At 41.5% G+C, this 144,179-nt stretch overlaps 2 protein-coding genes across 4 annotated transcripts; one reads left to right on the top strand and one right to left on the bottom strand.

Annotated features, from left to right (window-relative positions):
- Nucleotides 1–49,740: 49,740 nt before the first annotated feature.
- Nucleotides 49,741–92,519, bottom strand: MOSPD2 (motile sperm domain containing 2). Its single transcript, XM_090063355.1, has 15 exons — nt 92,382–92,519; nt 92,216–92,285; nt 80,540–80,695; nt 79,880–79,966; nt 77,055–77,209; nt 71,610–71,670; nt 68,963–69,001; nt 66,251–66,375; nt 63,529–63,699; nt 58,384–58,496; nt 58,025–58,121; nt 56,802–56,898; nt 55,682–55,811; nt 52,953–53,052; nt 49,741–52,338 (listed from the first exon to the last, which is right to left on the bottom strand). The coding sequence occupies exons 1-15, from the start codon at nt 92,388–92,390 to the stop codon at nt 52,192–52,194; spliced, it is 1,557 nt and encodes a 518-aa protein (XP_089919481.1). The 5' UTR covers nt 92,391–92,519; the 3' UTR covers nt 49,741–52,191.
- Nucleotides 92,520–92,559: 40 nt separating this feature from the next.
- On the top strand, nt 92,560–120,371 carry FANCB (FA complementation group B). Of its 3 annotated transcripts, XM_090063370.1 has the most exons (10): nt 92,560–92,610; nt 96,393–96,475; nt 98,029–99,063; nt 100,051–100,203; nt 100,723–100,815; nt 111,363–111,491; nt 112,044–112,210; nt 115,148–115,584; nt 117,543–117,780; nt 119,838–120,371. In XM_090063370.1, the coding sequence occupies exons 3-10, from the start codon at nt 98,131–98,133 to the stop codon at nt 120,256–120,258; spliced, it is 2,571 nt and encodes an 856-aa protein (XP_089919496.1). In that variant the 5' UTR covers nt 92,560–92,610; nt 96,393–96,475; nt 98,029–98,130; the 3' UTR covers nt 120,259–120,371. The 3 variants fall into 3 exon arrangements, with proteins under 3 accessions (XP_089919496.1, XP_089919509.1, XP_089919503.1); XM_090063383.1 differs by lacking the exon at nt 96,393–96,475 and having other exon boundaries at nt 92,567–92,610; XM_090063377.1 differs by lacking the exon at nt 92,560–92,610 and having other exon boundaries at nt 92,637–96,475.
- The last annotated feature ends 23,808 nt before the right edge of the window (nt 120,372–144,179 follow it).

Consider the following 144,179-nt stretch of genomic DNA (forward strand, 5'->3'; position numbering starts at 1 on the left):
TTTAACTGTATAAAAGGAAGCAATGTGTCAGGCCAACAGTAACAGAACAGAAGGTCTTTCACATCTGCAATGGGATAGTTTTTTTAAATCCAACCCTGATCAGTGGTGACTGAAAGTTTACATCTCCCAGTGCACGGTTGTGGGCCTTCCCAAAATTATACTTGAAGACAGATCCACGTAACAACATCCATCAGTGTAGTTACTATTCACTTTCCTACAAGCTCTCGTTAGTAATCTCAGTGGAGGGGTCATGGGCGGAATGGTAGCAAATTTGAACTAGAAGTTGTTTTTCTCTACACAGTTTGAGGAACAGTGGGAGGACATCACGGAGAAGATTGTGCTGCTATTGCCTGGTCTACAGGAGCCTATGGTTAAGGACTCCCCAGAATTGTCAAATTAAGTTCTTTCATAAATACTGGATTAACACACACAGAAGAACAGCAGTTAGTGGAGAGTCATTATTAAAAATACATAAGCATTGAAAAGATCTTTTGAATGTATTTTTTCAAAATCTTAAATAAAATACATCATTATCGTCTTTAAGTATTCTTGTGATTGAACATTTTATGAGTCTTCCATTTAAAATGTTTTCACTCTCTAATACTTCTGTCAGATGCAATAGTTCTTATCATATGTTTTGTATATGTTCATTAAAATAACTTTGAATTTGGATGTTACTAAGGCACAAGATTCAGTACTTGAAGAATTTTCATGACTCATCTGTTGTTAAAGTACCTGAAGACATTTCTTTTGCAAGACATAAAATATCTACAACGTATGTCAATAAACCAGAGCTGACACCCATCAAAAGATCTTACAACAGTCATTTGAATATTCCTGTAACATCTATCTGCCAAAGACAGTAAGTAGCCGCAAACAGTGACAAATTTGGTTCTATAATTTTAATGTTTACTTCATTTTTTTAAACAGCATTTAAATGGGGTGTACATGCTGAAAATGCAGATATACAGAATGCAAAGACAAATGCATTTTTTCAAACATTTACATTAAAATATAAATTAATAAAGACTCTTGGTTATGTGCCTATGAGTTGCTGAGAAAAAATAAATATAAAATAAAGTTTAGTCTTTTGTAAAGTTTGCCCTTCTGTCTGTCTCTTTGTTCCTAGTATTGAAGAGTTCCTTGAAAATGCTCACACTGGGATTATAAAAGATTGCCACAAGCATAGATTAATAGATTCTCAGTAACAAAAACTGTGGCTCAGAACACAGGCATTAGATCATGCATTCATTGTTATTTACTATCCTTGCTGTAGGACTGCTGAAAGCAGCTTCAAACACGATAACAGTTGTTGTTGTAAAAGTCAGCAAAACATCCCACAGGGAACAGTCTCAGAAAACTCTCCTTCTGATCCAGTTAAGATAAGTCAACCTGACAATCAATGTCAGAAATGACTGTCAGCCACACACTGGCTTACAAAAAAAAGAAGGGCTCCCAGGGAAAAGAAAAGTAGAGACAAAAAATTGAAACCCATCATGATACTGTACCTAAGGACAGTCATCAATAACCCTGAAGTCAAGTCTTTTTGAACAGAGACTCCTGGGGAACGTTGCTCACATGGCTGGTATCAAACACCTACTTCTTTTTAGAAAATAAGTAGGATCTCACAAATAGAATTAATACTTGATGACGCCTGGTGTCTGACTTTTTGCACATTTACAATAATTTACTTTTTAATTTGTGTTAATATTGAAAGAATAAAGTAACTACCTCATGCCATTTCTTTTTACCTAATCTTTTTTGGTACATATTTTCTTAAACTGATCATTACAAGAACAGGTGAGCTACACTGAAGTTGGTGTTCTCATGACAGTTTTGCACTGGATGAGAATTCTGTATCCATCCATCATTTTAGACTGCTTTCTAAATTGAATACATCTGGTAACTGTTTTCTAGAGAAATGGATGATACGTATCAATGCATAACGTTTCCTACATACTAACCACACAGATAGAAATCATAGAATCAAAGAAAGAAGATACATACAAACTTTTCAATTTGTTATGAATAAAGGCTACCAAGTACAGCCTGAAACATGGAAGATGCCAAATTTTGGCGAATTTTGGATTTTAAACTTCATTGCAGAACAAGACGGATTTTTTACCTCCGTGCCTGTCATCTGACACCTCCAGGAAAGGAATTCTACCTGACTGACACATCAAAGAGCTACTCGACACAGCTCACAAAGACGCTCTCATGGACCCAGAGGGACAGCCTTCCATCTTCAGCTCCCTCTGTGCAAAAGTGAAGGTTATGTCCTACCTATGGGGACTTCTTACCATCTTGTACCGTCTATACTTTTCCCAGAGCCTGACGAACGGACTTTGATCCTGAAAACTTGCAGCAAAGGACAATTACTTGCCATTTCCCAGTTGGTCTAATAAAAGGTATCATTTTGAAACCAAGACTTCTAGTTTTTTGTAGACCTTATGAATAACAAATGCATTTGTTTTACACAAACCTCACTCACTTATCACTTTATTTATAAAATAAATCACAAGAAGAAACTGTCTATATCTGTCCTACAGCGCAGGTTGCGGCATTTATTTTTTGCTCTCCAATTTGTTTATGCTCTGTGAGTTACTTTATTCCCATGGTGGTCTATGTTTATGGCTTAACTAGACAACTCTGTAATAGGGTAATTTACCCTATTCCTATTCCATCATGTAGCCTCTGCCCTAGCTCACAGTAAGTCAGTGCTTTTTTTGTAGCAAATTCTTGACTATGTAAACCAAAAGCTATGTATTTTTATACTACTATTTTAAGGAATCTGTCAAAAAAGGTAAAAAGGTTGTTCAGAAAAGAAAATGTCTAGTATCGTGCGTAATAGAGATTATGAGAAATACAAATGTTTGAGCCTTGAATTTTGATGTTCTCGTCAGTCATCTGAAATCTAAGAAATCGTATTAGAGCAGGCAGACATGTAAAGCTATGAATTTTATTTATTCAATATATATATGTCATCCTCCCTGACAAAGACTGGCTTACAATAAGAGAACAAAATAGCTTATACAACAGAAGAAAAAGACAATTTAAAAAGCAAGTAGAGTAACAACATAAAAGAGGAAACCCACTGAACAATATCTCATCCTAGTTTCCAGGGTTTTTGAACTGTGTGACTTCTGTTAATTGTGGTTGAAGTTGCATAGCTAAAACATTTTCCAATCTTTCAAGAAAGAAAAAAAGAAAGAAAGAAACTCCAAGAATATTACCTATCTAATTAACATAATCCATTATGTAACCATGCATTTCTTGCCTGACAAGCAGGATTTATTTGACATGTAGAAAGGACTCATCTGTAAGAGCTCAGTTTAATGAGAAGGAACAGAGATCATTTTCTGTCTATCCTTGTTATTAGGGCAACATCTGGGAGATAGGAGCTATGGGTTTGTATGTCCTCAGAGAAGCAAAACTATTCCTTGTTTTTTTATTAATGGAGACTATCAAGGGGCAGCAAGCTTCAGTAACTTTCCAAAGGTCAAATATAGGGACCTACTTAATTTGCGGTTTTGCAGATTAATGGAAATTGCAAAATCAGCAAAATACAACCCCCTTCCCCCACTTAATAAAAATAAAATGCTAGCTCCCCAGTGAGAGGAGCCAGTGGTCCTCGCTGCCAGGAAGGGAAGGTACTGGCTGGCATGGGGGCATGAAGACCAGCAAACAAGGTGGTGGTTGCCCTCTTTTCCCTCTTACCCCACCAGGGCTTCTCCACCAATCGGCACCAAGGGTTGGGACCACCACAAAATGACCACGGAATTAGAACTTTACACAGAGATCAACTCATGCAAATTGGTAAGTCCCCCACCATTTACACAGACCCCTAGTAATACGCCATGTCAAAAGTATAGAGATTAGGCTGTGTGAGGCTTCAGATGGAGCTTTGGATCCGGAGAAGCTTTGGACGCTTTGGAGTCCGGGTCAGTAGGCTTCCCAAAGTGGTTTGGAGCCGCCTCGGAGGTCCGGCCATAGGGTATAATGGGGAAAAAATAAAATATCTATAACTTTGTTGTTTTTTGTCCAATTTGGATAAAAATTTCAGAGATAGTAGACTCCTCAGAGAGCATAAAACCTGCCATGTTTCAAGAAGATCAGTACAGGGGTTTGGGGGAACTGTACCCCAAATTCTTGAAAGCCAAACTCACGTCACGTCTAAGCGTTACAACATTAGGGAATGAAAACTACAGAAGTAGTAGCCTATGCTGAGGCAACAAAGTCTGCCAAGTTTCAAGAAGATAGATGGAGGGGTTTGGGAGAACTGCACCCCACATTCTTAAAAGCAAAACTCCTGTCACTTCTACGTGTTACAGCACAGGGAGGTCAAAACTGCAGAGCTGGTAGCTCTTACTGAGGCCACAAAGCCTGCCAAGTTTCAAGAAGATTGGTGCAGGGGCTTGGGGGGAACTGCCCCTCAAGATGTGGACAAGGAAAACCCGTGCCATGGGTTAAGGTGCAGCCGGGTGACAGCTGCAGGGATGAGGGCCCCTGCTGTGGCCACGAAGCCTGCCAGCTGTCAAGGAGATTGGTGCAGAGGGGTTCTGGGGTCCTACACCCCTAGCTGCTGACAAGCAAAACTCATGCTATGGGCCACCACCCCTGCAGTTTTCACCCCCCTGTGATGTAACACACAGCCATGACACGAGTTTGGCTTGCTTTCAAGAATTTGGGGTACAGTTCCCCCCAAACCCCTGCACTGATCTTCTTGAAACGTGGCAGGTAGGTCTTATGCTCTCCGCAGAGGCATCCCTGCAAGTTTCATCCAAATCAGATAGAAAAAAACAAAGTTATAGATATTTCACTGAATCTCCCTTATACCCTTTGGCCGGATCTCTGAGGCAGCTCCAAAGCTTCGAAGCCGCTTCGGCCAGATTGAAGTAGAAACCCAGTCCAGAGCTCTGGATCGGATCACCGCCGACTCACACAGGCCTAATAGAGATGAATGCAAATTCATCAAGCTTAGCTGTGTCCTACCCTGGTGCTCACTTCACATTAAAACATACTAATCCTACATCTTTATATTTTGACACCTGCAAAATAGCTGCAACCTCAAAGGAGAACTAGTTGCTTTTTGTGTGATGGGATGACCTATAACCCCTGGTACATTAGAAATTGTGGGTTCTTATCTGTGAATCATGAAAACCTAAAGTAGCCCTGCCTCTTCTTCAAAACAGCTGAGCAAGATTAAATATCCACAACTTTTCTCAGTAACTAAGTGTGATTTTTACTAACCAGAGAAAATGTATTTGCATTTATCTGCCATTTCCAAAGGTTTCTAGCAAAACAGGGATATGTGATAGGCTAGGAACTTGAAACAGGGATTAAATAAATATTCTGAGATCACATAGGAGCAGTTTGTAATAGAATCTAAGGTTTTTGACATGTAAATGTCTAGTGTGCTCTCTAGACAGTCTTGCTTCTATTGTGCCTCACATAACATCATTTTCAAACTGCCAAATCTGATACAACTAAATTAAATCTAAGGTAGGAGCATGGGGGGTGGGGTGAGGAAGAACTATAGTACCTACCGGCATTCTCTTTTGGGCTAGCAATATTGGCTCTAAGTATTGTATTTCTACATACTTGTTCAATACTGCTTTGAATTATATTTACAAGCTGGCTCTATGGTTGATATGGGGAATTCACATCCTATTTACAATACTTTGTGTGATAACACTGGCTACTATATTCCTTCAGTGCCAAACTTTAAATTATTTGGCATATGTATGGACAGGATCAAAAGCATTCTATCTCCAATCCTTTTGGAATTTAATGTATAAAATAAGGCAAATCTAACTTTTGTAATTTCATAAAAAAAATAAAAGCTTGAAATCCCCATACCAGTTTTCTTCATAAATTTCATAGATTTCATAGACATTAGGGCTGGAAGGGACCTCAGACGATCATCGAATCCAGCCCCTGCCCGAAGTGCAGGAAGTCAGCTGGGGGTCCTAGGATCCCAGCAAGAAAAGCATCCAGTTTGCTCTTGAAGGTGTTCAATGTAGATGCTTGAACCACCTCCACTGGCAGACTGTTCCAGACCTTGGGGGCTCGGACAGTAAAGAAATTCTTCCTTATGTCCAGCCTGAAAAAGTCTTGTAGTAGTTTATGACCATTTGACCTCGTTACCCCTCAGGGTGCTCTGGTGAACAAACGTTCCCCCAGATCCTAGTGGTCACCCCGATAAACTTACAGGTGGCCATCAGATCACCCCTGAGCCTGCGCTTTTCCAGGCTAAAGAGTCCCATGGCTCTCAGCCTGTCATCGTAAGGTCTGTTTTCCTGACCTCTGATCATGCGCGTGGCTCTCCTCTGGACTCTCTCAAGCTTCTCCACATCCTTTTTGAACTGTGGAGCCCAAAACTGGATGCCGTACTCCAGCTGCGGCCTCACCAAGGCCGAGTACAAGGGGAGAAGGATATCCTGGGATTTGCTTGAGAAGCATCTATGGATGCAAGCCAGCGTTTTGGTCACTTTACTAGCCGCAGCATCATATTGCAGGCTCATGTTCATCTTGTGGTCAATCATGGCCCCCAAGTCTCTTTCTTCCTTACTTTTTTTCTTTTAAACCACTACATTAACATTCTTGAACAACCCCTGTTTTCTGGAGGTTTTAAACAATGCTTAAGGCCTAAATAAGAACAACAGGAGTTAGACACCAAAAGAACAGTATGTAAATAGACTACAAGAACGGCCTTATATAGGAGTATTTTAAAGTATTCTTTTGACGAATATAGATTTTTCCACTCCTGTTTTGTAAACTAAACTTTATATTAACAGCAACTATTCCTTTAAAGGGAACATGGATGGGCGGATGAGAATAGGATGGGATTCAACACAGACAAGTGCAAGGTGATGCACCTGGGGAGGAAGAACCAGCACCATACCTACAGGCTGGGGAACTCCCTTCTCGTCAGTACAGAGGCAGAAAAGAACCTTGGAGTCATCATTGACTCCAAGATGAACATGGGCCGGCAGTGTGGGGGTGCAGTCAGGAAGGCCAACCGCACCTTGTCATGCATCCACAGATGCATCTCGAGCAGGTCCAAAGAGGTGATCCTCTCCCCCTATGCGGCACTGGTCAAGAGAAGGCTGAGGGGGGATCTAGTGGCCTGTTACAAACTAGTCAGAGGGGACCAGCAGGCATTGGAGGAGTCCCTGTTCCCCCCGAGCACCACCAGGAGTGACTAGAAATAACAGTCACAAGCTGGCCGAGGGTAAATTCTGATTAGACGTCAGGAGGCGCTACTTCACGGTCAGGGCGGCTAGGATCTGGAACCAACTTCCAAGAGAAGTGGTGCTGGCTTTGATACTGCTGCTTTGATACATTTCTTATTCTCAAGACACTTTAACGTATTTATCCTTTCTTCTTCTTCTCCCCACCTACTCAGGGCCACCTGCTGCTTTCATTCACGTGTATAATGGGAGGCTATGTCTACTTTGAAGTCTTCAGCTGCTTCTATAAAAGCTAAATTGGGAGCCATTTAATGCTCCCTGTTTAGACTTTGCTTCAGAAAAGGGTACACCAGCCAGCCAGGAAGCACTCTTGAAAGCAGCAGCAAGCTCATAAGGGGCCAATTTATAGTCCACATCCCTTTCAAATATTCACTCAGTATCCTTATCTGTTACGTATTTCATAAAATGACTGAAATGTTTCTTTCCATAATCTTTCTGCAAATCCAAGTAGGTACGTCCTGCTTTGTTTACATGAATGACAGAAATATTAAGAATAAACTCAGTCTTAACCCTACTTGGTCTGGCCCAATACTTGTGACATCTTGACCAACTCAAACAGCTTTCCACAAGAAGCATTTCTAAAAATCCTTTCCTTTCCCATCAATCCATGTAGCTCAGACAACCAATTCAAACACTTGAGCTAGAGACAGACATTCAAAAAGCTTGAGCCTGAATTGATTCAGTCTTTGCAGGTTAGTCTAACTTGCAGAGAGTGAACTGGTTTCCAGGTGGATAGACATGGGGCACATGCCTGCAGTGGCTCAGACCGCAAGCCCGGAGGCACTAGAGCAGCCCTCCCTTCCACAGGGAAGCTGAGCTGAGAAGGGCGGGTGTGGCCAAGCCCCAGCAGGCCAGCCTCAGGGCTCCCTGACAGTTTGGAGCAATTTAGGCAAGTGATGCCTGGCCCCAGACGGGAAGTCTTCCCTCTCCTCCCTCTCCCACACTGCTGTGGGATGGGGGTGGGGGGGCACTGTTCAATGCTGTGGGGGCTCTTCTCCTTCCTCATCTCCTGCCAGCACCATGGGGTAGAGAGGAATGCTCTGTGAGGCTGCCTGGCCCCAGAGGCGGACTCTTCCTCCTGCTTTTTCCCTATTGCTGCAGGGTGGGAAGGGAGGCTCTATGAGCTGCTGCCCAGCCCTGGAGGAGTTCTTTCCCGTCCCACTCCTCCCTTCCAGGGCAGGGGGAGACTCTGTTCCATGCTGTGAGGGACTCTTCCTCCTCCTCCTCCTCCTAGAGGGGCAGTGGGAGCACAAAGATCAGCTGATCTGTGTGTGGGGGGTGTGGGTGTGGGATGTAGAAACCTTCACACATTCCTCTCATGGCTGCAACACCTGGTGCCTGGCAGCAGCACCAGGTGGGGACATCAAGGCACTCAGGGGGAGAGGAGCTTGCCTTAAGCCCCCTGAGGCTCTTGTCCCTGTGCCTGTAGCTCCAGCTCTGACAGTGGGAGCAGCCCCACACTGGAACCTGCTGTCTTCCTCACTTCAGGCTACAAAGCACTCTGACTGAAGTGGAGGGAGTCCTGCCCTGCTTTCCCACAGAGTCCAGCACAGGGTTTACTTTCTGAGAGAGCCCAGCTGCAAACAGGCACCCTGGAGCCACAGGGTTAGAAGTGGTCAGGCAATCTGTGTGGGGCTATGCTCCTCACCTTCAGTGCAGTACTGGCTGCCTGTATCCCCACTGCTCCATACTGTCTGCCTGCAGCTCGGGTATCAAATGGGAAGCCAGGGGCTGGACTCCGTGGGGAAGCAGGGGCAGGGCTCTCTCCACTCCAGGCAGAGTACTCTACAGCCTGCAGCGGGGGAGACAGCAGGATCCAATGCAGGGGTTCTCTCCCTGTCAGAGCTGGAGCTACAGGCATGGGGAGTAGAGCCCAGGGTGCTGGGGGGGTTAAGGCAAGCTCTGCTCCCTCCCCCCACCCAGTGCTGTTTGGAGTAGCACCTGAATCAGGCACAAGCATCCTGAGCATGAGCATGAACATCCTGAGCATAAGCATCCTGAGCATGAGCATCCTCAGGAGAACACCCCTTACGCCCACCCTGCCCAGCTGAGCCACTCTGGAGGGAGAAGGGAAGGGAAAGTGTTTCCCCAGCATGGAACAGGGACTCTCCCTGCCCCCACTTCTGCTCTAGGGCTGGGCAGCATCTCATGGAGATCCCACCCCCATCCCTGCCCCACAGCAAGGAAAGGGGGAGGAGGAGAAACAGTCCCCATCCAGCACCTTGCAGAGAAAGAAGGGAAAGAGTCCCTCCACCATGGAAAAGTGTCTCCTCCCCACCCTTCAGGACAACCAGTGCAGCATGGCCCCATCAAGGTGAAGGGGGCAGGGAGAAGGGTTCATTCCTTCCTCCTCACTTTCCTGCAGCCAGGGTCTGGCAGCTCCAGAGGCCACTGCTGCAGCCCCATCCCCATAGCTCTCTGGCAGACAGGCTGACCCCAGTTGCAGAGGGGAAGGAGGGAAGAATAAACTCCCTCCCTGCCCACTTTGCCAGTGTCTCTGCTAGGGCCAGTCTCTGCTCTGGTTAGAGAGCAGAGGGGAGGGGCCAACCCTGAAGCTGGAGTGGAGAGCCCTGCCCAGCCCAGAGAGCATGCCAGGATGCTGGGGGTGTTTGGTTTATCTTAAACCAGCAAGGAGTCTGGGACAGACAATGCATAAACTGGTTTGAGCCAAATCAGTTAAGTCTGATACTACATTCAACCAAGTTAATCTTAAACCAGCTTCAGCCATATTGAAACTGGTTTATGTGTACTGAATGTCTGTTCTGTTACAGGTTTAAACTAGTTTCTGATCACTTAAACTGGTTTATGTGTAATGTCTATCCTTAGCCATAGAGAGACTGCTGTGTTTCAGCAGCATAAGGACAAGTGGTTCTTGAAGTGTAAGGCATTCTGCACCAGTGAAAATATATTTCAAGCTAAACAAGTCAATGTTCCATGTTTCTCCATATGGCTTGTTTCCTTCTGGAGAGAAGTGTGCGCGTGTGTGTGTGTGTGTGTGTGTGTGTGTGTGTGTGTGTTGTTGTCCTTTGTGGGCAATGACAACTGTATCCAGCTGGGGGGTGGGGGAGAGAAGACAGACACAAGAAGTGGAAAAGAAAAAAGGGAGGGAGAAAAAAGTAAGGAGGGAAAAAGGAAAAAAGGAGACCAAAAAAGAAAAGAAAGGGAAAGGAGGGGAGTGGGGGCTAGATTGTGTGGGTACATAGGTGGCCTATAAGCCTGATCTTTCCCTTGAACAATCTGTTGCAGCAGGGGCAGGAGAGCGATGAGGACTCGGTATGGGAGGTTTTCATTTTCCTGGCCACATGTTTCTTCATTGCTTCTGCTGTATGTTGCTGTTCAAAGGCTAGTGCTTCTTTCTGGATTCATGACTCCAGGATCGACAGTCATGAGCAATTTGCTCCCAGGACCCCAGGTTAATGCTAAAACTCTTTAGGGACACCTTTAGGGTATTCTTGAACCACTTCTTTGGTGTGCTGTGAAAGTGTACTCCATTTGACAGTTTGCTATGGAAGATTTTCTTTGGTAGGCGGGTGTTGGGCATTCTTGAAAAGTGTCCGGCCCATCTCATCAGTGCCAGTTTCAGTAGAGTATGAATAGTGGGGAGAGGTGATCTTCTGAGCACCTTGGTGTCCAGGATCTTGTCCTACCACTTGATTTTTAATATCTTTTGCAGGCAGCACAGGTGAAATTTGTTTGGTTTATTGGCATGATGCTGGTAGACGGTCCAGGTTTTGCAGGTGTAAAGAAGGGTCAAGAGTATGATGGCTTTGTAGACCTTCAGTTTCATCAACATTCTGATGCTTCTGTGGTCCCAGACTGACTTATGAAGACTGCTAAAGGCAACACTGGCTTTCGCTAGTCTTGTGTTGACTTTGTCATCAGTGTGGACAGCATGGGAAAGCATGCTGCCTAGACAGACAAACTTGTCAACCATTGACAGTTGTTGGCATTCAACTGAGACATGTGGTTCCTGGGATGTTGTGCCAGGTGCAGGTTGGAATATCACTTCAGTCTTTTTCCTGTTGACAGTGAGTCCAAAGTTGTTGTAGGCTGATGAGAGTAGGTACATGGATTGTTGCATGTCAGCCTGTGAGCCTGCACATAACGCATAGTCATCAGTGAAGAGGAAGTCCTGAAGCATGGCTGTCTGGACTTTGAAGCTTGCTCAGAGCCTCCACGGGGTGAAAATGTCTCCACCAAAACGGTACCTGATCTCCACACCAAAGTCATCATCTTGGAAGGCATCCAACAGCATGGCAGAGAATACCAAGCTGAAGAGAGTAGGTGCAAGTACACAGCCGTGCTTGACACCATTTGTTCGCAGAAAGGGATCACAGCATTCGCCATTCTCAAGGACGCATGATATCATGCCATCGTGGAATCATTGATGTTGATGAATTTTCCAGGGTATCCGTACTTCTTCATGGTTTCCCAGAGCCCTTCATGGTTCACCGTGTTGAAGGCTTTAGCTAGATGCATGAACAGGAAGAGAAGGTCAGCATTTTGTTCCTGACACTTTTCTTTCTGAAGACAAATATATATATTCTATATATATTTCTCTTTCTCTGTGTGTGTGTGTGTGTGTGTGTGTGTGTGTGTGTGTGTGTGTGTGTATCATTCCTACATTGGTTCGTCTTGAGAAGTAAAACCAGAAAACCAAAGCAAGGCAAAATGAATTTAGCACTTTGACCTGGAAGTACTCTAACCACTTTTACAGGAAGTAAAGGAAAACTGTCTAGACATCTCCATACTCCTTACAAAACAAAAACAAAAAAATCCCTTGATATTAATTACTCATAAATTGATCAAACTTTTGTTTGTAGCAGAGACCCATAGCCCCTGCTCCTTAGAAAGTAGCAAGCCAGCAACAAAGAGCTGCAAGGGAATAGGCAGATGAGCAAGAGCCAACTTCAGAGTAATATGCAGCCAGGGAAAACCACAAAGATTTAAAGAGCATCAGCGGACAGGGCAGTAGCTGCAGCCCAGAGTTTAACTTGCAACACCTGAGAGCAGGTTATGTACTGGGCCATGCGACCTGAAATGGTAGAGCCCCAGCCTACTAAAAGTCTGGCCCAGGGTCTTGCTGGCCAGGGCTGCAACAGGGAGAAACCCAGGCAATACAGTTACTTGGGGAATCTGTAAGAGCCAGCAGCTACGGGGTAGTAGTTTACTGGAACCATAGGAGACCTAGGAGTAGGGTTAGGTAAACTGTAGTTGGTAGAGACTGAGTGTGGCTGATATGGGTGGTATGAGTCCACAGGTGGTGGTGCCAGGAAAGAATGCTGTAGTAGGAGAGACTAAAGTCCAAATGGAGTCCTTCCAGGGTCTGGGATCCAGGAGGCTGTGGTAGCTAAAGCCAAGCCATTTAGAGGGTGGAGATAGCAGGCCTGCAGAGCCAGGAATTCAGGAGACTGAGCTCTGTTAAAGGGCCAGAAGCTATCACAAAGCAAGAGCATCCTTGCCTGGGTCAGAGATGCCCTGGGGGACTAGGATAACACATGAGACAGGGGTTAAGGGCTGCAGCCAAGAGGGCAGAGAACCTGGAGCCCAGTATGATTAAAAGTGAGGGGCTGAGGGTAAAAAAACCCAAACCAAAACAAGTATGCCTGGGCTGGATGCCTGCAGGCAGAACAAGGGTGGGCTAAGGCCAAGAAGGCTGACACCTATACAGGAAATAGGATGTTGACAGAGTAACACTCCCAAGGCATGGTTGTGGCTATATGGGAGGATAAATGCTATGATTTTAGCCTGTAAGACAAGGGCCAAAGGAGTCAGAGATCCACCAAGAGACCCAGTGTCTGAGATGGTATGTGGTGAGGTCAGAGCTCTGGGACTGAGACTGAGACTGGCAGGGATTGGAGCCCTGAACTGGGTGGGTCAAGCTGAGCCCAAGGAAGAACAGAGTACAGGAAGAGCACCCAGAGTTCACCTGCCTCTGAGGCCGGCCTCCCATCTTTATATCAACAAGGCATGGCAAACCAGGCAACAAAGGAAGACCTTGAAGAGCTAAAATGGGCAAACAGGGCTGGATTAAGTTGGCTACTAGGGAGCATCAAAGATGCCATCAGTGCTCATCCTGCTACATTGCTTTGTCTCTCTCCCCTTCTGGAAGTGGAGCAAGAGGGGAAAGCAATTGGACACTCATTCAACCTTTCCAGTAGTTCAAGCCCCACTAATATTGTTGCTGTCCTGAGCCTGGTACTTTATTGGATCTTTTAGGCTCTACTCAGGCTTTTTATTGCCATTGGCAATAAAAAAAAATACAGTAATAAAACCATCAGTAAATTCATTCCTAAAGCTGTGTTTGGATTTAAAAATTAAAGTAAAATGTTGAATTCTGCTTTTTTTTTTTTTATCATAGAAGGCAATTTACAGGTAACTCTAGGATCCTGGGAGTGTTAGGTTATGCCTGGCTTTGTATCTCTCACCCTTTTTAATAAATCATAATTTTCCCAAATTGCTATCTAGCACTTAAAAAATCTTAATCTCAAAGGGAAAGAACCAAATCCTGGAGACTAGTTTGTACCAATATGCCTAGTTGCTTTACCAGGTTGAAAAATGGGATAGTTTTACTCAGATATTGAATTTGCTGGCAACATAACTAATATTTCCATAAAACTGAATGGGGAAAAATATCTATATTCTGTGAATTTGCAGATAATAGGATATTGCTGGCACCTTCTAGCAAACTTCTTTTCTTTTCCATTTTGATGCTCGGAATTGTGTACATGGCTGGATGGAAAGCTGCAAAATACCACAGCAAACAATGAAAAAAAGACAGTGAATTCCTACAGAGGTACATTTCTGTAGCAAATGTCTGAAACATTGTTACCTATTGTACCAAATATAGGTGAATGTTTTCACAGTTGCATTCAATGCCTAAAAACTAAAGAAATGTCTAGATAGGGCTGTTGTACAACTGTAACCCAATCAAACACATTTAGTTAATAAGATATGCAGGATGTCATAAATATTGAGTGTGGAGAAATCATAGACTTTGGAGCCCTGATATTGCCTTCCCTTCTGATTTTTAAACAAAATTCCTTCATGCTAGTATTAAATTCATATAAACTTCATATTTCAATCTAATCAATATTTAATTATAGACTAATTTTCTGTTCATAAATGATTTACCACCATGCAGCTGGTGGTAAATCATGTTTTGGAGGTGTCATTGGAGCTTTGTTTAGCCAAATCGGGCAATAAGGTGAGCTAAGAAAGTGGTATTGACTTGAATATATGGTTTATATTAATGTAAAAAGAATCTTTGTGGTTGAGGTTCTACTTCATCTGGCATTTGCTCCTACCACGTAGGCTTCCCCATAACTGCACCCAGGTGATTTAAAAAAAATTGCACCTATTCTTAGTTGAATGGTTTATTACATAAAAATACTATTTCAGCTCAATGATGGAATCTCCCAGCTTTCTTTTCCAGACTCACTGGGCACTTGAACACATAATGATGTCACAATGTACACATGATGAAAATGTCACTTACTGTGGCTTAATGGCATTACGCATCACACAAGGCTGCCGTGGAGTGAAGGACCAGAGCCTGCGGAAGCTCAGGGGCCATTTGACCTGCCAGCAGCTTGCTCCCTGGCTATGGGCAGGCTCTGCTGGGGAAAAAAAAAAGCAGACTACTTGCTATAATGTGGTGGAAAAATAAAACCCCTACACTGAAACAGTGGGTTTCACTTAAAAACCCACCATTTCAATTTTGGGGGAATAGATGACTAACCCCTGTCATGTGTACAAGCACCCACTGGTTCTTATGCCCCTGTGTACTCCTGCTAGGTTTTGGGCTCCTATCCCTCACTGCAGGAATCTCTAAAGCATGGCCTTTTCTGCTCTGAAGAACGTAACCCTGAATCTTTAACAACCCCAGCAAATTTCTCTCCACAATTTGCTGTGTGTCAGGTCATCACTTTCATCACTCTCATCTCTACAGAGATTTCTGAGGAAACTGAGGTGACCCAGCTAGGCTCTGGGCATCACTTAGCCTTTCTCCTGCTAATGAAAAGGTTCCTCTTCTAAATGCTTTAGATGATCATTTCATAAGAGTTAGTCACTCAGCCACCAACTCCATCCCTTGTAGGCAGATTATTATTCCTAGTGACTAAGATTATCTCCCTATAAAGGACCAAACCCCATATGAACATCTTTATTGTATTCCATGTGTAATCTGAAATTAAGCACACATACTCAGAGGGATGCAGCGCTACCTTTCAAATCTGTTCCTTTTGAAAAGCAAATAATAGTCTGCAGTATACAAAAGCTTTCTTGAAAATAGCCAAAATAGCCCAAGCTGAGCCAAAAGAGCAGAAGATCATTTTGACCTCAGAACTTGTAAAGGGACCATTCAAGGTTTCTAGAATCTCAGGCCAACCAAAAAAATCATGGACTTTGATCTTCTTGAGCTACACTGCAATTCAGAGAGATGTTGTGATAAAAAAGGATTTTCCCCAGGTGATGTTCCACTTGCCCATCAATCACAGCAAAAGAAACATTGGGTTAGACCATTCCCTTAACTCCCATGCAAGGCTAGGACCCAGGCCAGGTCTACCTATGTGCAGAAACTGAAGATGGCCCATTTCACAGACAGTATACAATGCACAGCATGCAAGAATAACTGTGGGAATGTTTGCTGCACTGAGATTGAGCCTTGTTATTAATCATCTCTATCTGACCTTCAGTTTCTCAAAGACATGTCAGCCTTGAAGGCAGTAGTTTAATGTTTCTTCACATCTGTCCAAATGACTGATCTATGACCTTACTAATCAAGGAGATGAAAGGCAGGTAAGGTCACCCAAAATCATGACTGTTGCAAGCATCTCTTCAATGTCATTTGGAAGTCAGAAAATAGTTCTTGCTTTTAGCTTCTCTAAAAATCCAGTATTTCTAAATATCTGATATCATAAATGTTCTAGTTGGTCAACATTTCTGACAGCCACCAAGGCCTGCATAACAACTAATAAGTACCCATTGCCATTTTAAATAGAGGGGGTAGTTCCTGAGTTGGTAAAAAAAAATAATAGTAATAATAAAGGAGACATGGTTCTTATCTATCATCTCAGCACAGTTATGGAAACTGATCTCATTGCATCTGTCCATTATATAATACATATCACCTCCTCCCCGCCCCCCGCATCCCTACCTCCCTTTATCTCCAGCATAGCCTCTGTATTGATTATCCAGTCATCCTTGGATGACTCTTTGTGAGTACTCTGTCCTTTCGAATACACCAAGATAGAACTTACAATGGGGATGCATTCTGTGCTCATCTCTGCTACGTATAGTTGTAAGTTCCAAGATAAGTTGATTATGGAAAAGAATAAAGGGCCCTGTGAGTCTATAATTCCTACTCCCTCTCCCATTCTCCAAGGGGTATGCAGATATTCCATAGTGCTCACTGATAATTCCCCACTAGGTGGTGTGCTTAAAGAGAATGCATAGTACACTGGGTTGCATATGCACAGTCCAACATGCAATTTGCTGGATTCTTGGAGGATGCAACACACTGACAGCAGTGACTGAAGGTAACTACGCTTTGCCAAATGTCTTGTTAGGCACACTGTGTCAGAAAAACTTAGCAACTTTGTAGGTAGGCAAAGCTTGATTAGATGGTTTGTAAATGGAGATTCAATGCCTCACATTCCTGGTATGGAAAGTAGAACACTACAGGGACACAATAAACTTTATTTGGAAAACTAAAAGCTTTCTTTAAAGATCATTATTTTTTCCTGGTTCCCCTTCACTTCAGCCACTTGGAATTGTCTTGTTACCAGCCATGGTTTCAACTCCTAGTACGATCTTGGAGATCAAAACATTTACAGTCGCATTTAGAAATCTTTTGTAGCTGCAATAGGAGGAAAAACACTATGCTTCAAGGCACAAAGTGACAATAAAAAATGCCAAAACAATTCCCATCTAAGCTATTCTATAATGTGGCAGACTTACAGATAACGGTACATCCGCGCTTGGGGAATCTTCATTGTGATTGGTGGAACACACCTGCCAATCAGGTTACCTGGGGTGAGGCGAAGAGCCCCAGATCTGGTTGAAGCCTGAACTTTGTTTCAATCTGATTGATCTGTTTGCAGTCCAGGGGCAGAGCCTCTGAAAGGTATAAAAGATGCAGTGTGCTCGGCATGCAGCAGATGCATCTAGGGACAGAGGAGAGAGTGGGGCAGAAGAAGAGCTGGGGATAGCTGCCCAGCAGGCAGAGCCAGTGCTGAGAAGAGCCCCAAAGACTCCCCACCCCGAGCAGTCCGATGCTCTAGCCACAGCCGGTGTGCAGCACAGCACATGGGGACTAGACCCTGGGAGTCATTCAAGGCAGTTTGGGTCCTAAGCCCTGGCTTGAGGCCAGGCTTCTGGTATACAGCATAGGGGCAGCTTGAGTCCCCATTTCCCTGGCAAGCATTCAGGCCTTTTCAGTGCATGGATGGTGCACGGTGGGTCCAAGGCCCAGCAAGCCTCTTGAGATGGCTCGGGCCTCCAGCCCCTGGTAAATGACCAGCCTTGGTGCAGGCTTCGTGGCATGGTGGGTCCCCAACAAGCCAAGGCCCTTGGAGCTGCTCGAGGTGGCTCGGGTATGCAACTGCTGGCATGGGGCCAGTGGCTCAGTGCAGAGGATGATGCACGGAAGGCCTGGGAACAGACCAAACCCCAGCACCACGTGAGACAGCCCTGGCCTCCACCCCCTAACAGAAGGTTGAGCCCTCTGGTGCATGCGACAGTGCCCAGGGCCACCAGTGGGCAGCAGCCTAGAGGGAACCAGTGGCCTCAGAGGGTCCACATGGGAGAAAATACCTTGGCTGAGGGGACAAGGACCACTCACCCGGGCCCCAGAGTCATGAGTTACCTGGAAAAGGGTCTTTTCCACAGGGGAGGGAACACCCCAGCCAGGCCCTCCAGGGTGGCAAGAGCACTGGGGGGAATCCCGACCCCCACTTATTGGTTGCTGGAGTGCAGCCAATGACCCAGGATCAGACTGTGGCCCTGAGGGCTTAAAGAGTTAAGTTTAGTTTAAGGCTGATGCATCTTATGTTTTGTGAGAGAGCACCTTACACTTCATAATAATGCACCTTGTATTTTGTGTACTTCTATAACTGTGAATTGGTAGTTTGATAGAGTCTATAACCTTTCCTGGGGGATCTTCTGGGACCCCTTGCTATTACTTACCTGTATTTACCTGTCACTTACCTGAAACCCTGGTGGTTGTAATCCATTATAGAGAATAAGGTTTATAGTTATATATTTGAATATATACTTATATACACATATATATGTACATATGTTTATCTTTCACCCACTTAAGTAAATAATAATAATTTTTTATACAGTTAAGTTCCAAATTGCCCTCGCCTGGCTCCTTTGGGACAGAGGGAAACTGTGAGTAGCCTGCAGTTTCATCCACAGCACACCTGCCAGCTAACAATCCCCTTCAATTGGAGGAGGGAGTACATACCCATGTACCCCGGCTACAATAACATTTTCTGAAACATGTTGAGGTAACCACTGTTGGAAAGAGGAAACTTTCTCAATAGACCACTACTGTACTTTAGTTTGGCAAAAGCTGTTCTGATGACAAGTGGCATAAACTTTCTTCATCTTATTTTTTCCTTCTGTAAAATGAGAACAGTGGAACTCTGTTGTGAAGTTCAAATTTGTGAACTGCACTAGTGCCTTGTATAAAGGGTGGCTTGTAAAAGAACAGAAAATAATTAAACAGTTCTGAATCTCTTATTTTTCAGGCAATTGAGAGTTTCAAAATTCCAGTGGCATTTCCTCCCCACCAACTTATCCTCCCACACGCATGCACTCATTCACAAGAAATAGTCTCAGATGAAAACACAGAAATACAGGTATTGCTGCTGCCTGAAAAGACAGTGGGGTGTGGCATTTTGCCAAGGAGACATCCACAAGGATATTTAATTTTTAATGAATTTACACTACTTCTGGAGGTTTCTGACATGTTTTGTAGACAAGAGGCAACTGGCATACTTTAGAAATGAGAATATGGGGTATTCCAAGAAATTTAAAGAACACTGAACAAAAAGTTCAGCTGTCTCAGAGTAGTCTCAAGGAATGCATGTAACTCTGGAATAAAACTGATTAAAACCTCTAACCTTCTTAGATTGCACCACTACTGAGAAGAATTTGGGAAATCTTTTAAGACCTCACAGCAAATCTTTGAATTGGGATGCTGACAGACAGAATAATTAACTGTTCTGGTTCAAAAGAACCTTTGTTGAGAGCTTCTGTATGTGTTAATAGCTTACAAAGGAAAGGAAAACATCCCACAGGGAATACTGAGGCACTCCCATAAAAAACAGTGCAGCAGGCTACTCATAACTGAGACCAAACAAATAGTGCACTATATATTTCCAGCCAGTTAAGACATGGCACTTGGGTCTCAGCATCCAATATTTAAAATGATGTTGGTATTTACAAGGGTAAATTGAACAAATTCCTTCCCTAATGGGTCTCTAGTTTAAAAGAATTGCAAGGAAACTAAATCCCCTGTTTGTATTCTCACCTGAAGGGTAACAGACATGCCACTGGGTTAGATAAAGCTCCTCTGGATAAAAGCTTGTGAAAGTAAGAAGATTAGTGACAGGCACTTGGTGGTTGTTTTTATACTGTATCTAAGCTGCACATAGTCAGGTAACAATAGATTTGACCTAATAATAGAACTGCTATGTCAGCAGTACAATTTGAAAACATGGAAAAGCTGTATAGAAGTTGCATAACTTGAACTCTTGCTCACTCACTCCTGTATAGCTCTGTTGGAGGCACTGCAGTTCTGGAATGTCATTCTCCATCGGTGAATGTGGAAGGGATTGTTTATAACTAAAAGATGGAATAAGGACACTTCAAGTCCTTTATCCTCAGTAGAACTACCATTGTGTCTAAGTTTCTCCATGCCTGGGTGGAGAGTTACTATTATTTAGTGCTTGAACTCTCCAGCCAAAGCGAAAGTCATCCCATGTACAGGAAAACAAGAAATCAAGTGGAAATCACAAAGAAGCAAAACACAAAATAGCTCTTTTAGTTCTCAGTGGCTCAGTTTTACAATCTGTCAAGATCCTTCTGAAATGCACGCCTTTCCTCCAACATGTCTTTCCCAGCAGCAGTCCTTCCCAGTTTTGTGTCATCTGCAAAATGGCTCAGTCTTTGCTAAAGTCCAAAAACACTTTGTTCACAGCATTTCCCTCATCCACCCAATAACTATTTTGTCAAAGAAGGCGATCAAGTTCGTTTGGCATGCTTTCTTCTTAGCATATCCAAGCTGGCAGCTTGTGATAAGCCTTTCCTCCTTCAGATACTTAAATGGACTTCCATACGGTATGTTCAAGTAACTTAACTAAGTTCAGTATGAGGTGAGTCTGCAGTTCCCAGGTGCTCCTTTTTTCCTTTTTTTTAATTTAGGCAGAGGGAACAAATATCATTGGGAGGGGGAGCTGAGTATGCACACACACAATCCCCAGTTAAGATTGTCATGGGGAAGGGGCACTGGGGGGGCAGGTCAAGGTCCCTGCGGTAAGGAAGGGACTGGGGCAGAGGCAGGGGTGGGACCTGGGGTGAATGGAGCTTCAGGGCTGGAGCTGGTCGTGGGACCCTCAGAGCCTGGGCAGCTCTTCTAGGGACATGGGGGGGCAGTCCTGCCACTGCATGCACCCCAGCAGAAGCCTGGGGGGCATGTGGCCCCCAGATCTGTGTGCAGGCTGCTGCAGCTGCCTAGAGCCTGCACATGGGCGGCCCTGCAGCCCTACCCACTGCCACCACTGCCCTGCATTAGATGGGGGCTAAGAGCCCTGTAAGTCCCGACCTTCTACCACCCATGAGAGGCAAAACACTGGCCCTTTCCAGTCCTTTGGTACTTCACCCATTCTTAGGTTGTCCCCTTTCCTATACATATAATCCTTATGAGGTGTATGGTTGCACCTTAACTTTTTTGTGAAGAGTGAGGCAAGGTAGCTATTAAATAGTTCTAACCTCATCGCATTTTCTGTCATGAGTTTGACTTGGCTATTTAACAGTGGACCCACAGTTTCATTGTTTTTTCTTTTCCAGCCAACACACTTATTGTCTTTAATGTCCATTGCCAGATGCAGCTCAATCTCTAACTTTGCCTTCCTGATTTTGTCTCTAGACATAGGATGACATCTTCTAGATCCCCACTTCTCCTGAACCTGAAAAACATGCAGAAAGGCCACAAGACTCAAAGGAAAGGAGGCCAGCAAGAAGGGAGCCTTATTCAGTAAGAATGTAAGAGTTCCCATCCTGGGACAGGCCACCAGTCCATGTAACCCACTACTCTATGTCACAGAGCTGATGTTAAAGGGAAGAGTATAAAAACAAGTCCTGTGCAGTGGTCTCCTACCCTTCTTCCCTTATATCTTCCAAAATTTAGAGGCCTAGGAAGTCCTGATTGTGAAGTTGCAGTCCTACTGTCATGTTTAATACCCATGGAAGGACCTATCCTGCTTGAATGTCTAATCCTTCTTTGAACCTGGTTACAGTGTCAGTATCTACAACATCTTGTGACAGTGAGTCCAAGAAGCTAATTGCATGCTATATGACAAAGAATTTTTGTTGGTTTGAAACCTGATCCCTAAAAAGTACATGCATTTCTGCTAGTCCTAGATTGAGAGAGATGGTAAATAATAAATTCCTATTTCTTTTTTTCCCCCATAGTTTTCATTATTTTATAGACCTCTATTATATTTCCCCCACAGCCACCTTTTTTCTAAGCTAAAAAGTTCTTTCATATTTAGTTTCTCTTCTTACAGATGCTTCTTTATGTCCCTGATCATCCCTGTTGCCCTTTTCTGTACATTTTTACTTATCATATATCTACTTTGGGAGGTGAGGGGACCAAAACTACACACAGTATTCAAGGTGTCAGCATGCTGCAGATTTATACAGTGTCATAATGACTTCTTTCTGTTTTTGGTTTAAATTTCTTTCTTAATAATTCCTAACATCCAAGCAGAATGTTTGGAACACTAGCCCAAGTTTTCAGAGAACTATCAATACTAATTCCAAGAACTTCTTCTTGAGTAGTAACAGCTAGTGTAGAGCATATTGTTGTATATGTACACCTCAGATTATTTTTTCCCATATGCATCACTTTGCATTTATCAACATTGAATTTCATCTGTCATTTCGCTGCCAGCTTGTCTTCATAATCTCATCTCCCCAGTGGTTAGTATTCTGGTCTATGATTGATTTTCTTTCCAAAACCTTTTTATCCTTAGTATTGCTTTCTTCCAAACTCTGACTGACTTTCTGATTGTCACACAACTCCATGTTTCCACTGAAGTCTAAGCAGTGTGGAGTATAGAGGAAAGTGACTAACACTTGGTGCTTCTGCTTCAGCTGCCTCTTTGTACACCATCCTCATGAATTGCTGTTATGGTGAGGAAAATGCTGTGAGCCAGTGCCTTCCTCTCTCCCCTCCTTACCATACGTCTGTGCAAGCTGTAAGCTCTTATGATATCCTTAGAAAAATTTAAAGGCATGAAGTGCCAGACTCTCAGTCCACTTAAATTTCTAAACAACTGTTGGTTTCAGTGGATTGAAAAAAAAGGCCCCATCATGTTCTCCAGTTGTTTGGGGGAATGGCTTCTTTCATGGGCAGATCTAGAATTTTGAAGAGGGGGTGCAGATGGTGAGGTGCAACAGCACTTATAAAACAACACTTTTTTCTCCAGTTAAAAATAAACTAGAGGCTTTAATAATATGCCAAGAGCCTAGGGTTGTATTATTCAGTTTAGGATTGAAGCAAAAACAAATATAATTTAATTGGAATGAGTTAAAAACAATCTGCAGGGCTGTGAAATAGGAGCTTCATTACCAGGGGCAGCTAACAGCAGAACTGCAGAAGAAAGGATAGCTTGATTCATGGAACATCAAGACTATTAAAAAGAAGAGAGGATTGTTAATACTGGTGTAATGATGAGTTTAAAAAAGATTAGGTAGATGATAATGAGCCATGAAGTTAAGTGACTCACTCACTTGTGCTGGACTAGATATGCTGCAGCCGCTGCCAGGCAATTAGCTTTAAACTTTGGGTAGTGCAAGAATCAAAGTGGGGGTGGGGTGCAAGTACACCAGAGCACCTCTCTGGACCCAACCCTGCCTTCTTTATGTTTACTGGAAGAAACAATTTTTAAAAACATTACATTTTTGTATCACTGGCACGTCACATAGCACTGTAGCTCTCAGATGCAGAACCAGCTGTGAGCCTGAACTCTCAGTGACAGCAGGATTAGAGAATGGTACAGTTTAATAAGCAGGGAGACGCCACTGTAATTACTTCTAAAAAGGGATTTTTAATACCTTTCTTAAAAAAACATTCTGGAAACAGGAATGCCTAAGTGCTATCATAAAGACAGCATTGCAAAGCTGCTACCATTTTCCAAACTAGCTTCTCACTGCTAGAGGATTGCATCCAAATCATTAAAGTTCAGGCTCTTGAGTCTGATGAAATAGGAAGGCATCCTGAGAAATAATTTATTGTGTAAATATTTTATCAGGGACAATGGGTGGCTTGACAGCTGGATATTACTCTTTTTATACTCTGTGCAACATGTACAATTGTGTAGCTTTTATCTGAATGACAAGATCACTCATGGACTAAGTGCTTACATTTTAAGAGTAGTATGACCAAAAATGTCCCTGCTGCTGGGTGCCCAACCTGAGATATATTAGACCTGATTTTTGGAACACCAACCATCCTTGACTTCAGTAGACAAGAAGCATGGTCAGTTACTTGACCCTTAGCTTAGGATGCTGCCCCAGAATTCCTGTGTCACAAAGACAAGTTACTTCATCTCTCTGTGCTTCATCTGTAAGGTATGAAGGATATCACATCCATATCTCACAGGAAGGTTGTGAGGAGAAATCCATTAAAGGTTATAAATGCTTCAGATACTAGAATCAAAATCAATAAAAGTTACGGGTTCTCAGCATTTGTGAAAAGAATAGCTGAATCATCTAAAGGCTGGCATAAACAAAAAATTAAGTCACCCCAACTCATTAGGTTCTTTTTAAAATGAAGGTATAAACAACTTGATTTTTCACAAAAACTTACTATATAGGGCATACTCTGAGGGATTGTGATAACTTGCACTGGTGTAACTACAATGATTAAATTATTCTTGTTCATGCCCATATTGTAAACAGGTTGGAATGGACAATGGATACATTTTCTTAGTGAAGTCCTAAAGCAGCAAGTATATATGAGTTCACACAGGGGCTAGGGGACAGAAGTTGCACATAAACCAATTTAAGTGATTGAAAACTGATTTAAACCTGTAAAAGAACAGATGTTCAGCATACATAAACCACTTTCAAAATGGTCAAAACCAGTTTAAGAAAAACCTGGTTGGATGTGGTATCAGATTTAACTGATTTAGGTCACTCAGGTTTATGGAACTCCTGGTTCAAGTTAACCCACAGTCCCCCAGCATCCCAGGATGCTTTGCAGCCCTGGGCTATGCTGTCTGCTCCAGTGGAGCAGGGAATGCCTCACCCCTCTGCTCCTTAGCTTGCTTCGTGCCTGCGTCCATCAACCTATAGAAATTTGGGGGGGTGGGGAGAGCAGGGGAAAAGATCCCCAGACCACCCTAGCCAGGGTCTACACAACATGTGGGGGGAGGGAAGGCCCTGTGGTGGGGGCTTTTTTACTCTTCCCTGCTTCTGATTGCTACAGCAGCTGCCACAGGAAGGAGGGAGAAGCAATCCTCGAAGCCCACTAGGAAGCCCCTGGCTGGAGGGGCTCCCTCCCTATCCCAGCCCAGGGTCTGCCAGCCTGGGGCAGCCCCAGGGAGCTGAGGGGAATTCTTCCCCTCCCCAACCCCATAAGTGCTTGCCTCAGCCCCTGTGAGTCTAAGGCAAAACTTGTTTCAGGGAGTGGAAGGGCTTTCCTCTGCTCTCTGAGGTTGCCCAGGGCTATCCCTGAGACCTCACAGGGGCTGAGCTAAGCAGCTCTAGGGCTCAGGAGGGGAAGAATTCCCCTCATCTCCCTAGGGCTAGGGACCCTGGGCTGGGGTGCAGGGAAGCCCCCCTAGTGCTCTCATGCTGGGTTGCATGGGCATGCACCAAGCCTGAAGGACTTCTCCCTGCCTCCTGTGGCAGCAGCTGAAGCAATCAGCAGCTGGGAAGGGGAAGCAGGGGAATTCCCCAGGTCCCCAGGGCTGCCTGTGCTGGTGGAAACCTTTTGAGGAGGAACGTCCCCCAAGGAGCTGGACCGGGAATTTTCAGGCCAGCTTGCAGAGGCACTTAAGGCAAGGGATGTAGTTGTCTTGGGTGATTTTAATTACCCGGACATCTGCTGGGAGGAACAGTCAGCCAGGACAGACCGTTCCAGGAGGTTCCTGGCTGAGATATAGGACCTACACTTAATCCAGGAGGTGCACGGTCCCACCAGAGGAAATGCCCTGTTGGACCTGGTCCTGGCCACAGGCGATGACCTGGTAAGGGACCTCCAGGTTCTTGACCACCTGGGCGATAGCGATCATCGCTTGCTGGAATTCACCATCCAACGCAGAGTGTCAAGGGCCTGCAGCAAGACGGCAGCCCTAGACTTTAGGAGGGCCAACTTCAACAAGTTGAGGAGACTAGTGGGAGAGGCGCTGGGGTCCTTGAGGGCAGGGAAACTCAGTGTCCAGGATGAGTGGTCGTTCTTTAAAGAAACGATACTCAGGGCCCAAGGGGAGTCCATCCCAACAAAAATCAAGGGGGCCAAGAGTGCCCAAAAGCCCCCCTGGCTCACCAGGGGCATCCGGGAATGCCTGCTTACCAAAAAGGCGGTGTACACCCAGTGGAAGGGGGGTGCTATCTCCGAAGAGGAGTATACCTCCTCTGCTCCGGCCTGTAGAGGGGCTGTCAGAAAAGCTAAGGCAGACATAGAGCTAGGACTAGCATCCAAGATCCAGAATAATAAAAAGTCCTTTTTCAAATATATGGGGAGGATGAAGAAGGCACTGGGTAATATGGGGCCCCTGCAAAGTACACTGGGCAATCTGGTGGTTGCGCCAGAAAAGAAAGTGGAACTCTTTAACCAATTCTTCATGTCCGTTTTCTTGTGCAGGGACCGGGATTTCCCCGCTGTGATGCCAGACGGACTCAAGGGGAATGCCTCCGGACCTCAGGTTGGGGAGGACCGGGTTAGAGAGCTTCTGGAGGGGCTGGATGTGTTCAAGTCAGGGGGTCCAGATGCTCTCCACCTCAGGGTGTTGGGGGAGCTAGCTGGGGTTCTTGCAGGGCCCTTGGTATGGCTATACAAGCGCTCATGCTCGGGCCAGGTGCCAGATGACTGGAAGATAGCCCATCTTCAAAAAAGGGAAGAGAGAGAACCCGGGGAACTATAGGCCCAGCAGTCTTACCTCTATCCTTGGGAAACTCTTTGAGAAGATCATCAAGGAGCACTTCTGTGATGGGCTGGCTTCAGGGATGATGCTCAAGGGCAACCAGCATGGTTCTACTAGGGGCAGGTCATGTCAGACCAACCTGATTGCCTTTTATGATCAGGTCACAAAGGCAATGGATGCAGGTGTCGCCGTGGACGTAGTCTTTCTAGACTTTAACAAGGCCCTTGACACTGTCCCCCACCCCATCCTCATTAAAAAACTAAGCAACTGTGGCATTGATGCCTACACAGTCAGATGGATTGCAGATTGGCTCAAGGGTCGTAATCAGAGGGTGGTGGTTGACGGGTCATATTCAACCTGGGGGGAAGTGGGCAGTAGAGTCCCCCAGGGCTCGGTCCTTGGGCCTGCACTGTTCAATTTCTTCATCAGCGATTTGGACAACGAGGTGAAATGCAACCTGTTTAAATTCACTGATGTACCAAAATCTGGGGTGAAGTGAGCACACTAGTAGGGAGGGAAAGATTGTAGCAAGATCTGGATAGGTTACAGGAGTGGGCTAGCATAAACAGGATGCGTTTCAATACTGACAAGTGCAGGGTGCTGTACTTAGGCAGTAGAAAACAGCAGCACACTTATAGAATGGGAAACTCTCTTCTTGAGAGCACGGAGGCAGAAAGGGATCTTGGAGTCATTACTGACTCCAAGATGAACATGGGCCGACAATGCGAGGTCACAGTTGGCAGGGCTAACTGGACCTTGTCGTGCATCCAGAGGTGCATCTCAAGTAGAGCCAGGGAGGTGATCCTCCCCCTCTATGCGACGCTGGAGTACTGCGTCCAGTTCTGTGCGCCCCATTTCAGGAGGGATGTGGACAACATTGAAAGGGTCCAGAGGAGGGCCACCCACATGATCCAGGGACAACAGGGCAGACCCTACAATGAAAGACTGCGGGACCTAAACCTCTTCAGCCTTCACAAGAGAAGGCTGAGGGGGGACCTGGTAACTGTCTATAAACTCACTAGGGGGGACCAGAAGGGTTTGGGGGAGACACTGTTTCCCCTAGCGCCCCCTGGCATAACAAGGAATAATGGACACAAATTATTGGACAGTAGGTTTAGATTAGACATCCGCAAGAACTACTTCACAGTTAGGGCGGTTAGGAGCTGGAATCAACTTCCAAGGAAAGTGGTGCTGGCTCCTACCCTGGGGATCTTTAAGAAGAAGCTTGATGCCTACCTGGCTGGACTCATTTGAGTCCATTTTTTTTTCTCCCACCCAGGCAGGGGGTCGGACTTAAAGATCTACAAGGTCCCTTCCAACCCTACTTCTATGCTTCTATGAAGGTGGGCCAGCACCCAGACAGGGGGCTCTTTAACCTCCTGTGGGGGACAGAAGGGGGTTCAGGACACTTGGCTGGGCTGGCAATGGCCAGCAAGCTGGGAGACATGTTCTAGTGCCCCCTGCTTACTGGTCTGGGTCAGTAAAGGCCTCCCTCTGTCTTTCTCAATTGAAAAGTGAATGCACGTTCAGTTGGTTGTCGATTCTACCTATGCAGCTTAGAGGAAGTTGCCTAGATTGAGTAGATTCTGCCTCAGGCTTTTCGACTGTCTGTACTTAGCCATGGTGCCTCCAGGAAGGATCAGCCTGAAGGCTAGACTTAGAAATATTTTAACAATATTTATAGAGCAATAAAATATGGTTTTATGTGAATGAGCCACTCCATAATGAATATGAAACCAGCATTTGGTTTTAATTTGGAATTCTGATATCAATTCAAAAATAGTCTATCCAGTGTTTCATTTCAACTCTCAGATTGGCATTGAACACATCCACTCTACCCATTATTTTGTTAATACTGCTATAAGATTTTGAGGGCCTGTGCATTTATTGAAGTCACAGTCATATTTTGCTTTGTTCAGAATTCCAATATAGAAGGTCCTTATTTGAATATTAAACTCTTCCAAAGAATATAAGCGATTTAGAGCAGAATTGTCCAAGTCATTAGAGAGAAATAGATACTTAAGGTTCACTAAAAGCCATTTGGGTAATGGAAAATATTACCCATCTTCTCATCATAAATATGAAGTATCCCAACCTTCCAGTTTCAGAACCAGTAAGAAGTAATCTCGTCAAAGTCACTAAGAATTCCTTAACCATGATGAAATGAGACTAATGGAAATGTCAGGAAAACTAAAATGAATGATCGGAAATGAAGCATAACAAACAGTTATTGCAGCCAACGATGACAGTCAGGATTTGACTGGGGATCTTTTCCCCTGCTCCCCCCACCTTTTATCCCAGATTCTGAAAGCAGGGATCATGTCTACACAGTATCTATAAGAAGAGCTGATGCTGGCTAGGGCTTCTGGGAACTACCAAAAAAACCACCACCTGAAATAATGGCCAACAATGCTAAAAGCAACAAAAATCAGCCTTCTCATTGAGTCATTGACTTCTCACTTAAATTCACTGCTCTCAGACTGCTATTCAGTATAGGGCTAGTTTGTACAGGGCGGTAGCTTAAACTTAAGTTCTAATCAGCTGGATATATGTAGGTTTTCTTGCTGAGGCAGAGGTTCCTCCACAGAACTGCTATTGATGTGTTTTAATAAGAACTTTAACAAGTGAAGAAAAACCTGACTGAGTTCCAAACTGCTGAGAGAGAACCACTTAAAAAGAAAATAATAATTTCTTCATCCCATCAATTTACCTTCTCTTTCCATTCTCTTCCATGCTACCTCTGAGCTTGACTTTTCTTCTGAAATGAACCAAACTGCACATATTTTATGTCATGACTAAAACCTTAATTGGAATGGAGTCTGCTAGTTTGAACATAAATTTCTGTACATGATTCAGGAAACAAATACCCAGAACTACTGAGAGTGCCAGGAATTATAGTGTTTGGCAACAGCTTCTACAATTATATATTAGTCATTGTATTCTCCACACTCTCATTTGTTGCAATTATTACATTTTAGCATGGTGTGCTGTAAGTAGAGATGACCACATAAAAATGTGTAAACATTTCTGTGAGTAATATCTTTTATTGGGCCAACAGTTTAGCTGGGAAGGACATAGACAAGTTTTTGGGTACCACTGTACTCTTTGGTATCCAAGGCCATTCACACTCAAACATGTGTGAAGTTTTTAAGATCACCTGGGGTCTGAGTTTGGAGCCTGCCCCAGCAGCAGGCAGCTCCTGGGGGTAGGAAGCAATCTCCCAACCCCTGCTCCAATTGCCTGGTTCTCCTCCTGGCTACTGCAGGAGGGCAGAGCAGGGTGGGAGCATCCCTTTCCAGGCTACTCCCTTTGGGCATGTCCAGATAAGCATGGACATTTGGTTACCTGGGAACAACTAGCAGTGGTACACATAGTGCCGCTGCTACTTGTCCCCAGGGAATGCCCATGCCGTATGCGCTCTGGCATGCAGCAAGTTACCCCAAGTGGGGTAGGGGAGGCTGAGGCCAGCACTGTCCTGGCTCAGCAGCCCTACCTGGGGTCATGGGGACCTTATGGCGCTGCAGTAGCAGCGATTCTGCCATGCAGAGCCTGGCCAGCAGCTGCAGTGTGGCTTTGGGTGATCCAACTGGTCTCAGCTCTGTGTTTTTGGGGACCCCTGACACAGGACGCAGCCTGTCTGACTCACAAAGAACTCCTCCCCTCCCCAGCTCTGCCTGAACAAGAACTGATTAGAGGAAGGACTTACAAAAGACAAGGAAGTTGCAGTAGGAGATGCACCTAAACCCCTCCAGACAAAGTTGATAGGAGTGAAGCAACTCCCCTGGTCTCATTTGCATCAGAGACAGAACCAGATGACAACTCATTTAAATGGGAGATGGGACAGGAAAGCACCTTCGTTAGCACTGAGGATGGAGAACAGAGATTCCAAGGCAAGGATCACACTGAGTTCTGGGACCAGAGAAGCAGGGGAGCACTGCATGATGGGGAATCCTTGCTCCAAATGCTAATCAACCCACATCTACACACACCCAGCTCAGCATTTATCAGACCAATTCTAGTAATGACTCCTCTGTTGGTACCCAAAACACTGAATCTACCTGTCTGTATTGTGAGCTCCCTCAGGGTAATGCCACCCATCGCCAGGGGTGATCAGTTCCTATTATCCACCACATGAACCATTGTTTACCCCTAAACAAACCTAGCATTTGCCCTTGAGAGATTGTTAATTCTCTCCAAAACCCCTACCCAAGCTCAAGTTTCTGTCCTGGTGCTTGGATCCAAAAGCTGCAGCAGTTCCACTCTTTTTCTGCCTGGAATCCCTCCACTGGTTGTGCTAATGGCCCTGCCTGTCTGCCAGCTCCAACAACACCTGGGAACCTTGACTAGTTCAAGCTTCACTGAGTGGTGAGGTCCCAACTCTCTCTCTCTCTCTCTCTTAGAGAGCTTGGAGTCAGAGAACCTCACTTACTCTTTCTTCCCCTTGACCTCTCCATTTGTTCTGCAGCAACACTTCTTTTTACCTAAGCCAAAGATCCCTGTAATCCCCAAAGCTATGGTAGGGTCCACTCATCAATGGTTACTACTAGGACCATTGTGACAAGAGATTGGGATATGCTGAGTTTTGAGGTGCATGAAAGTATCAGCTGAAAGTGCTGATCGGACCCAGCCTGCTAAGTCGTACTCTGTTAACGTGTGTGTATGTGTGTCTAACTGCATTTATTATTGTCCTGCTGAAATAAGGGATGGACTGAGTTCAAGGCACATGAGGGTGTCAGCCTATCAATGCTGAATAGTTCGGCCTAACTCAGATGTGCTCTGTTAACTTGCGTGTTTGTGTCTGACTGCATTCGTTGTTGCCCTGATGAACTAAGTTCAAGGCATATGAGGGTGTTAGCTTGTCAATGCTGAATAACCCAGGCTGGCCAAGGCGTGTCCTGTTGATCTGTGTATGTGCGTACGTGTGTTTGACTGATTTGGTGGTTGGAGGAACCCAGCCCCATTGAGACTCAGTCCTGCAAGATAGCTCCATTGGGGCTGAAGACTTGCAGAAAGAAGAGATACAGCTCCATATAGAAACACAAGTAACACAAGCAGCACATTGATAGAATTACAGAGACCCCAGAAATGTACCCACAATAAATGAGCACATCCCAAAGTGATGGGCAAATCTGGTAAACAGACCCCACTTTGAGTGGTGCACAATGCCTGTGCATGTGTTGTTCATTCCCTCCCACCCTGCAGGTTTTTTTGACCCTTGGGTATCCAGGGTCAAAAAAACCCATGGAAAAAAAAAAAACAGAGCAGCACACACATGGGATGCGCTCCCTTGCAATGCGAAGAACATCGAATTGTGCAGTATGTGGCACTACAAACATACTTATGTTGCCACATACCACATGGTCACACTCATCTGGATGCAGCCACTGGGAGCAAATCTGCTCCCAAGAGGGAGCACATGTAAACATGCACATGTATTTTTACTGTGCAGTAAGCCTACTTTGAATTAATAGCATGTGTAGACATGCCCACTAGGGACCTATGAGCCCATCAACAAAAGGTAGGTATCTAGTACTGCTTCTAGATTTAAAAGGCTGGCTTTATTTTTTAGAACTGTCCAAGGGTGAAGATTTCACAAATTCTATGGTAGGGATGGCCAAGAGTTACTCACCCTGGGAGTCCCATCTGATCCTGCACCGAAGTTCAAAATCCAGAGAGCTGGGGGGCGGGCAGCAAAATCAACCTAGAGTGAAGTTGACCACCCCCCTTGCCCTGCACTGCTGAGCTGCTCCAGCTTTCCCTTTGGGAAGTGCACCCCAAGGTAAGCAGCATGGCTGCAGCCCCCACCCCGGCAGCCCAGTGTCTGAGCAGGCAGTCCCAGAGGAAGGGAGAGTGGGAGGAGGGCTGGCTATGGGGAAAGCTGGAGCTGTGGGAGGTGCCAGGCTGTGCTGTCCTCCGGCGTCACCTCGGAGAGAAATGGATGGGGCTTTTGCCAATTTCCAGAGAGTCGCAAATGCCATGCCAGCACGTTGCATGTAACTTGCGAGCCGTGTTTTGGCCACTGTGGCTCTCTGGGTAGACTGACAATATTAATACTGACATGCTAGCCATTGGGGCTGTTGCCTTTTTGCCACACGGTAACAGATGCCCAGGGCTTCCCACTGAAGGAGAAATCAGTTTCTCAGCATTCAGTATTCTGTTAATATAACTGTTTGTTTATACTTATATACCAGTTCTGGCACAGAGCTGGTTATGCAATGGGAAGGCAATCTCTTCTGGCAGAAATTTCTGTCAAAATAACAATGCCTAGATCACAACAAACAACTCTGCTCCAAAAACTGACTAAGCTGGGAAGATTAAATGTGAAAACAAAATTCCTTGCTCCTTGTCACAGGTTTCCCCCACCCTCCCCCACATGTTCTAAAAACCCCTGGATGTTAAGAACTAACCACTATACAAGTATTTTTTAAAATACTGTGCTTACATCTTTAAAAAAAAAAAGCAGAAAAAAGCCATAAATAGCAAGACTATATTTAACAGCATCATCCCTGCCATATTAGCAGTAATAAAAGAAAAATACCTTTTTTTCTAACTCTGTATGTGTTTGAGGAGAGGTAGCTAACAAGAAAGGGCAGAGAGATCTGAAATTTATAATCAGTCTTCAACAGAGACAGAAGATTCAGTCTTAAAGCAACATGAGACTAACAAATCCAGCAACATTACTGTCAGATAAAATAAGCACCTCTAAAGTAAAACTCAGATCACAGCTTGCACATTTGCTATAGTCTGTTCAAATGAGACCAACAAGCAATGGAAGCTTTTGTGTCCTATGATTTGAAATAAAAGCTGTCCCTGCTGTTCAGGACTCACTGAGAAATGTTGTAGATATGTCACAAAGGACTCAGGGGTGCAGACACCAGTACAGAGTACAATGCTCATTCTCACAAGTAGTTATATTGAAGTGTTTGTTTAAACAACTAGGCCTAGTCATACCAACGTATCTCCATCTGAGGGTCATTCTGCTATAAACGCTGTTTTCTCCATTCAGAAAAATGAATCATTTCAATGAGGATTCATCAGCAAGTCAGATACAAAGTCAGTGTTAAATATTTACGTTCCCTCCACAGTTCAGAAATGAATTTAGTGCATGTCTGAAAAGGCATTTTTCTATAGTAAAAGCCAACTAATAAAAATGAGTTGAATCTTTTAAGTAACCTGATATTAGTTCCTTATCAACCATTTGTTTACTGAATTTGCTTTACTCAATATACAAATAACTTTGTTAATCACACACTTTTCTATTTAAATGTGGATAGCTAAAATTTTGTCAAATGAAGCTGAAGGTCATCTTCCAATGGTTCATCCCATTTTGCAAAGCTGCAATGTCATGCTTAAGTGAAAACAGATGGTATATTTTCATTCAATCTGCAATACATGTCACCTGAAATGTGTGTGGGGGGATAATTTCTGGAGAAAAAAAATCTGGTCTGTGTCTTCCTTGAATATATCCTAAAGGTATCAGGTACATTGCCTTAAGAATGTTGGTCTTTATAGAAATTTAAGATCTAGTATATGGACCTTTATTGTATACTGAGGGAGAGGAGGCTAAAAATAGTGTTTGAAATGAGTATTTGAGCACTCATTTCAAGATGACCTGAGAACAACTTTCAGGAAGGAAGAACTGTTTTATAAGCAAGCTGCATTTTGAAGTACAGTTATATAAAAATAGAACCCTGCTTCCTCAAAAGATGCAGTCCTAAAACCAGATTCTGTGTTGGGTCAACCTGAGTGTTTGAAACAGTAAGAAAATAAAAGCTACAGTGTTCATTTCAACCCTAATGTCCTCGAGCCTAATCCCTCATGAGTCTAATAGACAAGAAATTGCATCACCATACTTCTTCAAATTAATATCCCCCTCGTTATCAAGTGTTAGCTGTTGCAAATGAATGTTCTAGACTACTATGAGCTAAAAGAAGAGCCTTGATTTTTACGTGAGATTGAATGCAATTAAACTATGTTGCACTGGTGGGAAGGAAAGACGCGTAGGTGTAGTGAGGTGGTTGAGATGAAACATAAATGCTGTAATGAAAGCAATGTAACCTATACACGTCCTTGTCTTTAAGCTTGACGTCTTTAACAAATTCACTCCCTAATTCTGAACACTTTAGCACTTTTCTAGTTATATTTTTGAAAACCTCTCTCACTACCTGCCAGTGAACATTGCAATGGGTCGCTTACACTCCCCGCTTGTCATTTTGAATAGTTAAGTTTCAATCAGATAAGATAACAGGGTATAGAGTATGCAAGAAACCTATCATTTGAAACAAAGAGCCTCCTGCTGGATTCACAATGGTGCTTGAATAACTTTTGTTCCAAAGTATTTTCTAGCAAAGCAACACAACCATTCTTGCAAGTCATGTCAGGTACCTCATCTGTACAAGCATTGTCAAACTTGGATCAATCAAACTTGATATTTTCACTGTCATACCTTTACACTTTTTTTTCAGTTCTTCAAGCAAATCTGAGGCATTGATGGTAGAATAAAGCAGGCAGAGGTCACATGGTTCCTCAGTCATATCACTGTTTTGAACCAGACAAAATCAGCTCACTGTTTAGTATTGGGAGCACCCAACTTCCATCAGTTGGAAGCAAAAAATATATACAAACAACAGATGAAAATGTAGTTGGTACTGGAAGATCACTGGACATCTCCATTCTTTCATCACTGTTATTAGAAAATAAGATCCCATCGATCACTTTCTGTTTTCTTTTGGGTCAGCACTACAGGCAATAAAATTGACAGACTTTTCTTCATTACTTCCTTACAGTTTGAAAAGGTCTTTTTCCTCAAACCTGCTAGTAGCAGGGATAGTCCATGTAACTTCTCTCCTTGCAATGTCATCTTCATATTTTCACTTTTAAGTCCTGGACTTACAGAGCAACATTTTGAAGATGGTGATAATAATAAATAACCTGTTAGAAGAAGGCTGATGAATGTTCAAAACAACACAGAGTCATTAGGAAAATTTGTCACAGATGAATATCTGGCTTAGCTGTGTTGGGACTTCTTGTTATCTTCCTGTTTTTCTTTCTTGTTTTCTCTGGAGCTACATAGCAGGCCAGGTGTGACAACACCTTCTGTTTCCTCACTAGAGGCCTTGGGTCCACCATGATCTGCTGGCTGGGAAATTGGCTCCGTTGTCAGACCCAGAGGGTAGTAATTGATGGCAGTCACTCATCATGGTGTCCTTGGACCCATATTGTTCAACATCTTCATTAATGATGTGGACATTGGAGTCAGGAGTGGACTGGCCAAGTTTGCTGATGACACCAAACTTTGGGGCAAAGCATCCACACCAGAAAACAGGCGGGTGATCCAGGCTGACCTGGACAGGCTCAGCAAATGGGCGAATGAGAACCTGATGGTGTTTAACACTGAAAAATGCAAGGTACTCCACCTTGGGAAGAAAAACCCGCAGCATCCTTATAGGCTCGGCAGTGCTATGCTGGCTAGCACTATGGAAGAAAGAGACTTGGGTGTCATCATTGACCACAAGATGAACATGAGTCTGCAATGCGATGCTGCGGCTACTAAAGCGACCAAAATGCTGGCTTACATCCATAGATGCTTCTCGAGCAAATCCTGGGACGTCATTCTCCCCTTGTATTCAGCCTTGGTGAAGCCACAGCTGGAGTACTGCCTCCAGTTTTGGGCTCCACAATTCAAAAAGGATGTGGGGAAGCTTGAGAGAGTCCAGAGAAGAGCTATGTGCATGATCAGGTCAGGAAAACAGACCTTACGACAACAGGCTGAGAGCCATGGGGCTCTTTAGCCTGGAAAAATGCAGGCTCAGGGATGATCTGATGGCCACCTATAAGTTTATCAGGGGTGACCACCAGGATCCGAGGGAACATTTGTTTACCAGAGCTCCCCAAGGGATGATAAGGTTGAACGGTCATAAACTCCTGCGAGACTGTTTCAGGCTGGACATAAGGAAGAATTTCTTTACTGTCCGAGCCCCCAAGGTCTGGAACAGCCTGCCATTGGAGGTGGTGCAAACACCTACATTGAACACCTTCAGAAGCAAATTGGATGCTTATCTTGCTGGGATCCTATGACCCCAGCTGACTTCCTGCCCTTTGGGTGGGGGCCTGGACTGGATCTTCCAAGGTCCCTTCCAGCCCAAATGTCTATGAAGTCTATGAAGAATTCTAATTGAAAATCGTTTTAGTTATTTATTATTTTTGTTTTAATTCTTAGATTTTTTTTAAACTTTTGGGCAAGCCACAAATGTTATTATTAAATAGTGCTTGTGCCCATTTCAAAGGCTCAAGTGATACAGGGTTGTCTAGAGTTGGCCTAGATCCTTATCTAGGGAGCAACAAGTTACACAAGAAGTACTTTTCTTTGAAATCAAGAATATTTTGGTTTAATAACCTATTATCACAAAAAAATGTTTCCAGCACAATTTATTCTATAATCTTCTCATTCTGCCAAAGCTATCAAAGATTACTGCACAGCTAGGGACACATTAAAAATAGAAAGCCTACCAGAGATGGTTGTCTTTTCCAACCCAAGAACAGAGAACAATATATTTATATACTGCTCTGTAGATGCAACTGGATATTTGCTGTAGTGACAAGAAAGCTTTTGAAACAGCATATTTGGGGCAAATGACACTATAAAGAAATATTAGAACTTAACTATATAATTAAGTTGCATTGTTAACATAATTTGGAAATTGAATGAAACTTACTATGCTTTGGTCTTAAAAGAAATTAGGACCTCACTGAAAATGTATGACTATTAGCAGTTAAAATGGGCTCTGTGGTCACATCTGCATGTGCATTAATGTACTTTTCCTAATGTGCATTAAATTTAGTACCTCCAATATGAGGTACTAAATAAATGTGCATTAACCTGTGCTAATGCACAATAGTGCCAGTGCATGCTTTTTCATGACTCTTAATGTGTGGTAGTGTATTCTACTGCACATTAGTGTATTAGCATGTTTTTGTGTGCTGCTTTAATTTGCAGCAGAATAAGCTATTGTACATTAAGGCACACGTGTAGATACACCCTGTATAAAAGAAAATAATTCTTAATAAGTGGGTTTCATTCACTATCAAGTAAAAAACATTATTTTTATTTATGAGACCATTTTATTTTTCATTTGATATAATTACTTCCTTACAAGCAAAAGAATGGTTGTGATTCTTCAAGATGTCCATTCATGTTTTATTCTTGGTGCGCATTCTTGGACACATCCCATGTCCTTGAGGTCAGAATTCAAGTACTCATCTCTCCTCTTTCAAAGGTATGAAGGGCAAAATAGAATTAATTGTCCATCATTTCTTCTGAACACAGAATCCAGATTTTATTAGATGCTACACTAGTGAGGAAGAAGAGCAGGTTATAGATTACATATAAACAACACATATTTAGGATCCTGTTGCTATTAGGTAATTAACAATTCTTTCATCTTCTAAGGGTTGTCCACAATTTATTACACTCTTGTGACTTGCAGACAGCAACTTGATGAAAAAGATGCCCAGACTGCAACATAATCAGAGTTAGAAGCTAAAAATAGTATCTGATAAGCAAGTGTTCTTGACCCCAGGTAGCTGCTTTCCAAGTTTCAGGTATGGTAACACTTCTCAAATCCAGACTAGAGCTCCACATTCCTTTTTCTTTGGTAACTAAAAGGAAATAGTATTGAAAACACTTCCTTCTGAATAGAAGAGAATTTCTATTGCTTCAACAGTAAGGAGAGATTTCACCTCTGGAATTAATTAGCTTATGGGAAGCATCCTAGAAAAGGTGTCTACAGACAGAAATTATTGGAAACTGAACATAATAGGTTTTGATGACTTTTAGGTCTAATCCATGATCATATTGTTTGAAGTATCATAAAAATATATCAGCTGATCTCCAAATGCAGAAAGGAAAATCTATTCAATATGATTCCTAGGAAATGGAGTCTGCCATGAATCTGATCTGCCCTGCGGGCTGGACTCTGCCTGTCCCTGGCCTTCACCAAGGTCAACAAGAGAGAACCGTGTAATGTGTTGCAATGACCGAACATTATCCTGACGTATAGGAACCCGGCCATAGTAAGGAGCACCTTAATTTATGTAAATTATCTTCCCATTTCCTCTCTTTGAATCCTGTAAATTCTTCTCGAGGCTTCTGGCTTAAAGCTACTTTATCCTGAATCCCTGCTTGTGTATATTAAGCCATCTTTTGATACTCTACTTGTGAAGCTATTTCCATTTATTACTCAATGTGCATAGGACAGGGTATTTTCTACCAACCAAAAACAGGTAAACTATTGTCAGAAACAGTTCAGCTTGCTACTGCAGCTGATTCTTTTATACTCTCTCAAAACCACAAGGTCTCTTAATTAAATGCTTTTATTCACCCCTTGTGGAGCATATGCACTTATGCAGCTCCCATTAACCTTAATAGGAATCATGCTTGTGCTTCAAGGGGCAAGGAAACTTATTGCTCATTCGGGGTAAGCTCTTCCCATGAGAAGTTAGTGCAAAACTGTATATTTTAAAATGTTTGTGAACACCTGAACTTGTTTCCTGCAAGTTACTGGAATTATTGTGTAGCAAGCTCAGAGCTCCCCCAATCTGCAAAATAACTCAGGTAGAGCAGTCTGTGAGCTTCTTTGATAAGTAAAGAATGTCATGAAACATTAAAGATGCATTTATTTCAGCTGTATGCAATTCCCTCAGAATTTGTCATCTAGCCATTGTATGCAGCAAATATCTTTCTTCCCCAGCTTTGAGAAGAATGCACTTCAGAAGTCTTCCCTTCCATTTGCATCAAAAATGAAACCATTGCAACCTCAGACAAAGCACTCAAATATCTTCTGAGACTTGAACCCTGTCACAGTACATGTCATAATCATTCAGCACTGCACGGCAGTGATTCTCTGTACTGGAGACTAGAGGCACATGACAAAATATTGCTATATTATGCATCGCACTAAGCTGGCTCTTATTGTTGTCTCCTTTTGACCCACTTCAAAATACAGTCCCAAACATCCAAAAAGGAGAAGTGCTTGGGAAGGTTATTGCTGCTGTTCATCAGAAAATGATGGATGAAAATAAAGAGTTTGCTTCTGTGACCTGCCTGTCAAACTTTGTCCCAGATTCACTGTGATCTGGAAGTAAATTAAAATAAAATGAGTAAAACTGCCTGGCCCAAATAGTTAGTAAACTGAGAACCACTTTGGCATGTTATGAGATGATATTCATCATTTATCTTAGTGAAAATCCAGCCTATTAGGATGCTGTCTTAGAACTTGGGGCTCTGGGTTGAACTCCCTGCTATACCATAAATTTTGTGCATGACCTAAGTCTACAAGGGGGGATGTCTACATGAGACATTTACTGCGGAGCTGACTAATTAGCTGTGAAGTAAACATATCGGTGTCTACGCATGTGCCTCTATTGAGCTGTAGTAAACTAACTCCACAGTAAGTTCAGGAAAAGTACTTATCCTGCTGCAGAGTGAAAAACTTGGCAGCAGCACATGTGCAGATGCTGGAGAGGCTGGCTGGGGCATGAGGTTGCTTCGGTGCAGGGGCTGCCTACCAGCTAGCCCCATACTGAAGCTCCCTTGTACCCCAGTTGGCCCCTCTGCAGTACATTGAGCCAGGGGGAGCAACCCCAGGCTGGCAGGCTAACCCCCACGGCCCTCTGCCAGCCAGGGCTGCTCCAACCCAGCTCCACATGCTGCACCTGAATAAACTGCAGAGCTTATTCCAAAGTTTATCGCTCTTGGGCATGCTGTGCACTCAGGAGCAATAAACTTTGGAGCAATAAGCTCTGCAATTTATTCAGGCACTGTAATAACACATGTAGACATGCCCAGGTAGGATTTAAGTGCTCAAGTCTACAAATACTCTGCTTAAATGTCTGAAAGGCAGTAGGTGCTTTTTTCACCAGTGGACTTACTCATATGTCTAATGTGCTGGCCCACAGTTACCGCCATCTTGGCTAGGTTGAGCTAAGCATCATGGCATCTCTCTCTCATGCCTAAACCTCTTCAGGTTTCACAGCTGAGGTGTTTCAGCATTTATGCTGCAAAAAGGCCTGACAAAGTAGGCACGCTAAGAGCAGACAATTTCTCCACTTCTTTCTGCTAAGCAGTCCAGCTTCACTTACAGGGGCAGAAAGCGGCCTCAGTACAGATCAGCGTCTCACTTTGGGGTTAGGATACTTTCCTATAGATTGCTCGATTTGGGTTTGATCATCCTAAGGATGAACCCTGCCTCATATCCTGGACAGATGCCTTAGCAGTAGTGCATGGAGCTCGCTGAGTGCCTGGGCTGAGTGCTGGGGTAAGGGGTAGGAGCAAGAGTACACCGACCACAATAGACAGTGGGGGAAGCACCATTCTGCTTACCTCTGCTCACCCACCCTGCTCCCCTTCCCTAGATATGTTGTACTGCCAGGCTCCTGCGGTGATCTTCCACTGCTTCAACAAAGACCCAAGTGTGTATGTGTGGGATTCTTGTGCCTTGTGCCCCCCTCATCCCACCCTAGTTATACTCCTGTGCTCTAGCCACTAGGCTGTAACAGAATAAGGTGGATAGTGGCAGCAACATTTTGAAAAAGCAGCAATCCAGCCATCTTCACCAAAAGGAACAACTAGTTCAGGAGAGAGTGTGGGCTGCGAACTGCTCTCCCACACAGGCTTGTAAGAAGGTATCTGAAATAGATAACACTGATTTAAAAAAAAAAAGAAAAAAGCAGCAAGCTTTCAGGCACAACCCTCCATTTGGTGTTTCCTATTGACTGGCTTAAGTGCCCACTCCCTCACTCTGTCTGCTGGCTGGTGTAAGTGGCACTTTTAGGTGCCTAGCTCTCCCCAGCGACTGCCTGATCTGAATCAAGCTAGTCAGTTCCATTCTGGGAGCAGACGAACTAAAAATTCAGCCCCACAAAGCCTAAGTCCCTCTGTGGATCTGGCCCTTAGTGTCTGTGCCTCAGGGAAGCATTGAGGACAAAGCATATTAGACACTGGTGCAGCACTTAGATACTATAACAGTGGGTTTGGCTGAATCTCCAAATCCAAATCAAATCGGGGGACCAATAAAAAGGTCCAAATAAATTTGAAGCTCTCTGAATCAGTTTGGAAAAGATTTAGAGATCTTCGATGATTCAGCCAGGCCCCGCTGGCTGCAGCAGGGAGCTGGAGCCAGACTTGCAGCTGGTAAGTAGAGGGCAGGGGAGGGGACCTTGGGGGGACCCCTGCCAGCTCCCCCAGCCCCTCCTGATGCCCACACACTCCCCCACCCCCCCTCCCCCATGGCTGCCCCACCCAGCCTAACTCTGGGCCCTTAAAAAAGCCCCTCATCTGGTGCTGCTGGGAGGGGGGGGGGGTGATCCCTATTGCCCCACATGTGATGGCCAGAACCAAAGAAATTAATAAGCAATAAATATGTGCTTCTTAGAGGCATTTGGAATTTTTTCTAATATAAAGCTTGTATTTTTGTAACCTGGAAATGTAACTTGTAACTGTTTGTGGAACTGACTAGTCTCAAAGACAAAGTTATAGCTGTGAAATTAGCTGACCTAATGGTTCTTTCTTGCTCAGAATTTAGCCTTGATGATGATAAAAACCGGATTCAACCGCCTGGCCTACCCAGCACATTCCAAGAAAGCACATCTAAAAAAAGCATAGTGAGAGATTTCTAAAGGGGTTGGATTTAGGCAGAGCAATATTAATTTCAAACCTGAAGATGCTGTGTCGTAATTTGCTTATTGGATAAACCCAAGTCTGGGTAGTAACATTCTATAATAATTTTTAACACCTTTTAATTCCATAGGGTAGTAGTTATAGAATAACATTGTGACTGGCTCTAAGACAATAGATTAGCGTAAGACTAGGTATAAAAACCACGTGCATCAGGTGACCAGTAGGAAGGAGGGAACAGGACGGCAATTGCTATTCCACGCCCGGACTCAGGACTCCCAGTGTGAGTGAGGATCGGATCCTGATTAAGAGAACTTCCCCAGTAATACCTCGGACAGCGTCGATCGGAGACACCTGACTTTGCTGGAATCACCTGGCACGCACCTGGCATTGAGGGACAGCCGGTAAGTTGCCAACCCATGTCTGTCTATTTGTTGTTTTCAACAGCCAATGGCTGATACCCTCACAGTGCTCAGCTGGCCTGCACCAGATTGATCTATCTGTTGTTATTATTTACTATTAGCTCTTTAATATTGCATTATCTGCTTATCGTATTTATCTTTCTGTTAACTGTTGTGTGTGTGTGTTATAATAAACTTGCCATTGATTTACTCCCAACTCTGCCTCCTTGATCCCAAACCAAACAGCCTAGTGGCTAAACTGATATACTCACAGTGCCCTGCTGGCCTGTGACACCCATGCCATGTGGGGGGTTCTGCCATGAGCTCCCCGACCCTCCCCCACTCCCCCATGGCTGCCCCAGCTCCAGCCCTTTAAAGGAAAAAACCCCAAAAACAAGACCTGGGACTCACCGCTTCTGCAGCGGCCTTGGGGCTTCAGGGGGCTCATGCAGAGCCCCCCATGCAGCACGGAGCAATAAGGATCAACCCCCCACCAGGCAGGAATGTTGAGTCTGGGTTTTTGTTTTGTTTTTTTAAAGGGCCAGAGCTGGGGTGGGCAGGGCAGGCATGGGGTGGGGGGTGGGCTGGGATGGTGGGGGGGGGTCAGAAGGCTCATGCAAAGCCCCCCACATGGCATAGGGCAGTGGGGGGGTAGCAGGGATTACCCACCACCAGGCAGGAGCCAGTGAGTTGGGGCTCCCCCCCGCCACAAAGTGCTGGGAGCTGGGGTGGGCAGGGGATGGGCCTGTGTGATTCAGAGATTTGGCAGCAGCCAAATCTCCAAATCAGATTTGGCTAAATCAATTTGGGAAAGTGTTTCAAATCACCGAATTGAATCACTGTCCCCCAAATCGCCTGAATCCAAATCCGAAGCGAATACTAGCCACTTCACACAGGGCAACTAGTTACCTCCCTTCAGTTATGCTACTGCTTCAGTAAACTAACAGTCTCTGTTAAAGATGACCTCAAGCATCCTGCCTCCTACCTCAGAAGCAGCATGCTTTGGATGTGCTAATAGGACTTCTATGTTAAATAACTTACTAGAATAGTTGCGGTTACACTGCCTTTAATTTAAGTAGCTTATAACTTTGGCAAGTTTGCAGGTGGGTTTTAATGTAGTTTTGGGATTTGTTTGTTTGTTTTTGGATGCAGCTTTATTCTCCTTTTTCAGTATTCTCCAAAAGGATCCGTCACCCTCACTATTTAATATTATATATTAAATGCATCCTATGCCCAGTGGATGAATAAAAGCTTCAGCAGGCTTTTTAATGTAGTTAAAGGAGGTTTATACTGGATGGCATCACAACCTTTGGCAAATTTTAGAAAAAGCTTTTGATTTTTCAATTTTTTAAATTGTATGTCAAAAGATGTTACGGTGACATAGGAATTAGCAAATACACTTTTCAACCTAAATGCTAAGTCAGGTGTGTTTAGACGCTAAGTCACAACAGCAAATAATGCTATTGAGTATAAATGGCTGAAAAGATCAAATACCAAATAATGAATCCTATGACCTAGAGAGAAAATAAAGTAATTTCACATAACTGCAATAACTAAAAATTCCCTTCATATGCTGTGTTCTTTCCCCACACCCTGCTGTCCCCTTGTGCATCCTTTGTCTCCTTCCTTCACTCCACATCCAAGCTACCACATGCAGCACTGCCCATGTGGAAGTAGCTTTTTAATGAACAAATACACACCTGGCTTCTTGTGAAAGAGAATGAATTCTGAAAATGCATACAGACATTGGACCAAGAGAATGCCAGAATTCAAGTAAGTTGTTCAAAACCAAAGTTAACTAGTCATTTGGAAAAACAAACAAACAAACAAACAACTTAGTCTTATTTTTCTGGTACAATTTTAATTACTGGAGAGCTTCACAGACATTTACAAAGATACCTGGAAACGTAAAAGTCTACTGGAAGTCAACAGGGCTTGGCTAAGGTCCTGCTTTGGTTTGGAAAATACAAGTTTGAGTAGGTGGAGCTGAGACACTATTCATTCTCTGTTAACCTGACCCCAAATCTTACCGCTTTTGAAAAAAATCTGATAGACCTGCACAGACATGAAAATGGCCACACCACCTTCAGATCCTGTGAAATCTCCACCAACCTTAGACTTGAGTATTCACAGATGGATGCTACATAGCAGTTTGCTGTTGGAGGAGGGCTTTGACTCCACTCATGATATCCCATGCTATGGGAGCATTATAATTTGCTGCTATGATAGGCTAGAAACAACCCTACCAAACATCCAAGGGAAGGGGAACATAGGCAAAAGGAAGATATTAGTGTCACAGGCTAAGAACAGACATTCATAAAGCCAGAGCCTGAACTGATTCAATCTTTGCAGGGTAGTCTAACCTGTGTAGATCAAACTGATTTGCAAGTGAACGGACATTCACTTTTGATTCCAGAAATGCCGGCACATGCCCGCGATGGCTCAGGCTAGAAGCCTGGTGCACTAGAGCCGCCCTCTCTTCCCTTCAGGCTGGAGGGAAGCTGAACTGAGGCCTCAGCAGGTTTAAAACCTCATCCTGGCCTGCAGAGACCCCAGCCAGGGTGTGCCCTACTTTTCCCCCCTACTTGTGGCTCAGCATGGCTTGAGACTTCCAGTCTCCCTCCCAGCCAGTGGATGATCCCGCTGTGCTGTCCCAGCTGCCAGGGATTGGGTTTGCTTGGGGGCAGCCCAGAAGCAAAGGCCTGACTGGGGGGGAAGGGGAAGAGAACCACCCATGCCAAACTGCAGTCAGCCACTGGGCAGGCAGACAGTGGCAGGGAAGCTGTAGGGGTAGCACCCCATGCCTGGTACACATGGCCGTGCTGCACCATGGCTTCCCCACCACTGCTGCCTGGGCCATAGCCAGGCACCGACCAGTATTACCCCTTTAAGGTGAAGGAGGCAGGGAGGGGGTTTATTTCTCTCTGTCCCCTCTCCCACCAGGGGATAGCAGCCAGTCTGCCAACCCCGGCCACCACCTCCACTGCTTGCCCTCAGCCAGTCAGAAGCTGGCTGGGGTCCTGGGGAGGGAGAAATAAACCTCCCTCCCGAGCAGTTGCTGGCTCAGGTCCCTAGTTGTTTGTCCCAGTTTCCACTTCTTGTAAGCTTCCTTCTTGTGTTTTAGCTCACTGAAGAGTCCCCTGCTAAGTCAAGCTGGTCTTTTCTCATACATGCTAGTCTTCCTGCATATCAGGATGGTTTGTTCCAGCACCCGCAGCAAGGTTTAAAATACAACCAGCTCCCCTGGACTACTCTCCCTCTCAGACTGGCCTCCCAGGGGATCCTGCCCAGCAGTTCCCTGAGCCAAAGTCTACTTTTCTTAAGTCCAGCATTCTTACTCTGCTGTTCCTTCTTCCCTCCCTCAGGATCCTGAAATCAATCATCTTGTGGTTGCTGCTGCCAAAGCTGCCATCCACTTCCACATTCCTCACCAATTCTTCCGTTTGTGAGCACCAGGTCAAGAAGAGCATGGCCCCTAGTTGGCCTCTCCAACATCTTTACCAGAAAGTTGTCCCCAGCACTTTCCAAAACATCAGCAGTGTACAGGCAATCCAGGATATTGCTCTCCCTGCAAATGGTCAGGATGACTGAAGTCCCTTATGAGAACCAGGGCCTGTGATTGGGGAAACTTCTGCTAGCTGTTTGAAGAAAGCCTCATTCACTTCATCCTCTTGGTCTGGTGATCTATAGCAGATACCCAGCACATCACTCTTGTTGCTTTCCTTCCTGACACAAACCCAGAGACTTTTCAGACACAAACTGGCCTATTTCCAGTTTCATGCCAATTGCCTTACTTCCTCAAGAAGAATGAGGTTTCCCCTGTTGCCCCCTCCCCTGCTTGTGCTTCTTCCAGGTCCCCCACTTACTTTAGGGCTTTGGTCTCCATCCCGTGGTGAACCTAGTTTAAAGCCCTCCTCACATTCGATGCCAGCAAGTTAAACATCACATTTGTACGTGTTAGTTGTACCAGATTAATGAGACATCTGTGGTGTTTCTAGACTTGCTTTCTCGTTTAGCAATTTATCAATGGTAGCAAGCTAGTACATGAAAGAAAAGCTTAACAAATTCTGTTTGTGCTTCTTTTTCATGCTGACTGTCATCTGTATTTATTTAAATAATGTTCCTCATTTCTGAGATTTTCCCTGGGGCTTATAGACCAGGTGTTCAGGGATAACTACAAGCTGTCAAAAATGAAACTGTTTGTTAATGATTTATAGTGGAGATAGGAGCTGAGGAAACACACGAATGTTATTCTGAAAATTAAAAATCCACACACCTAGAATTTTAGCAGCATAGATTATAATTAACCAAAGAAAGCTGAAATAAAACTCCCCCCCGGAAAAAAAAAGAAAAGGATAGTGGTTGTGGTACTGGATAATACTCAAGAAACCTGGTGTGTATTCTCAGCTCTGCTACAGATTTCCTTTGTGACCCTAAGTAACTCACATGGGAGCTGAAGCAAAGTCCACTGCAGTCTGACTCTTTATTGCTGCTTCACTTAATCCAAAATCTTTCTAGACCTCTTTTGTGTTAGAGCCAGAGGAAAAGTTTCTATAATCCCTTATTATAGGAAGAACAATGTGATGGAGAGCCTCAAATGCAAAAAGAGAGTGTAAATCACACCAAAAAGGAAACCGACTCGCCATGCAGCTGCTAAAGTTATGAAGTGGCAGCTGGTTCATCATCTTGAGTATCTTGTGGTATAAACAGAGGGTTTGGATGAGTTGACTACATGTACTAGAGAATTTAAACGTAGGAATGGACACTAACTGAATTACCTGTCCCTTCATAAGGTCTTAACACACAGTCTACTGGCTTCCAGCAAGAAGAAAAGGGTACACATGCACTCAGCCATATAGGTAGCACACATGTGCACACCTCTACAACACATGTGCATGCACACACTTCAACTCACTCTTCAGAATTTCACCCAAAGACATGCCAAATAGAGTGATGGGAAGAGGAAGCAGTTTAACATTTCCAGCACGGAAATGGAAAGAATGCAGGAGTAATATTTCTAATAATACATGGAGCACTGCTTCTGCTCAGCAGTTTTCTTCACAAGTAGCATTTGAACAATCCATTTGCAAAAATGACAGGGAACTGATACCTGTAGTGAGGTGCTACTTTGAGACAAAAGGTCACCTTCTTTTCACCTGATGCACATAGAGGAAATGTACATGGAGATTCTGATGGTAAAATATTGAAAGGTATTTTAAACTGATTCTTATTTTTTTAATTTGAAGAAAGGAACAAAATATGCTAATCATTTACCTTGGTGTATAAATAACATACCAAACAATATCAAACCAGTGATTCTTCTGATCCAGCATGCTATCTCCCATGTAGAAAAGTAATAGAATTTCAATAGCAGTAGTAGTAATACTTCAAAAACTGATTTTAAAAAACCAAATACCTCCCCCCCCCCCCAAAAAAAAAAAAAAACAGAGGAAAAAAAAAGAGAAAACATTCCCTTAACTTTTGGAAAAGGCCAACAGTGTGCTCACAGGTGAAGTTTTCCTAAATTTATGACATTGCTATATATAAGGATATTATATTTTTCAATAATATCTTATAGTGAGTTCCACTGGTTAGTTATGTATTTAAAAATCTAAAGTTTGGTCAACTTGAAATGTTAGTCTTCTATTCCCATTGGGTACCCACTTATTCTTATAAGAATAAATATTATAAGTGCTGTAAAAATGAAATAGATTCACCTATCAAAAACAACCCTAGAGCCAGCTCTTGCTCAGCATCAAGTATTGTTATGCTCTGATAGCACAAAGCTAACTTAAAACTGCTTTATGTGCAACTACAGAGTTTACACAACATAGGAGACTTTCCAACTGCACACAATACTACCATGATGATTTCTATGGCATGCATGCATAGTTGTCAAGAGGGAGACTTGGGGGGAGGCAGGGGGAATCTTGTGGCTGCCTACATCCTTATCAGGAGCCACCAGCAGGGACTCGGGGAAAGTCTGTTCACCAGGGCCCCCCTTGGAGTCACTAGGAACAATGGCCACAAGCTGAGGGAGGATAGGTTTAGGTTAGATATTAGGAAGAACTACTTCACTGTAAGGGTGGCCAGAGCCTGGAACAGGCTTCCCAGAGGGGTGGTGCTCTCACCTTCCCTGGAGAGACTGCACAGGCACCTGGCTGGGGTCTTATGACCCCTCCTACCCCCAGTGCTCATTCCTGCCCATGGCAGGGGGTCGGACTCAATGATCTGTCCAGGTCCCTTCTGACTCATTGATTCTATGATTCTGTAGTTCAAGCAGTAGGGTTCGAGTACCACCTCTCCAGGTGTGACTGCATATTATTAATCTAATAATAATTCATTATTTGGAGCACATGCACTCATAGCTTAAACATGATAAGGAAACGAGGAAGTCCTACACCACTCCTCCCTGTTTCTTACATTCTATTTATTTGTTTATTATCAGATACCCATTTTCTGAAAATTCATAAAGGGCTATAAAGGGAAAAATGCATAAAGGGATATGAAGATTGAAGGGAATACTTAAAATGAAACTTGATACAGTTTGCCTTTTAAATTAAGCCATTACTTTAAAAAATTGATCTGACTATTGGGTTTTAAACAAGCAACTGTTACACAAAACAAAGAGTTAAAAGTTATAAAAGCTTAAAACTATTGATAACGATAATAGGTAGCTAGCTTATTTTATACAATATTTCATTCAAGGATATGTTCTGAGAAATGTCAATGATTCTATGGAATGACAAAATAATAAAGCTTACTAGCTCTACACCAATAAGGTAAAGTCCACTAGAATGAATATCTCTTTAACAAATGAAGCTGGTATTCATTTGTCTTCTTGGATCAAGTCTATAATTTTCACTGTGTGCGTGGAATTGAAATTCCGATTAGGTTTACAAATTATAAAATATACTAATGCTTATATGCCATTCCCACACTGCTGTTCCATTGTGCTAGGCCTCATACCTTTAAATAAAATGAGATTTAACTCTAGTTATTTTAAGACTCTGAACAACACTGAAGACCATTTTTATTCCTTATATTTATTTTAAGTGAAGTTATTTTTCTAAAACGTATTAAAATAGAAAACATTGATCTGATCAATTATACAAAGAAAATACCAATATAGTAATAAAAATACTGAAAAAATATGAAAGCACCAAAACATTAGAATATTTATGTTGGTAAAGATTCTAAGAATATATTTCTCGCAATTTTACAATAAAGTGCTATTAAATCCAGTCAAAATTAGCATAAGTATTTTATAAACAGAGTTAGTAAAGCTTATCTCAAATTTACAAATCACTGTATTTTACTGAGATCACTTTACAAGTGCAGGATATTCTATTAAATCCTTTCTTTAAAGTAAGACAATTGGAATCTGAATTCTAGGAAAACATTTTAAATTGTGGTAACTTGTTTGAACAGTAATAGTGTCTAACTTATTAGGGAAAGCAAAAGCATAGAAAGCCTGCTGAATAGAACCTAAAATAAATAATTGATGAAAACTAAGACCTCTGCTAGAATAAAATAAAGAGCAAGTCAATTCAGGATAGATGACAGAGTATGAAATATAATACCATAAAGATCTGCAATGAACACGGTCAATTTTCAGTAATCACACTGGACTGTAGTCTGATTCACCGCAAAAAGTTAACTAATTTAGATGTATTCACTCAATATCAGAATTTTTTCAAAAAACAAAACTGAATCCATGTGAATGATGCTATACCAATCATCACCATTAAAAAAAGAAGGCAGTGTCACTTAATGCTTTCCTTTTTAGAGGGTTTTGAGGATAAAATATAAGAAATTCTGCAATGATCTTTTATAACCTATTTTATAAATTAAATCCAGCAGCCCAGTATTAACTAGCAGTGCAAGTAACACATAAGCCAATTCATGATAAAAGACCAATTTCTGCATTTTTAAATTTTAAACGTTTACAGTGGTGAGGGGAAATGATACCGGCTCAGGTCTCCTTTCAAGCTTTTAATTTTTAGGTCATTTTAATATAAATATTCACAGCAATGAGTACAAAGATTCTTTACTAAAACATAATTTGACTGACTTTATACACCCTTCCTAAAATGCCTTCTGTAAATAGCAGAAATGGAAGATACTGTGCTGTTTACATTTTCTTTTACACATCCAATCTTTTCCTGACCTGGCTTTTTTCTTATGGAAGATTAATGTACAAATTGTACATCTCAGGAAACATTCCTACATTTATTCTGTTTACCTTTTATATGAATCATAATTCATTTCTGATGACCTTCTCAACAGCATGTTGATCTAAAGCAGGGGTTTTCAACCTTTTTTAGTCTAAGTACCCCTGGCAGCTGAACATGGGTGTGGGGGGGGGGGGTAGTGCTCAGCCAGACACCAAATCGGGGAGGAGGTAGTACATGGTTGGAGACAGAGCAGGGAGGCAGGGACAATGCACCACTGCCTCCCAGGGGCGAGGCAGGGTGGGGAAGCTCACTGGGGTGGTATGTGGTAGCTGTGGCAGCCATGTGTGAGCCTTCCTGCCCCACAGAGGGGCACTGCTGCCCTCGCCCCACTCCTGCCCCTGGGAGGCAGCAGCACTCCACCCCTGTCTACCCACACATACCCCTAGGACCGGTCCAAGTACCCCCAGGGGTAGGCGTACCTCCGGTTGACAACCCTTCTCTAGAGTTTGAATAAAGAGTTCTGAAACTTTCAGAAAGTGAAATTAATACACTTTACAAAAAAAGAGCCCAACAGAACAGAAATACCTATAATAAATTAAACCAGCCTTCAAAAAGTATTTTCATCAATTATCTTTGGAATTATTACAGATTTTTTTCCTGGGGAGTATGGCTACTGTATGTATGATTTTTGGCAATGTAATATTTGTGATAATTTTACATCCAGAAACCAAAAATAAAAGATACAACCACGATAAGAATTCTGTTCCTCGATTTCAAAATGCACCATCACCAAATTATCATATCTCTCTCTCCCCGTATGTTCATACATATGAAGCACACACATACAACCTATGGAAAAAAATCTAGCCTATAACTACTCTACTTCATAAAAAAAAGTAATAGCTTGCAATTCTTGAATTAATTTAAACAGTCTACTTGTACCTTTCAGGGGACATTTACAACACTTGAACAAAAAGGGAGAAAATTAGAGCAGTTTTCAATTACAGTTACATTTAGTCATCTTTTCAGTTTGATAATATCCACCAACATGTCTCATGGACGTAAATCCTAAGCCTTCTCTCTTTCTGCACCATAATAAAGCATTAAGATAGTTTCACTACATTTCTTAACAGTTCTTGGTCATTCATTTCTTCTTTTAACCACAACTATTTTACTTTCCAGTCTTGAAAGCACAGACACAGCATTTTTGGCAATTCCAGGGTTTAACAGAGCAGCTTTGGATCCTTTCTTTTCAAACCATTTATGATAGGCAGCATGTGTAGTAACAGGCAATACTATTTAGCTCTGCTGGGTATGCAACACGTAGAAGGAGAAGGCAGCCATAGCAACTAAGAGTAATGCTAAAACAACTGTTATCTGCTGGAACCAGATGCAACAATCAACCTGTTCTTGAAGTCTTTTATTTACTTGTAATAATTGAGTTAGCTAAAAACAAACAAACAAACAAAAAGGTTACAGAAATTAAGAACAGTTTTTAAACTGAATGAGTTCTGCTATTACTAATTTTAGCTGTAAACAATTATAAGAAATCACAGTGTGCACATGACCAGCATTTTAAAAGATACAATATTTAAAAAATGTATTTTAAAAGATGCCGATAATAAAACTCAAAGAATACATTTTCTTTTAAAGCATGCTCTAATAATCTGGATCATTTCTGTAAAATTAAAAAATTACTAGCACTATGAATCAATCCATCCTGCTCTAGGTCAAGAAAATAACATCTTTCTACTAAGTGGCAGTACTGATACTTAAGAACACTAATACTTGTTACATATAATAAATAAAAAAGGGGATGACAGAAATGGAAAGTGCAGTAGAGAATTTTTATTAAAAATGTGAAGATTCATTTAAGTAGGTATGTTGTTAATTATTGTTTACAGTTACCTGAGGTTTCTAACTTTTTGCATGGAAATACTTTCTGCGCTGAATTTCTTTTCTATTGTTTAACTAAATCTTTTTTCAACTGCCATTTATAGTTGTAAGGCAGTTTATAAATTTTGCTCCAGGTTCATTTCTATGGAAGAGTACTTTCTTACCTGTAAGTGTAAATCTTCATTGGTTTTGGCAGGAATAAATGAATTCTCTCTTAATGTTAAAGTAGAAGGCTTGCTATTTTCTACAACATGACATCTTAACCTGTTAAAAATTCAAGTACAATTTAACTATGAACATATTATAAAAGTTTATTTTCAGATTGTTGAAAGAAATTAAGAAGAAACTTTTCATAATGTTTCATTATTAAATAGTAAAAGAATTAAAATTCTGACACAACATTCTCTTCACAGACCTAAATTCTGATCCCTAAAAATCTATCAGAGTTAGATCACTTCCCAAATGTTGTTACATTGCCTCAGGAATTTAAAGCATAACATTAGAACAGATATAATTGAATGTTTCCTTAAAATAAAGATAAAACTAAAGTTAAAATACATCTGTACAACCCACTGCTGAATTTAATCCAGAATTCAATACTGCAGAAATGCTGTTTCACTTATACTGGAAATAGATATTCTCATTTTTGCAATGTAATTTAACATCTCCATCCTTTTTGTGTTCGAAGCAAGCAGAAACAGAATTTCAAAGTATGCCTAATTATGCTTGGTTATCACCTTGAAGGCCTCAGGTATACACTGCTAATAAAAAAGGGAATGCATCTGAATTAACAATGAAAGCATTTTATGAGTTCATACTATAAACCTTTTTTTGAAACAAGTCAATTAGTTTGAAATGAACACATTCCATAACTTATCCCAAGACATTTAGTATTCTCTAAGACAAATTTTATAACTTTTGAGAGAAGAAAGCACAAGAAAAGGGAGAAAATGCTTTGGAACTGACTTTGGGAAAAAGAGAAAACATGTTAACCGTCTACCTTAGGAAAAGGAGTTGGCAAAACAGATATTAATCTGAAATTATAATTATTCAGATAGTTATACAGTATATGCATTGAGTCAAATGATGACATGCTCTTCCAATTTTGATATCAGTTTTTCTTGAGATGAAAGATCAGCGTGGGTCATATCATATTACTAGAACTCAAATTTCCTGTACATTTATTTGTATTGTTATTAGACAAATATTCTGCAGGATTCTGTGGCAGTAAAAAAAAAAAAAAATCTCATTACTGTCAAGAATACTAGCAAAGAAACCTAAAATGACATAATACATAAAGTCAGAAAATGCAAATATAAAGTACTGTTTCCTATACGTGGAAGATTACTGCATGTGAATAAAAAGTATGTCTATGTTTTCATATATGAAACTTCAAAAAAAGCCTCCCAAGAGAATTAAGGAGATTAACTCCTTGCACAATGTCTATTGAGCAAAATAAGCAGCTATGAGAAAATAATCCCCAAATTACTTGAGAAGTAATGATGCTTTTATGGTCTCTGGACAGAAGGAGGGCCACCCTGCACAACAATGACAGATCAGAAAACGTACCCAGCAGCTGCAATTATGAACTGTTATCTTAAAAAAAAATTAGCATCATAAGTATCCTTTTATGAGTATCCATGCACCATTTTGAATTTCATTGTCAGGTTCAACATTCAGATAAAAAAAACCAAACAAACATGTAAACTGAAGAAACAGATTTCATGAAGATTTCATTTCCTGATTTAGTGAAATCCATGCTTCACTAATGATGAAGTATATAAGTAAATACAATTAAAGTTAAAATGAACATCTGAGGATGAAGAAAACATCTACAATAATACAAAAATAATAACAGACATTACATATAGCTTTCTTAAAACTTCATGTTATGCAAACAAGATGATTCAGAAGTAGTTTATGCCAGGAAACGAATACAGGGGTACAAGCAGGGATACACAGATAAAGATTTTTTTGGGCGGATACTGAAAGCCGATTATTAGCAAGGCATATCAGCCAATACTGATCCAAAAACTGATTTACAGGAATGCAGCTGGGCAGCTTGGGGAGCAGCATCCTGCTGGGAAGTCTGTGGGGGAGGGGTATGAGGTGGGGTAGATCAAGGCACCCATGGTGAGGGAAGGAATGAGGCACGGGCAAAGGGCAGATGCTTTCCAGCCATGGCAGTGAATGAGGCCCTGGGGCTGGGTGTGGGACAGAGCTGTGGGCAGCTCATCCACGGGGTGAGGACAGGTGGAAAAGGGGTTGGCTCCTTGCCACGGTGCACCCCCTTGGGGGAGGCATGGGGGGCATGTCCTCCCCCCATTTGTGCACAGGGCAGAGGGGGGCTGCCTGCTGCAGGCTCGGAGCCAGGGGCAGCGCCAGCCTCTTCCTGGTGGGGGGGGCTGGGCTCAGCAGGAGTGGGGAAGGCTCAGCTGTGTGGGGTGGGTAGGCAACAGCTATAGCCACCCCAAAATTATGATATGGCTGGCTAATAAGTTTACAGAATCCCTTTCATTTTCTTTTTAGAAAAATCTTAAGAAATTCCATTTGAAATCTCAAAGGAAAAAATGCTAAATTATGTGCATTTAAGGGACACATTCTTCCTCCATTAATCCCTTTGGTATATTCATTCAGTTGTATCTGCTCACTTTAGTGGCAAAAATATTTTTTACTCTTTATTATTCTGGTTAACATATAAAAGAGTCAACATCATTACAAAAGCATAAGTTGAGTTCAATTACATCTGATATAACCAAAATCCACACAAGACAACAGAGGTGTACAGGTGTCATTAAGACAAGAAACATTATCACCCGTGACAATGAGCAAATACTAGGATAAAATTACACAGCTAAAATTCTATTTATGTGGGTTAAGTCAATGGGCTTACCTATGTTCCATTACTTTGTTTCTAGGGACTTCTTTCCAGAACTGAGCCAATTCTGATGCACCTGCTCCAGAAGCCTGGTCCATTTCTGCTGCCATTATTAGGAAGCGGTCATGCAGGGAAGCTAAAAAACCTGCTCTCAACAAAAAAACCCCAAAAACAAAAACAAAGAAACAAATCACCACAAATAAACCGTGTAAACTTAACAGAAATAATGCTTTTTAAGTAAGTATTTTAGGAACAAAATTAAATAGCAACTTTAAGAAAAAGCTTGAATTGGTAATTAATAATCTTCAACAGAACAGCACAAAAACGTGAATAACAATTGAAACAGTTGTCCAAGATTTCATTTCTCAATGTGTTTTCCCCAGAATGGAGATTTACCTGGCTAAGTTTTTAAGACAGCAAAGCAATGCAAGTGAAAGACCCAAAACCTTGGCATTACTGGTATACTTGCTCTGTTGTTCCTTCATGTTGCGTTTGATAAGATTTATAAAAAAAGGGACTTGGAAGCAACAAATGCATAGGACAAACTAGGAATTAGTTTAGCCTAGCAAAATTATACCATCATTTTGACATGATTACTTTTAGAAAACTATATTTCAAAATCTGGTCCTTTGGAGATGAAAGAGAGAAGCAACACACACCACCACACTTAATATGAATGTTTTAAATGGGAACTTACTGGCAGATGCATCTGGCAATGACACACAGGAAACAAAACAAATGACTATGGGACAAGTGCATTCTACACACATCTGCCTAATGCTGTATTACTGGGGTCGGCAACGTTTTTGAATGGAGTACCAAAAAAAATGCGCAACCTCAAATTGTAAGATGTTGGTAGTCTGGGGCAGAAAGCAGGGGAACTGAATGCGGCCTGATCTTGTCGCGCCTTGAGGAAGGGGCTGGGGCTCGGTGCCACAAGTGCCAAGCAAAATGCCTTTGTGTGCCAATCTCTGGCAGTTGTGCCAGGGATTGCTAACACCCACTATAGAAGAAGCCCCCAAAAAGTTCACAAGTGCCAAGACATAACGTAGGATATACAGAAACAAATCCAAAGAAGAGGTGCTCATTTGTGTTCTCTTCATAGACTTTCTTGACAAACAAAAATGTTGCTTACCACCATGGAGAGAAACTACTATGTCTAATGATGTACCAGGTTCACAGCTGCTGTTACTTGGTTTAACTCTATACTTTTCAGGAGCAGTTGTTCTCACCTAAGAAACAAAAAAGCAAACAAAACTTATAGTGCATACACGCCAATTTAACAACAGTATAAGCTTCAAGTTTTCAACTGCTAAATTATTAAAAAAACCCCAACCCAACCCCCACAAATCTTAAGAGATTCTCCCCCCCAACCATTCCCTCCTAAAAACAGGGTGAAATATTCTTAGATTGGCACCTGCCTTTACCTTTCAAAAAGAATTTAAAAAAAATAAAAAAACGGAGAAGTGACTAAGAATTTTTGAAGAATTCTGGGTACCAGTGCTTACAATTTACCAGTTTTGTTCTTCTTTTTTGGTAAGACTAAATTGCTTCTCTTTCTCTCCCATACAAATAAAATATGGAATAAGATTATTGACTGTAACAACTGAAAACTGCCGGTTTGACAGTTTTGGAAATAGAATTAATCTTTATACTCAGAAAACATGTAGGAAGTGGCAATAAGCCAAATCTAAGAACACCTACATCCATTTAAATTTCTGGTATGCATCAAGTATGAAACAGTTGGTACTCATTTCTCCACAATGATCTGCTCAGCAATGCTTGTACTGTTGATTGATCCTGTGTCATTTTTTATTTTTAGTTTGTTTGTTTTGGGGGGGGGGGTGAGGGAAGGGGAGGACTTTGGGAAAGAGAGGGAGAAGGGACAACATACAAACCCCCCATCCCACTTTTCAGTGGTTCTCCTTCATTCTTTTTTGGGGAAATCTAGACTATTGTCAAAATTTGCATGAATAGTGACCCACACTAGCATGGGCCATGGGTGCCTAGGACTGCATGCCCCTCCCCCACTGCTGCACCATGTACCCCCTCACCCCCACTGCACCACATGCCCAGCCACAAGCTCCATTACTGCACCATGTTATACCCCAGCTGTGAGCTTCCCCAGCACTGTGAGCTGCACTATGTTGCAGCTGGAGCAATGGGGAGGCATGGCAGCCAGATGGGAGCCCAGAGGCTGCAATTTAACACCTTGTGAACTGCATGCAACCCATGGGCTGTCAAGTTGATAGCCCAGCTCTCTTTTGGGGTGGGTTTGATATGCACCAGATTTTATTTTGGCAAATTTTCACTTTCTAGAGAAGCATGTTTAGCAAGGCAAAACAATGAATTCTTTACCTTAAATGCCACTATATTTTTAGTCACATTTGTCAGAATGATCAGGCATTTCTTCTCTCCAGTTTCTTTGGAGCCAAAATACAGCTCTTCTGCAGGACTAATTTAAAATAAAATAATTTTTGTTTTAACATGTTTTCATGTTTTCAAACAACTCAACCAAATAATTTATCCAAAAACAAATAAATGATTTTATAACAAAAGAATAAAACCAGAAACTTTTCTAAAAGACACGTTTGAATTGACTAATATTAATGTAATTCTTCATTTCAGTTCTTGTGGTTTTATAAAAAATTCTAGGACCTATACAGAAGATGAAAAGAATTAACAAAATGAACAAAGGCAATACTGAATGTTATTACCTGATATGCAATAAAGGTCCTTTAAAAGTGGTTAATGCTTTCTTTGCATTTTTTGCTTTGGAATCTGTTTTGTCATTTTCTTCTGGCTTGGAAATTTGTTCTACAAAACTTATCTAAGGAAAAAATAAAGGGCAAATAATATTATCAGTCATCAACTATATATCTGTCTATATATTAGTGTCAGACAGATGTTTCTGCATCAGATACACTGGCAAGACTTCTTTTTAATACATGTTTTAAAAAAGATACCAAATGTCTAACAACTTGGACAAGTCTTTAAACTTTCAAACATGTAAAATACAGACTCCAAGGAAGATTCTAGTTTATACACTATTGGCCTCAATTACGCAGCAACTGAAAAACAATAATAAATAATAAAGAACTGTGATTGTGGGATTTTTCTAACTGTTTTACAGGGTCCAATACTAGGCCTGATACTATTCAATATTTTAATCAATGATCTGGATGTAAATATAAAAGCTAATGCTGATAAAAGTGCAGATCACAATAATATTGATAATGTGGTAAATGATTACGTTCATTCAAAGCAGTCTATCATGTGGTCCCAATGAAACAAACTCCTTTTTAATCCAGGCACACGAAAATACACTGTGGCAGCTAGAGCCACGCACTAGAGCTGGAGACCCCGTGGTCACAGCCAGGCACCCCAGGACCAGGTCACGGAAGCTCAGGAGTCTCAGGATACTTACTGGGGAGAGAGCCAGGGAGGGGTCAGGAGCTGCATGAGCCAATGCTGTGTCGACTCTTAAAGCATGTCAATCAAGTTTGGTGGCACCAGGCTGATGACGTTAGCCTTTGGTGCCACCGCAGGACGTTTAAAAGGCCTGGCAAGGGAGAGAGAGGCTGTAGGGCTAGAGCACTCTGGGAGCACTGTTGCCTGAGAAGCTGCAACTCAAGGATGATCACGGGCCAGCTGAGCCCTGCAGAAGCTGAAGTGGAGTCAGCACCTAGAAGCTGGAGCACGCAGTTGGCAAGGCTGCTCTGAACAGGCTACTTTTAATTTTTATTTATTTATTTTTTTACTTTTGTTCATTTTGTTTCTAGTTTGAGGACTCGCCATACTCAAAGGTGAGGCAGTGGAGCTGAGGATGGCTGCTGGGAGAATATTGCCAGACTCCAGCCTTAATGACCAATCAGGAGGTCAGACCTGGCCAGGACTGAGTTTAAGTTGCTTTCTTTAGTATTTTGATCATTACCCTTTTGCAATCTGCACCAACAGAGTAATCGCGGAAAAACTGCATTGTCACATGGGCATTTGGCGGTGAAAAAGATACTGGATAAGCCTGGGAGAAATACAATGTATGGCCAAGCCTCCAAGGGCTGGTCCAGAGGCCTGAGGAGGTGACAGCTGATGGTACAATCTCTACTACACGGCTGGTGAGCTGAAGGGGCGTAGGGAAGGTGGAGCCCCAAGGTTGACTGCACTGGATGCGGGAGTACTACCTGTCCCAGGCAGGACAATACCTCACTGAACTCCTCCTTGAAGTAATTTTCCAGCAAGACATAGCAGGTGAGTGAGACAGCCCTGCGCCAGCTCATGGAGGCTCACAAGACCAGAGTTTACAGTGCAGAGACTTGACACACTCATATAGGAACAAGAAATGCTACCAATTCCTAACATTCTCTTGGAAAACCGATATTCTGAAACAGACTTACGAGTCATAATGGCCAAAAACAATATCATGCTGTAGCAAAACAAGCAATGTAACTTTTAGATACATGAACCGAGATACTAACTAGAAATAGGAAGGTGTTTCATCTCTGTGACACTGGTGACACCAACAATGAAATGCATAACTTTGGCTATAATTTTAAAAAGATGCAGAAAAATGGGAGAGGGTGCAAAGAAGAAATGCAACAAACGTAAGTCAAAGACAAGAGGAAACTGCTTTTAAGCGAGTCAAGAGTTTAGAACTTAAAGAATTAATCTTCCCTAGGTAATCCAGAAGACAGAGAGGTACCTTGATTATAGTGAGCCAGTACCTCCACCTGAAGGAAATAACAGCTCTCAGAGGACTGGCTAGTTTTGTGGAGGCATAACAAAATCCAATGGTAGGAAGCTGAAGCTAGACAAAATTTAGATTAGGTATTACATGAAAATACCACTGTTAAGAGTGGTTCTTGTTTATAATCAACTACAAAGAAAATGGCAGAGCCTCTTTATCTTTATGCCTTCATATTAAGATGGGATGACATTCTAGAAGTTATGCTTCAGCCAAATACAAGATATGCTTTAATCCAATAGTTCCCAAACTCTGCTCCACTAAGCCAAGGCAAAGCAGTCCACAGCTGGCACTGTCCTTTCTATGCAATTAATTTTTTTTTTTTTTAATTATAGCCAATAGTTCATGAGAAATTGAGGAAATATTGGTTTAATCAAGCACAAATTACTGGGCCCAATATAGGGTAAGAAGGTGAAATTTAATGGCTCACGCAACACAGTTATTTAGTTAGACCAAATGTTCTAATAGTTCCTTCTGGTACTAAACTCTATGAATCTAATTTTATTTCTTTGGCAGTCCAAGTTGTAAAAATAAAAGTTTAAAATAACGAATATTTATAGACTAAAGAATAATATTAAGATTATTAAGCTTAAAGGATACAAGTTCTAAAATTCATATTGTGAAGCAGAAATTATGATATTAGCAGGGAATTCCAAATTCTGGACTACAACAGCAGTTTCAGTAATTGTCTAGGGCAGTGATGCTCAATCTTTTTAGCCCATGGGCCAGATGGACAGTGTCTGAGGCCCCCTTATGGCCCTGTTCTAGGTGGTGAGGGAAGGAAGGTGGCCTAGCCCCAATCCAGTTGCATGTTGATCAGGGAGATGTAGGGAGAGGTGTGGTCTGGCCTGACCTGGCCTCACCTCATGGTGTTGCAAATTCTTGTAATTTCAGGGATAGGTGGCAGTATTAAATTGCCACTGCTCTACTGGTGTCAAACTTCCCAAACCTTGGGAAGCCCCACAAGCTGGATGCCATGGCTTGGCAGGGTGGATCTGAACCATGAGCTGAGGGTTGAGCAACCTTGCTCTAGGGAAAGTATTTCCTATAGACTAGCACCACTGTATAGTGGAATACAAATTTAAGTAAAACTAAATCTTGATCTATTTTAATAAACTGTGCATAGGTTTTAAGGCTACATCTACACGAATCATTTCCTTCATTGCCTTTGGATCCATATAAAACTTAACTGAATTTGTGCAATCAATAAAATGTCTAACATACTCTTCTCTCTCACACTCTCCAGATGCTAGTGTTAGTCTTACATTTTGTCTATTTTCTCGTGATTAAAACATCTTTTGAGAAAGTGAGATATATTATTAAATAATGCATCAGATACTTGAGGAAAGATTAAAATTTAAAAACCACACTTTTTGGATACATTCACTTTTTTCCCATTTTAAATGTTAAGACTGACACTGAATATTATGTACAGAAATACTAAATAATTTTCTGTGCATTTTAATCTGTTCATAAAAATCAACTGTTCAATATTTAACTTTAAGAAGCAGAACTGAAAAATAAAATAAAAATAAATGCAAAGCATTCTCATGTTTTTCACTAAAAGCTGCAAAGATATCCTAACAGAAAATTATAGATTTCATGGACATTAGGGCTGGAAAGGACCTCACAAGATCATTGGGTCCAGGCCCCTGTCCAAAGGGCAGGCAGTCAGCAGGGGTCAAATGATCCCAGCAAGATAGACATCCAAGTGTTTCTTAAAGGAATCCAGAGTGGGTGCCTGCACGGGGGGGAAGGAGTCTATTCCAGGCCCTGGGGACTCAGATAGTTAAGAAATTTTTCCTTATGTCCAGCCTAAAGCAGCCTTCCAAGAGTGTGTGATTGTTGAACCTAGTCTTCCCATGGGGTGCCCTGATGAACAGAAGTTCTCTTAGTTTCTGGTCCACACATCTTATGTACTTACAGGCTGCCACCAAGTCACCCCTGAGCCTATGCTTCTCCAGGCTGAAGAGTGCCATGTCTCTCAGCCTCTCCTCATAAAGCCTGCTCTCTTGTCCTCCAATCATTCACATGGCTCTCCTCTGGACTCTCTCAAGCTACATGGCTCTCCTCTGGACTCTCTCAAGCTTCTCCCCATCTTTTCTGAACTGCAGAGCATGAAACTGGACACAGTATTCCAGCTGTGGTCTCACCAAGGCCAAGTAAAGTGGAACGAGGACTTCCTGAGTCTTGTTTGCTTTGCCAGCTGCGGCATTGCATTGATGGCTCATGTTCCATCTTCTGGCCTTCAGCTTAGGATCAAAGGAACCTTAAAAGTCACCTAAATCCACCCCTTGCCTAAAAGCAGGATCAGCTATCCCAGCTCACAGGTCCCCAGTGGGTCTCCAGAAATTGGGGGACATAGCCAGAGGCCTGGAGGGAGTCGCCTGCTGAATTCAGGGGACTTGGTATAAATGGCAAATCAGTGGCATGAGGATAATCAAAAGCTGATACAGGCATGGCTGCCCTCCAGCTGCTTTGTCACCACAACTGCCACAGCCCTACCTTGTTGATTGCTGGCCCTATACTGGAGGTGCCACCATGTATCCTATACTGACATTTGAGTGACAATGCTATGGTGCTGGAGCCAGAGCTGCTGCATACCACAAGTCAGAGCTGGAGCTGGAGCCACCGAAGCCTTAGGCTGGAACCACCCCATGCCCTGAGCTGGATCAGGCCTGCAAGGAAATTTGTGGTATGGATTTAGCCAAGGGTGTAAAATGAGTCTGACACCCATGATGTGTATATAGGCGGCTGCCTGTCAATAGTGATTTAGAATCAATTAAATAAACAAAAAACCCTAGTGAGGCAGTCTATTCCACTAACTAATTCTGAATTCCATTCTATTTTTTTCTGGTATTTAACAGATCCCCCTTATTGGAATTTAAATCTATTACTTTTTTTCCTGTCCCGAGCAAGCATAAAGAGCTGTTTGTAACTTCCTCCATATAACAGCCTTTTATACATTAAAGAGATATATGATTTTCCCAAGTCTGTTCTTTTTCTGAAGTTAAGAAACTCAATTCTTTCAACAAATTCTGTAGAAACTGACCAGAATAAATACCCCTTGTCAAACTTTTCATGTAGTGTTTTTTTCTTAGCCTTGGGACTTAACAGATACCTTTTTTGGATTGAGGCTTTGTTCTTCATTGGAATCAGTAGTCTCCTTGCTGTCTGCTTCTATCTCCTCTTTATTCTCATTTTCATCTTCACTAGCAATGGGCCCATTTTCATACAAAGGAGTTTGAAAGTCATCATCAACCAGTGGAGGGTAGCTAAACTTGAAAGTATCCTATAATACAATTTGATTTAAGAGACAAGTATACCAATTGGAAGGAAAAGCAATTTCATGACTCTAAAGAAGTAGATATCTTAAGAGTTAATCTTTTCTTTCATCCATTATCTTAACGTATTTTATTTATATATTTTATGTTACAGGGGACCCTTATGCAAAAAGATGATTTACCAACTATTGTGGGCTTTGCCCACTATAATAATAAAATATGACAATCATCTAATTAAAGCTACTAAATTATAGCTAATGGCATGGTTTACATACTCAAATGAGCTATAGAATTTGTTCTGTTTTGAAACTAGGCATTTAAAGGATTAGCCTAAGGTGAAGAAAAACACTGAGCCATATTTGGTTTGAATCATTTCAGATGCTTTTATATTACAGAGCCAACTTCAACAACAAAAAATAATTGGATTTTCAGACACTCTTTGTACTTCTGTAACTGTTTTGGCTTCAAAGAAAATCCTACAGGCAGTTAAGTCCATGATTTGACTTGTAAAATAAAAATGGCTTGTCTATTAATGTTTAAAGAACTAATACTGCATATATATGTATTAAGCTACTTTAATGCCAACTTTTAGCCCATACAACACACATCATCCACTGATTACAGAGGATATTTTTAATAAGAAAGCTAGATCAGTATAGCAATCTAAATATCAAGACCTCACATATACTGAAGACATCTGAATTGGTGAATGTTGAACTGGTGAGAACTTCTAAATAATAAAACTCAGTGGAAAAACCACAGAGAATGGGTTCCGTTGGGCAAAGCGATTCCTCAAGTGGTTGAAATAAAGTATGCATGCGCTGCTTTATAATCAACTATTTGGATGTACCTTGGGAGAATTTGTGGAGCAGACAAACATGTACTTGGGTTAGGTGGAAGAAAGGAGAGTGGAGGGGGGAAGGGGTTGGAGGCTGATGCCAAGTATCCTTCTACTAATAATGCAGTATTTGAATGCAATACAAACAGCTAGACTCTTAACTTCCTTCTGAATTAGCCTTCTTGAGCTCCTGTGTCTTCAGACATCTTGGCAGAGGGGCAATGAAACTGAAAAGGATGGAATTGTCTTTCCTGGTCCAAACAAGGCAAAGACACTGGCCAGTCAAATGCCTTTATACTTCAGTGGGGCAAACCCTATATAAAACTTTCCCTTCCTCCATTTATGGAGGATAACATCAAAAATATACAGACATTAGAATTCAGTAAGGTTTTCCTTTCAAAAAGGATGAAAATTATCTTACGTTCCACTGAAATAAGTCACCAAGTTACTAAAAACAGCTATGAAATCTTTTTTACTCTTAATATAGAAAGATTTGGAAATTAGTTAAGGCTACTGAACGTTAACTTTATTATTAAACAGTTAAATTTGTGACTTACTAGCATCAAATGTACTCTCATCTTGTCACAGTATATCTACTTATAATTATACCTATAAAATGGTGGCTGGCTCCATGGCAGTGCATGTATACAATTGGCAGGGATCCGCGTTTTTCATTTGCCACAGAAAAAAGCAATAAAATCTGGATTCTCTCATTTTAAAGAAGAAAAATGCAGGAAACAGTGAGTTTCCCCTCACAGGCTGGCAGAGTTCCAGCTTGTAAGGAACTGGGGGGAAAGGAGGGAGGGTGGACAGACAGGAGGCACCATATGCATGTGCATGCTCACACATGCATATGGCCACCAGGAAGTCTCGATGGCAACTCCCAGCAGGTAAGTCTGGTGGTGGTGGGTGGAGGAATTGAGGCCCCCATAGGGAGTTGGGCAGGGCTGGAGGGAGGAAGTTGGGCAGGGCTGGGAGTGCTGCTCAGCATGGGCTTAGGGCCTGGAATGCCTAGCCACAAGGCCCTGGGCATGGAGTGGGACAGGGCGGTAGACTACTTGTCCTGGGGGTGGGGTAGGAGCTGGCTCCCCACCATCGCACGCACTACCAGGGGAGTCATGGGGGGCACGTGTCCCCCAGATTTGTGAGCAGGGTGGAAGGTGCTTTCTGCTGCAGGCTTGGGCCTTCCTGCCCTGCTGCTCTCCTTCTGGGGCCTCTGCAGCCCAACAGGTGGGACCTGGCATGGCAGGGCACAGCTGGACCCGGGTAGGGAAGCTTGTTTACACTGCTGAGAGCTCCATGCTACCATGGTAAGGAGCTCCCTGCCCACCTAGTAGCAGTGAAGGGCACAATGCTACCCCACCAACCCTGCTGCTACTGGGCAGGCAGGGGGCACCTCTCCATGGTACTGCGGATCTCCTAGCAGCAGTAACAAGCTTCCCCGGCGAGTTCCACTCTGCCCTGCTGCACTGGGTCCCACCCACTAGCTGTGGAGGCCCCAGGGCCATAGGCACAAAAGGTCCTGCCGTGCTCGGCTGCAAAAAAGTGGTGACTGGTGCTGTGCTTGGACCATGAAATTGTGACGGGGAGAGAAATAGGGGCAGTCCTCATGAATTAGGTAAGTCCCTATATAATATAAATCCATATTATATTCACACAAGAAATAAATTGGATTAAAAAAATTGCATTTACAAAGTACTCTGAACTTCCAATATACTTACAGTTCCACCCATATGGGGGGGTAAATACTCTGCATTGATGTAGATCTGGACATCATTCTTATTTGTGAACTTCAACATGTTTACTGCCTCTGGACCAAGCCAACTCTTCACAATTTTGAATGCAGCTAGACAGAAAATAATTATATATGAAGTTACTTGAAACAAATACTGTAGTTTCAGTTATTACTAGTTATTAATAAAAACTAAGTATTCATAAAAGACTACATACTGAATTGCCAGAAATACCTACCACTGAGTTAGGTCTGCCTTATTCATTATAAAAAGCTGCGAAGGCAGAAGGATGCAAAGCCAAAGAGGGACATGAAACCAGGACTGTGCGACATAAAAACTTAACTGGCATTAATGTTATGGATGCATTACTGATGAAAGTCAAAGTCTTAACCAAGTAATACAGGTCTTAACAAATAGCTGCCTATACATCTTTTTTAATGTATCATTTTGAACATGACACATTTTTCAAATAATGTACTTCAAAATTTTCGCAATTTGTACTAGTTTCATCTCCCTCTACCTTTTAGCACTAACAAACTATGTAAACTTCTGGAGTTATAAAATAAAAATACAAATAATGGAAGTTGTCTTTAAATTTTGCAGAGAAAGGATTACATACAAGCAGTAACTTTTGTCCACCGAACATACTGCCTCCACAAGCAACGCAACAAGAGTTGTGTGCGTGGTCAGGGAACTGCTCTGAGTAGCTGTTTTCTGTGAGAAGATTCTCTTAATTCCAGAAATCCACAGATCAGAGGTACAGATATATCCTTTCCCCTATTCAGTTTCTTTCTATATCTAAAAGCCTCATTTGGATCTGGATCCAATAACAGGAAGAGGGAAAGTAAACATGCCCTATCAAGGCCATGCATTTTGATAGCAATAATTAATGATGTAAGCAGTCTTTTTAAATGGCACATGATGTATCTATAGTGCTCCTAAGATGCTGGAAAAAACATTCTCCATCCACCTGTGCCAAATACAGAAATGAGGCAGCCAATGGACAGTGCAGATATTCTAACTGCTGCTCTCAAGTGACTAAAAGCAGAGGTTGAAGGTGCCATCAGGGTGGCTTTACTGCCTCATTTCAGGGTTTTCATATGTGAACTGTGAGAAAGTTGGTGAGGCATGCTACCCAGTGGTGCTCTCAGGAATACCATGGAAGTGGTACAGTGATACTCGTGTATCCTGCAGTGGCAGACTATAAAAACAAAAGTTTTTAAAGGGAGCAACTAAACAGTCCCTGAAGCACTGTCCACAGAAAATCAGCACCTGGTCTTTTCAAGACAATAGTAACTTGTGAATATGTGAATTGAACTCCATGCGTCAGACCTACCCTTTTATAGAAAAGGGCCAAGACTACTGTAACAGCTTCTTGTGAGAGAGATCTCTGAAAAAGGATAGGAAGGATGGGGTTTGATATTTTCTCCACCTAGCACAGTAAAAAGCCCTCCAGGACCCTGTCTAAAAGAAATGCACAAACAATCCACAGAAGAGAGGGGAAACAGATAAGGAGCTTAATCTTTCTTCTATGGCACCTGGCTTGCAGACGCTTGTTGTCTGGCCCATGGAGCTCCCAGAAGAGCTGGAAATTTGGGGGTGGGACCTGCTGCAGAAACCAGGGTATAAGCCCAGCTGCAGGTGTGTTGGGGATCTGGATCTGGCCTGGAAAAGCTAGACACCCATGCTCTATAACAAGTTTTGGCCCTCCATTTTATTCTCAAACTGATCTAGGTGAAAAAATTACTAGTTGTTGCTAAGGTAGCTGAAGAATACAAGGGAAGCTTTTGAAGGATGTCCATTAGCAAACTTCCCCTGAATACACATTGGTAATCCTCTAAGACCTTCTGTAAAAACAAACTAGGTATACTCAGTCACTGACTTGGTGTCTTATAGCCTTACCAAGGCCTCAATAGCCTCTCAAAGAGGTAACAGGTCAAGCTTTCTGCACTTTGGGCAGACTAGAGCGAGTGTTTTGAAAAAAATGAGAGGAATGTGAGCATATTTTTGTCTCTGGGCAGTCTGTTATTCTTAATGACAGCTACATAAATGTATTGGTATGTTACATTAATTTTGCTTAATGACAGCTGTTCAGTGCTTCCAAATGTTACAGTAATTTCAAAGAAAATAAAATGCATATATAGGAAAAAGGTCCTTTTTATGACTTTATATATATATTCCTGACAACCTAATAGGAGAATAACCTGTCTATCTTCCAAGTGTGTTGGCTAGAATAATTTATGAACACACATACAGTCCCCCACCTGCCTCAATATAGAAGCATATGGCAATATCAGTGTTCATGTCATGTGTGCTGGACAGGTATTGGCTAAGCCTAGCAATCATGGAAGCAGAGCAGATCCTGAGTATGAGAGAATGAGTAAGTGGAGGTCTTGAACTGGTCTATTTATTAAAGGTTGCTTAGTTAAAGGTGAATGAAAGCCCTGGCTTTTATTTTGAAGGCTTGCTATAAAATCCTTGAGTCATAGTAAAAAAAAGTGCCAGGAAAAACTGTCATAATTTAGTAACTGACAAATTTGAAGTAGTATGTATTTAAGTAAAAGTAGAATTTGATCTACAAAGAAAAGCAAAAATGTATAAAACAAAAAGAAAAGAAAAGTACTTATTTGAAACAATAAAAATTGTCAAATTTAAAAAACAATCCATATAAACTTATATTGCTAATATACTTGGACTTACCATTCATTATCCATGGCATTTCAAAAATCACTATCTTTGCTGAAATCAAAATGAGAGAGGCAGAGACTTAGAACTAGAGGCGTTACACATTTCAAGAACAATGAAAGGGACAAAAAGGGTGTAGAGTATTATTAAAATCAAAATGCTCATCTGAAAAAGCAATTTCTATGCTTTTGGGGAAAATAATAGCTCCCCCCCCCATTTGTAAAAATATTAATAGATATATATAAAAATATGTATGTTAAGTTGAATAGAGACAATTTGGAAGCTGACTGGAAGCTATATGAAATTACACTATTTTGTTTTGGTGTATGAAAATAACTACAGCATATGAAAATGACTACCAATATTTTGTGTACAGAAAGTTCACCATAATTATTCGGTTCAATAACCAAAAAGCAATAGCAAGCAACAAGCAATAGCTTTATTATTTTCTGATCTTAATGAGAAAGTAAATGTTCATTTCTTTAGCACACAGAAAAGTATGATGTTTTAAGACTAAAATGCTTATATCAAAAGAACTGGTCATTTTTTCAAGAAAATTCTTGACTTAGAAATGTGGAACTGGAGCAACCAAAACTATCTGTGAATTCAGTAAATAGCTTGACCAAAAAGTTCCTTCTCCAGAAATAACAAAACAGTTCACTGTGGCAACAAACCATGTGAATTTTTTTTAGTGAGGAGCAAGAGGTCTTGGTGACCTGCCTGAGCCCTGTAACAGAACTGCTCATAAACTCATTTGAGAAGTGGTTCAAATCCCCTCTGTGCCAGGTCTGGAGTACTGACTTGAAACTAGATCACAAGGTATCACAAGCTGTCTCAATGTTCAAGTATTCACACCACAGGAAAGTACAAGAAATGACTTTGTAGTTAGGAAATTCATCAGGGTTTGTAGTTAGAAGACTCATCAGTAGACTTGGGTTCCAGTTCCTCTTCCAATGAAGATTTAAATTACTGTATTAAAAATGGAACCTGTCCAAACAGGAAAGACTGAGACACCTACCCATAAAGTTCTTATGCCAGGCTACACAGTCAATCCCTGTGGCCCAATTATACTGAAGTATTTATATCAAGGGGAACAGTTTTAAAATGGAACAGACAGACACCTCCCCCAACACACCTTATACAAGAATTGTAGTTTAGTAGTTATGGAGACTCTCCTCAGAATGTGGAAGGTGTGAGGTCAATACTCTACATCTGGCGGAAAGGGAATTCATGAGCCTGTTCTTTTACACTGCAGGTGATTGCCCTAAGTATTGGGTATATAAGAAGGATTATAAAACACCTCTTCAACTGAATCAGGGTGTCTAACTAGGAGCCTGTGAGGTGTTATATTGCACTGCCTACCTCTCCAGGCTGCTATCTGGCTGCTGCTCCCAACATTGTTCCAGCTGCTGTAGCAGCTGGGGGATCCAGATTCCCCCTCCCTCCAACTCTGCCTTCTACCCTCTGTCACTGCTCCAGCGGGCAGCAGAGTACAACACAACTCAACCATCAGTGCTGTGGGAAACCTGCAGCCCAGGGTGCCCGTATGGTAGGATACTACTGGGAAGTTTACAACTAGGAAGGCCAGTACAGCAAAAGCACAGGGGGCAGCATACAGATGCCCAGGCAGTTCAGCAGGTGGTGCACACAGCAGCAGTAAGGGGGCAAAGCACAGTGTGGGCAGAGCCATAGCCCCCAGTAGTGCAGGTGCAGTCCTTGCTAGTATGGACCCCAGGCAGTTAGCCCCGAGTTGCACAAATGATGTCTAAGCACCTTTGTGAACCTAGTCTGTGGTATTATATTTCACTTTGCTTTCATTTAAAATCCCCCAAAACACTGCTTATAAAATCTGATCATAATGCATTATCTGACCCCAAAACAAGGTTTTTTTCAATCAAGCAAAAAAAGATTCCATCTTGTGTGTTTGATCCCTCAAAAATGTCAGCTGCCAAACTGAAAAAAAATCAATTACTTTTATAACTTAACAAAGAAACTACTAACATTTAAAAAAAGTATTTGTGATGTTTCATTTAAATGAACCTAAAATGTACAAAAAGAAACAAAACTTGAGTCTCTCCAGATGGTCTGCAAGCATAAAAGGTTAACATGTCACAGACAAGTGTTCAAGCTTTCTTCAAAAGAAACATTAAAATTTCTCACTCAAGTCTGTTTTGGAAGGACAACCTCTTACCCAAAAGATTCAAGTCCCCACTTCCAGTCAGTCTTTGGCCTTTATTACGAGGTTGCTAAAAAAGCACCAATTGTGTAAGGATTTGGCCAAACCCTACAACTATAGAAGAAAAGTACAGGGAACATCTGTACTGAAATGTCTCAACTCTTATAATTTCTCTCTAAAGTTGAAAGTACTCAAAATCACTCATGTTTCCAAACCCATGCTTTAAACCCCCTATTTTTAAAACAAATCAACACGTTACAAGTGAACTGTAAACAAAAATTATATTCAGAATTAAAATTCTGGGTATTTCCACTAGTATGAAAACCTGGTGAAGACATGTTGCACATAAATGTGCCAGCCTTCACAACACCAAGTCAGAGACAAGTCAACATGCTTAAGAAAATATTTGCAAATTTTTAGGGGATAAGGCTCTCCATCAGTTGTAAATTTATTCAAAGTGAAATTTATCTAAGACATGCAACTTACTGAGAAAATTAGGATAATAATCTTGAAAACAGCTGATGATGAATCGAACAAAGTCCAAATCCTGAAACAAACACAAATAACAAATGGAGTTTGAATCATAAAGCAGACATCTTTAAAATGACTAATTTTGCAATTAAAAAAATGGACATAGATTAACTCATTACATCACAATGAAAATTATAAAGCCTGGGTATATATATTAAGTTACAAAGATTCTAAATCCCAGTGTAATGTGATGGCCACAAACCTTTGAAGATTTAACAAGTGTGTTTAAGTTTTAAAACTACTTTCAGTGTACAAATTAAGCACATACATTAGTTTTCTGCTGAACTAAGGCAGTTCAAAACTCAGGAGCTTTTCTTTAAGACTCCATATTGTGGTCTGTACAGTAGAAATAAACCTCTATTACTAAATGAAAAAAAAACTATAAAGCTCTTCTTACGAGTTACAAGTGATTCTCAACCAGGGAGCCACGACGCTGATATACCAAGATTAAATAAGGGGTCGGGGAAACCCAATAAAACCCCAATCATGAGTATCTTTGTAAAAATACAAAGATTGAAAAGGTCTTATATTAGACAAAAATTATAACTACAAGCAGACCTTAGAATTTACTTTTCAAGTAAGAAAGATGAAGAAAAGGAAAGGAAAAGCTACTCGTCTGAAAGAATTCCAATTATTTTATAGGGGTGTTACCCCCATAATATATTTCACTCTTGGTGTACACTTACTCAAGACCGTAAAATTTTGGTAGGCAATACCTACTTAAGCCGAGAGTTCTCATACTCCTTTAATAAGGGTGTAAGAGACCATATAAGATCAACACCACACAGTTCCTTTTCCCAGTGCAGAATTCAATTATAGGCGGGCCCCAATGAAGAGGGGATTTTACAGAATTTCTCTTCTGGATTACAAATCTCCAGAAGATATATTTTATCAGAGTGGAAAACCATGGATGGAGGATCTGCCATGACTTCTCATTCATATTTTTCCAGAAAAGGTAATTGCTATTATAAAAGGAGGTTTACAGCTTTATAAAATGGTAAGAATAAGATTAATGATTAATTGTTTAAAATAAAAGCTAACAAATGTCTAGAAGTCTTTTAGGGACACCAGAAAACATAAGGGTATCTGTATCTGTCTGGCAAAAATCTATGCTCACAAAACTAAAAATCTCTTCCATTTAACCACCAAAATCTGATAGAATTGTTCTTATCATTGGCTGGCATATTCAATATATCTGACAAATATAACAACCTGGCTTCTGGCATCCATCCAAAGAAACATCAACATCTGATGTTTTCAAGTTTGGAATTAGTATTGATGTCTGTTTCAGAAGACATCTCAATAACTGCATCTGTTTTGAATTACCAGGACTCCTTGAGAAAGGGCAAATATTGTAATGATTTAAATGGCATCTTGGCCAATTTTATGGAGTATCCCTGAGCACAGTGACATCAGTGCATAAGCATACACCACTAAATGGGACCAATCAAATGAATGCATTTGAAAGGGACCTTGTGCCTGCCAACTCTGGAATATGAAAGCTTGCAAACAGCTCTACTGGACTGATGCTTTTATTATCAGAAAATTGCAATGACAAAAATCTTAATTGTTCAAACTGTCCACCATACTTCTATATACACAGGAAGTTAAACTGCTGTGAGGTTTGTTTATGAATGCATCGATTCCACAATCTAACTGCTTCTTTACTCAAGTGAGTAATGGTGGTCCTGTTTGCTTTAGATCAAGCAAGCTGACAAGTTGGACAAACAGTCCTTCCTTGTATCAGAGAGAAGAACTCAAATCTTGCCTTGTGGACCTGAATTCATGTATGAAAAGGTCTCTTTGCAAATACATTTGCCTTGACTTTGATGGTGCTGTGGGTGTGCCCTTGTCCCCCCACCTGCGGGGGGGGAAAAAGTAACAATGCAATGATTATTAGAGCCTTGGTTAGAAGACTCTGGCTTTGCCTGCAGCAAAATGAATCTGAAATCACAGGAACACTTCTCAACACAGCAGGCTGCTGCCTCAAGGAAGTCAGTCAGACCTGTATCATACCGGGGGTGGAGGGAAGAGGCTGTACACAGCTCCATTATATGCACCATGTGCACCTTCCTACACACACACAAAGATTTTGCTTAGCCTGGCAGTCATCATAAAGATCTGCTGGGCCCTCAAAAAGGGGTCCACAGAGAAACAGACGGAGGCGCTCAGTTTCAAAAGTGCAGAGCCAAGAAGGAAATGAGTGGTTGTCAGCTGTGCACTGCCCTACACAGCCTCAGTATAGGAATCCAAGGGCACAATACGTACATGCAGTTCAAACAGACATTATTAAATCAAATCGCAAACATATGCATATGAAACAGTAGAATATAAACTTTCAAAGAAATTTAACTTATAACAAATCACTTTGGCAAAAGTAATTTAAGTAGACAAGATTTACAAGTAATACACACAAAAAACTTTTAATAATGAAAAAAAAAGCTTTTGATGAAATTCAAGTCCATCTTGAAACAGAGCATTTTTCATTAAAATGAAGAACATGATACTAAGTTCTAGATCATAACTAGACTGCAAAAAAATGTTCAAGATAGGATTTAAGCACATATTTAATTCCACTGGTTGAACAAAGCACTTATTCCTAAATACCAACGACTTCACTTCTGTGGTATTTAAACATGTACTAATGCAGTTCACCAAATTGGAAAAGGCTGCTAAAACAGGACCAGAAATAGGAAGAGGCACACATTAAAACAACAGGGGGTAAAATATACTTTGCACAAAATGGAATCAACAAGTCAAAAGAATTGACTGTTATAGAAATATCAAAACTGTGCTTTGTTAAGTGATTTTTTTTGAAACCTAGAAAGATGGATTAATTTATTTTGTGAAGGTTACTACTGTGGGTTGCCTGGGAAACTGCTCCGATCCCTGTGTTGAGCTAATTTATGACTACAATACATTTATCAATAACTCCCCAAACAGATGTAAAACCTACTGGTCTGAAATACATTTCAACACTTATTTCTAAATCCCCAGAATATAAAATACTGCATTTAGAAACATACAAGTATCCTAATGTCTCACTAACTTTGAAAACATTCCACATTAATCGTTTTGTTCAAACTGTTTTCTGGAATAATTTCAAACTGAAATATTTAGACAGCTACCTAAAAACAGTCCCTCTTTTAATGCTATACTTATGAGACAAAAACCTAAAGAAAATAGTGGTGCTCACTCAATACAGAGGAAACTATTTCACTTTCTTTTGACAAAGCCTTTTTTTGGAATATCAGAGTACGGAACTGAAATATACTGTCATGCTTTTTCTATTGTGCTCTCTTCAAAACGACAGCATCATTGAACACCCAACAGCATTTTTCCAGCTAATAGTTTCTTCCTTTGAGTACAGGGTAGGAGTCTCAGTGTTTTAAGATCAGGGCTTAGATGAAATTGTTTGGGTTAAGCGTCAGTGAGTGTTAAAGAACATTGGTAGGTTGGAGAAGAATCTAGAAAAAATAGATATGGATTTTACTATTACCATTGACTGAAGAAGTGAGACAGACATAGGCCAACAGTTCAGAAGCGATATAGGATCACAGCTGTTCCTAGGTACCTAAACAGCAGATATGGCTACACTATCTTTTCCTCCATCTGTCCTATATATAAGCATAATAGTTTCTTCAGTATATTTACCACACTGCAATCATTTCTGCCTTTGGAATCTTGTTTTCTGTGATTTCCTCTCTATTTACTCCATTCATGAGCAGCAGAGACATTTGATCTAAAGCAACAGTTCCCAAACTCTGATAGATTGCATACCGCCAATTTAAAATGATACAACCTTAAGTACCATGAGCAAATTTTTGTCATATAAAGTAATTATAATAAATCTGTTAACACATACCACTGAAAGGTTACCTGTGTACCGCTGGTGGTACACGTACCGCAGATTGGGAACCGCTAACCTAGTCTTCTCTCTTTAGACAGGAGAACCTGCTGGTATTGAGCAATCGAGCAAGAGTCCTTTAATCTGAAATTCACTTCCCTTCAATGGTTTACCAGAGTTAAGCTGCTAAGTTCTAGATGCACTATAAAGTCCATCTTTTTACTCTGACTTTTGATAGGGGAAAAAATGGCTTGAATTACAGAATGGTACAGTATGGTAAGACAAGGATATACTCCATTATCAACATAGTAACCCATCATAGGAAGCTGCACTAGATGTTAACGTTGGTTTTTAGAAGCTTTATTTTGCATAATGCAAAAACATAAGTTACTTTAAATGTACTTTGAAATAATACATAAAAATGCAGAGTATACCCAATGTCCTGTCATCTAAGACTATATCAAACATATGGTAAAGTATGAGTGACTGGTAGTAAACAATTATATTCTCAGATGTACTCTGATCAGCAGACATGTATGAGAGTTTTCTTTTCATGCATTTCTGAATCTCTATCAAAGACTGCTTTAGGACACTATGTGCACAGTAGTAAAAAGTAAAAAAAACGCTGAACATACAGGAAATGCAAGAAAATTCTGGAGTAACTTGCAATACTTTGCAGTATCAATTTAAAATCAAACCTTTTAAACTATTTGGGACATTTAAGGGATTTAGCAGCATCTCATGTATACATTTCAATTTTTAGTTTATCTATGTCCAATTTAAGGTAACCAAATAAACATTAGAATTTTTAACACTAAATGAACTACCAACTTACAAAATGAGAAAATGCATGAGCTTTCAATTATTTTTGTCACAGGTGATCTTCAGCTTTTTTTTTTTCATGTATCCATTAAAGAAAGAACTGTCTTTTTAAAAACCATTCATGATTTTATACATCCTAAAGGAGTAAGAAAAAAAGAAAAGGTCTTGTTCCTCTCTACGTGCCACCAATAAGTTTACTAACAGATTTAAACATCAATTATTAAACTATTTCTTTGGTAATCATTTTAACAAAATAATTAAAGCTATTTCTTCATGCACAGACATGCATCAGGTTAGGGTAGCAGGACACAGTTGCTGTAGAGTTACATTGGGACAATATTCCCTCCCCCTCTTTCCAATAGTTCAAATAACACAGCTCAGGCTAAAAAGAGAAAGACGACAGTATCAGAAGTCAAAGTTGCTCCTGGATGCCCTACAGACCACCTCCCATGACTTCTGCAGTACTAGAAACCCCAGCCAGTCCTTTCCCCAGCAACCTCTAAGATGTAGTCATTCACTGCCAAAAATCTACAGCAAATCAAGAATACAAGATGTTGAAAACAGAATAAAATAAAAGGTATGGAGCAATTGGAGAGATTATAGTAGTTGTGAGTAGAGAGCTAGTGGGGCAGAGATGTTTTGACTCTGGGGTTCTTTGTGCATAATAAAGATCAACTGTGATTCATAAAATCGGATTAGTCTAGACAGAAATTATTAACTTAAATGCTTACTATTTGACTGATTCCAGTTTCTGCCATGTCAAATACAACTGTTAAGGGCTTTCCATGGTCTCTTCTGTTATAATGCTCTAACCAAAATGCTACAAACTTCTTTTTCTCAGACAGCACTTTAGGATCTTTTGTATGATACTTCACCCTGAACCAGACTACAAAGAAAACAAATAAAAGGATTGAACAATTTGTCATCAAAATAGCAAATTCATATTACTGATTTAATATATGTGCATATAATATATAATAGTGTATACTGTCTTAAGAAATCCATTTTCATCTACTGCAACTGTTTCTACAAACAGAAGTGGCAAAATTGTCTGCTTTTGTTGCTGTTGCTTTAAACCAAAAAATACCCCAAACAGTACAAAAGGGGAGAAGGGATGGAAATTATAAGCCCAAAACCATAGTCATAGTACTGGCATCAGACTGTGGGACTACCAACCTTCAGAGTGTGTTCATTCCTCTTGTGTAAACAACCAATATTTCTGAAATTTCCAACTTGAAACTTGGCTTGAATGGAGGTGTTGCTTCCTAAATTTAATTTGGGTAGCCCTTGATATTTTTTATATTATTTGTATAATGTTAGGTCATGGCAAGTGTGCCTGTCCTTTTACTGAATGTAAGGGATATTCTGTTTTACAGAAGATGGTTTGCAAAATAATTATTTCAGTTGCTTATACAATAAAGACAATTCAAGCTAAAAACAATTCCCAGGAAGTTTGCCTACTTCCAATTGGTGACAGGCTGCCAAAATGGCAAAGGAAGACAATCCCCAAGCCACCAAATTATTTAAACCTGTAAACTGCAAAAGGTACCCAAAACAGCAATTTTTAGATCCAAGGACCAATAAATCAAGGGGAAAATCAAAGGATTAGCAAGGTTCTATAGTCAAAGACTACCGGGTGCTATATATAAAGTACTCTGAATTAGCACCCAGTAGTCCTCTCCAGTCAAATTTCTCAAGAAACAAAGTGACATTTTTCTGGTAATGACTTCATTACAATATTGAAGTGCTATTGCAATTTAAGGCATTAACTACTTCTGTTAAACATCCCATTATTTAGACCAGTGATTGGCAACCTTTTCGGAGCAGTGGGCTGGAATGATCAGGCTCTGGAGGGAACAACCGTTAAGACTTGGCTGCTGTTGCCAAGCATGGCGCATCCAAAGACCCCTGCTGCCAAACACTGCCAAAGCCCCCTAGGTCTGCGAGCCAGAACTGACCCATGGGTCACTGATTACCAGACCCCAGAGACTATACCTTTCTAGAGAAGAAAGATGTAATTACACCTTGATAAACAGAAAGGACAGAATTTAACTGACATTTAAAGATAAAATAAATATTAACTGATTTGGCAGTATCAACATTACTCTGAGTGGTTTATTTTGAATAACTGATAGAAGTATTTTCCTTCTATTTCACAGATTTAAATTACTCCGTTTTGCCCATTTGTAAACGATTTAGGTTATACCATGAACAATTTGTGTATCCTTACATAAAATTATTTTGCCCGTGTACTGAGAAATAACTCAACATTAATTTTGCAGTAAGGTACACTTTTGTTCCCTCAGGGGTAGACCAACTCTCAAAGGTATTATTTCATCTGAAAGCTCTCCACAGAGCAACAGAGGAGAGCTGATGCCTAAAATAACTGTTATTACTTGTCATGCATTTTGTTTTCATTTTCTTTTCCATTATATTTAAAAGAATGTCCTATTTAATAATTATTTACTTGTTTTCAACTGCAGTTTCCTGTAAGACAAAGTAATCAGTTCCTGTGACTAAACAGTGGAAATTCAATTCCTGAACTAGGACTGAGTTCCAAAAAGCAACTTTAAGGCTTTTGTTTTTCCACTAAAGTCACTAGGTACTCAACCTGAAACACCCACCTTTCTATTTCACAGCTGTAATACTGTTATTGCATAGGAACCATGATACATCTGTGGAAATTCAAATGGGTGCTACAGATGAGAACAAGTTAACTGCAAATAAGGCTTAATATGGCTGTATAAGTCAAGACAAAAGAAACACCATATTTCAGTTCTGCATTAATGCTTGGGGTAGAGAATACAGTTTAATAAACAACAAAAAATTAATCTACTGAATTCATGATTTCATGGACTCTGAGAAATCCAGACAACAAAATGGGGGGGGGGGGGGGGGGGGGGGGGACTTAGTGAAAATAAGAAGTGCTGATTCCCCAGAGGGAGAAAAAGCTGCTTGTTTGCGGACCAGACAGCAAGATGGCTGCCGCCCCTCCCTCCCCAGCTGATTGGCTGCAAGGCTGCCTATGTGGCCCCGCCTTTCTACATCAGCAGCAAGGGACAGGACTGTGACTTCGATAGCTGTCTGTCATAATCAGCAGTGAGGGGCAGACCCACTAGGTCACCTCGGCCAGAGGCACCGGGGGGGAAAAGAGGAGCCTACTGCACTTTGCCCACAGAGTAGCTGCCCAGGCCCACATTTTGCCTGCAAAATTAGGGGACAGCCTCTGCAAATTGATAAATCCCTAATCATAAGCTTCTCCTATTGTAGTGTTTGTTCATAATATCCAAAGCCAAATTTTAAGCTACAAAACATGATTGCTTTAATTTTTTTTCTTTTCTAGTAAAATGTTCTTGGAATCAACAAAATAGGTGTTACTAGAAAAATTCATTTCACCATTTGTTAAGCATCTATTTTGTAACAAGCATTCAAATTCACCTGAAAAGTAGAACCCAGTATATGTAAGTGCTCCTTTTCTTTGAAACATTTTAGCTAGTTCCAGTCAGAAAAAGGGCAGAGTAGTATTTAATTTAAAACTTTAATTAGATAAACTTACATAACTTGTAGCCCTCTTTATCATATCCATGCAGGTAAAGAGCACCAGAGTCAAACAGCCATTTTGGAAGAACAGAGTCAGTCAAATCTACAAAGTAAATGGAAGGGTTATTTTAATAAGTTGCTAAAAGTCAGTTTTCACCATTTTAAATTACTAGAAAACACAGAATTTTAAAATAGAACAGGAAAATTAATCTTCAGAATTGACGTTTATTTTGCAGTGTTCAGGTGATGCTGCTGCTGTGATGGTCCAGGGGATGTGAGAAAGACAAGAATTCTTGTGGCTGATATCTTTTATAGAAGCAACTGCATGAGTGGTATAGACATAAATGGACTATTTTGTAAATTAATTGCAAAATAGAGGTGTTAAAACCAATTTACAAACTTTAATCACTTTCCTACTCTGGTTTGAATGAGGCTATAAAACGTTTAGCCTCTATTCAGGAAGAGAGGAGAACTTAACAGCTTAACTCTGGTAAACCATTGAAGGGAAGTGAATTTCAGATTAAAGGACTCTTGCTCCACTTACCTTGGCTTAATGCAACACTATACATGTAGAGCTACATAGGCTACATGCAACACTATACATAATGTTAGCTAACACTTAGTAAAAAAGTGACAAAATAGTATCAATATGATTATACAGTAAATGACACCTTACCATTAACTGCATATTGTTTCCTCCACTGAAAGCTTTCATCAATCATCTTCAGTGTATCGTCCACAACATCATGTCGCCAAATCAAGTAATTTTCAACCAATAGATCATCTTGCTGCAATCTTTCCACATCCCTGGAATCATATTTATCTGATTTACCTTAAAAAAAAAAAAATTAAAAGTTTGCAACGTCCTAAACATGTAGTAGTTAGCACTCAAGAGAAGAGGGTTTCTGTCTGCTTAACTTATGTTATTCAGGGAAATAAGAGTAGTTACCCTGATAGCAAAACTTCTTTCTGCACATGCAGTGTCTACACTGGGGGTCTCTGCCAATATCACTACTATACCAGAGTTCCTTTCACTAGATGCAGATACAATTAACACAGTTCAGCCTAAAGGCAGACCAAATAACAGTTCAATCACCCACTGAAATGAATGCAACTGGCCTGATGTCAGGATTAAACATGGAGTCCTATGGCAGGTCGACTTGATGCCCTGGAGAAATGGTGGGTGGGTTGAAGGGGATGGGGGGAGAACAAACTTATTGGGCACTGGTCCTACAAATCTTCTGCTACCTTCTCAGTGCTCTGTTGGACTCTCCAATGTCCTGATGAACCCAGCCTGCCTCCTGGCAGCCCCCAGTCACTACTGCTGGCTGGGGCACTGCAGGCCCAACCCTGACCTCCTGCTGCCTGCTGTGACGCCTCCAGGGAAGCTGCCAGTGACCCCTGCCACACAGTGCCAGCCCCAGATATCACAGGCCCAATCCAGCCCATGGGCCGGGTTGTGGATCACTGGTACACCTGCATAACTTCATTGACAGGCTCACTAGAACAGATAAACCCCCACACCAGCCTGGTTACTATGATTAACTTGTAACTGTAGACATAATTCAATGGTTCTCAACCCTGTTAGACTTGAGGCAACCCTTAGAAAATCCCAGTCAGCTCCTAACTTTTTATCACTAATTTCTTGGCTATGGAAACATGAGAGCAATTCTATTGCAAAGAACTCAAAAAGACCGCAACAGGTTGGATTGTTTTTGACAATAGGGATTCATTTTGGAAATCTCTGGATTTATCCTGTGGATTTTGTAAATGTGTGCATGTAACAGTGTTAATATTGCCCAGTTATCCTTAGAAGGGACTGAATGTGGTTCATAGCATGCTAGGCACTGTGCCTTTTACACTGTGCACTGTGCCTAGCATGTTCTGAATAATTAAGGTAAGATCCTATGATTTAAAGAAGTATGTGTGTGCTTTGAAAGATTTCAGAAAAAAAGTACACAGGTTTTTTAGGGTTTTCTTTATTTCTCACACCTTGTATTATTGATTTCTTTCTGTGGTTATCATCTCTGAAATTGTTACTAACAGATTTTACTTAAAATACAAATCTGCACTTTATAAACTATATTTGTTAACCCTCATTTACTGAAGGGGAGAAACTGTTTCTCTTTTCAGCAGCATGCAGCTCATAAAACCCTTCAGAAGGGATTACACAACACCAAATGGTTATTAAAATGACACAGGGTGATATTTGCAAAGGGAAACATTTCTGTGGATCTTATTTTTTACTGAACCAACTGCATGGCATAGTTAGACAAGCTTTCAAATGCACAGCATTCTTCATCAGGTCCGAAGGAAGAAGCAGTGATGATTAAAAAATGATGTTGGCCTGTGAATTTGAAGAGAGAATCTCCAGAGGTAACAGACAGTTAGCAGAGAAAAGAAGGTTAACTATCAAAGACCTATCAAAATGGAAGGGGGCCATAATCAACTGTAATGTGAAGGAAGAACTTTAGGAATCAAGTAGATTATAGTATGACAGTCAATATCAGCATTCAGTCCTTGGCTTACAGGATCATAGCAAAGTATGGTTGAAAGGGACTTCACAAGGTCATGCAGTCCAGCCCCCTGCTCAAAGCACAATCATTCTTGCATAAATCATTTCAGCCAAGCGTCTGTCTAAACTGCTTTTGAAAGTTTCCAAGCACAGAGATTCCCACAACTTCTTTAGGTAGCCTATTCCAATACCCGACCGCTCACACAGGCCATTCCTTAGCATGCAGGCAGACAGTAATTTTTTGCTCCCAAGATTGTCTTTTAAAAGTGGTTTGTAAATTTCCCTTGAGCACAATACTAGTTAGGTAAGAAGGGGTGGGGGAGGCTATTGTGTGAAAAAAAATGTGCTCCTATTGGCATACGTTCACACCTCTGTCCTCCCCCCCACCCCCACAAGAGTTCACTCTGGTTCACACAATCTGTCTAGTTTCTTCCACGGTTACCACTAGGGCCTGTGGTGTATTACATCAGATATATCCCATTTCGGGAAAGGCATGTGTAGGATCCATGGATTCTGATGGGTTAGTTGTGGGGGGGTGTTGATAGTTCTTGTCTATCACTTTAGATTTAAAAGGCCTAAGGATCAAACATTTTCTGCTTTGTTTTTACCAGATTCAGAGTATATAACATTTAATTCACAATTTCTTGTGTAATATATATTACCATTTTCTAGACATAAAACACTAAATATAAGAGTAGTATATACAATTATGTAAAACAAACTCATTAGCAGAACATTCAGGTCCAAGTCAAGCACTTGGAAATTCAAGATTAAAGCTCAGCCCTGATCTGGCTACCTTTCGTGATACTTTAATGCAGACTTTAATTACACGATCACAATATGTTTTCCACAGAAACCTGCTTCGTTTAGTTTGCAAGATGTATGGCACCCAACTGATGAGCAACTACATAATATTTTGTTTATTCCTTATTTTCCAGTGTTCCCACTCCCCCCCTTTGTAATTAAAAAACACCACTGCATTTCATTTTCTTAAAAAATAATAATAAAAGCATATTTAACATTAAATCTGAAATTATAACACATGCTAAGATCTAAACCTGTTTTTCCCAAAATAATGAATGAATGAACAAAGTAAACACATAGACAGGTTGTGTTTTCTGCCAGTGTTCTAAAGAAAAAAAAAGTTGGTGGAATCTCCATGAACCAGTTTCTGATACCTATACAGCTTCCGGGAGATTATTTTCTTCATTTCTCTTTTACTCATGAAATTCAGTTTATTCAAAATTAAGACACCTATAGGGCTAGCTTGGGGCGGGCCATGTGTCTCATCCCCTATGTCCCACCCAAAAAAAAACCCCCCCCAAAAAACAGGGCCGAGCCATACCCCTTTTCTCCATGGAGCCAGGACATGTCACCTCTCCCTACAGGGCTGGCCTGAGCCTGGATCATGCTCCTCCCCCACACCACACCATCGGCCAAGCCATGCTTCCTTTTTCCCCCACAGGGCCAGGCCAAGCCATGCCCACTTCCCCTCTGGGGCTGGGTTGAGGCTGGGCTGCTTGCCTGCCCCAGCCCTGCCTCCTCCATGTGGTTGGGTGGTGCCCACTGCACTGACCTTCATTCCAGACTGGAACTATCAGCAAGATCCAGCTCACAGACAGAGAGGGCACTGCCTATCTGGCCCACTAGGGAAAAAGGTTGAGCACCACTGTCTTACATGATCACCAAACATTAGTAATGTTGCAGATTACTAGTGCATAAACAACTCTAATTGTGGAATGGACATCAATAAGGAAAAAGGTCCAAAGATTTCATGTAATACCAGGAGGAATCCCTTTAATGCAGTGTGTCAGATCCCGTGCAACTAGGACTCCAATGACAAGGCAGGGCGTATAGCATCAAGTGAACTCTTAATTAGGAATTGAAGTATGCTATAAGACTTTGAGGTAACATAAAGGAATTTTAAAACCCGCTTATTACTCCATAATAATTGACGTATAAAACCCCCAATTAAATAAGTACAAAACAATCATACAAGTAAAGCAATAAGACATTCCAGATGAAACAGAAAACTTTATTTTACCAATCAATGACATACAAGTCCCAAAGCTCAAAATATCCCTTCTTGCAAAGCAAGTTTTAAAATTACTGCTATTAAAGTTAGGCAACCCTGGACTTTTGGATTTGTGTGGTAACACAATTAGCATATCATCAAGCTTGCATACATCTAGGGGTTTTTTTTAGTCTTCAGCATTCAGGTATATTACAATACTGCTAAAATCTCAACTTTTTACTTAAATTACACATACAATCCAGGATACTGATACTGTTCCCATATGTGTCACTCACCACTTTTTGTTGTGCAGTCATAAGGAGAGAATAATTTTGTTAAAATTTTTATTTTGTTAAAAAGCAAAAAATTGGCCAACTTTAACATGCTCTTTGCCTAATAAAGCAAAGAACATATAGAACTTGTCACAGCCAACCATGCCTGTCAGTGTATGTGGGGCTGTGCTTAAAAGGAACTGATTATTGTACATAACTGCCAGACCAAGTTGTACCACTTAGAAACAAAGCCCTGACACATATAAAAAGAAGACAGAATTGCCACCAGGCAGAACTGAATACAGAGAGGAGAGATGTACTTCCATATCTGAGAGCAAAGTTTGACCATACATAATTTTTCACAAAGGTGGATTAAGTTTTGAACTTCGGCCTTTTAATTCATGTTACTGGAAAAAAATAGCACAATTAAGTCAAGTAAAGCCTGTCTATTCTTCTCTAGATCCTCTAACAGAAGATGTGATTCAATTAACTTATCACGGGGAAGGAACAAGCTGGATTCAGGGAAATCACGTAAGAGGCATGCTACGCAGTACACTCAGCTCCACAAAGATTCCAAAGCTGGGATTGCTCAGAACAGGGAGGAGTTGGGGTGGTAAAGACCAGAAGATCTGGGAGAGGGAGATTATGCTTGGGGCAGAGGAGATTATGCTTAGGGACAACCAACACGGGTTCATTAGAGGCAGGTCCTGTCAAACCAACCTTTTGGCCTTCTACGACCAGCTCACCAAATCCTTAGATGCAGGGGTAGCAGTGGACATAGTCTTTTTGGACTTTCGGAAGGGCTTCAACACTGTGTCTCACCCCATTCTCATTAAAAAATGGGGGACTGTAGTGTCAACACCCACAGTCAAATGGGTCGCCAACTGACTGGAGGGCCGCACCCAGAGAGTGGTGGTGGATGGGCCATTTTCGACCTGGAGGGATGTGGGCAGTGGGGTCTCCCAGGGCTCGGTCCTTGGGCCCGTACTGTTCAACATCTTCATCAGCGACTTGGACGAAGGGGTAAAAAGCACCCTGTTCAAATTTGCTGATGACACTAAGATGTGGGGGGATGTGAGCATGCTAGAAGGGAAGAATAGGCTGCAACAGGACCTGTAGAGGTTACAGGGGGAGGGGCGGTGGATAAGAATAGGATGGGATTCAACCCTGACAAGTGCAAGGTGCTGCACCTGGGGAGGAAGAACCAGCAGCATACCTACAGACTGGGGAACTCCCTTCTTGTCAGTGCAGAGGCAGAAAAAGATCTTGGAGTCATCATTGATGCCAAGATGAATATGGGCCGACAGTGTAGGGATGCAGTCAGGAAGGCCAACCGCACCTTGTCACGCATCCACAGATGCATCTCAAGCAGGTCCAGGGAAGTGATCCTCCCCCTCAATGGGGCACTGCTCAGGCCACAGCTGGAGTACTGTGTCCAGTTCTGGGTGCCACACTTCAAGAGGGATGCAGACTTCATGGAGAGGGTCCAGAGAAGGGCCACTCGCATGATCAGGGGGCAGCAGGGCAGGCCCTATGAGGAGAGGCTAAGGGACCTGAACCTGTTCAGCCTCCACAAGAGAAGGCTGGGGGGTGGGGAATCTAGTGGCTTGCTACAAACTGGTCAGAGGGGACCAGCAGGCACTGGGGAACTCCCTGTTCCCCCGAGCACTACCAGGAGTGACTAAAAATAAGCTGGTAGAGGGTCACAAGCTGGCAGAGGTTAAATTCAGATTAGACATCAGGAGGTGCTACTTCACGGTCAAGGCAGCTAGGATCTGGAGCCAACTTCCAAGCGAGGTGGTGCTGGCTCCTACCCTTGGGGCCTTTAAGACAAGGCTTGACAATCACCTTGCTGGTGTCGTTTTACCCCAGTACTCTTTCCTGCCATGGCACGGGGTCAGACCTGATGATCTGCTCAGGTCCCTTCTGACCCTACTAACTATGAAACTATCTACCAATACATAAGGGTCACTCAATTGAGTTAAAATTTATGATGACAATGTGGATACACTGATTACCACAAAACCAATTTAAAAAAAAAACAAAAAACAAACAAACAAAAAAATCAGGTCTATGTGTAATTTTAATTACACATTAAAAAGAAAACCATAGAAAGAGTCTAATATGCTTGATGTAACTCAACTTTTTATAGACTCCTTTAATTTAACATCACAATGGAAAGTCTAGTCACTACTACACCAGATAATTTTTCTTTTACTTCAGAAAGAAGCTGATGAAGTTTCTTTTGCAAGATAAATATGGCCAGTACAATGTTGTTTTTTAGTATATTATCCAGTTCTCCCCCCAGTAAGGTTCACATATTACACATACACATTTATAGACAGATTCATACCCCCTCCCCCCCACATTATGCACAGGTGTCAAATTTTGTCTCAACTTGCTTGTGCAATGCTACTGACTCATATGAAGCATCCCAAAGACGTTAACAGAACAAAAGGACATCATACACTGAATCAATTAATCGCTTCTTACAACAAACTATCATTAAAAGAAAACCAGATGCCTAGCCACAGGAAACAAAGTAGTATGAAAGATAGTAAAAGACGTGAAACATTCACACCATTAAAAGTGCTTCAAATTCAAATATGCATGGCTCTAAAATTAGATGTACATATCAAAACTGAAGATGCACTAATATTACTAATATCCAGAAGCAAAAATGTCAAATATTTGTTGAAGAATCCTACGTTTCTTCTGGTAATTTAGAACTACCTAGTACACATTATTAGATTTCATAGTAGGGGTGCGCACCAATAGAGGTTCTGGGGGCCGATACTAACAGTTGATTTTTAAGGAGGCATAATCGGCCGATACCAATCTGATTTCTGATATAGCTGCATGCAGCTGGTAAGTTTGTTGCAGTAAAGGGGGGTGGGGAAGTAAGGGGTGTGGGGGGGCAGATCAACACCCCCCCATGGTAAGGGAGCAGTGGGGCTGGGGTAGGCACTGCCCAACTGGGGCAGGGAGGGCGTGTGCCTCTGGATCTATACTGCACAGGCTGCAGCTGCAGGCTGGGGCCAGGGGCCATGCTGCATTTGGAGCAGGTGCCAGCAGCACTGGGAGCACAGCCCCCAGCCCAGAAAGAACTACAGCTTGCCCAGCTCACTCCACATGGATCCGGCGGCACACGGCCCCCGTGCCCACCTGGATGAGCAGCAGTGGTGGGAGCCGCCAGACAAGCTACCAGACAATCTGCTTCCAGACCAGCAGCTCGCTTTGGTGGGAGCCACCTCCACCCTCCCCACGCCCCCCAGGCTAACCACAGCAGTCCTGCACCCGCCCTGCCTGGACAGTGCCTACCACAGCCCCACTATCCCCTAACCCTGGGGGGCATTGTTCTCCCCCCCCATCACGATTTACCAGCTACACACACCTGTCCATGCTGCCTGTGTGCTGCGCTACAGCTGTGCGCAGGCATGGGAATTAATTTGGCCAATAAATCAAGCCACACGAGGCCAATTTCCAATAGTCAATTTTCTTTATATCGGTGCTGATCCGATATTAGACCGATGTATTGGTACACCTCTATTTCACAGTATTTGCAGTATTTTTATTCAGAAAAGTTCTTCTATTTCTTAACAGGTAATTAACAATTCTTAACAATAGGTATGCATTCTTCACAGTAGTTATAGGCTACCTTATAATTTAAGATAGTAAAAACCATTGGCTCAAGCCTTGATAGCTATATCAGACCCATGTGAAAAGCCTACCCAAAGGAAGAAGTAAATACATTTATAAAGATTTTGACATAGGAAAATATTTGGGAAATGAACTCCTTCACCAAGCAGTTTGTAAGACATGAAAAACAGGGTATCAGCTCCACACGGGATAAGGTGGGGGTGGGGGGTGGAAATAGTTCACTAGCAGAACTTATATTCACAAAGCTCTCAAATCTCAGAGACCCTTATTCAACAGAAACAAAATCTCATTCATCATATTAAGTTCACTTAGTTAAATTTCATAGATTTCATAGACATTAGGTCTGGAAGGGATCTCGGAAGATCGAGTCCAGCCCCCCCGCCCAAAGGGCAGGAAGCCAGCTGGGGTCATAGGATCCTGATTAGAAATACTGGTCAAAGTTTAATCCTGATTAGAAATACTGGTCCTTAATGTGGTTACTTGAGACAGTACCTCTCTGAGGTATTCATTACCAAATTAAACAGTTGCTTAAGTCATTACTATCTAACACAACCATCTCAGAAAGGTATTTGTTTCCCGGTAACTAGAGTTCTGATTACTGCTCACACTGTTGCACATTCTTGGCAGTCTGAGCACAAAGTGACCCACTCAAAGATAGGAAGTCTGAAGACATAAAATAAAAGCTCTCTCTCACACAAACTGAACACTGGATATTAAGGCTAAACTTACAGACTATCATATGAACGTATTGAGAGAGCTCCGCAAGTCAGCTCCGAAAACATTCATAACGTGGGCATTTCACAGGCAGATTATAAAGGCTGCTTTGGTTTTAAAAGAACAGACCCTGCGGCTCTCAGGGGATTTAGGTCAATGCCCAGTTATATTGTGTCAACTCATCACCTAAAAAATGCAAAACTACACAATCCAATCTTTAGGCCTCTGGACTGTAACTAAAAGGTAAGTCTAATTAGTTCTTTCCCCTGCCCAAATAAAAGCTAAATGTTGTTTTCATAAGGGAACAGCTTTACCAAGAATCTGATTTTACTGGACAGGGAGACTACATTAGCTAAAACTTGAAAAAGTTCAGATTAGGGTAAAGCTGAGTTCTTGACTTCACATTTTACTCTGAAGAGAGAGATAAGCCCTCACTACTTTGAAAACACTTTATTCAGTTGAGGGACGGTCAGAAATAATACCCAATACCTTCTACATTTTATAAACATAGCCTAATACTAATTTAGAAAATGAGATAATTACTTGCTAAATTAATTAAGAGCAAAGATTTTCAACATCAGAAACATGATTCCTGACTACTTCCTCCATACATACTTCACTCTTCTTCAGCTATCAAACTGCTTAATTACACCACAAAAGACAATGTTCTAACAGGGCTGTCAAATATATGGTCTGTGGGTCAGATGCAGCCTGCAGAGCTCCATAATCCAGCCCCCAGTGTTGCTTCACTGACTGACACACTGCACCAGTCGCAGGCTGTGCCACCTATGGCTTTGCTGGGATTCGGTCCCACCAGCCTGGGCAGGTGCTGCATGTGCTAGATCAGGTACGTGCAACGAGGATCCTTGGGCCTGATCTAGACAATGAAGTGGTTCTGCATCGCTTATCTGTTTCACAGGACCAGATGTGTTTGATGCCCTAATGTATACAATATTTCAATCTGTATTAAGTAGTAGTTGTCCTTAATATTTTTAGAAAACTTGAATCATCTATTCTGACTCTGCCATGTTACCAAGACTAATCATAATTTTATACAGTGCTTGCATGCTGACACACAATAAAACAAAACCAAAACCAACATTCTGAAACAAAGCCCCTCCCTCTCAGCAAACTAAGTTATCCAAATTGAAATTCTGTAGGTTTTAACAACATGTATTCATTGTAGTTTCCAAAGTCCACCTTCCCAAAGATTTTGGTTTCTTTGAAACAGAATTACCAAATTAAAAAATGGTTTCAATGAACATTTACCAGCCTCTTGACTAGAAGTTTCACTGTTAGATGCAAAACATTTAGATACTCGTGTTGGCAGGTCCACTTTGAGTACAGCAGATGTATATACTCTAGCTCTCCTTTCTGATTTTTTGGATTGCCTTTTAATTCAGTTATCTCAGAGAGTAAGTATACAGTTACAGCCTTAACTCAAAAAAAAAAAAAAAAAAGACATTATTCAAGAAGAACTTGCAACACATTTTTGCAACAGATTCCAAACCTTAGGGAAAGCATATAATGGGATTTAATTGTTTTAAGTTTGGAAAATAGATTTCAGAATATATGTTTGATCTTCTCAAATCCACAACAATCTACAGTTACTTTTATCCCCTTTATTCTTTTAGAAAATTGGAAATAACGAGATAAAACTAGTTATGAGAGAAGAAGGCATCTAAAGGACACAGCAGTACCTGACTATAATGTAAAAAGCTGTTTTCACTGGCCTTCAAAATCTCTTGCTTAAAGCAATTCCACTCCATTACTGGAAGGATAAAGAGTTCCCAGAAAGAATTAAAGGGCTTAACTCTACTAGTGAATGTTAACACACTCCCTTCAGCATTCCAAAATGTATGATAGTTTGAGGTAGCTAACTGATGCAGCACATGAAAAACCCAAGTCACTCTCAAAGAGTCTTACCCGACTTTGGGGTTTGCTGTCAGCACTTTCTTATGACTGCTTGCCTTGAAAAATATTTTTATATATATCATGTTCCAGATCAAATTAGCCAAATCAGTTCCAAATCAAAGCAGTTGAGCAGAAGTCAATCATTCCAACAACCGTACCAATTGAGCAGGCAGAACTCAATCATTCTAAACACTGTGTATGGTGCTACAACCCATGAGCATCCTTCATTCCAGGCTTTTAACCCTGGGACTCCCAAATCCAACAGCAAGCATCTCACGTGACAGCATGAGCCAAGAGGTCTTGAGGCTGGGATGCACCCAGATACTACAGGCAAGCATCCTCCATCCCAGACTCTTTAGTCCGGGACTTCAGATTATTTTTTTTGGGGGGGGGGGGGGCCAGATTTTTCATACTCCAGGTGAAATTAGCCAAATCAGTTGGGAGCCAAATCTCAGCTGAGCAAAACTCAACTGTTCAAAAAAATATACATACAACTCACAAGTATCCTCCTTTTTTCAGCATGGGGCCAATGGATACTCCCAAATCCACTGGCAGGCATCCTACATGCAGGACCTGGCCCAGAGGCCTCAGAATTCAGATGTCCCCGAGTCTCTTCTGCCCTCAGCCAAGCGCCAAAGGAGCAAGATAGGGAAGACTCTCCCATTTCCACAAAGTAGGCATGTTGCTGAGATCCTCCCACTGCGGGCATTTTTACACATGTAAGAACCACAATGTAAGCGTTGAAAAATGCCCAGCACTGCAATGCCTGCAGTTAAGTGGCAAAATGCAAGTCAGCGCTGAGAAAATGGCAGTGGCGTGCTTTTGAACTTAAAACACATGGAAGGCGGTTTAGTTCAAAAGCGCCCCACTGCCATTTTCCACGTGCAGACGCACATTTTGCTGCTTATACACCTGCACACAATGCAGTGCCGTGCGCCTCAACTCAACTGAATTACTTGAGTCTGCTACAAAGCGACGGATCGCCACTGCATTGCAGGACCAAAAAGTATGTGCATAAACGCTCCTGGAAATGAATAACACGATGTGGGGCACCCTGTGTGCAGTGCATCCAACAGGGGTGCCCCTTCCACCTACGTATGTCATCATTCACATCCATCTCATTAGGGGAACAGACCAGTGCAGCCAAGACGATGGATCTTAGCCACTCTGACGATCCAGTTCTCGCTCGCTCACTGCCTACTTCACAATAAAACACATAAGACTTATTCGCATGGGGGTGGGGGGATGATATCAGGTACCTACCTGGCAGGTGCTCCGCCGCGAAGCGCTGCCGGATCTCGTTGACTAGCGCGGCCTTGTCCGCCGGCTGGTGCTGCGGGAGAAACAGAGGAGACACAGCGTCAGGCCACCAACCACCCCAAACCGCAACCGCCGCCCGTTGGGGGCGGGAGAAACACTCGCGCCTCACCTCAGCCATAGCCCAGCCAAGACTCCCCAGCGCGCGACGGCGCGGGCACCAACAAGCGGCGCGAGGCGGGGTGGACCCGCGTGACCCGGCAGCCACCGCCTGGCACCAGCCACAACAACTCCCCTCCCCTCGCGCGCCGCGGCTTCCGGGGTGGGCGGGGCTTGCCGTTCCCTCCCAGCGTGCTTTGCGTGGCGGGAACGTTCAGAGCCGGAGCGCAGCTTGGGTAGCGGTGAGAATTTCGTTAGCGCGGAGTGGGGCGCAGGTCACGTGGTTCCTGCGGCGGGGTTTGGTGTGGGCTTGGGGGGCTCTGCTCTACTTTGCTCTGCTCCTTTCCCCTCCCCCCGCGGCTGCGAAAGAAAGAGTGGCCCCTTTGTCTCATATTTGCATATGCAAATGTTGGCCTTGCGGTCATTTAATTGAGATGGCGGGAGAGATGGCCCCGCCCCCTGAGATGGTGGGGGAACTGAAGGGTCATGTGGTGGGGTTCGCCCCCCAGCTTAGGTCTCTCTGGCTCAGGTTGCCCTGCTTTCCGCCTGATTCCAAGGCTTGTCTCCGTCGCACTCAGGGCGCCCGTACACCTGCGGTGGGAGCGGGGTTGCTCTGACGGGTTGTAGTTACAGCCGTTGGAGGGGACTCAGTGAATTGAGTCAGCTGGCATGACCATGCTTCAGGAGCCACCAGCCTCACCTGTATCAGCGTCCATGCTCTGAAAAATGGTGGTGAGGCACTTGAACTGGAGCTCATCAAACCAGCTTTAGTTAAAATACCTCCACTGGCATTTTTCAGTGTGGGGACGCTGATACATGTGATGTTGCGGGTGCTTTAATTAACGTGGCTCTCGGAGCCATGCTAATTAAATCATCTTCCCTGCCCCCCCCCCCCGCCCGGGATCATGTCCATAAACATCCTAAAACTCTGCTTGGCTTTTTGGCTAAGATCAAGCGAGACTGGGGATGTTTGAGCCCCAAGGCCTGCACAAAGGATGCCTGGCTTGATGAAGGCTGTATCTGAAACCCCAGAACAATGGGCCCAGGAGGTAGGCCCATGGTAGAGCCGTGAAGGCTTGACCATTGAGCTCTGCTCACTCAAACTTCTAAACTTCACAGTTGGACTTTACACGGTTGAATTTAGAACTGATTTGGCCTTTAACAATTAAAAAAAAAAATTAAAACTGGAAGCATAACTCTCTTCGTGATGCTGCTGTACAAGGGGATGCTGGTCTGTGACTCCTGGGAAGCAGATATATAGAGATGAAATGACTTGTCTGTTTTCGTAGCATTAAATATTTTTGGCAGATTGCTCATATATTATTTTGGTTACAAGCATAGACCAGTATCTAGACTGGACGAGGTTTGCGGCAAACCTCCTTTTTTTTCCTCTCTCTCTTTTTCTTCAAGTGGAATTGGCTATTTGTGGCCTGGTTCTCAGAAAAAAGACGGGAAAGTTTTGCTGATAATACAAAACAATCTGTTTATTTTGCTTTGATTGTAGCTAGGTCTTTCCAGAGGGAAAGCTTTTGCTGATAAACAGATTTTTTTTGTATTATTTCACTTTGATATCAGTCTTTTTTACTATTAGGTAACTTTCAAGTGATAACTGGCCTGGGAATGTCATGTCAACCTTTTCTGGAAAGGAGCGAGTGAGAAGAGTAGAAGTACAAATTGTGCCAGAAAATTCAGATGTGCGCAAACTGTCTGCTTCAAAATTTGGAACTTGTAATGCTGCTGAATCTGTTTTCTTGAAAGATGGCTGCTTGATCACAAGGAGTTTGCAATAACTATTTTTAGGTGTTTTTCAAGCACAAATTTAGAGAGGAAACATATATTCTTAATCTCAAAAAGATGACTAACTGCATAAATGTCACTTATAGGAAAAAAACAGCAAAGTTCTATTTGTATAGTTCTCTTAGGCACTTTTTAAAAAAGAGTTCTGCATTTTTTTCCCCTCAGTATCTGTTTGTTTTCCTGCCAAAGGCAAATTAAAGAGAAAAATAAAGCAATTTTTAGCCTACCCTTGAGTTTTGGGGTTTGATGATATAAATTAACTACTGTTGCCTCAGAAACTTTTGAAATCTGTTAGTTTATTTAAGTTAAAAATTATCTGTCTGACGGGTCTGGTTACTTGTCTAGAAATGATTATCTAGGCCAGGGATGCTCAGTTTGTGGCCTGCAGAGCCATCACATCTGGCCCCCAGGGCTCCCCATGGGTCCAGAAATTTGGCAGCAAGGAAATGGTGGCCATTAATATAGCCACCCTGCCCCCTGCCAAACTCCCAATCCCCATTCTTTGTGTTGCCATTCAGGGGCAAGTTAGGTGCCTTTCCTCTTTAGGGCTAGGCCATGACCCCTTCCCTTGCAGAGCCAGTTAGGGCCTAAGCCTCCTGCCTCCCCAGGCCCTGGCCCCCTTCCCTCCTTTTGGGGCTGGGTTGGGGCTTAGCTATGCCCCTTCAGCCCCCAGGGCTGAAGCATACCCCCTTTTCTCTCGATGGGCTCCTTTCCCCTGTGGGGCTGCGTTGGGTCCAGCCTGCCTCTTCCCTCCCCTACCTCCGCACAGCCAGATGGTGCCCACCCAGGCAGCAGATGGGGAACACCAGCTGGTTCCAAACTGCAGACAGACCAGGCACTGCCAGTCCAACCGACCAGGCAAAAAGGCACTGATCTAGGCAACAAGTAATCTTACTCCTGTGGGAAGGGAGAGAGGACTCTTATCCTTTGAAGGTATTTTTATAACTGTACTCAAGAATAAATGATCTGTAAATGGAATTTTGCTTGAAGGAAAAAAAATCAAGCTTGAGAGATTTTTAGAATTGTGATTCTCTCATCTGCTTAATTTCTTGTTCTTACCTTCTTGAGTTTTGATTCAGTACAGATGCAGAAAAGGATCTTGGAGTCGTCATTGACTCCAAGATGAACATGGGCTGGCAGTGTGGGGATGCAGTCAGGAAGGCCAACCATACCTTGTCATGCATCCACAGATGCATCTCAAGCAGGTCCAGGGAGGTGATCCTCCCCACTCTATGCAGCACTGGTCAGGCCGCAGCTGGAGTACTGCATCCAGTTCTGGGTGTCGCACTTCAAGAGGGATGTGGACAACATGGAGAGGGTCCAGAGGAGGGCCACTCGCATGATCAGGGGGCAGCAAGGCAGGCCCTATGAGGAGAAGCTAAGGGACCTGAACCTGTTCAGCCTCCACAAGAGAAGGCTGAGGGGGGAACTAGTGGCCTGTTACCAACTAGTCAGAGGGGACCAGCAGGCACTGGGGGAGTCCCTGTTCACCCTAGCACTGCTAGGAGTGACCAGGAATAACGGTCACAAGCTGGCAGAGGGTAGATTTAGGCTAGATATCAGGAGGCGCTACTTCACGGTCAGGGCGGCTAGGATCTGGAACCAACTTCCAAGAGAAGTGGTGCTGGCTCGTACCCTGGGGGTCTTTAAGATGAGGCTAGTTGTACACCTTGCTGGGGTCATTTGACCCCAGTACTCTTTCCTGCCATGGCAGGGGGATGGACTTGATGATCTGCTCAGGTCCCTTCTGACCCTAGAAACTATGAAACTAAGTATGAAATAACCTTTTGGTTGCTCTAAACTGGTTCTGCTCTTTCCTAGCAAGGAGGTGGTCACCAGATGGTGGTAAGGAGCAAGTATTTGTCATACCCTCAGGACCTTTCCTGTGGGGTTTCCCAGGCCTCTGTACTTTTGTCCCTTGTTCTGAATGTGTCTGGGGCCACTGGACAAAATAATGCAGAGATTTGGAATGAGGCATCATCAACACAGTGATGACACCCAGCCTACCCCTCTTTCTTAGGTGACCCCAGGCCCTACAGTCTTAGCCCTTTTCCTGGTTCCTGGCTGCATCTAGAGACTGGATGCAGGTGATCCAATGAAAATTGAAACCAGACAAGTGAGAGATGATAGTGGTGGGTTGACTGTGTACAGATTGAGTTGGGGTGGGGGGGACTCGGATACTGATCATCAGCTGGGTGCAGCCTCCTTTTGTTGCTTGGGTTTACAGCCTTGGGGTGCTCCTGGATCCTCTGCTGTACCTAGATCTTCAGGTGATGACCATGGAGGAGGACCTTTCACCAATTCTCTCTGGTGAGGAGGCTGTGACCCTTTCTTTTAGATTCTGACATAGCCACTATCATCCATACCTTCATAGTTTAGCCTTCAAATTACTGCAGTGTGCTGTATGTGAAGTCGCCCTTGACTATCAAAAAGTTGCAGCTGGTGCAAAATGTGGGAGCCTGCCTTTTAACAGAGGTGTGTCACCCAAAGCATATAACTCCAATACTCTAAACTTTGTGTTGGCTCCCAGTAGCTTTGTGGGTGCAATTCAAGGTGCTGGTTTTGACCTATAAACCCTAAATAGCCTGAGGCCTTTGTACCAAAGGGATCGCATTCTGCCTTACACCTCATTGTGATCCCTAAAGTTCATTGAGATGAACGTTCTGCAAGTACCATCAATATACCAGTCTGATTGGCAAACATACTTGGCAGGTCATACTCAGTACTCATTCCTCAGCTCTGGAAATGCCTCCCTTTGGACACCAACCAGAGCACAAAGATAGATATATTTTGGAAGTGCTGTGAGATCTGTTTGGGAACACAGGGCCTTGTTACAGAGTAATTTTAAGAGGCTTGTGGAGCTCCTGGATTGGCTGCATGTTAACACCTTTTAAAGTACTTTATTCACTTTAACATTATACAACTCCATGGCATGATTATCTCTAATCTACCTAATTTTGCAGGCTCTGGAGAAAAAAGGATCAGGTCCCTCCAGAACTTGTCCCACCTTGCACCACTGCTGGCCAAGCCGCCAGCCAGCTGGCCAAGTGCCACCTGAGCTCCAGAGAGAAAAAGTTCAGGCCCCTCGGAGCTCAGGAGATGCCCAGCCAGCCAGCAAGGGTCAAGTTTCAGTGAGACCAGAGATCTGCTTCTCCAGGTCTCTCTGATCTCAAAGCAGCTGGCATAATGGTGGGCTTGTTTTCTGTTTTCTGCCCAGTGGGAGCAGGGAGCTTCTAGTGGCAAGTCACAGCTGTGCAAGTGAAGGACAGCCAGAGCAGGTTTTTCTCCTTAAGGTGTGACTGCTTCACTAAGCTGATCAACACTAAGCTGATTAACATTTGTGTGGCTTTCAGCACAAGGTTCATGTTTAGCAAACAAAGCTAGACTGGGATATAGTTCAGGCAGGGCATATGTTTTATATACTTACTCTACTAACTTTTTAAGTTATTTTGTTTTCCTGCCTTATAAACTAGTTTGTCTTCTTATTGTAAGCCACTTTGAGTCTGTTGGGAAGGTTAGTGTATACATTAAATAACTGAATGTATTGAGTTTAAGTTACATTATGAAATTGCTGTTAACCAGTAAACTAATGCTTTTAACCAGTAAATGACATTTTCCAAATTTGTCTCATTAAGTTGAAAAATACTAATTTTTTTCCCCAAAAAATGTTTATTAACCATCAAAATTTGGCTAAGTAGTTGCTTACTTTGATTTCTGTTCCCTAACTCTAACTGTGAGGTAGTTTATGCATTAACTTTATAACCATTGGGGTAAGCCATATGATTGTAATCTGTACTCCTTGTTATGCATTTCTTCTGAAAAATCTGTTAATCCAGAATTTTTTTTTCTGTTTACATTTGCAGATTGAAAAAGCCTGAATGAGTTAATTTTTTTTCCAAAGAAAGAAGGTTCCTAATGAAAAGTGGAGATATTCAGTCTTGATGTAGTCAAATAACTAGAAAAAGATGCTGTCAGATAAACAAGAACAAATCTTGTCTTACAATGGAGAGGTCCTCATTTTTCATCTGTCTAAAGCAAAATGTGGAGAGGGGACAGTTAATAAAACAGCAAGATTACATGTCAGAAGAATGGTATTTGACAGTGACACTAAACTGTTTGTTCAAAAATCTTCTGGACAGTTCAGCATGCCTGGTGGGCACTTGGGAATTGAAACGGTTTGTTGTAGCTGTACAGCAGACTTCAGGACAGGAATTAATCTTCCTTGTATCTTGATGAAAAAGAAGGGAGAAAAGAGTGTTTTCAAATATTTTTTATTGTTGCTTCACAACTCCAATGAATTTGAACCATGCTTAAATTTTAAATTGGACTATGATCTTAAAGAAGATATCAGGATATTTACTGGCCCATCAGTGTTATGGAGGCATGCACAAAAACTCTTCTATATCTCTCCCACAACTTGTACAGTGCTTAGTGCTCCCATTCATTTTTCTTCCATTCAGTGGACAGGTGATATTGAGAATGAAGGCAGCATTGTATTGGGAGTGAGAACTGTTTGTTCGCCAGAGGGAGGAGATTGGCAAAAGCTTTGCAGCTCAGATGAAGCCACATGGGGTAGCAAATTCTTTGGATATTCTCTTGAAAATCAGAAAATATTAAGTGGCACCTGCTTTCTGCCCCATGCTTACAGCACTGTGGTATCTTGTGTACATGTCTGCAAGTTTAAGGTCTTGAAAAGCCAATTTATTACATCAGTTGTTGCTGTCACCCACAAGAACCAGCTGATTTGGTTCCAAGATGGGCTTCCTAAAGATGTCTGTCAACTTCCATATGAGGAACCCTACTTAATACAAATTGCCACAACAAGTGGAAACAACTTATTCTTTATTGTGTCTTTTGCTTCTGGAAATGTGTGTGCTGTGTGGAAAGACAGCTTTCAGGTACCAATTGTGTTAAAAAAAAATGCTGTTGTTATTAGTAATACTGAAGTCCTGTTTCCCCTATATTTTTCTTGTCACTGAAGTTTCCAAACATAAAAAGCTAGTGTGTTAACCCTCTATAACTTCTTACTCTCCTACTCCATTCAAATGAAAAATATAGTACTTAAATATTTTTTGCTAACGTTCTTCTGATTTTATCTGAAAATAGTTTGTTCTTTAATTTAAAAAAATTGTGAACAAGGGCTAATATTTCTGTTGCTGTTTCGGTTCTTTAGAATTGTAAATGTAAATCTAAAACAATATTACTAATACAATTGCTAAATCTGTTTTAGGGACCTTGTATACATTTTTTGGCCTACATCAGTTTAAACTCCCTGCTTGTAGCATATTCACTTGGCCTATTTCACTCACTAGCCAGAACAAACACTTAATTGGAAAGACCTAGACAACTTTTTTTGTTTTGGTTCAATATGTCTAAACTCAAAGAAAAGACCACATAAAATATTAGTATTTTTTGATGTGATGTTAGTAAGCTCTGCATGTTTTTGTCTGGAAACTCATAGTTTACTTCTTCAGCTTTCTACATTTAACAGAAATAATATTAAAATTCCCCTTTGGCCTCGGTCAATGTAATTTGAACTTTCAATAGAACTGTGAAAAATTCCAAATACTAAACATTTAAAAATTGCAGTGTCATTCAAAAAAACCTGTTGTCTAGAAGATGGACTTCTCTTTTTAAAACATTATGCATGTTATATGTGGGGAAAACGGGGACACATTCCGTAACAGAACAAGGGTTGCAATTTGGCACTTCTGCTTCATAGTATTGCCCTCTAGTCACCAGACTACAGTGCTGCTTTGTGCAAAATAATATGTGCTCTTTTGTGATTCTTTGAGAAAAACAAACAAATTGAAACAAACTCATGCCTCAAGTACAGATGTTTTAGAAAATGGTGTACCTTTTAACTTGTGTTTTTTTTACCTCAGGTTGCTGCCAAATGGGAGAAAGTAAAATCTGTTCTGGTAGATGATTTTATGGGAACTGGAACTGAACAAATTTTACTGGTTTTTGGGGATAGAACCGATGCAGATATTTTAAGCTTTTTCAGGATAACAGATTTTGGAGTAATCAACTATTCAGTAAGTTCAATTTGTCTGTTATTTAAACACATCAATGAAACTTAAAGGAAAAAAAACCCTCTCAAACCATTAGAATTGTGTGTGTAAAGTGAAATGGAATGTGTGCCTGGAAATATTCTTTACATAATGCAATGCTACTTGCTTTTAATAATGTAATTATGATAAACAAGAATATGTTGAAGTAACTTTACTAAGCTGATAACATCAGAAGATCTTTGGGGAAATTAAAGTAATGCTGCTGAAGGTGTTTCATGTTGTAATGACACTTGCTAGAGTAGTGGGGGCAGTTGGTCAAACAGAATTAAGATTCTGGTATTTGTTAATTAACCTCTCAATAAATGGTCTTTCTAGTATCTATTACCAAGTTTGAATTGTCTTCAGTAGGTAAGATTTACTTTAATTGCAAGTTGTGGCTTTCTAATTTCTTATTCTGGACTTTTCTATAACTTCATGTCAGTAAGCTCTGTACCTTCCTTCTGCTGCTAAATTAATGTTTTGTTTTGTTTTCTTTTTTTTAAGAGTGGAATCAGTTATAAAGAAGATGTTCTTGTTACAGCAGAACTACAAGAGAATGGTTCTCTTACTATACAGGCTCTTGAAGCAAGATTACAGGTACACATTAATAACTTCTGCCTCTCTAATTATATAAATAGGCCTATCATTACATGTCTACTGAAAAATGTAATTAAAGCCAAAATATAAAAATATATAGTGAAGGGGGGAATTCACTATTAAAACATCATTTCACTCCCCTTTCAGCAAGTAGTCTTCATTGTCAGTAGTCATTTACTTGTAGTTGAATATGTGGTTCAGATAATAGAATTTACAAACATTCTTGTAGACTAAAATAATGTTGTCTCAGAAAAGCATTTTTTGCGTGTTGGTAGGAAGGGTGGGGGCAAGATTACAAATGCATTCAGGTAATTGCAAGGCTCCAACATAATCTGATAAAGAAAAAGTTTGACAATTCTGGAACTACTCCTTTAAAACATTATGATATCCATTATGCACACGTGTTTAAATACCAGCTATGTCTTGAAATTGCTATTTCTTTACAGGTAGTACAATTCCAGAGTTTTAGTGGCAGAATTTACACCTGAGGGAGAGGGAAGCACTGTGGTCCACTGGGTTATATATAGACTTAGCAATCAGTGATGTGGATCCTAATTCTGCTCTTGATTCCAGCTCAGACTGACTACGGACCAGACACTTGCTGTCTTGGTGACTTGTTCCCATTTATCACTAGTTGATTTACTGATATAGGTTTGCAAAATGGTGCAAAGAAAACTAAAACACCAGACAAAAGTAATAAAAAAATGAAGCCTACATCCAGTTTCTCTACTTTTGTAATTTTAGATTTTTAGTGGAGTTCTATATCCATTATTTTAATTCTTCCTCCAAAATGTGGAGGAATATGTTTAATGCATTAGAGTTTCATTGGTTCCATCAGACTGAATCTGTTTGGATATAGCTCATAATATCTATTCTTTGTTGGACCTATTCTAGCACAAGACTGACTTTTTCTAGTTTATTTGCCCTATCTCACAATAGTACTCAAGTACTTACATAAATACTTAAGTTCATTAGGTCTGTCAGGAACATTAGTTTTATCTTTACACTCCCTGCATGACCTAGACCATATCACTCAAGTGTGTCTCTGTTACTTCCTAAAATATTTCAGAAGATATTTTTAGATGCAACACAAGACAGGGTCATGTTGTTGTATATACTTACCTATAATCAATAGGTAGATAAGAGATCTCTGTGTATCTTGATGGCTAGGGACAGACATTACACATAAACTGGTTTAAGTGATCAGAAACTGGTTTAAGCCTGTAACAGAACAGATGTTCAGTGCACATAAACCAGTTTCAACCAAACCTGGTTGAATGTAGTATCAGACTTTACTGATTTGGCTCATACTGGCTTATACAATGTCTGTCCCAAACTTCATCATGCCTGGTGATGCCAGACTTCACTTTTTTCGGCATCTAGTCCTGATAATTTGGGTAAGGGCTATGCTCTAGAAAAATTAATCTAGGAAAAGAAAGATATGCACACTGTAATCTTTAGGGATAAGTCACTAAGGTGCCTAGCCCCCATGACATTTCATAAATTACTACTTCACTAGTTTACTTTTGAAGCATATATCTCCTTCCTTTTTGCATCTCTTTCTGGAAAGGCTGTTTGGGTTGTGCTAGATCCTCTTCTGCAATACTGCTGTCTGACAGGTTTTTCCCTTTATACACAAATCAGGGAAAATAACTGGCTCTGGCATTACTGCAGAAAGGATCTGGAGACCATAAGGATCACGAAGTCTGAGAGTCATCTATGAGATGCTGCTGTAGAAAAACAAACATCATTTTGAGAAATGCAGAACTAAAACTCTTGGTTCAAAGATGATACCTTTTATTAGACCAACTAAGAAATCACAATCTATCTCTATCTCTATCTTTCTTTGTGAGCTTTCAGGCACATGCACCCTTCTTCAGGCTGAGGGAAAATTAAAGATGGTAAAAGTCCCCATAGGTAGAAAATAAACTTCATTTTGCACAGAGGAAACTGAAGACAGATGTCTGTTCTTCTGTGTCCATGAGAGTTCTTTTGTATGACTTGCTCTTTGTGCACATAAAGGCAGGATTTCTTCTGGGATGGTGTTAGATGGCAGAAAGGCAGGAAGGTATAGAAATCTTTCTTTGTTGTTTAGCTATGAAGTTTATAATTGCAAAATTGGCTAAAATTGGGCAACTTCTATGTTTCAGGGATGTATTTGGTAGCCAGGTTGGTCCGAGACAAAAAGAAATGCAGAACTCTAAAACTCTTGGTTCAGAGATAATACCTTTTATTTAATTTAAAATTTATTTTATTTAAAAATGTCATTCTGAGATGCGTTTATAGGTCTATTATACATAACACGTGGGAGGTAAATGTTCTGTTCTTGATGTTGGTGAGACTTCAGGTGGACTACTTTGTTCAGTTTTGGGCACCCTAGTTCCAGAGAATGAAGGACAATTGAAAAGAGGCCAAGGTACAGTAAGAAGTTTAGCAATAGGACATACCAGGAAAGGTTACATAAATTGCATTTATTTACTGTAGAAGAGATGAGATTAAGGGTAAACATAAATCTTTGGGTATGTGGAGCACTTGATCAGTTGTTCATTTTCATTTTGTGTGGGACAAGAAGAAACTGACCTTCAAAGATTTGCAGTAAAGGTTTACATTATCTGTTAAGGCAAACTTTCTAACTCTGAAAATAATTAAGCCCCAAAACAGGTTACATAGGTGCATTGTGGAGTCTTATTTGTTGTAGGTTTATAAGAACAGGTAAGACAAACATTTTTCAAGGTTGGTCTTGGGTGTATTTATTTTGCCTCAAGGCAAGGGATAGACTAAATGATAACCTTTCCAGTTTTATTTTTTAGTCCAATTTGGTCCTTGTAAGCTTATTGATTGTAACCTTTTGGAGTTTACTTCTGAGTGCTTTGACTTTCTCTTTTCTTGGCTCTTTTGGACTGTCAGATACTTAGCAGCAAAAAAAAATCGATATTCCTGCCCAAGTTTTTATATTATGTTATGTTCTTCAGTGCACCAACATTGACAAATATGACAGAAAGTTGTATTCCTCTGTTGCTTTTTTTCTGCTTTTATCTCCCCTGTGATGGTAAAATTGACTCTTCTCTTCTCTCTGTTAAAGGTGCTTCATAAGGATTACCTTGGATGCTCTCTTTTGTTTATACCAGTTGGTTTCTGTTTGACCAGTTTGTTTCTGTGTGTTGACTTCTGAAGTTTGAGTTCCAAATGCATCCGTTGCTTCCTTGGGTGAAGGCAAGCTGCTGGTTGGCCTCCTTGGCAATTAAATCCTTCCTTCCAAACCCCGGGATATTTCATATTTTCTTATTTTTGGAAGAACCTAGTTTCTTTTCTAATGTTTTGGTACATCTTCAGCTCTCCCAGCAATATGTTAATATTAAGATTACATCCGAGTTGAAAATTCTCCATTGTATTTCTTGTGCTGGAATATATTTGATAACTGTACAGTTAATATTGTTCAGCTGCCTTCCTCAGCCATGATGCTATTTCTTTCTTAGTTTCCATTGGCTAATATGAAGCTATTGCATGAATTATTTGTACTTTTTGTCATCTACTATAATATTACCATTTGACTTCTGGTTTTCAAGAATGCATGTTTAGGTATAATTGACTTTTGGCTCTGGTTGAGGATCAGGCAACACATTGCCTATAAAACCTGCTGTTGCCCACAACCACAGGAAATCAAAATGTTGAAACTAAGATAGGGTGAGCAAAACATGATGCCTGCAGAGCATAGCTTATTGTTGCCCCTGAATCTGTAAAGGTGGGGAACCTATGGCCTAAATCTTTTAAGTGTTTGTCATCTACCCTTGCAATGCTAATATTTTGCATTGCCTATCCACTTAATCTTCCAGTCTGTAATAGCATCAAATAGCAACTACAAGACAGCCCTGTTTCATAATATAGTCAATTTAACAGCTCTGTCTTCTGATTTTTCACCCTTGGAGCATAATGCATTTTCTGTACATTGCCATTATGATATTAATGACTTTAGCCCAAATGCCATAGGACTGAAAGATCTTCTGCAATATATGTGCATCCTGTCAGTTGTCTTTTGAATGCTAATTAAATTGAGTGAGAGGGCTTGCTATTTTATGTTGTCTTCCATTTAACACATCTGATCTATGGAAGATCTCTTGAATCTGAATCCAACCTCTGAATTTGTCATCTACTACCTTTCAAACTTTTTCGTTTGAAGAACTTTCCTTAACACAGAGAGAATTTAATTCTTTACCTATAGTTTGCAGTCATTGAGGTTTTCAAGGTATTTTGACAGTGATTCAATGTCAGAAGATGCTTTGGGATTTTTTTCCTGGATTCCAGTGTATGGTTCTGTGTTTTGTCAGGACAGTGGTCAAGTGCTTTTAGCATTTCTGTTGTGATTTGATAGTACTCTGCCACTTTGTTTTTCTGCTTCTTGATCACAGCATTCACTTTGGGCATCTCTGTACAGTGTTAGTGTCAGTTGTTCTGGTTCACGATTCAGTAGAGTAGAATGTTGAGGTCAGGTTGAACATGTTGAGAATTGCTGTGAAATGATTTGCCTTATCAGTCTGTTCAGCCTCAGTTATAAGCATTTGTCCATCTTTGCTTTTGATTGGCCTGTTTCCTATTTCAAAATTTCCTCAAACGACCCCAGCAAGGTGTCTATCTAGCCTCCTTCTTTTAAAGACCCCCCAGGGTAGGAGCAAGTACCACTTCCCTTGGAAGTTGGTTTCAGATCCTAGCCGCCCTGACTGAAGTAGTGCCTCCTGATATCTAGCCTGAATCTACTCTCCGTCGACTTATGGCCTCTGTTCCTTCTTATTCCCAGTAGTGCTCGGGGGAACAAGGACTCCCATTGCCTGCTGGTCTCCCTTGGCCAGTTTATAGACAGCCACCAGATCCTCTCTCAGCCTTCTCTTGTGGAGGCTGAACAGTTTCAGGTCTCATAGCATCTCCTCGTAGGGCCTGCCCTGCTGCCCCAATCATGTGAGTGGCCCTCCTCTGGACTCTCTCCATATTGTCCACATCCCTCCTGAAGTGCGGTGCCCACAACTGGACACAGTACTCCAACTGTGGCCTGACCAATGTCATATAGAGGGGGAGGATCACCTCCTTGGACCTGCTTGTGATGCATCTGTGGATACATGACAAGGTGCAGTTAGCCTTCCTGACTACGTCCCCACATTGGCGGCCCATGTTCATCTTGTAGTCAAGGTCCTTTTCTGCCTCTGTGCTGAGGAAAGGGGAGTTCCCCAGCCTGTACATATGCTGCTGGTTCTTTCTCCCTAGGTGCAGTACCCTGCATTTGTCAGTATTGAATCCCATCTTATTCTCATCTGCCCACCCCTGTAACCTGTCCAGATCCAATTGCAGCCTGTCCCTCCCTTCTAGTGTTCCCACTTCTCCCCACATCTTAGTGTCATCTGCGAATTTTGAACAAGGTGCTTTTCACCCCCTCGTCCAAGTCGCTGATGAAGATGTTGAACAGTCCTCAGTCCAGGGCCTGAGGACTGAGCCCTGGAGGACCCGACTGCCCACATCCCTCCGGGTCGAAAATGACACACCCACCACCACTGTCTGGGTGCGGCCCTCCAGCCAATTGGCAACCTATCTGACTGTGTAGGCATCGACACCACAATCACCTAATTTTTTAACGAGAATGGGGTGAGAGACAGTGTCGAAGGCCTTCTTAAAGTCCAGAAAGACTATGTTTACCATGACACCTGTGTCCAAGGGTCTTGTGACCTGGTCATAGAAGGCCACCAGGTTGGTCTGACAGGACCTGCCTCTAATGGTTGCTCATGTTGGTTGCCCCTAAGCATACACTCCCCTGCTTGGCCCTCGCAGATGTGCACCTGGATAATTTTCTCAAAGAGCTTCCCTAGGACCAGGATAAGACTAACAGGCCTATAATTTCCTGGGTCCTCCTTCCTCCCTTTTTTGAAAATAGAGACCACATTGACCCTTTTCCAGCTCCGACACCTAGCCAGAGTACCACAAGTGCTCATAAAGCTGTGCCAGGGGTCCTGCAATGACTTCTGCTAATTCCCTCAGCACTCTGGGTTGAAGATTGTCAGGACCTGCTGATTTGAACACGTCCAGTCCCACCGTAAGTTCCCTGACTAGGTCCTCTCTGACCCTGGGCCTGGCTGCACCTCCCCTGGGACCATCGGGGATCCCGGTGAGGGGGATGACCTGGTCCCTGTTCAAAAAAATGGAGGCAAAGAAATTGTTAAATAGGTTAGCTTTGTCATCTGGTGAGACCACCAGTTTTCCAAGCGTGTCCTGCAGAGGCCCCATGTTACCCAGAACCTTCTTTTTATCCCCTGTGTATTTAAAAAAGGATTTCTCGTTATCCTTGATCTGAGTTGCTAGTCCTAGTTCCATCTCCACCTTGGTCTTCCTAACAGCCCCCCTACAATCCTGAGCAACGGAGGTATAGTCTTCCCTGGTGATGGGCTTCCATTGGGTGTATGCCTCCTTCTTAGCTTTGAGATGTTCCTGGATGCTTTTGCTGAGCCATGGGGGCTTTTGAGCACTCTTGCCTCCTTTAATCCGTATTGGGAATGTCACCCTTTGGGCTTGGAGGATCATCTCCTTCAGGAATGACCACTCTTCTTGGACTCCCAACTCCTCACCCCTCCGGGACCTCAGTGCCTCCCCGACTCGTCTCCTTAGCTCAGTGAAATCCACCCTCCTGAAGTCCAGGGCTGCTGTCTTGCTGCAGGCCTTTGCCACCCTACGCAAAGGCCATTTCACTGTTTTGTCGGTTTGTTTCCTCTGTTGAGCTGCGTTGTCTCTTGACTTTAATTCTTGTTCTTTAACTCTTAACTGCTGCCCTTTGAATTACTTAGCTGCTGAGCAGTGTCCATTTTTCTTTGATTTCATTTGTTCTTGCCTCCCTCTCTTTCAGATGGTGCCTCTACTCTGTTCTTTTCAGTTCAAGTTAAAATGTTGTGCAATACCTTTTGTCCCCAGTTTTTGTATTGTTTGATTATTATTTTTTCTTCTTTCTCTTTGAAGTTGATATTAGCTTATTTTCAATTTAGCAATGCAAAAATTGCTGCTGCTAAATCTGTTGCTTGATGTGTCCTTATAGCTGTCAAAGATAAAGGTAACATAAATCTCCAACTGATGGTATGACTAATTTGATATTTTTATTTTGCAATTTGGCAAGTTCCCATCTTTGTTCCTTCACACAGACATACCAAGGATCACACAGACATACTGAAGATACTTTCAGGAACTAGGGCAGATACCAAACATGATTCATTGAGTCTCTTGTCAGCCCATGCTTCCCCCTTAGTCTTTCCATTTCCTGCTTGTCACTCTGATTTGGCATTAAATCTGCCCATCAGAAAGAACAAGTCATATATTGGACTTCTTCAGTTGCATCTCAGACAGAGTGTATAGGTGGAACTCATATTTCTCCTCTCCACTACTTTCCTCTGTTGGAGTACAGCAGTACACGATAGACATCTTTTAAGAAGCTCTTTTAGAATCTGGCTTTTCTGATGCAATTAGTTTCCCAACTAATGAGTGAATTTATATGTGATGATGAATATTTTTTTGAGATGAGATGCTTCATCTCTTGCATGGACTGATTTTTATCCACACCTGTAAATGTGTTCTCCCTAATGCAGGAATGGGCAAAATGCGGCCCAGGGGCCAGGTGCAGCCTGCCAGGCCATTCTATTCGACCCGCAGGGCCCCTAAAAAAAATTGAGAAAATTAATATTAGCGTGTCCTGGGCTACCTGTCATGCAGCCCTTGATGGCTTGCCGAAACTCAGTAAGCGGCCCTCTGCCCAAAATAATTGCCCGCCCCTGCCCTAATGGGATTTTAGTTGTATAGTTATCCATCTCCCTCATGTGGGATCTTTTATTATTTGAAATATTCTTATCACATTCCAGTTACCAACTTTGTGCTATTTTCTTGTAGCCAGATTTTTCAAGTTCCTGATTTGTAGATACCGCTTTCACTTCATGTAGCTTGAGAATTTAGCACTGTTCTGGCAGGGAGACATTTTTTTTTTTTTCCCCAGAAAGGTTATGTTTGTTTAACCAGAAACAAAACTGAGCTACCACTCTGGTTTTGTATGTCTTATGAAGCTAGGTAGGATTAGTCTTCCTCACTTTATCTGGACTTGAGTGGTAGCTACACTGAGCTTGGTTTCAAGTCTTTACTGATGTTATCTTCAGGAATGACAATACATGGATATTGCACATTAGTGTTGTGTGTGTGTATGTATATGGTGTGTATGTATATGTGTATATATATGTGTGTATGTACATAATGTTATATTTTTACATATCTTTGGAAACTGTTTTTTTCAGAGGTTGTAGATTTATATATTTCCTGTCTACTTCTGAGAGAGTAGTGCTAATTACACTCATACCAGTACTGTGCTTATGAATGCAGCATAAAAGTCTAATTAGATTCTATACCCCAAAATACTCTGGAATGGATGATGGGCTTTTGAGACTTCAGATGTTCAAATTCTGCTGAAAAGCAATGATGTAGCTGAGACAATTCTATTACAATTTCCAAAGTCCATTGTGTCCTGTTATTCCATGGCTGTAAATGCTTCCATATCCTAGTACAATTACTGTGAAATTCTTTCTTTACTCCAGCCTGTGGTTTAAAGGCATGTATAAACTACTGGCTATGTATGAGCAAACTGTCTATAATGTGTGCTGTTAAAATTGAACCACTGGAGGTTGTAGACTTGCTGCTCTGGATGAGCTCCTTGCATTCCTCCCACCAGTTCTCTGTGGGCATGAGATGTTTACTGCATAGTTGCCTAATTAGCTCTGCAGTCAACGTCTCAGCGGGCACGTCTACACATGCCCCTGTGGCTCCGCTGTTACTCCATCATCATTTAGTACTTCCAGAAAGAAGTACTAACTGACGGCACAGTAACAGCCTATACTGGGCACAGGTTTTTTGTTTTAGTTGCTACATCACCATAGCAATGCACTATAGTGAGGCAGCATGTTGCTATGGTGACGTACCTGCAGTGTCATGATTTTTGCCTGTGGACAGTACATCAGTGTAGCAGGTCGGTACGGTGAAACAGAATCACATGTAGATGCCTCCAGCACAGGGGTGGACAAAATACGTGCTGGATGTGGCCCACCAGGCCATTCCATACAGCCTGCAGGGCCCCTAAAATATTTACAAAATTAATATTTATCCTCCCCTGGCTGCCTGTCATGCAGCCCTCAATAGCTTGCCAAAACTCAGTGGCCCTCTGCCCAAAATAATTGCCTGCCCCTGCTCCAGCATCTACATGTGCAGGGCTGCTAGGATGGAGTAAACCAATTAACTCCACCACAGGATAGTACTTATAAAAACAAGTACTATCTTGCAGCAGAGTTCTTTACTCTGTGGCAGTGCACGTATAGATGCTGACAGAGCTAGCTAGGGCATGCGGTTTGCTTCAGCATGGGGGCTGCCTGCCGGCTAGCCCTGCACTTGAGCACTCTCGTGCCCCAGCCAGACCCTTCACAACACACTGAGCTTAGTTGGAACTGCCTTGGGCTAGCAGGCTGAACCCCCAACCCAACATGCTGTGGTCCCAGGAACACATGTAAATGCTTCACCCAGTAGCAATAAATTCTAGCACAATATGTGCTGGAATTCATTGCATCGCATTAATATGCATGTGTAGATGTGCCCTGTGTCAATTTCCCATCCCTTTCTTTTTGAGAGGATCTCTGTCTGATGTTGTTGAATGGAAAATGTTAATGGTTGCCACCAGTTGGTTCTTTGACTGTAAACCATTACAGCTGGTTGAGGCTTCTGCATCTGTTTACCAGGTATCAAGGATTCCATCATTTTGCCCATCTTGTCTCTTAGCTATTGCTTAAAAACAGAAGTTCTACCTGACTGAAGTCTGGAACATCTTTTGACATTTTTAAAAAATAATTAAATGTTCTGTTCAAAAGTTATTGGCTTTCTGTATAACACAGTAAGAAAAATACCATCAAAATAAGTATAACAGAGAGAATGGTTCATTTGGCTGATAATCAATGCCAACATAAAAATTCCAAAATGTGTGTGTCTGCGTGTGTGTGTGTGAGTATACATTATGCATATATACACATTCTAGGGCTGTACGAAATTTCGGTAGCTGTTTTATTTCATTTCAAATTTGGATGTTTCAGCGGTCGAAAACCAAATCTGAAATGAAACACAGGACTCCTAAACGGCTTCAAAATGAAATGGGTGGTCCAAAATGTTTTGGAAATTTTCCTAAATGATTTGGATGTTTCCGAAAGGATTTGAATATTTCAGAGCTGTTTTGGAGGCAGGCTTCCAGGGAAAGAGGGAGGAGGAGGAGTGGGGAGAAGAACTGCTCTGATATTGACATCTGTAGCTGGTGGCCAGTGTTAAGGATCTGTCCCCAAGGGCCCTTCCAATCCCTGATTAGATTGCTGCTGTTCAGGCAGATGCTTTTAGCTAACTTGCAGAAAAATGACACCCTTTGTTGCATCTCCATTAGGTGTTTTACACAGCTATGGTGGCAGCCAGTTTATGATGCAATTAAGCGTTAAGAAATGTCTTTTTATACCTTATAGGCTGGTTATACTTCTGTTCAAAAACTGCAGCAGCATCTAGTGCTCAAAGAGAAGGTCCTTTTTGAATCTTGCAGAGCATTAATCAATCTTGTTCAAGAGAGAGAACATGTTTTACCAACTGCAGAAGAGGTAAGATATAGGTGTTATGACAGCTTAATCCATTTTACAAAATACATTTTAATATTTTTTTCAGAGCTGGAGAAGGAGTTACAGTGGGGAAAACAAAAATATTGAATGTTGCATATCTAAAGTATCTCTGGTTTTAGCTAGTCTTAAGGATAATCCTATTAGGAAATAGCTAACAACTGAATAGTTTTAGGTACAAAACATGTCAAGTGATCAAGTGGAAATAATGCCAAAACAAAGTTAATGACAGCCTTGTTCAAGCCAATTGGATTGTATAGCAGTTCAGGGTTGTGAAAATCTTGCAGCAGAAGGATGAATTTTGAATTTGGGTTAATGCATATGAGTTCATGACAAAAACAATTGTATAAATACATTTCAAATAAATATACTGTAGAGATTAACTAGGTATATTTCACACTTCACTTATCTTAATTCTCTCCTTAGGTGATTTGTGCATTTTGAGATAAATTAGAGAAAAACATTTTAAGTTCTGCAGTGACTATAATACTTGCACTTCGTTTATCTTAACATGTATTTTCTTTTTTTTTTTATAAGGAAGGTCTTGTTTCTCTCTGGGATGATACAGAAGATCCTTTTTCTTCTCTTAATAAAGAGACAGCATTGGGATCTGAGGATCCAGAACAAATCATAGAGAACTTGTGGCAACGTGTGGTGGATGATAGCTTGGTAATTGGAGTACAAATAACAGAATCACTTAACTTGTAAGTAAATAGGTGTGCCTAATAACTTAAATTCCATAAGGCTGTTCATAATAATTCTTTTGGATTGTGCCCTGCAGCTGCAAAAGTGACTGCAAAGGAAAAATTAGATTGCTATCTTTTGGCTTTTATATTTTAAAAAAACACCAAAAAACTGTATTTATCGGCATAAAATTAACACACAGAAATGTGAAAAAACAGGTAGAGCTAAAAGCATGAACACACTATTCTATCTATTCTATTCTGTAGTCTGGATAAATCAGCACTGAAGGTTTTTTTCTAACTTGTGTTCCGTGAATTAGGCTGCTTCTTTATTATGTTAAGCTGCTTCTTTATTATGAATGTTTTGCCAGTGGGAAGCAAAGCCAGCATATACAAAGATTTTGCTGGTAGATCTTCTTTCTCCTCTCTCCATGACTAGAATAAGCTGTAGTGACAAATCAACAGTTTTGTCAGTACTCGGAAGCTAGATCAGGCATTTGTTAGCACAACTACATTTGACCAAAACTATACCTCTTAATATCCTTAAATGACATAACTTTGTTGGTAGTAGTTTATAAAATAGATGTGACTTCATATAAAATCTACATGTTGCTTTCTTAACATTAGTTTCTTACCATTCTTGGCAAGCAGGGGCTATTGACAGATAAGAAAATGATTCAAATTGTAGAAGGGGAACAGGGAGAGGCAGGACAGTTACTATGTTTGAGTTGTATCATTCATAGTTAAACTGCATCAGCTTAACTCCACTCACCACAGGGTAAGATGGAAGTACAAAATAGTTACTGTGCAGCAGCAGACGTACTTGTAAGTCCCTGTTTATATCATATTCTTGTCATCGGGGAAGAGTAAAATAGAAGACATTACTGACCCCTTGAATATCATTTGGTTCCAATAAGTGCACGAGACGCTTATGGGTTTTGAACTGAATTATGTGAGGCATAAATTAGATTTATTTACTACGTGTAAAAATTATCTATATAATTTTGTCTTTAACATGTTGTTCATGATGTGTGTACATTGCTTGTTGGTAATTAAACATGTTAAACTACTGTTACGTTTTGCCCTAGAAAAGTATCATTACCAAGTATTTCATTTGCAAACTACAAAAGACACAGAACTCTCCTGTTTTGAACTACCTTCCTGCAAGCAAGGTAGTTCAAGTTTAATAAATTAAGCTTAAAAAATTCCAGTTCCACTGAAAATCCAACTAGTGATTGTGAGTGAACTGACCTGCTGCTCTACCTAAGCCATAGGTGTAGTTTCTCAACTACCAGATTCCCAGAATTTTTATGAAACCTTATGTCGTCATCTTGGCAGCCTCTATGGAGCCACTGGAGGAAGAGATTTTAAGAGCAGAAACTTTAAAAATACTTTGCTCTTGTGCATAGCACTTCTCATTGGTGGATCTGAAACTTTTGCCAAGGAAATTAACAATACTGTTCTTAGAAATGGTGAAGCAGCTAAAAACAGTGATGTGACTGTCAGGGTTATGTGGTATATCAATAACCGTTCTGGGAATAGAACCAACTCTTCAAAATGTGTGTTTGATGCTTGCTCCACTTAGCCCTTAAAATACTCTTTTCCAGATTTAATAGCACTTCATTGATTATTTTTCCCTTTTTACTAATAAAGCAAAATTGCAGTGTTGTGTTATGTCATGTTGTAAGCTGATGTCACTTTGCTGCAAAGAATATTGCAAAGAATTTATAAGACTTCCAAGGGCCTTTCATTCTTTGAATGGCATTAGTTGAATGACTAAATCAGGGATTGGCAACATTTTTGGCTAGAGGGCTAAAAACATCCCACCCCTGACTCATGTCTTGACTTGGCATGCCAGGGGCAGACTGGAAAATTGTGAAGGGCTTAATCCTCCTTGCTGGTGGTGGCTGCACCCAGGCCTCCAGGCAGAGGGTAGAGGAGGGGCCAGGGTTGTACTTCCCTGGCAGGCACCTTCCCTGCCTTGTGCCCTGAGGTGCACATGTAGTCGCTGCCACCACAGAGCCCGGCCAGGGCTCCAAAACCTGGTGCAGCTGTTTGTAGCCTCCTGGCTGCAGCCAGCCCAGCTACAGAGCCCATGCTGCTTGCAGCAGGGCTTGCAACCTCCTAGCTACTGGCTGCAAGCAGCCTGGACTCTGTGGCTGGCTGCAACTGCCTAGAGCCCAGACTGACCATGGCATGCCAAGAAAAATGGCCTTGCATGCCATGGTTTGGCATGTGTGCCAGGGGTTGCCAACTCCAGGACTAAATCAAATGTTCTTAAAAGCTGTTGAAACAAAACCCAATCTGAGACCACTATGCAAAGGAAGAAGAGTTCAGAAATTTCACATAGCTATTTTCATTTCCTTTAAATGATAACACAGAATCTTAATTTGAAATCCATGTGTTAGTTAAACAGAACTGGACAAGACTTCTAAAATTAAAGATGAAATACAGCTATGTCTTTCACTTTTAATACTTAAAGAAAGAAGGCAAGTTGCTGTTCTAACTTTTAAAATATTTCTAATGTATTATAAGAAAACAAAATATATACATAAGAAGGGTTAAGCTATTTAGTTTGGCCATGGCAGATGTTTTTCAATAGAAGTGAAGATTTAGGCACTCAAATTCTATTGACTTTTGAGTAGGAGTTGAACATCCGCCTTCCATTGGTTTTGAAAATATAGGCTGGGATTTTTATTGAGAGCAACTAAAACTTATTATTGAAATACCTTCAAAAAGTTGATTGTATACCTTTGTACTGTCGCATTAAAAAGTCTCTTTTATTGCATACATTGATAATTTTTGCTGTACATATGAGAAGGTCTGACAAAACTTAATTTTGAATCTGCAAGACATGAAAGCTCTAAATGTTAGTACCTGTATTGGGAATGTAAAAAAGCTTGGCTAATGATAAAATATGAGTTTTGAAATCCAGTAATCTTGCATGTGTTTCCATAGGTCACTGAATGATGTCAGTTTATCCCTAGTCATGGATCAAAGCTCCACTTCAGTTTCTCCCATTAGATGTCAGAATAAAATTGTTAAATTAAACAAGGCTTTCTCGGCAATGTCCATCTCTTCATGCCAGACTGAACCACCAACAAAAAAGTTAAAACTGGACTTCCATAGCAAGAATTATGTGAAAAAAGAATACCATGAAAGATCTTGTAAAGTTCTGGCAGATGGAGTAAAAACATTCATTGCTGTTACCCAACTTTCACCACTACTTGCATTTCATAATGTGTGTTGTACAGTGCTCCTGCATGCAAAGAGGAGAACACAACAAGATGGCATCTTACAGGGAAACAAGAAAATTACTCTGTGTGGAAAAATGTCATTAAATCTGGGAGATATTTCAAGTGGAAAATATTCAATAAATGTGTTGAATGACAATAGTAAGTGTACAAGCAAAAAAATCCATGCAATCTTTTATTTATTTATTTTGTTATGAAAGCACTGGTTAAAGTTCTGAACTTTTTTTTCCTTCAGACCATGGTAAGACATCCTTGCCCTTGTCATAGGATTCTGTATTCAGTTTCTATCACTGTTTCAAGAAGTAAATAACTGGAATAGACTCTTAGAGAAGAGTGACAAATGTATTAATGGCATAGAAATACTTTCTAAGTGAGTAGAGATTGAAAAGATGGGTTATTCAATTTAGAGAATTAGGAGGTGTTCATATAAAAGTACGTTTTTAAAGATGGTGTTGGGAAAGTACCCTGTGAGCTTCATTGTAATTGATTTGTCAAAAAACAAGAGAAGCACTCTTAACCGTCCTTCAGGACAAATAAATTATATGGCAACACTTAATTTTGTGCCTGCTGTAAAAAATGAGGCACAAAAACAACTTGAACTGCTCCTTTTTCCTGTTAAAATTATGGGGGTGCACTGATAAAGATTTTCTCAGCCAATACAGATGGCCAGCTGTTAATCAGCCATTTTGTCTGATACCAATCCAATACCTGATTTACAGAAATGCAGTCCAGTGGCATCTAGCTGGTAAGTCCTTGTAGGGGGAAGGGCCATGGGGGAGGGAAGGGGTGTGGGGGTGCAGATGGAGGCCCCCGGATTTGTGTGTGGGGTGAAGGTGAGCTGTTTGCTGTGGGCTCAGGACCAGAGGCTGGACCAGCCTCTTCCTGGCAGGGGGCTCTACTTGGGGTGGGCAGCAGCTCTGGGAGGGGAGGCTACCGCCACCCCAAAATTCCCTGTAGTTCCCCCCTCCTAGCACCACTGCTGCCCACCCCGAGCACAGACCCCCACTGGGAAAAGGCTGGCACAGCCCCTGGCCCTTATCCTGCAGCGGGCAGCTTACCACTCTGCGCACATGCATCCTCCAGGGCTTCACAGAATGACAGGGAGCTGTCTGTGGCTCCATCCCACTGCTGGGGTGGCATTCACCACCCTGGTTGGGTAGTACTTCTTCACTGGAGGCCTCTATCTGCCTGCCCTCCGACACACCCTTTCTCCCCCACACAGACTTAACAGATGCTGCTCTCCAAGCTGCTGGGCTACATTCCTGGCCATGTGCATGCTGCAGCTGCACACATTACACAGCATTTATTGATGACATTATCAGCTATACCAGCCCAAAAAAGCCTGTTGCCAGTAATGTTAATTTTCTTTTTATTGGTGCCGAGCTGATATGCCACCAATATATTGGTGCACCTCTAATATAATTATACAAAACAGAATTTTACTGAGATAAATGACTAACATTTTTTAGATTAACTTTGAGCAATAACATTGAAATCCCTGAAACTTTTGTTGAACTATTCAGCAATAGATCAGACCTTCAAGGGCATATCTACACTGTAAACTTGCCTTCACTTACAGATACTCTGGCATGCCGTGCTGCTCCACTGAGGCCACTTCTTAAACTGAAAGCAATATAATTATGTTTGAAGTGCTACAGCCTCGTTAGCACTGATACTCACCAGGGACAATTAGCTCACTTCTAGTGTCACTGCAGATGCTTCACTGCTGCTTATTTGTCAGGCAGCATAGGTAAAGCACACAAAGTGTGTTTGATAGTGTTCCTGCTTGGCATAGTAAGCTTGAAGTGTAGACATATCCTTATTTATTTAAAAGAATAGGTCCCAGTTGGCCAGATTTAGATTCACATTACCTACACTGTTGCCTGCAAAAGCTCATGCCTCTCTCAATCAGTTAGTCTATGCCAAGGTATACTGAGGAATCATAGTTCCAGTTTCCTTCTGGTAGTAGTGAAAAAAAAAGTAAATTAAAATTAAGTTTGAAATCTAAACAGAAATGCCATTTTTGCTCAGAATTTAAATTATTTATGAAAATACCAAATGTTTGGTTCAAAACCCTTTTTGTTTTTTTTTTCTTTCAGGTACAATGGAAGATGTATTTGCTATTCTTGGGGTCTCTCTCAAATTCTCCTTTCACATAATCTCATCTGAATGTACACTGACTCTTGTGAACATGTGGCTACAGGATCAAATGAAATGTACACCAATCAAAGAATGTCCTGAAAATATGGTCTGTCATAAATTGGGAAGTCTGCATGGCACAGTCTTTAACTGGAATTTGAAAACTCCATTCAAAGGAAATTTAACATTGTTTTGCAGGTAATGGTTTGAAAAGATTAGGGAATACCCAGGCCTCCTTAAACAAGCCTGAGGCAGAAGAATAACCTTTTCATTATTACTCTGTGGTATAGTAATTATATGCATAGCAGTGATGGCATCTAAAGCTATTTTTAAATGACAAAGCTATGCCTGTTAGAAAGTATGATTTGGATGGCCCTTTTTGATCATACATAGGTGCTCTGCATAGATAAGTGAGCATAAAATCTAAGTATATACAGTACTAACACTAATGTCAGGAAATGTAAAGTTATATGAACATAAAATATTCTATATTCCACAGTTGTAAGAGTTCACTTGCTATCCTGAGTGTGTCTCAGGATCTGTGCCAATATTCCTTTGGAATTAGGAGTTGGAGTTTTCATTACTAACCTTATAGTTTCAGATGAAGGCTAGCATTTTACAGGCTTCCTTGTGGGCTGTATATTTTTTTAAACAAACAGCCTGTGTCAATTTGCAGTATGCAGATATCAGCTGATCACACTAATTCCATACTTTTCAGTTCGTTGAGTTGTACATTTTAATAACTTCAGTTCTAACTCCAAGATTGTATTGATTTAGGAAAATCATACATTCCAGTAAATACAATATGGATATATTTAAATTAAAATAAGCTTTCATTTGTCTTCTTGGCTGTCATGAAAACCAGAAGACCTACATACTGCAAATTAAACTATTTGTCACTTTTTCAGTTGGGTAACAGTACCTCAAATTTAATTTTTTCTCTGTGTCATATACATGCCCAATTAATTCCTGTTTTTCAAGATCTGATAAATGAGATATAAATATTTTTGAATAGTTTTGATTATATTTTCCTTTTTTCACATACATCACATAGACTGAAATTAACTGTGTTTAGACTTGTTCACAATTGAGTAAGCTATAGAATTTTTGATACCAGACTAAGGAGTGTGTTGATGGTAATAAAACTCCTGTTTTATTATTTGGTTTAGCAGTATTCACAGTGTGCTATGTAAGTATTTCTCAAAATATGAAAAATGGTGCATTCCTTGACCTGAAGAGTTTACAGCCTAAAAGTCAGAATAATGAAAAGGTTACCCTTCATCTCTGGTGGGTAGAGCCTTCTCTTTGAAATATGTATCTGATGGATATAAGTTGTATTAAACTTCAAACAATAGTTAACTTTTCCTTATTCACAATTAACTTTGTTCAGATAGTTGGTATTTCTTTAACACAAAACTGAAACCACAAGCTATGTTGCACTAAGGTGACTAAAATTTCACTAACTCCTTGCACATGGTTACTTCTAATGAGGAATATCTTCATCTTTCATTGTTTTCAAATGGATGGATATTGGATTGCCTTTGAAAGAAATAGTAGGCCCTATATTGTGGTTAAAAAAACAGAATACATTGTGAATATTGCTTGTTTCATGAGTCAGAATTAGATTAGTGGGCTCTCAAGTTTGTCTAATCTGTAGTTTCAATAGTCTTCTCTCTTCTGAGGAGCAGAACCTAGCCCAGCAGAGCAAAAAATAGCACTTGACAGGTCCCTGCAGTTTCCTTTTTCCCAGAGATCAGCATCCATAGTACTTTTACATCCCACATGTCATAGAAGAAGCTGGGAGAGCAGCTTTTCTATTGCCTGTATAATTGTTTCTAATTTCATTTAAAACTCAGGAAAATATTGCATACTTCAGCCAAGGATTAAGACTGGTTAAGTTTTAACATACCCAGCCATACATTGCAAACCCTTATACAAGGAAAGTACTGTGGGATTACAGTGCACATCTGCTGGTAGTGACAGTACTTTCTTAAGAAATAGATGACATGGTACTGTTAATTTAGGGTGCTTTTTTTTCACTTGAGTATCAGCTAGTGGTGCTAAAGCCTGCTTGGTTTTAGTGTCTTTGCTGACGTGCATTTACTCTACCTACAGTAGTTGGTTATAAAAGTAAACAGATCTGTAAATTATTTTCCCCATTCAGTTTAAAGTAACATTTTAATCATTCTTTCTGTAGATATTTTTGAGAGAAATGGGGAAGATGTGTTTCACTGGTAATGCTTTTATTTTTACAGAAATAAAGCTGTCTTGTTCCAGTGTCTTCATAGTCTCGTTAACATTCTCCCACCAAACTGTAAAATAAAATACCGAAAATTAGAAAGCAAGGACATCCTTGCTAACCAGTTTCTACTGGCTTTGGAAAAGGAAATGGTCACCCTGAGAGAGTCATTCTCTGCTGCAGAAAGTGAACTTGGAGACAACTTCATATCAAGGTATGAAGCAGGAAAGATGATGAACAGTGTCACAGTGGCTTCTTTATTGGATAATAAGCAAACAGTGCAGCAATTCAGAAAGGAGCTTCAGAGTGACCAGAAGCAAAGCACATTGGGTATGAACCAAACAGTGAGTGGTAACCTTTACAGAGGAATTGCTTTGAAAATGACTGAGGCTCAACTGAATTCTGATATAATTGCATGGAAACTGCACAACTCATAACTGTCTCCTTAACTTTATTTTGAATATTTTTATTAATGATTATATCGAGCACTATTTATATTTTATTTTTCCATTTGTAATTTCATCTTAAAAGATGGAGAATAAAACTACTTTTTTCTACTTGTTTGTTGCTACTGTTTGTCAAATATTGCTACACTGTTTTGAAGGTGTCTAATTGTTTTGGAGACTGTAAGGGAGGGAGTTAAACAGCAAAGTTCCAGTGAAGGTCTTGATATGGTTCAAGAAATTCCTAGAACCCTTAGCATTTTGTCCTGTAGAATCATCAGGGTTTTCAGCTGGCCATGTACTTTCAAAATAGCATTCTCAGTTTGATTTCCCCCACCCTCCTCCCCCTGCCTTTACTGAGTTGGTAAGGAATTAGAAATCTTGTTCTTGTTCCTTGAAATAGTAAATCTGGTTTTACTTGTGTATACAAATGGCTCCAGAACACAACTTAGATGGAGTGGACAGCTCAGAAATGCATATAGGATGCATCAAGGCAGAGGCAGTAAATATTAGTGACTAACTAATAAACGCAAAAAAATAGAGAGCCAGCTTATAGTCAAAATACAAAACAGATAATGGGACAATAAATCAAACTACAGAACAGTTCTGAGGACAGTGTTTTGCTTATATAATGGTGGGGGAAAAGAAATAGAAATATGATTGTCAACTGAGGCAAAATATGAATATGCACTATGTATTTAAGGTCATGTAAGTTGAACTCCCCTCTGGGCTCCAGGCCAGATCTGGGCTGCAGAGAGGAGTCCTAGCCCAGATTTGTGAGGCTAGCAGCACAGAGCCACATTTGCGGCAGCACAGGTCCAGTAGCAGGTGGCATCACGGAGCTCTAGCCAAATGGTATCACAGAACCAGGACCCTCTGGTGGCACAGGGCTGCATTCAGGTGGCAGTGGGGGGGCTACCACCGATGGCCGTGTTTGGAGGCCAGGGACCCCAAGTTGTGGCAGGCCAAGTCCCCCAACTTTTGGTAGCCCACTGGACTACTGGTGGGCCAGATATAACAGTTCCATAGCCTAGCTCCAGCCTACAAGCCATGACACCCTGGTTTCAGGTACTAGTTAGGATTCACCTTAGTATCTGGTGATTAATTTATTTGATTCCAAATTATATATATTGGCTGTGAGAAAAGATTGGAATGTGTTTGACATGTTGCATGAGTGCCCTTATGCCCTGGATTGTCGATGTCTTAAGGAAAGAAGCATTTTGTGCCCGTCTGAAGTACCTTGTGCATAAGAAGTAATGGCAAAGAAATTACACTAATCTGCCTAATAGCTAACAATTAACTTTTCCGTTACCTCTTTTTGATCCTGGAGTAATATAGGAGAGCCCTTTACAAGTACAGGTAAAGGGTTTTGATCCTGGAGCAGGGGCGAGGTGTAGGGGGTGCACACGGGTGCACATGCACCCCCCTGAGCGTGGCGGTGCACCCCCTATAAAAAGCTGCTTGATACCCCTGCGCTGACACCACCGGTGGTGTCTGCGGGTGGTCAGCAATCCCTACTGACCGCCGCCAATGCTGCTGGTGGCATCTATGGGTGGTTGCTGACCTCTGATCAGCACTCCTCACCACCCCCCCCCCCCCGGCCACTGACAGCACTGGCAGTGTCTGCAGGAGCTCCCATTTACTGCCACTGTGCTCCTGCCACTGTGCCCCCCCCAGCTGCAGGGGACATGTGCCATTCATGTCCTGCAGTAATGTAAGAGAGCCCTTTACAAGTACAGGTGAAGGGTTTTTATCGTTGATACTTGTATGTGTCTCTGTATTTTATCCCAAAAAGAGTGTTTTCATCGTGTACCTAAGGCAATCTCCCCCATTCATCAGAAAACTAAAGCTCAGTATGCTATCTGTGGTGAACACCTTCAAGCATGAATTGGATGTTTATCTTGCTGGGATCCTATGACCCCAGCTGACTTCCTGCCCTTTGGGGCGGGGGCTGGACTCGATGATCTTCCGAGGTCCTTTCCAGCCCTATGTCTATGAAATCTATGAAATCTACTTTATTTCACCCTCATCTATGAAAGACTAAGTCTGCTTTGCCCATTTTCATGTGGTTTTATTCAAACCACAAAAAAATCAAGGGTCTGCAGTGATAGTCCAGCACTACCAATGTAAAATCCTTTCACTTGACTTCTTGTAAGCTCCAAGAGACTTTTATGGTGCATTTAGCAGTCTCAGTGACTTGTGTTAGATCAGGGACAGGCAATTATTTTGGGAGGAGGGACCCTTACTGAGTTCTGGCAAGCCATCGAGGGCCACATTATAGGCAGCCAGGGGCAGATAGATATTAATTTTAATGTTAGGAAGCTGAGCTGGTCAATAGAGATGAAATTCAGGATGGCGTCTACTTCCGCTCACTGCAATCTCCCCAGTATGGACCTGGCAGTAGTAAATTTTCATGTTCTTAATAACACAATTGCCATTTCTATTTTCCATTTAATGGTGTTTGTGAAGATTTTAATAGTGATTGCTATATTCAGAAATTTCTCAAAACCAGGGTTTCAGAGAGATTTGCCTCACCTGAGTTTTAATTAATCAGCATTTTTGTGGCAAGCCTCTGTAATACTATTTTCAACTAGCTTATGCCAGAACTGCTTAACAATGTGCTTTTTCATATAATCTTTTCCCAACCAAACAGCAACAAAAATTAAAGATCAACATTATCATAAAGCAGAGCTTCAAATATTTCTAAGCAATCTAGTAACTAAACCAACTAACAGTATTCAGTTTACTCCGGTGTGCCCCATACTGCTTGGAAACCAATGTCAGGTAGCAGCAAGCCCACTAGCTTTGACTGTTCCATGTTCTTAGGTCTATCTCTGAACCTTTTACGGTGGTTGCCTGTCTAGGGTCAGTTGTGTGCCCCCTGTACAACTGCTTTGTCTGATTTGGAAACGGTGTTGCTAATGTGTCTAATGGTAATAATGGTGAACTACTTTTTTGTGATACCATTGCTCTTCATGATCTTTGGCTCCCATGTAGAGTAGCACTTTCACAATGTGAAAGCTACTTCTGAAACCACGAGGAGTTCTTGTTTTGCCTTTCCTGCCTCCTTTACATCTGAAAGTCCCCAACATCATTTCTTAGAACAGTTAATTGAACAATGTCAGCAGGTGACAATCCATGCTCCATTGGTACCATTCTGTAACAGTACTAAGTATACACCAGAGACTTATTCTCTGCATGCCATGTTTGCAGGTGTTTTTATTTTGACATAGTTTTCAACAAACTCATTAGATTTGGGTTAATGAGAAGTAGCAGCTGCATCAAATCCTGTACTTTACTTAAATTCATGCCCACTAAAATGTGATTCACAGGCACACATAACTGTCATGTATACAATGTCTAGCAAGTATAATTCAATATGTTATCATGTCCAGCATTAGTATTTTCTTGTAAGATATCTTGGGAAATAATCTAGGACAGGTGCTCTGTGCATCTTCCAGGCCAGTGTAAACAAATCTATGCCTACTTTGCTCCTGGTACTATTTTTTTTCTGACACCAATATGGACTTGGCGTCTATTTTTGGTACATGACAAGCATTATCTTCTTCAATGTTGTTCATTTGACCCTTGTCTTAGACTTCTCATTTACTTCATGTATCATTTTTTGTGCTTTTCTGTATCTAGGAGTTGTCATTTTTAATACCATTTAAACATAGCCACACCTAGTACTGAGGACTAAACTTTAAATTGAGCAGCTGCCAGAAAGACTACATTCACCGCAACATCTGCGTCCAATGCTTTTGTGACCTGATCATAGAAGGCTGTCAGGTTGGTCTGACAAGACCTGCCCCTAATGAAACTGTGTTGGCTGCCCTTGAGCATCATTCCTGCTGCTGGCCCATCACAGATGTGCTCCTTGATAATCCTCTCAAAGAGTTTCCCCAGGATTGAAGAAAGACTAATGGGCCTATAGTTGCCCAGGTCTTCCCTTTTTTAAAGATGAGGACCGCATTGGCCTTCTTCCAGTCGTTTGGCACCTGGCCAGCACACCACGAGTGCTCATAAAGCTGGGCCCTGCAATAACCCCTGCCAATTCCCTCAACACCCAGGGGTGGAGAGTATCTGGACCTGCTGATCTGAACACATCCAGCCCCTCCAGAAGCTCTCTAACCCAGTCCTCCCTGACCTTAGGCCTGGCGGCATTTCTCCCAAGTCCATCTGGAATCTTGGTAGGGAAGTCCCAGTCCCTGCACAAGAAAATGGAGGTGAAGAAATTGTTAAAGAGCTCTGCTTTCTTCTCTGGTGCAACCACCAGATTGCTAAGCATATCTTGCAGGGGCCCCACATAACCCGGTGCCTTTTTCATTCTCCCTGTATATTTAAAAAAAAAGACTTTTTGTTATCTTTGATCCTTGACACTAGCCCTAGCTCGGTATCTGCCTTAGCTTTTCTAACAGCCTCCCTACGGAGCTGAGTGGTGGAGGCATAATCCTCTTTGGTGATGAGCCCTTCCCTTCCACTGGGTGTATGCCTTCTTTTTGGCAACTGAGCATTTACAAATGCCCTTGGTGAGCCCCCCTTGCTCAGTTCAGTTCATGTTCTGTCCTTGTGGGGCTAAATGTTAAAGTGGCTTTAATTCTGCACCTCTTGTTCTCAATTGTCTGTAGCTTTTATTCAAATGCCAGTATTGTTTCTGGCACCATATTAACTTGTGCACCTATGTTTAAAACTAAGAAGCATTTGCTTTCAGACTGATAGTGTGTTCACCCTCTGTTGTAACTTTGTTGCTCCTATCAAAAATTGCCTTGAGTAAGTGGTGATGTTTTTTGTCCATACTATACTGGAATTGCAATCTCTTGCAAGGTGATATAATTCATTGCAATTCTTGCATTTTTTCAGTTGTCAGGCACTGCTTTTTCCTGTAGCATGTTGCCACAATGTGTACAGGTCCATATACTTCTTTTTTTTTTTTTTTCAAGATTGGCTCTTCAGTCTTAGTCACAAACCATTCAATATTTTCACCTTTTTACACATATGACTGAAGCCAATGGAGAGCCAAGATATGTATGACCAAAGATGGTGGAGAGCCAGGATCCACAACAGCAACCCTGTTTAGATGGGGCAAGTGAAGGAAGAAGACACTGTTAAAGAATGTTTCATTTTTTTACATGCAGTGCAGCTCTTTTCTGTATTATAGTTTCATAGCTGACCTTGTCTGCCTGAGTTAATGGAAAACTCTAATAAACTCCCCCCTCCCCCCCCGACAAATGAGTCAAAAATCCCAAGGTACTTTAGAATCTGCTATTGTCAGAAATAGTCATCTTTTGTCTTTGCTGGCACCTACTGCTTGCTGTTAGGGTAAAGGTATAGATGTACTTAAATATATTTAAAAAGGATACCAGTGTAAGATGTTGTGATGCAACTGTTATTTGCATGTTCTTGTAGTCATATAAATGTAGCAAAACCATTGCAACTTTTACCATTCATGATTAAAAATTCAGCAATATAACTAATTTGTAATGCTGCAGAAGTATACAACTGTAGCAGGTTGTAACAGCTGTTATGCACACCCCAGCAGCAGCAATTTCTTCCCCTTTTAATGCAGTTAAATTACATCTATCTATAACCTAACTGCTATTCTTAAGCCTTATCCAGCTATTCTTCATGTTTCCAGACAGCTTCAGTTTCAGACTATTAACACTCTTCTACTCCCTGTCTCCATCCCCACCCATCCCCTCCCTCCACACACCTCCCTTCCAGTTAGCCTTGAACTCACAGGATGATCAGTAATAGCAGGGAGCCAAGGGGTCCAACATAGGTTTCCTTCATTCAGTGCCTCTCAAGTGTTGGATACCATGAGCATCTTAATGATATAACAGTCGTTCTAACTGGCTTCTGTAAGAGCCTCTTAAAGTTGCATGTTACCACAGTGATAACCAAAAACTCTATAGACTAATAGGATGGTTGAATGAGAGTACATGATGGTTTATCCACTGGACTGTGACTGAAAATACGCTTCAGTTCTCACATCAGCTGTACCACTGACTCGCTCCACAACCTTAGGCAAATAACTTTTCTTTCAGTGTCTTCATCAATAAATAGGACTAAAACCTATCTACTTAACAACAATATTAAAATTAATGATAGGACAGTGCTTTAAGAGTACAGAGCACTGAGAGTGTTAGTAACTGTGAATGCAGAGTTTTTAATCCTTTTTAGTTGCACAGCAAAAAACCATTCACTGTTTTTTTGAGAAGCCATAGGGCATACTTTTCTAAATAGATAACAATCCAGTAATACAATTAGTTTTATAATAGTAACATAAGTACCCAGTCAGAATGAATAGCTATTCCTCCTAGGCCTCCTGCTTCCTTTATTCATGTTATATAGGGCCTTATTTTCAGTAAGTAATACCATTGACTGTGATATGACTAATTATATAATAAAGTTCTGTTTAACATCAGCAAGATTAGGAAACAGTAGCTCACAATGGACTATCTGGTACAGATTTTCTCTGTGACAGCCTAGGCCAGGGGTGCTCAACCCCAGCCTGTGGGCCAGATCCAGCTCCTGCTGTTGCATCATCCTGCTGCTGGGACTCCCTATGGCTCCAAAAATTTGCAGCAAGGGAGCAGGGACACCACTCCCCAGCTGCCAAATTTCCAGATCCCTGGACAGCCGCAGTCTCTACATGCATAGACCATCAGAAGAGTTCTTCCAAAGTTGCTAACAACTGATTTGATGCATTTTGAGACTGCTTCTTGATATTAATTAACCTAGAGCAATTAGGTCTGCCCCTACAGAAAAAACCAGTCTGTATTCTAGTCCCATAACTAGGTAACCAGGGTGGGTTAAACGGGGAGAAACTGCTGATGAGGGGAGAGGAATGGGGCGGGGGGAAGACCCCTTATTCTCTTAGAGCTTTTTTTTGTTATTCATTACTAATGAAAAAAAACCCAAACAGTGAATGGTAGATATAAGGGGGAAAAGATGAGCAGAATTTTAATTATTATAATAGAATATTTAGTACAGTAGCACACTCCTACCAAAGGATGCCTTTGCAGAGACCTGAAAATTTGCTTTGAACCATATCTGAGGAATATTTGCATACACATTTTCTCCTGTGTCTCCAAATAGTTCCCCAGATGCCTAACGTGCTAACTGGTGCGGGTTTTAAATGTCTTGCCTGCAGCCACTTTGAGGCTGTAAGGTGGAATTAGATGAACAGGGTACAACTGATACGTGTATTCCATTTGCTTGAGATCTATCTTTAGAGTTCAGAATGTCCGTTTATGCTGCAATTTTCTACAAAAAGTTAGAAAATATTTCCCCCAATAATTATAGGAGGAGGAGCCTGCCTTGAGAGAGTGCTGAATTTATAAATATAATCTTATCCTTACAACAGCAGCCGTGTGAGTTTTGTCTAAAGAATGGAATAAATTCCCATACCCAGCTTTTGGAGGTAATGGCAGCTGAAACAGCCATCTCCAGGCTTGTTTTATCTATCATTCTAATTCATCTTGGCAATTCATGCTATTCAGATAGTTTGATATGCCTACTAATATAATACTACAAAGGCTGATGCCCACACTTCTGTGGTCACTTACATTTATACTGTTCCAGTCACTTCTTCTGAAGACACGCTGAAGTGGCTGAGATCTCGAAATCTTGTGATTTCTGCAAGCAGGTCGGAGATACTCAGTTATAAAGCCATTTCATGGCAACAGCAGTCCCAACATTGGAGACTTACCAGCATGGGCGACTGGTGCCTCCAAGGCTCAGCGGGGTACACCAGTGACCGATTGCTGACTGGGAGGGGTCCCCAGTGGCCAAACAACGGTGACGGGGGGGTCTCCCTGCAGCTGATTGCCAACCCCAGAAGCACTGGCAGCAAACCTGAAGTGCCACCAGCGCTTCTTAAGGGGAACACCGACTGGCGCTCCCCACTCCCTGGCCAGCAAGGGCCAATTTCATCCCCACCCCTCCTGTTCCTGCCCTACAGGTCACCTATGCTTACCAGTGCCAGGAAAGGCCTGATCAAATTAAGTTTTGGATCTCTGTGATGGTAAAATTATGCCTAGAGTCATCTTTGTTTTGAACTCAGTGTGTGCATTCAGATGAGTGGGAACTTGCATTTCTCTAGGGAATGCCCATGCCACATATGCTCTGGTGCATGACAGGTTACCCCAGGGGAGACAGGGGAGACTAGAGCCCATAACTGTGCTGGTCCCAGCAGCCTTACCTCAGGACCTGGAGGCCTCTTGGAGCTGCAGCCATGTGCTCCTGCAGCTGGAAGCCTGGCCAGCAGCTGGAGCATGACTGGCTGGCCAGGCTCTAGTTTTGGGTGGCTCACACTGCTGCCACGTGTGGCACCCTGCTTTTTTTTTCCATGGGTTTTCTTGATCCCAGATCTTCCAGAGCCAACCCCTCCCTCCTCCCTTGCACTGCAAGTGCAGGTTTTGCAGTGCCGCATACCCACACTTATCTGGACGTCCCCAGCATGAGCAATTCTTTACATTTGGCTTCACAATCTCCTCTTCATTTTTGAGCTGATGGGGATGAATTCTTTTGAGCAATTGTCGACGTATGAATGACTCTTTTCCCCCTAGAGAAAATACTGGTTGGCATGTTGTCTACACACATAACCTGCAACCTATGTCTTTCTGTGACTAATAGGGCCGTGTGAAATTTCACCACCAGTTTTGTTTCAAGGTTGAAACAGAAAAATCAAAGTGAAACAGATATGGTCAAAAAAGCCTCAAAATGAAATGAGGCAAGTTGAAACATTTCGCCGTTTCAATGCTGTTTTGATGTTTCTCCCATAGGCTATAATGGGGAAGGACAAAACAGCCTAAGACTGTGTCCTTTCTGGCCTGATTTGGATGAAACTTGCAGAAATGGTAGCCCCTTCTGAGGACATAAATCATGCCAAGTTTCAAGAAGATAGGTGTAGGGGGTTTGGAGAAACTGCACCCCAAATTCTGAGAGCCAAACTTGTGTCATGTGTATGTGTTAAGCCCCAGCAGGATCCAAACTACAGGGATGCTAGCCCCTGCTAAGGCCACAAAGCCTGCCACATTTCAAGGATATAGGTGCAGGGAGTTCAGGGAAACTGTACCCCAAAATTCTGAAAGAAAACTCATGTCATGTGTATGTGTTAAGCTGCAGCAGGGTCAAAATTGCAGGCAGGCTAGCCCCTGCTGAGGCCACGAAGCCACCACATTTCAAGGAGTTAAGTTCAGGGGTTTAGGGAAAACTGCACCTCAAGCTGCGAACAAGCAAAACTCGTGATATGGGTGACTGTGTGTGTTAAGGCGCAGCAGGGAAAAAGCTGCAGGGGTGGTGGCCTCTGCTGCGGCCATGAAGCCTGCCAGCTGTTAAGGAGATAGGGCTCCAAAACCCCCCTCCATCCCTAGTTGCTGACAGGCAAAACTCATGACATGGATGTCTGTGCAACTGTCTGTCTTGGGGCAGTTGATTCTCTGTATTGATTATTTTCTCTCCTTAGTCATGGTTTTGTAGGTGTTAATCCACTACATCATTAAGTCATTATGTAGTAGCTAGGTACTATGCATTTAACTGGTCCCTCAGTGAATCATGATTAATTGGTAACTGGTAACACAGTAGCTTACCAGCCAGGCCTGCAGTAGTCCCCCCCACCACCACCACCAGTGCCCCAAGACAGACACAGCTGCACAAGCACCCATGTCATGAGTTTTGTTTGTCTGCAGTTTGAGGTGCAGTTTTCCCCAAACCCCTGCACTTATCTCCTTGTAACTTGGCAGGCTTTGTGGCCTCAGCAGGGGCCACCACCCCTACAGTTTTCATCCTGCTGCACCTTAACACACACAGGGTCATCTATGTCATGAGTTTTGCCTGTCAGCAGCTTGTGGTGCAGTTCCCCCAAACACCTACACCTATCACCTTGAAAATTGGCAGGCTTTGTGCCCTCATCAGGGGCTACCACCCTTGCAGTTTTGACCCTGATGTGACTTAACACATACATGTGACATAAGTTTTGCTTTCAAGATTTTGGGATGCAGTTTTCACAACCCCCCTCCACCGATCTTCTTGACAATTAGCAGGCTTTGTGGCCTCAGCAGGGGCTAGCATGCCTGCAGTTTTAACCCCACTGTGGTTTAACACACACACGACGTAAGTTTTGTTCTCAAGAATTTGGGGTGTAGTTTCTCCAAACCCCCTACATCTATTTTCTTGAAACATGGCACACATCATGCCTGCTAAAGGGGCTATCATTCCTGCAAATTTCATCCAAACCTGGCCAGAAATGACAAAGTTATAGCCTGTTTTGATCTTCACTGTTATATCCTATGGACAAAACATTGAAACAGGGTTGAAACAGTAAAACGTTCAATGGAATGAAGCAGAATAGCTGTTTTGACTCAAAAGAAAAGTCTAAATGAAACACAGTTCTGTTGAAACATCGAAAAGCTGGTCAAAATGAAACATTGCTGTTTCGCACAGCCCTAATGACTAACACCAGCCAAAGGTGAATCAGAAAGAGCCTTCTGCAGGAATTATGACCTTCCATGTATTGATAACCCACAATGCATGGGCGACTGGTGTCCCCTTAGTCAAGGAGGGCACATGCCCCTCCCCAGCAACCAGTTGGCAACTGGCGGGGGTCCCCCTGTGGCCAATCTCACTGACTGGGTGGGGGGTCCCCTGCAGCAAAGTTCACAGACTGGGAAAGCAGTCATGGCACTACGTCTGGCACTCCCACTCCCTGGCTGGCACTTGCATGGGGGGCAATGACACTCTCTTGCCCCTCCTGCCTATGGGGAGTGTTGCCAGTCAGGGGGTGCATGTGCACCCCCTATGCATCACCACTGCCACAATGTTCAGGAATTATGTGAAAGTCAAAAATTCTTTTTCACTGATATCTTCTATCATACCAACTACATGGTTGGAATAAAGTTAGATGAGCTTTTAAATAAAAAGCATTTGGACCTAATCTGAGGGAATACCTTGCATTTGAAAGCTTATCTAACTTTATTTCAATCATGCAGTTGGTACAATAAAAAAATCTTTGCCTTTTGAACTTTCGTGTACTTATTTTTGTCCTTTTGAGTATTTGGTCAGTTTGAAGGAAAATATGTCTAGACTACCTTCAGAGCTTCTGCTCCATGTAATTTCTTCTGTTAAAGCAGTGGTTTTCAACCTTTTTACATTTGCAGGACCCTAAAAAATTTTGAGTGGAAGTGCAGACCCCTTTGAATTTAAGTGTGGGTATTCACATACTTTTGATTGATCATAGTTGTCATTACAGGTTGAAAACTACTGCCATGAAGTTAATAGCAACCAATGGATTGCCACGCTGCCTTAATGAAGCCTCAACACTGAACCGTCAATCTCAGCTATAATTTTCTGTTTCCCCAAACAGCCTATGACTGTATGGAGAATTTGCCTCTGCACATCTTCGACTTAAAAATTCCAGCTCAACTTTAAGAATGGTCTGTATCCTTGTATCTTACAGATGTGTCTTTTACAGATTTCTACCCAATGTCATCTGTGCTAACATACATGGAAATGGAACCAGCATGTTTATTCAGAAATAGGTTGATAATTTGAGTAATAGCACCTAAACAGATCTTGCTGAGGGGGAAAAAGAAATTACTGCCTCCTAATTAAAACCAGATTTTTTTCAAATTCTTTTTTTTTCTTCCTTTCACAAAAACAAAAAATTGTTTCAAAGGTTTGATTCATTCCAAAGTGGAACAAAAATGAGACCTTCTTAAAACTTTGAGAAAAATTTGCTCATGCAAAAATACCCAAAATCAAGGAATTCAGGTGGGATATAGAAAACTTTGAGTGCTTGAGTCAAGGACTTGAACCTCAGTCTCCCACATCCCAAACAAAAGCCCCAACCCAAGATGCTGTGTGAGTACGTGACAAGCATGTTAATTGGGCTTCACAAAATGCTGGTTTTATTTGTTGAAGAAGAAGGTTTCGTTGAAAATAATTATGATCCTCTCCATGGAGTATCTCCCTGGCTGTCTATGGCTGGAGGTAACACAATTCCTAGCCTAAGACTACTCAGCTGAGAAGGAAAGCTGGTACACATACTGTTATTCTGTAATGTGTTTACTAGATGTTCCTAGGAGCCTAAAAGTTTGCCTGCCATCTCTACTTGGTTTGCTGGTATTGTAATAAGTGCTGTAACCTAGTGTAAGCTGAGGCGTGACTCAGTAAATCAAGAATCACTTAGACATGGGAAGTGATTTGTCACTTATCCTCTCATTCCATGGCGGTTCAACTTCAGAGGCATATAAGGATTTTACCCACGTGATCTGGTTACAGATTGCCTGAAGTGCACCTTATAGTGGGGAAGGGATGGAGAGAAACCCTTTTCCAGCTTTCAGTCTCTCAGACCTCTTTCCCTGACAGAGCAAGAGTTCATGGTAGATGAACAGAAGGCCTCCTTCCCATCTACAGCAGCCTAAAATTTGAGCCCAATCCCCTCCCACTCCAGCCCAACTCTTCTCTTCTCCTGGTAGAGTGACAATGCTTGGGCTGAAAACCAGACAGGCCATTACACTGCAACCTGAAGCATGGTTACCATTACACTGCAACCTGAAGCAGGGTTTGAGCAAGCAAACAGACTTGCTTGTTTGGTGTCTGGGCATGCATGTCTGCATGCCCAGACATCTTCCAGGATGGAGAAGGATGAATGTTGAGCTTGAAAGAGGAATGTGAGAACTTCTGTGTTGGAAAGAAGCCCAGCAATCCTTACCTGAGGGAGGGAAAAGGAAAGAAACAGATCAGTAGAAATGCCATGTAAAGGCATTATGACCAGTAAGGAGTTCTAGCTAGGCAACCTGATGCACTTAAGAGTTGCTGATTATGCAGATATAAATAGTTCAGCTACTGTTGTAAAATCCACACTACTAATCTTTAACAATGGGATGGGGATGTTTTGGTTTTCTATTAACTGAAACAGCAGATATTCATGTCTGCTAATTCCAGGGTCCCACACAAGATGAACCTATTATTGCACATCACTTGGCAAATTTTGCATTCTTCTTTTGATACGTTTCATTCAGGTACTTCAGTGAAGAAAAGAAAAATGGCATTTTTTTGTGAGAAGCAAGGGGTTTTTGGTGATATCTTTCACTGGACCAACTGTATTGCTGGAAGAGTTGTTGGACAAACTTTCAAGCACAACATGTCTAGTTCATGTCAAATTGTTGGCTAGAGAAAGGACATGCATACACTTCAAATCTTGTTTGAATGTTTCAATGAATTGGTTCATAAAGCCAAATATCTATCATTCTATCAAAATAAATTCTAATTTTACATCCTTTGTGTGACCATGTAATTTATTGTGAATGCCAGATTAAAGAAATCTACAATTCAAAAAGAAATTGGCACTAGTTTTGCTAGGTTAAAAATTTTTTTGGATACTTTGTTAATTTACAACCAGTTATTTAAACTGTATCTTTACTATTAGCCAACATGGTAATATGTTAGTAACATCTGCTAGCAACAACAGAAAGAGCCTAAGTTTACTGTAGTATCTCTAACATGTGTATATCTTTTCTATTGGGTTTATCTTTACAGAATCCTTTGATCCAGGGGTGACCAAGATACGGTCTGCTCATCCTGCCACCAAATTTCTGGATATAAGGAGCACCCCACAATCCAGATAACATGGATTTGCTTACTGGCTTGGGCCTGTGAACCCTAGGTGTCAGATCCAGCTAACAGACTAGCCCTGCACCACTCATCCAGCCTGCATGGCTGGACAAATTGGTATCACTGTTTTGAACTATACTAAAGAAACTTCTTATTAATTCTGGAAACATGCGTGGAAATTCTTGGAAGAAAAATATCTGGCTGAAGAAGTGTGGATTCAGTGGATTCATAAAACCTAGTTTATTTTAGCTGTGGATAAATTGATTTAATAGATTTCATAGATTTTTAAGGTCAGGAGAGACCTTGCTAGGTCATCAAGTCTGACCCCCTACCCTGGGCAGGAAAAAGCACTGGGGTCAGATTTTTTTTTTCCAAAACAAATTCCAAATCCAAGAGTCAGTCCTGAACCATAATTGGCCCTACTACTGGCAAACATCCTCCACCCCTGTCTGGGGCTTCAGATGGTTCCAAAAACTTTGACAGGCATCCAACTTGCAGGCCCAAGCCAGGAGGCTCGGGGTTCGGAAGCCCGCAAATTTTGCTTGCCCTCAGCCTTAAGGCCCTATGGGGAAACCAGGGAAGGGTCTCCCATTTCCATAAAGTGGGCTTAAAGCCAAGACCTTCCCACTCCAGCAGCTAACTGGGAGATTTACTAGTTTTACTTTGGCAGGTACTATCCCTGCACCAGAAGAACACCTTCGCGGCCATGGTGTTTCCCTTGCCACAGGTAAGCATAGACTACACCCTCAGCCAGGTGCTTGTCCAGTCTCCTCTTAAAGACCTGCAGGGTAGAGGAGAGCACCATCTCCCTTGTAAGCCCATTTCAGATTCTGGTAACTCTTACCATAAAGAAGTTCCTCCTGATGTCCAATCTAAATCTGATCTCTGTCAGTTTGTGGCTGTTAATTGTCTCCTAAGCAAAAAGAAAAGTCTTATGAGCTCAAAAAGCTGTTGTAAACATTTTTAGTGTTTAAAATGTACATTTAATTTTGCAAGCTAGTATGAAATCAGAAGAGCAGTATTTGAATTATAGATAGATTCAGGAATCCAAACTTTAACTGACTAGAGGCAGCAGCAAGTTGTCATAATAGATTATTTTTTAAATTGTCAGAATTTTGATTCCTTAGGTTGTCAGAACTTTTTACATAATTTGACAGCTTTTAATGGTGTAAATCTAACCCATAGATCCACTTGATCTGTAGGCAGCTCATTCCACAACGGTGGAAAACTCATGGACCCTGACTGCTACCTCCTCTGCTTTTATGCAGCATCTCAGGCAATTGCTATCTCCTATTTCCCTTGCCAGCTCACTTGAACTGGGCTTTATTTTTAAATCCATCCCTAAGACATTTAGTTGTAGTTGCACCTCAGCTCCCCTTGATTCCTATACCACCACTTTAAAACCAACTCCCTGGGAGGGCAATGTCATTCAGGCAGGGTGGAGAGGGTTAATTGACTTCATGGCTCATTGCCATCTTCCTGATTCCTGCTAGTGTTAATCTCCCTCCATTCCACAGGTGTTAATGACTTTCTGTCCTTTTTAATGGTCTTGATGTTCCACTACCCTTTTTTCTGCAATTTAGCTGTCAGCCATTCCTGACAACGTCTGTCTTCTATTTCATACTCCTGCAGACTGTTTTTTAGCTTTAGATAAAAATCTCAGCTCTGATGTGGTAATATTAACTCAGGTGTAGAAATGACTGACAGTGAAGGATTGGAGGCACCATCAAGATGCTCAAGGAAGCTAGATTTTGTTTTAGGAATGTGAATAACAGTTGTACATGTAGCTACAATGGCTACAAAACTAATAATATAATATCTTTTGTCTGTTTTGACTATTTTTTGTCTAGGTTATTGTGTTGTTTTTCTTTATATATAACATGGCAAATCAGTGCACATTCCAATAGTTATGCTTGTTTTTCCTTTCATCATAAACTGAATAATATATTGCTAACCTCCCAACACAGTACTAAATCTTCTAGTTTCTCTTTAAATGGAGAAAAATTTGTGTTGTGTGATATGTGGTATTATGCCACACTGTCTGCATCCCCCTTTTCAAAAACTTGTATTGTCCCAGGGACGAATATATGTGCAATGCAAGTCTTAATGTCTTGTAGGTACTTGACATGATATTTTTTTTATTTGCTAATAATGCATTATATCAATTTTTTTTTCCAGTGAAATTGCTGCTACTTTTTAGAAGACAGCAATATCAAATATTCTGGCAACAAAAATAATTTCAATTCTTGAACAAGTTTTTGGAAATAATTAGATTTTATTCCATTTAGAATCTAATGCAGTCCATATTTTTTCAGAGTTTTGACTGCTCTTTACAGCTTTTGCAGTTCTTTAATGAATTCTTGATGCCTGACTGAAATCTATAGCAAAGCTTCTTTTGCCTTGTGTGGGGGATACATTTTTTTCACCTTTTATCCCTGAAAAAAATTCCCAAATCTATAAATGTTCGTTTCAGGGATTCAAGTTCTTTTTATTTATTTTTTTAATGAAAGTTCTTCAGTATTTCAGTAATTAATTGAACTTCCCTACTTGCAACATAAAATTTCTTCCCATCAATGGGGAGTGGGCAGGTGAATTTATCAAAACAGGTTGATAATCAGGGTTTACACATTGCCCTGTCTATTCACAGATGCTTTGAGCAATAGTGGGTCTTTTGAACCATTAGAACACTCAGTCTAAATTATAATTAAATTGGAGAGCTGGAAATAAATTCCTAATTGACTAATAAGTTCAGTCTCTTAAGCACCATTCTACTTATACCGCTCATCCCAATAAATGCACTGTTATTTGTGGCACTGGCTGCCCAGTAGCTGGCCAAAGCAAGTGCAAGGTTCCCCCTGCGCAACCCTGCTGCAAAGGTTTGGGGTGCAGGGCAGAGAGGGAGGAGAGGAGCACCATTCTGCTTGTTCCACTAGCTCCCTGCCCCTCCCTAGTATATTGCTTGGTGCAGTGCTGTTCAGCCCAGCAGATGCACCCCAGCAGGGGCAATATAGGACTTCTCCTGCTGTACCAAAGATTCTTGGCAGAGGGATCCTAGTATCTCCTCATAGCTGGCACCCAGGGTCGGTGTTACTCCACCCTCATTTGGCTACTGTAAGGAACTACTTAATAAAGTAAGAAGGCTTAAATATATTAGCTTGAAATGAGGAAAATATTAGCAGTAATCAACTAACCAGCTCTTTGTGGACAACCATCAGATGACTTGTAAATGGTCTGCCATCATGTAGGAGCTGATGAGAAACAATTTTCAGTGCTGTGTTTATGGCCTCAGTTCATGGATGTCTCTGTGCTGTTGGTACGCTACAAGTTATTAGAACAGAGCTTGTTTCTTCATCCTAAAAAGTTTCCACAGGATCTTAGTGGGCATGTCTACATGAGATGTTTTACTGCACAATAGAGCTAACTACTGTACAGCAAGTGTCCACGTCTACATTTGCAGATGCTAACTGCACAGTAATTGGCTCTAATCATGAGTAAATTTGCTACCTGCAAATGCAAGTAGTGTGCATTAATTTACCTGTACCTTCCTCCTGGAATCCCATACCAGTCTGTTAGAATTGGAGTCAATGCTAACCATGTAAATTATGCAAGACTTATCCATAGTTAATCTACTGAAATAGCAAGCTCAATTATAAAAGAGTATTTCACTCGGGGGGGAGAAAAAAAATAGAGGAAGGAATTTATTTTCCTGCTTTCTTCAAGAATGAGAGAACACACTATAAAAAGAACTGTCTGGTTTGTATGGTATCAAATCCTGTTAAAATAAAATGAAAATCTTTTCTAAAATGATAAAAAGAATAGAAATGTCAAACCAGATTCCAGTATATTATTTTGGCATAAAAATGCCATTTACAAAATTATCATTAAAAAGTTATATTGAAATTAGGTCATCCTTTTTATGTGAGTTAAGATTAATTGATCAATAGTATATTTGTTGGAGTTGATCATTAGAATGCACTTTGCAGGATCTGGCCTTTTATTGATGCTTAGACTTAGGCTGGATACAGGTTCAAATGATCAGGGAGAATTCTCCCATTCTTCCCTTCCTTGGCCTACCCCCACGCCTCCTGAAAGTGGCCTTTTTCTTACAGAATCTAAAACCCAAAACCTTAAATGACCCAAAAACTAAGAACCTCTGTGCTCCATTCAGAAATGTATTAAATTTGGTGTCCTGGTCAAATTTGCATAATAAGCTTCTAGTTATTTAAAATACTTGGTGTCAGCACCATTCACCAATGTATTCTCTACCCCTCCATCCTAAAAAATTGTGCAGTACTGTGGCATTCACTTAAACAGCTGTTTCCTTTTTACTGTGGAAGTGGTTGCATTTCAGCTTCAGATAAAGCTACTCCTTTGTGTCATGTTCATTTTATGTTACCTTCCAGATGCTGCAGTTGACTCTAGAGTAACACAAGTATTGTTCTGGTTGGAATCCGTTACAAGGTTGGGGCCTGAGCCTATGAATTACTTGGGAATCCTGTGAAGGTATCAGGCTTTGTATAAAGACATTTTATTTGGAGGAATTACAATAGCTAAAATTCAGTGGTTGAAATCCTGGCCCCATTTAAAATTTCTGTTCTTGGTCTTTGCCAGAATGGGCATGTTTTGTGATAGTTGGCATGTTATAGCTCAAGCTATTTTTTAGTGATTTCTTCCTTTTATTTTTTTCTTCCCCTCTCTTTTAATAGTTTTTGGAATAGCAAGGTAAGTGTGTCTGTGGAAAAACAAAAGACCTGATATTTGCCAAAGGCTTAAAAAAAAAAAGAGATAGCTTTTCTGGTGAAAACTGGTCTTGATTTGGCAAAATGTGAATATTCAATATCTGAACTTTGTACATGCATAACAAGGGTGTCAGAATTTGTGTTTAGCTATGTTCAGGGTGAAGGTAGTCTATATCAGGCCAGAAGTGTTTTCTGAAGAGTATGCATACATTTAACATGTGACAGCATAATGAGGCAATGTTTTCTTGCTTGAAAGTGCTCAAGACCTATGGGAGCTTTTTGAAACATTCTTTTCAACTATACATATCTTTAAAATGGTGGGGGGGGTTTTCTTTGTCATTGCACTCCTTACAGAGTGATGAGTTTCTGGACACACAAGTCCGTGTCTCGTTTAGTATGGGGCTGTGTAAAGTCAACAAAGTGGCCTTTCTCAGGCTAAGTAAAACCCACCTCTGTCCAGAGGTCTAGCAAAGAGCAACACCCTCATTTAAGTCCTGTTTAAGGTGCATTTTATTGAATTTACTTTACCAATAAAAATATTGCTTCTACATTATACCTACTCAAAAAGGTATTTTGACTTAGAAATGTTACACTATCACTAAAATGATCAGTGACTTTCTGACAGTCTCTCTACTTCTCTGTCTCCTTTCTGGTGTAGGTCAGAGAGAACTACCTGGTGGGCAGTGGGGTCCCGCAGGGCTCGGTGCTTGGACCGATACTCTTTAATGTCTTCATCAGCGACTTGGACGAGGGGGTGAAATGTACTCTGTCCAAGTTTGCAGATGACACTAAGCTATGGGGCGAAGTGGACACGCCGGAGGGCAGGGAGCAGCTGCAAGCAGACCTGGACAGGTTAGACAAGTGGGCAGAAAACAACAGAATGCAGTTCAACAAGGAGAAATGCAAAGTGCTGCATCTAGGGAGGAAAAATGTCCAGCACACCTACAGCCTAGGAAATGACCTGCTGGGTGGCACGGAAGTGGAAAGGGATCTTGGAGTCCTAGTGGACTCCAAGATGAACATGAGTCGGCAGTGTGACGAAACCATCAGAAAAGCCAATGGCACTTTATCGTGCATCAGCAGATGCATGACAAATAGGTCCAAGGAGGTGATACTTCCCCTCTATCGGGCGCTGGTCAGACCGCAGCTGGAGTACTGCGTGCAATTCTGGGCGCCACACTTCAAGAAGGATGCGGATAACCTGGAGAGGGTCCAGAGAAGAGCCACTCGTATGGTTAAGGGCCTGCAGGCCAAGCCCTACGAGGAGAGATTAGAGAAACTGGACCTTTTCAGCCTCCGCAAGAGAAGGTTGAGAGGCGACCTGGTGGCTGCCTATAAGTTCGTCAGGGGGGCACAGAAGAGAATTGGTCAGTATTTATTCACCAAGGCGCCCCCGGGGGTTACAAGAAATAATGGCCACAAGCTAGAAGAGAGCAGATTTAGATTGGATATTAGGAGGAACTTCTTCACAGTTCGAGTGCCAAGGTCTGGAACGGGCTCCCAAGGGAGGTGGTGCTCTCCCCTACCCTGGGGGTATTCAAGAGAAGGTTGGATGTGTATCTAGCTGGGGTAATGTAGGCCCAGCACTCTTTCCTGCTTATGCAGGGGGTCGGACTCGATGATCTATTGAGGTCCCTTCCGACCCTAGCATCTATGAATCTATGAATCTATGAACTGAAAGGGTCAAGGAAGGAACAAGTGTCCCAAAGTAATAGTCCCCAACCTCCACATGGATTGTCAGGGGCAGAAGCAGACTGGTGGATTTTTGTGATTGTAGTCCCATCAGTTTACAGTCCTCTTGTGTTGATCAATCCCCTCTCCAGCGGCAACAGAGGGGGCCTCTGTAGAGCTGTACTCAATAATACATTGGACATTTTCATTCTGTATGCAAACTTTTCTGCCCCTCATCCCATGCAGAAACTCTGCACTTGTTTCCAGTAGGCCAAGTGTGTTTCCTGTCTCTAGTCTCCATGGGCCTGGTTAACCTCTTGATTGAGGCTCTCAGTCATATTCAAATGTACTTCTTTGACACATACTATGGTATAAATAGCTATCCCACTCATAAATAGCTCATCATGCTATTAAAATGACAGTGACAGGGCATTGTACTGTTGGTTTATTTATATCTCTGAGAGCTGTGTGGGCTTGGTAACAGCATGTCAGATTTGTTCTGTGAATTATTTGGATTTTTTTGTCTTCCCTCACAAGTTATTCATCAAAATCTTTTTAAAATTCTTGATTCCATTTTTATTAGTGACACTGTGCTTCTCCTTCCTCCTGCCCTCCCCCCCAAGATACTTTGAGATGCAAATACTTTGATGGTGTCCACAGACAAAGCCATAACCAACTGCTTGGTCATAAGAGACCCAGAACCACAATTTAAGTAGTCTCAATATAACCTTTTTCTTTTGTCTGACCATCACAATCAAGCCAAGCAAGTGTTTGGTTTAGTCTTGAAAGCTAAACAGTCCTTATGAAATGGAGAGTTGGAAGCTCATTTGAGGCATGTGGGACAAACTAAGGATCTGTCTTCCAGTCTTACAATACTAAGCGCCATTGTCTAGAGTTCATTTTCTACCATTAATTGTCTGCTCCATTTTCAAGAGAACACTTTTAGTGGTGGGTGGATTCAAAATGTAGGCTTTAGAGCAGACATGATGGGATACGACTACTTTTACCACTCTGAGCTGAGATTGACAGGGTACAATGATTAGGTCTCAGACAATGAGCAATTTGCTGTGGACAGCTTAATGCCTTAACTCATGCAGTTGTCTCACCTTTACATGAACCTTATGCTTCAATTCTACTTTTTCAGAAATCTCTTTGAGAGGGAGAGTCAACCTAAAGGTACAGTAGTGGAAAGTAGCAAATAACTGTAATGCAGTGCCTTCATTAATTCAATACTTGGTTTGGCTATTTCCAACTGAATATTTATGAACCTTCATTAAAAGATGGTGAATGTTATAGGGAGCAAGCTGTAAAAATGGGGGACCTTTGTGACCTGGATTGTTTCTGAGAAATTGCCACTTCATTTAAAATAGAATGTGTTCATTTATATCACTTGTGAAAGTAATCTCCGTGCTGTAAACCACTATAAGGCCACTTTCTTAGGGCATACTAACAAGGTAAACAGACATGGTAGAATCTTGTCCTCACTTCTCAGTAGTTCAGACTCTGATCATTTAGTTATATAGGTATTTGTATTGTTTTTTTGTTTGTTTGTTTTTGCAAGGAATCAGAATTTGCAATAAGATAGCAATACACAAGAATAATGCTTTACCTTTCATCTGCGTTATAAACCTGGGTCCAAGGAAGTAGTTTGAATTATTGCGTAGATCTAGTTGATCTAACTTTTAATAAAAATGCATCTTTACAGAAAAAAAGTTGAGCCTACCTTATTTTATGTAGCAAAGCCAAAGGAGAAAACTCATCTTCCCTTACCAAATAAGTATTATAACTTGCCAACATTTACAGGATTGGGTGCTTCTGTTTTCAGAAACCCAGCTTAGCATCCTAAAGGGCCCTAACTTCCAGATTGTGATGATCAATTATTCTCTCAAAGGAGTCTGAGTACCTTGATATTGAATCACTACAGATCAGCAGTCACTCTTGAAAATCTTGTCCATAATATTGATTTTATAGACTATTCATTTAAGTGAAATGAACAAACAATATAACCCATATTTAGGCACTCGAGGAAACACTATTTTTTGACAATATGGAGAAACTTGTGAGAAGCCATTTCTAAGAAAATAATTGATCCTGGACTGAATCATAGTTCAAATAGGATCCTATTTGATTTCAACACTCAGCCGTCCTGGATTTCAGCAAGAGAAATATATCTGTTGTCACTGTAGCATCTGCTCGGTTAATGGGACTATACATGGAACCTATGATTCTAGACAGAGGAGGTTATCAGTGTTGGACAAATCTTTTGCTGTCTTAGAACCTGTTGCTATTGAAGTTGGTGGGAATCTTAACCTCAGTGAGACTTTGTTTAGGCTGTTGTTTCTATCTTCAACTGAAATAAGAACATTTTAATGGTAGAAAAGACAACTCAATATTCATGTGCAAACCTAGGGTTTTGAAAAGCAGGGTGCAGATACACAAGAAGCTTCACTAATAAGTAAGGGCCCAGAGCTATATTATTCAAGTTAAGATTGAAGTGAAAAATAAAAACTTTATTGGATTTATATGCTATACCATATATTATATATAAAACACAACAAACTAAGCAAATATCATCCAAATATGTTGTTTCATTAGTGCTGGAGTTATTACAATTACATGTACGTCTCTTTTCCAGATTCATAAAACAAAGTCAAACTTCTTGAGCATCTGGACACTGCCTCCAGTTCTCATTGAAAGTGGTTTCCACATGTGAGCTAATGTTCACCTGAGTTAGTGTTTCCACACCTGAGTTAATGTTTTTAGCTACAGTTAAAAATAGTCGGCAGGGCTGTGAAATCGGAGCTACATTGCTAGGAAAAGCTAACAGATAGTAGCAAGGATGGCTGGAATAGTGGAACCATTAAGAACCATTTAAAAGAAAAGAGGGTCATTAACACCTGTGGAATGAAGAGTTTAGAAGGAATCAAGCAAATTATAATAAACCATTTACTCAGTTGACTTGCTCACTGCTGCTGGAAAGTTGGCTTTAAACTTTGGATGGATCAGGAATCAAAGCAGGGTACAAACATCACCCCCCTGGATCGGCCCCTGGTCACATGCATGCAGGAAATATATAAAAATAGCTAGTATGGAGCTCTGGAACTTCTTTGTTAGTATCTTTCAGATTAGTAGATGATGAGACTAACATATTGCTCACATTAAAAATGAAAAATGGACGCGGGTATATTGGAAACTAACACTACACAAACTAGATGTACAAAACCTGGATGTTTCTCACTGCAACAGACAACTTGTTTTGGGGTACTGCCACTTTCAGCTGCCTATTTCTTTTTCTTTGACATCACCAAACACTTTTATGAATCATATTTAAAAAGTAAAAGTAGCATCCCTCTTTGTGGTCACTTTTCCCTTGTATAACAGATAAATACTGTATAAATACATACTTTTAATACTACATTAAAGAAAATGAAAACAAGTCTACCCAACTCAACTCCCTCCATTCCTTCCCCCACCCACCCTCTCCATGTTCCTTGAACCCAGATCTGAGATTTCTGGAGCTAAATTTTGTACAAGAATTTGGTGGTAAAATTGCACCTGGCTAGAGTTTCGGTTATTGAAATGAAACAAGAGAAAAGAGTGAACTATTTGTATTAGTGTCTAATTTGTTCTTCAGGTGGTACGGATAGAACTTGTGGGTGCGTGTCTCCTTTCTCACACATTTATTGTTTGCTGGTAGAGTTTCCCTTCTGTGTGACTTTACACAACAGATTACAAACAGAATAGCGTTCACTTCCTGAAGGGGTTTTGGCAGCATTTGAAGTTCTGGAAGGAAATATTGCATTGTCTCAGACTGAGCAAAAAGCACTTTGCCTCTCTTCTCTGCTTGATCCTTTTACACATGGACCTGTAGGAATGTAATGTTTATGG

This window comes from Crocodylus siamensis, chromosome 1 (genome assembly GCF_052110815.1).
Source record: "Crocodylus siamensis isolate JL-2025a chromosome 1, ASM5211081v1, whole genome shotgun sequence".
NCBI classification, from domain to species: domain Eukaryota; kingdom Metazoa; phylum Chordata; order Crocodylia; family Crocodylidae; genus Crocodylus; species Crocodylus siamensis.

Bases quoted from the DNA above. Each gene is read 5' to 3' on its own strand.
- MOSPD2 (XM_090063355.1), bottom strand. The intron at 77,210-79,879 runs GTAAGTTTATCT...TTTTCTTTGTAG, and splicing joins TAAAGAGGGCTACAAGTTAT to TCTGGTTCAGGGTGAAGTAT. The intron at 53,053-55,681 runs GTAAGCCCATTG...AATTTTTAACAG, and splicing joins AACAAAGTAATGGAACATAG to GTTAAGATGTCATGTTGTAG.
- FANCB (XM_090063370.1), top strand. From the start codon at position 98,131: ATGCTGTCAGATAAACAAGAACAAATCTTGTCTTACAATGGAGAGGTC. The intron at 99,064-100,050 runs GTACCAATTGTG...TTTTTACCTCAG, and splicing joins TGTGGAAAGACAGCTTTCAG to GTTGCTGCCAAATGGGAGAA. The intron at 100,204-100,722 runs GTAAGTTCAATT...CTTTTTTTTAAG, and splicing joins TTGGAGTAATCAACTATTCA to AGTGGAATCAGTTATAAAGA.